Source organism: Patiria miniata, unplaced genomic scaffold (genome assembly GCF_015706575.1).
Source record: "Patiria miniata isolate m_02_andy unplaced genomic scaffold, ASM1570657v1 HiC_scaffold_18, whole genome shotgun sequence".
Taxonomy (NCBI): Eukaryota; Metazoa; Echinodermata; class Asteroidea; order Valvatida; family Asterinidae; genus Patiria; species Patiria miniata.
Window position 1 is genome coordinate 10,873,145 of NW_024037056.1, and position 144,179 is coordinate 11,017,323.

General features: G+C 42.4%; 5 protein-coding genes across 8 annotated transcripts; 4 read left to right on the forward strand and 1 right to left on the reverse strand.

Annotated features, from left to right (window-relative positions):
- Window positions 1–6,316: 6,316 nt before the first annotated feature.
- LOC119724573 (zygotic DNA replication licensing factor mcm3-like) lies at window positions 6,317–18,762 on the reverse strand. The gene is made up of 18 exons (XM_038195677.1): window positions 18,560–18,762; window positions 18,135–18,247; window positions 17,208–17,416; window positions 16,048–16,178; window positions 15,192–15,350; window positions 13,834–13,913; window positions 12,824–13,063; window positions 12,016–12,072; window positions 11,722–11,893; window positions 11,200–11,334; window positions 10,985–11,074; window positions 10,554–10,638; window positions 9,707–9,830; window positions 9,255–9,405; window positions 8,115–8,347; window positions 7,599–7,714; window positions 7,383–7,455; window positions 6,317–6,551 (listed from the first exon to the last, which is right to left on the reverse strand). Exons 1-18 carry the CDS (start codon window positions 18,626–18,628, stop codon window positions 6,353–6,355), a joined length of 2,436 nt encoding a protein of 811 aa, XP_038051605.1. The 5' UTR covers window positions 18,629–18,762; the 3' UTR covers window positions 6,317–6,352.
- Window positions 18,763–19,098: 336 nt separating this feature from the next.
- LOC119724574 (formin-like protein 20) lies at window positions 19,099–45,969 on the forward strand. 4 transcript variants are annotated; one of them, XM_038195678.1, is made up of 6 exons: window positions 19,099–19,468; window positions 22,144–22,731; window positions 23,503–23,538; window positions 25,329–25,400; window positions 26,110–26,797; window positions 45,052–45,969. In XM_038195678.1, exons 1-6 carry the CDS (start codon window positions 19,379–19,381, stop codon window positions 45,879–45,881), a joined length of 2,304 nt encoding a protein of 767 aa, XP_038051606.1. In that variant the 5' UTR covers window positions 19,099–19,378; the 3' UTR covers window positions 45,882–45,969. The 4 variants fall into 4 exon arrangements, with proteins under 4 accessions (XP_038051606.1, XP_038051607.1, XP_038051608.1 ...); XM_038195679.1 differs by having other exon boundaries at window positions 19,100–19,468; window positions 26,113–26,797; XM_038195680.1 differs by lacking the exon at window positions 23,503–23,538 and having other exon boundaries at window positions 19,100–19,468.
- Window positions 45,970–53,507: 7,538 nt separating this feature from the next.
- On the forward strand, window positions 53,508–65,451 carry LOC119724575 (glycine receptor subunit alpha-2-like). Its single transcript, XM_038195683.1, has 9 exons — window positions 53,508–53,828; window positions 56,692–56,768; window positions 59,093–59,160; window positions 59,942–60,177; window positions 61,219–61,301; window positions 61,736–61,906; window positions 62,756–62,985; window positions 63,872–64,042; window positions 65,102–65,451. The coding sequence occupies exons 1-9, from the start codon at window positions 53,674–53,676 to the stop codon at window positions 65,309–65,311; spliced, it is 1,401 nt and encodes a 466-aa protein (XP_038051611.1). The 5' UTR covers window positions 53,508–53,673; the 3' UTR covers window positions 65,312–65,451.
- Window positions 65,452–68,299: 2,848 nt separating this feature from the next.
- LOC119725124 (glycine receptor subunit alphaZ1-like) lies at window positions 68,300–82,489 on the forward strand. The gene is made up of 9 exons (XM_038196485.1): window positions 68,300–68,460; window positions 72,919–72,995; window positions 75,015–75,082; window positions 76,082–76,317; window positions 77,705–77,787; window positions 78,326–78,496; window positions 79,242–79,471; window positions 80,910–81,083; window positions 82,002–82,489. Exons 1-9 carry the CDS (start codon window positions 68,300–68,302, stop codon window positions 82,212–82,214), a joined length of 1,413 nt encoding a protein of 470 aa, XP_038052413.1. The 3' UTR covers window positions 82,215–82,489.
- Window positions 82,490–87,356: 4,867 nt separating this feature from the next.
- On the forward strand, window positions 87,357–99,415 carry LOC119724576 (glycine receptor subunit alphaZ1-like). The gene is made up of 9 exons (XM_038195684.1): window positions 87,357–87,623; window positions 90,517–90,593; window positions 92,622–92,689; window positions 93,688–93,923; window positions 94,705–94,787; window positions 95,246–95,416; window positions 96,057–96,286; window positions 97,645–97,818; window positions 98,812–99,415. Exons 1-9 carry the CDS (start codon window positions 87,388–87,390, stop codon window positions 99,016–99,018), a joined length of 1,482 nt encoding a protein of 493 aa, XP_038051612.1. The 5' UTR covers window positions 87,357–87,387; the 3' UTR covers window positions 99,019–99,415.
- Window positions 99,416–144,179: the final 44,764 nt, after the last annotated feature.

A 144,179-nucleotide genomic window follows, 5' to 3' on the forward strand; every position in this document is an offset into this window, starting at 1 on the left:
ATTAGTTACATGTACCTGTACTTTTTGTTGCTTTTCTGGAATTACATGTAAATTACAAGGTCAGTCTGGCTATAGCTGGGGTGGGACGTGATCAAATATTTCAACTCCCAACAAAACACAAGGTCAGGCCTAACATGAATCACTAATTTACATTTGATAACAAAAATATACTGGCTTCAATTTCAAAATTAAATGACTCATAATTTAATCAGAGTAAAATACCTGTCCGACGCCTTTGATGAAATCGGTAGTAAAATTGTCTGTTGTTCCTCCATGTCGACACAACATTTTGTGCCCAATTCTATTTCTATTAAAATCAAAAGCAAAACAAAACACATTTTTTAAAAAAATATTCAATTCTTCCAAAATACGCGCAAGAATTCAACAGGATAAAATATCAAATTTTGGCACAAATATTACAAGGTGATCGTAAATTTCCGGTACATAATGCTCAAATTGGTCTTATAGAAGGATATTTAATAAATAAAATCGATACAAACACCGAGAAAAATGGCCGACCAACCACCGGCTCAGTCCCAAAATCCCCGCCGTTAAATTCGACCCACGCCCGGCCTACGCAACTCACCTCGCCTGTTGGTGGGACGAACCCGTACGGCAACCTTCACTTTCGACATCTTGGACGAGTATTGTTTTTTTCCACCGAGTATTTCCTTTGGAACGCAGTTCACATCGGTAATTCCTTATCACTCCATCGATAGTATATAGGTTCGACTTGCTGTCCCTAAAAGATGAAAGAGATCGGACGATATTTTAGGACTATTCCGTGAGATTTTGTGTTCATAATTTCAAGGATGGCGTATCGTTTCGCGCTCTATGTTGTATGCACATTGTACGTTGGCCCATTCATAACAAGCACATGCCCCCAACACAACATAACGTACACAAACGCAACTCACGTGAAAAGAATGCCTGGTACCTGGCAAAACAGCAACGTGTACAATGCGTGCAGCAATGTTGAGGGCGCACTTCTACAATTTGTCCGCACCCCTAGCTTACATCAGGTGCATTAAACAATACAAAATTCCTGCTTCTAAAGCCAATGGAATTTTTCAGGGTTTTATGTGCGATTGTTGTTAGAAGAAGTTTGATTCTTTTAAACGATGCGAGAACTACAGAGGGTTTAAGGTTTCATGAAAAAAAACAGAAATTCTCCAAACAATGAACCGAGTTTCCCACCCCACCCCCATAAAACCCTATAGTTTTGCACCGAACAATGCTTATAAATAAGTCGTCCAAAACAGCAAATTTGGGACATCAAATGACACAACAGACTTTTATTAGTTATTCATAAATACCTCAGACAGTTTAGCCATTCCTATTGGTCGAGAGCCCGTCACGTGGCCGGTATTAAACGGATGATAAAGACATGGCTAGCTGGTCTTAAACACTTTTCCAGTGTCACAATAAAATGTGGACTCCTAAAAATCCAGTGCCTCTTATCGTTTCATTGGTTGAACGTTCACAATCCTCACGTAGGCATGCGCAACACTACCAGGGAGTTAGAATTTTATAGTTCTAAATTCAAAACGCAACGCGCCAGGTGCGTTCTGCGCGACATCGCGTAGAACATGATACGCGCGCGTCAATTTCCATAAAAGGGTTGTTTTCATCTTACTCGCCAGCTGAACACTCCATTATTTTGCAGGAGGGATGTTTCAAAAAGCATAAAGTGAATTTGTTGAACAAAATCGGGATGTTTTGAACGAATTATATGATTTTTTTTTACCGAAAAGGTATTTATGAATGGGAATAAATATGTACTCCGTCGGTATTTATCACTCTGTTTAATACCACTTAGAGTCTGGGTGCTGATAATTACCCTCGCCTCCGGCTCGGGTAATTATCAGCACCCAGACTCTAAGTGGTATTAAACAGAGTGATAAAAACCTCCGGAGCACACATTTATTCCCTTATTTATAATAAATAACAGGTTCTTATATAGCGCTTTTAACTAAATAATAACAGGTTCTTATATAGCACTTTTAACTAAGATCAAATTGCTTTACCGGTACATAATTATTACCCCTGCTCATTGGGCCAATGAAACATTCCACAAACCATCTCAGCTCCATGCTGTCATTTGGTGCAAGGCTAATCAACCACAATAACCATCTCTGCCCTCACAGGTACCCATTTACTTCTGGGTGGGGAGAAGCAATGAGTGACAAAGTGCCTTGCCCAAGGACACACGCAACATAATTATTATTATTATTATTATTATTATTTATTCGGCCAAAACATTCAAAATACAAACATGTACATGTACATACAATGTAAGAAATGTCATACATCAAGGACAGTCAAGATGAAATATAAATTGTGTAACAAATACCAATCGAAAAGAATAGATGTGTATAGGTACAGTAGGTAAGAATGAGATGGGGAAGAAATGGGGGTGGGGATGAGGAATGTATAGAAGGGGAGCGGATTGGGGAAGAGTGGAAGTGGGAGGGAGTTCAACAAGCAGAGTAAAGACAATCCAATCTAAGATGGCCAGGATGAACAAAAGTGAAAACACTGTGACTCAAAAGCCTGTTCATCCAATCCTAGGTTGGTAACATGCAATAACTTTAAAATATAACTATTAAATACAATTCATAAATACCTCAGACAGTTTAGCCATTCCTATTGGTCGAGAGCCCGTCACGTGGCCGGTATTAAACGGATGATAAAGACATGGCTAGCTGGTCTTAAACACTTTTCCAGTGTCACAATAAAATATGGACTCCTAAAAATCCAGTGCCTCTTATCGTTTCATTGGTTGAACGTTCACAATCCTCACGTAGGCATGCGCAACACTACCAGGGAGTTAGAATTTTATAGTTCTAAATTCAAAACGCAACGCGCCAGGTGCGTTCTGCGCGACATCGCGTAGAACATGATACGCGCGCGTCAATCTCCATAAAAGGGTTGTTTTCATCTTACTCGCCAGCTGAACACTCCATTATTTTGCAGGAGGGATGTTTCAAAAAGCATAAAGTGAATTTGTTGAACAAAATCGGGATGTTTTGAACGAATTATATGATTTTTTTTTACCGAAAAGGTATTTATGAATGGGAATAAATATGTACTCCGTCGGTATTTATCACTCTGTTTAATACCACTTAGAGTCTGGGTGCTGATAATTACCCTCGCCTCCGGCTCGGGTAATTATCAGCACCCAGACTCTAAGTGGTATTAAACAGAGTGATAAAAACCTCCGGAGCACACATTTATTCCCTTAGTAATATGAGAAGTTAAAAATAAATCTGGAAATTAAAAATGCTATAATAATGGAGGGTAATATATATGAATAAATAAATGGGTAAATAAATATCTGCTAAACATGTAAATGAATTTAAATGAAAATAAAAAAGTAGCATAAGAAACACAATAAGTGATAAACAAGTAAGCAATGAAACATACAAACGAGTTAAAAAAGCATCAAAACAAAGACAAGAACAATCAGATAAAACCATACAGAAAAAACATAACAGATACCGTACACATGCAAACAGACAAGAAAAATTACAATTATACGAACAGTCTAATACATGTACAAACGTTACACACAAAAAAACATATTAACAAAAAAAAAAAAAAAAAAAAAAAAAAAAAAAACGACAAACAGCCCAACACCCCAACAAACAAACAAACAAACAAACCAAAAGTTAATTAGAGAACTCTATACGAAAAAAAATTAAATGATTCATGAAGGAAAGAAAACTGACTGGTATAATTTGAAATGAATATTAGTTGAGCAAAGAAATCTGACCGAACCAGGACCCGAACCCGAGACCCCTGGACTACCGTTCCAGCGCTGGAACAGCAATACAGAGGTCCCGTTCCCGAATCCCGACTCGGCCAAACCTCCCCGCTCAACCAATATCCAAAATACAATTTAGATCAAAAGCAACAAATAGACAAAACATTACAGGCATTTAACCATCAATAAAATGAGCACATAATTCACGATTCATAAATACCTCAGACAGTTTAGCCATTCCTATTGGTCGAGAGCCCGTCACGTGGCCGGTATTAAACGGATGATAAAGACATGGCTAGCTGGTCTTAAACACTTTTCCAGTGTCACAATAAAATGTGGACTCCTAAAAATCCAGTGCCTCTTATCGTTTCATTGGTTGAACGTTCACAATCCTCACGTAGGCATGCGCAACACTACCATGGAGTTAGAATTTTATAGTTCTAAATTCAAAACGCAACGCGCCAGGTGCGTTCTGCGCGACATCGCATAGAACATGATACGCGCGCGTCAATCTCCATAAAAGGGATGTTTTCATCTTACTCGCCAGCTGAACACTCCATTATTTTGCAGGAGGGATAATTCAAAAACCATAAAGTGAATTTGTTGAACAAAATCGGGATGTTTTGAACGAATTATATGATTTTTTTTTACCGAAAAGGTATTTATGAATGGGAATAAATATGTACTCCGTCGGTATTTATCACTCTGTTTAATACCACTTAGAGTCTGGGTGCTGATAATTACCCTCGCCTCCGGCTCGGGTAATTATCAGCTCCCAGACTCTAAGTGGTATTAAACAGAGTGATAAAAACCTCCGGAGCACACATTTATTCCCTTATTAAAACACTGAAATGAATCAAGTATCAATGAGTCCTTAACGTGGATTGGGAGATTACTCCATATACGAGGAAAAGCATCCACCCCAGGATGGACTCGAACCCACCTTCAGAATTACCCGCTGACCTCGAATTCAATGCCCCAGACTAGGCAACGCAATATTCGCAGGGTGCGCCTATATTTTGAGTCCAAAACATAACACCAAAAAAAAGCCACTCAATCAGTATAAGATTTTGACTTTCATCAATTTTTATTCATGGAGAAGTACGACGCACTCTTCGAATACATAACGCATTCCTCACATCGATATTCCAACTGTTCTCTTGTAAACTCTAAAGCAGTATTAAAAACATTCAAGTTTTTCTTAATAACTATCAAATTATGCTAAATAACTCCATTGTTTATAGACCCGATAACAGAAATATTACATATTTAAAATGCACCTTTCTAACTCATGAGCAATCTGTTTCAGAAATCACCAGTTTCTGATTATCATTTCATGAAAACAGAACAAACTTGGTTTCTACATTTAAATACATTTTACACACAAATGTTTTTTACATTGAAACGTTACAGCAAATGAACTTTATCAATCCAAAGAGAATCTAGAATTAAACTTATTTTCTACAAGAAAACATCCTTCATATAACAGGGATTCAGGTTGGCATAGCGGTACTTTTCTCACCTTTAACGGCTGTGACCCAGGTTCGAATCCCGCCTGGGCAAACATGTGGGGATTGGGTTTTCAGTCCCTGCCTGATTCAGTGGGTTTTCCCAGAATATTCTTCTGGGGTTTTCCTCCCACCTCTATTACTGTAATTTCTTCTCACTGTCTCCTCTCTACAGGTTTCTTCAGGCTTGTGAGCTACAGTGCCTAGGGCGCATTTGAGGAATCCTTGGTTTCATTACCAGAAATAAATAATAATAATAACAATACTACAAAACAGCCAACAAACAGCATTCTTATGCAGAGTACTTAGATGTCCAGCAGCTGATTTCACGAAACTTTATGCAATGACGTAAGTCCAATTGCTCCACAATTTATTGCGCAAGTTGTGCAACACAACATTTCAGTTATGACAATTTCATGAAAGATTCATTACGTGCAAGTCTTTGACTTGTGAAACAATTGATGGTGTAACTTGCGCTGTCATTTTAGGTGGCGTAAGTTGTGGCGTTGCGACTGAAAATGACCTATTTTACTAGCAAATCGTGATAGTCGTGGAGCCTGTCATTGCACAACTTATCAAGGTTGACACAAGACACTCACAGCTTTGTGTTTGAAATAATTGAATTGCTGTTTTACTCGTGACAGAGTTTTAGAGCTGCCGCACGATTCCGAAGAAAATCGGACAAAAGCATTTTCAAAATGGCGGGCTGAGGTGATTGAATGACTTTTTCATGAATGAACAAAATCATACACAAACAGCTGTCGTAAATGATGTTATTATCTTCGTCAAAGATGTCAAACAATGCGCAGCTACGCCAAGTTTCGTGAATCAATCGTAAGTTTATTGCTCAGCTGCACAATAAATTTGTTGCGCAAGTCGTATGTATGGTGTAAGTTACGAACTGTTTTTTTTTCGTGAAATTGGCTGCTGCAGTTTCTACTACTCAATTTATATAAAATTCAAATGTGTAAATGGGGCTTAGATGATATCTCTGTGAGGGATGTCTTTATCAGGGAGGGGTTTTGGGGGGGTTTTTTTGGTTGTTTTTTTTTTTCAAATTAATTAGTGTTTTATTGACTCAAATCAGATAGACCATCCCGGAGGAGAACATGATTTGGTTGGCGTCTTGCATGGCGTTGATCGCCGCGTCAATCTCGCCCGGTGTGAACTTGTCGTCTTGGTTGTCCTTGGCCAAAGCCTTCTTGACTTCGGCCAGGGGTACCGACTCCGCCTGCGACGTGAAGATCTTGGCGATGGTGGCGCGGAATTTCTTCAACCTGTTTACGAGTAAAAACAAGAGGAATTTTACTTGTTAAGACAGTAAAAATGATTCAACCTTTTGGTGCTGCTGCGGAGAGGGGGGGGGGGCAGGAGGGCGCGGGCTTCATTTGACACTGCGGTACTCTCCACTGAAACCATGGAGTGAAATGGGATAAGTTTACTTACAGCACCATTTTCAAAACAGTCGTCTTCATTCATTCTATGGTTTAGTAACTGCTTAATTGTTACAACAACAAAAAGGAAAAAAAAAACAATTGCGAGTGCACAATAAGCTCTGGCGAAAAATGCGACGCTGATGGCACATATGGAACACCATACTCTTGGTAAATTTTTGGGATATTTCCTCCTTCTGGACATCGTCCAACCACTTCACAAAATGGCGTCCACCTTGTTCAAGGAAGATGTTGCACAGCGCAAGTGCGAGTGCACAATAATCTCTGGCCGTGTTGAAAGAAGTCTTGCATGAAAGTCTTGCATGGAATCGATCAAAATTATAGTTGTAAGGAACCCCTAAGCTGGGAGAAAATAGGTAGTGGCAATTGGTACTCCCTCAGAGGATAGAAAAAAATACGAGAGCACAATAATCTCTGGTCGTGTTGCAAGAAGTCTTGCATGACAGTCTTGCATGAAATCGATCAAAATGATCCCTGCCAGAGCTGAAAAATGCGACGCTGAAAAATGCAACGCCGATGGCAAATATGGAACACCATACTTTAAGTCAATTTTCCAGGGACAGACAAACAGACCAACCGACTGACCGACCACCAAGTGACATTTAAAGGCTCCTCCCGGAGCTTAAAAATGAACCGACAAATTTAAGAACTTACTTGTCTTCAGAAATGTCCACTTCCATTGGCATAGCTGTGGAGGACTGCGTTCCACTTGGAGACCTCATTGTCACTGAAAAGCCAAGCAAAATGCTAAGTTAAAGCTGTTGTCCACTCTCTGTTAGTATATTATATTTTATCCACGGTTTATGAAAACATAAAGATTTGAAACAAATGGCCGGTCTGGTAAATAATATGGTTCGTTGCCATAGTTACCTTCAGGGTCGTCCTCATCCTCCTCGTAACTGTCGAAGTCATAAGGGTCAAAGCCTTCCTCTCCCTCCTTGGGACGATCCTTCTTCTGCTTCTTACTGGGGGACCTCTTCTTCTTCCTACAAGGAAAACCCAAATTAAAAAGACTCCACAATCTCTACAAGTAGCGCAAGGATTTGGCAGGATTAAGAAAGGCAGGGCCTAGTCAGTATTTTTTATGAGTGGGCTTGTGAAACCCTGTTGAAGGACTCGAGTCGAGTCAAGTCATTTGCTCGCAGCGACTCAAGTGAAGTTGAGTCATTTATCCTTAGGGACTCGAGTCGAGTCGAGTCACCAAAAATTGTGACTCGAGTCGAACCCGAGTCGAGACACTGACTCGTGTCAATACAACTCTGCCATGCAGTAAACAAAGGGGATTTACTGAAAGCAAATATCGAAGTGGTTTGAAGGGTGGTGTAGAGGAAGGGTAAAACAACACTTTATAAAATCTTAAATTTTCAAACGACAGCGCCAACTCACGTTTTTCGTCTCTGTTCCTGTTCTTCGTCCTCCTCTTCCATCTCCTCGTCGCTGTCATCATTCCGTCGACGTTTCTTCTCTTTCTCCAGGACCTTCTTGAAGATGGCAAACTGGATCAACTCGATGGCGGACTCAGCGTCCTGGAGGTCCACGGTCTTGCTGAGGCGGGCCTTGGCGTGAGCCGTGGCCAAACGGATCAGAGTCTCCAGCGAACGCGCCGTTACGGGCTGGGTCTGTTAACAGAAAAATACCATTAGCATTGTAATCAAAGTCTTGAATGAGCAAATCTTAAGTCATTTAGTGTCGAGTCAACAGACTGATGAATTAACCCCCGCCGCACGATGTTAATCACAGTTGAAATTTAAATTCCCTAACCCACCTCAATCCTCCAAAATCCGTATGGCGGTTTAGAAGGATTTTGAAGGATTGAGGATGAATGGTGTTTCAGAACCATGAGGATTTTGGAAGATTGAGGATGAATGGTGTTTGAGAAACATAAGGATTTCGGAGGATTGAGAATGAATGGTGTTGAAGCACATGAAGATTTTGGAGGATTGAGGATAAATGCATTATTTTGAGGCAGGACTGTCTGATGATTTTGAAGGACTGCGGCGATGGGTATCCTTCGTTTGAACCTCAGTGTAAAACTTTGGAGGACTTTGAGGATTGAGGATGAATGGTGTTTGAAGCACATGAGGATTCTGGAGGATTGAGGATGAATGGTATTTGAAAAGGATGATGATTTTGGCGGATTGAGGGTGAATGCATTTTTTTTTAGGCAGGACTGTCTTATGATTTTGAAGAAATGAGGCGCTGGGTAGCCTTTATTTGAACTTAAGTGCAAAACTTTGGAGGATTTTGGAGGATTGAGGATGAATGGTGTTTGATGATTCTGGAGGATTGAGGATGAATGGTATTTGAAAAGGAGGATTTGGGAGGATTGAGGATGAATGCATTTTTTGAGGCAGGACTGTCTGACGATTTTGAAGGACTGTAGCGCTGGGTATCCTTCATTTGACCATAAGTGCAAAATTTTGGAGGATTGAGGATGGTTCGTAGCAAAAACGTGCCTAGGGGGTATAGGGCTGTCCTACATGCGTACACAAAATCCGACACGTGTACGCGCGTCTGAGAACTTACTCTAGCCACGTTGTTGGCGCTCTGTTCCTGACTGCGTAACTTGGAGTATTCGTCGGCAATGCAGTCGGCTGCTTCTCTGGTGAGGACTGGTTTGATCATCTTAGCAATGTGGATGTACTTGCGCATGAACTCCATACTGACAAACTTCTCCCTGAGATGACAAATTTAATGATTTGGAAAGACTAAGAGACACGAAATCCAAAAGGAGGAAAAGCTGACGTTTTAGCTGCCAATCCTGGGGTGCGTTCCACTTAAGTGAACAACGCATAAAATGACACATACAGTTTCCCACAGGCTATACAAAAAAAAAAAGATCACAAATGTTGGAACATTTGCTTCAAGATACAGTCCATCATTTGCAGCTATCCAAAAAGTAACTGACGTAATTATTGTTGAAAAGCTTACTTGGTTTAAAGATAGTAATGGGACTGAACTCCCCATGCTATATTTACCTCTTTCGGTTGCCATGGAGAAGGTTGTCGTGTTTATCGTAGACTTGCGTTTCTTCGTCAGCCTTGTCGTCCATGAGTGGGTCCTGAGTAGCGAGATAGTCCACGGAGCTGCCAAGAGGCAAGGCTGCAAAAAAGGTGTTTTTCTTAATTATTAAATAAACAAAGAATCTTTTTACCAGTAGATTGGAAGCGTGCAATGAAAGTACTACGTGTAAAAAAAAACGTGTCCCACATTTGATCCTAAATAACTCTGTTGTTTACCAATGGAAGAATTAAACCACAATTTCAGATCATGTAAACAAGGCATAACAATTTTATGGAGCGAGTTTCAACAGCTTTCTGCAAGAGCGTGAGATTTAAATGCCATACAAAATAATACTCGCTTTCAGAATGTCGATACAGCGTTAGAGACGGTGGCGGAAGACGCGTGCTTAAGGCCAAAAGCTTCTGAAAGACTGCAAGATCACCCCTGATGTCATTGCACATCTCCTCGATCGTGTGTTGCGCCAAACGATCGAGGTGTGCAATGACATCAGGGGTGATCCTGCATTCCTTCAGAAGCTTTCGGCCGCAGCATGCGCCTTCCGCCACCGTCTCTAACGTTGTATCGAAATTGGAGGCGCCAAGTCGAAAGTGGCAGATTCTGAAAGTGAGTATGGCGTTTAAATCTCACCGTTTTGTTTTGGACACGTAGTATATACTGCATTGCTTGTGGGACGGTTTGCGCTACAAATTGCGATCACGAGTTGTGGGTAAAGTGTCCCAAAATATGGCGCCAACTTAATATTCTCCGTTCAAAAACTCCACTCAGGCTTCTTCAAGAAACGTAAATTTTATATAATCTTACCGTCGCCATCTTGTTCTCCGGGGGTTCGATAGCGGTGCATTCGCAGCACATGGTCGGAAATCTTGCGATCATGGTCCGGATCCATCTAAAACAAATTTAATTTAGCTGGAGGGTTAAGATTATTAAAACCAAGGTTCTTAAAAACAAGTTACCCCCAGCACTTTTCTGATCAAACCTTTTGAATCCACAAAAATCCTAAACTGTGGAATATAAAACTGCACATTTTCTAAACAAATTTAAAAGTAACAGTTGCTGGGATACAAAGTCCTAAATCTTTCAAAAACCAATAAATCCCTTCAAAATGAATTTGGTGATGTTTGGGACACAGGAAAACACTCCACAATCTAAGTCCTTTTGAGATTAAAAGCTTTACCCACAAAAGCGCACAATAATCGTGCCGCATAATGTGCTGTTAAGTTATCCGTTCTTACCGTATCCAAGACGATAAAGATGAGGTCAAAACGTGACAGCAGTGAGTCCTGTAGTCCGATGTTCTCCATGGGAGTCTTGTACTCGTCATACTGAAGGAAAAAAAGGAATTTTCAAAAATCAATATTTTCGCAAATCAGCCATAAAAACATACATTTTATCGACAATATTAGACAAACTTTCATTAGAAAGTTGTTTCTTGTTAATTCTGACTTACCCTTCCATAGACTGGGTTGGCGGCCGCCAACACGCTGCAGCGTGCGTTCAGCTTGGCATGGATACCGGCTTTTGCGATGGTAACCCGCCCCTGCTCCATCACCTCGTGAATAGCTGTACGATCCTGGTCGCTCATCTGAAAAAGAAAAACAAATCCAATTTAAAAATGATTGTGATTGTTGCATTCACATTATGTCATAATTCTTATGTCCGTAAAATTTAAAGTTCTTTTTCAACTGTATCAAACTCCAGAACACTTTTATATCCACTTAATCACTTGTGAACACGAGTTACCAGACATGCAAACTTTCATTTTTTCCCAATTTTAGTTATTTTTCATTTTCTTGCAATAATTTCCCTTTTTCAGACATTATTGCTTAAAACCTCCATAAAAACCCAACTTATGCGCTCAAAGTGCATAAAACCCATGTACTACAGGGTGATATCATTATATCTAAGCACTACAACAAGGACAATCTTTCAAGTTATAACGCTCTGTACTGCATCTCATCTAGAATCGTACCTTGTCGAATTCGTCGATGCAAACCACGCCCCTATCAGCCAACACCATGGCGCCGGCCTCCAGGCGACGTTCACCGGTTTCCTGATCAGTGGTAACCGCGGCAGTCAGACCTACACCGGAGGAACCACGCCCCGTTGTCGTGATGGCGCGCGGGGCCGTGTGCAGTACATACCTGGTTTTATAAAAGTACAAAATTGTCAAAACTGATAGCAAAACAAAAGAAGAAATATAAAAATAAACAGCCTCAGTTTTCGAAAACTAGATGGTTTTTGACAATTTGACACATTTTCTTACCTAAGCATCTGCGATTTTGCCGTGGAGGGGTCGCCAATGAGCAGAACGTTGATATCTCTGAAATGCAAATTTTAAAATAGGATTTAATTTTAAGATACTTTTAAAGATGTACTTTCCATACCATTTTTTTTAGTGTAACCTCCATTTTCTTTTTATAATTGCTATTTTTCTAGCAATACGAAAGTTATTCAAATGTTACGTGCCGATAAATGTGACATTTAATGCATGCAAAAAAAATTCAGTAAAGGTATAAATAGTTTACAAATTTCAAATTATTTACAACACAACAACTGGTTCCCACCTCCTACCAGTATCTATAACATAGAAACTGGGCACCAGTGAGCCTCAAGAGTAGATTTTTGTTGTAGAGCACGACCATTACGTTTGTTGTAGAGCACGACCATTACAATAAAGTTGTTTAAGGTTTAGTAGAAAGTTTTGCTTAAAAAATTTAAAGGGGAAAACATTTTGCAACCTGACACCACTTTTTTCTTCATATATCATCTCAATGAAGGTCAGTCATTGGAAAAAATGATGATAAGACATGAATCTGGGACTGAGAAACATTTCCAATTTTGTTAGGAAAATACTTAAAAATGTTCATGACTCTCCGTAGACTTTGTACACAACTGCTGAAGTGGCGTCAGGTTGCAACAATTTTTCCTTTAAAAGCTTACAAAAAGTGAGACACATTCACTTGCAGTAGCTTGGTTTTTGCATGACAGGAATTTTTTTCTTATTGACAAATGCTGTACTCAGCAGCTCCACATTTCAACAACAACAACAACAACAACAGCAAATGGCACACCCTCTTAGTCTGGTTCCGTTCTCCAAGACCTTTTCCACACCGCCCAGCAGCATGCACAGCGTGGCCTTCTTAATGTACTCGTGTCCGTGGATAGAGGGCGCCAGAGAGTGCGACAGGACCTCAAACGCATCCTGCTTCTTGTTCCGGCCGAACTTCCGGATCTTGACGACGTCTTCCGCCGAGAACATGGGCGCAATTTCTTTGCTGAGGAGCGAGATGTTGTTGGCCAGCATGATGGTCCTGTAGTACAGAAAAACGTATCGATGTTGTAAATAGCGCCCTCGTATGACAATGTGGTGTCAAGCATCGCCCAACTGAGCGGTCTAATTTGGTTCTTTTATCAAACAAGCATTTTTTTCAAGTGCGGAGTGAAAAACGACCAACTGACGTCACAGCCGAATATCACAGTGCTGCTCAAGCAGAATATAGCTTTAAGCAGAATATATCACTTAGCAAGTTGATGGGCTAAGCAGGAATCAACTGAGAACCAGCCATAAACCATATGGGTTGCATGGAAGTTTGGCTGGTAGCCTGTTTTTTTCTAAGCACATAATTTCTGTGCTTCGCAGATTTCTTTGCCTACCAGCTCTGTGAACTCGAACCCAGATTTGATAGTCGGGCTTTATTTAATTGCCACAGTAAAACCCACTAGTGACATCATGAGAATGCGGGTTCCTATTGAAACCAGGAGGCAACTGTGATTGTGTCCTTGAGCAGGATATGTTACAACAATAACTTCTCTCTATCCATATATACAACAGGCAATGGCATTCCACAGAATTTGATATTTCATTGTAAGCTTTGCCTTTTGATCAGTCATCCTTCCCTACAGTCTGATTGGCCAAACTCATAATAATGCAGTACCTATGCGCTCATGAATATTCAAATTAACTTGACCCTGAGTCAAAGTTCATCAAAGCAGACTTAGCTTCACAGCTTTGACCAGTTTCTGACTCAATATCAAAAATACAGACAGTGTTTGAAATACACAAGCTCAGGAATTTATTTACCTAAAGGTTCCACTGGTGTAACTTCCTTTTTTGTTAGGCAGACAGCGAAGTGTTCCGACAATCTGTACTCTGTCCCCCGGCTACATTTTAAAAGGAAAAGAAAAAAAAGTTGTTTAAAACAGAAAAAGCAAAAGCTTTCGTTGTCAAAGACTGTCCAACGGAGTCAATGCAGTGATTTATTTTGAAAATTCGGGCTCCATCGTAATCAACGCGCTACGGAGCACCATGGTCCAAAGGTTAGTGTTCGACTCATGTGCCACTGTGGGGTGGAACCCGACAGGTAACATTGCTTGTGTTCTTGGGCAAGACACTTTACTACAATTGCCTTATTCCACCCAGGAGTATATATGGGTACCTGTGAAGGTGGAGACCAGATTGTGCTGATCTTGAGCTGCTGCAGAAAAACAAAATGCTCTCATGACAAGACGGAGGCAGCGGAACAGTTTTCAAACTGGGGTGGGGGGGGGGGGAACCAAAAAGGGGTACTTGCTCAGAAAAAGGGGCACCTTCCGTCGGTGTGAAAGGGGAGGAAAAGAATATGGTCCCTTTCATGTCGTTATAAACCTATACGACGAAGAACAAAATTATGAATACGTGGTCCATCTTGCTCTTTGTGTTTTCTTTTACCTAGTTATGTAGAGAGACCATTCTTTTCATTGCGAGAGGGGCACTGTTGCTTTTGATGGCCAGTTCAGTGACCATTTTATTCGTGTGAAGAGCACTATTATTTTTTAGGGACCAGTTTTCCATCTTAATTGAAAGGGGGCATAATTTAAATGTTGCGAGCGGTGTCACTAATAGTGCTTTTGAGGGGCACTTTTCAATCTCGAGAAGTTATCGCGAGAGGAGCACTATTGTTTTAGATGGCCAAAGGGTTGGAGGTGACCACAAATTCGTAGCCTTGTGGAGACTCACACACAATACGGAACAAAACATTGTAAAGGTCTCCACAGGGCAATTTCTATAGATGAATAGGTCTCCACAAGGTTTTCACGAAATAGATATATGGGTTTTACTCAAAAACTAGGAATTTCCAAGGTGGGTTGATCTGTCGCAAATGGAAGAGTTTTAGAAAAGGGATAATAATTCCAAATTTCAGCCAAGGAAACTAATTCTGGTTAAAATAAGAGCATTTTGAAAATTCACTTTCAAAATTGAACACTTTACTACACAAAGAGAACAAAGAGAACAAAGAAATGTCTCCACAAGGATACACATTTTGGGGTGTGTGTGGGGGAGTGGCTGGGGATGGGTGGTGGGGAGTGGCTGGCTGGGGATGGGTGGTTGGGAGTGGCTGGGGATGGGTGGTGGGGGGAGGTGGGGTTGGGGGATTAGGAAGTGCAGGAATTGTGGTCTACCTTGCAGTTGTCCACGAGGTCATTGTCGGTGATGATGTCCACTGACCGGGGCAGCTGACCGGCTGGGGCCTTCTCCGGCATCTCCTGAATGGTCAGCGTCTGGTGGTCTTTGTACGTGGACAGGCCGTATTCCGTCTCTAACGGATTGTCCTGGTCATCCTGTGAACGTACATCAAATGTTGACCTCAAGTGACCACAGTCCATTATTCAAATACTTAAAGCTATAGTCCATCATTTGCAGCCATCCGAAACGTAACTGGCTTAATTATTGTTGAAAAACAAACTTGGTTGAAAGATAGTAAGGGAACTAAACTCCCAGTGAAATTATTCTTTCTGGCAAGCTGTCATTTTGAAGTAATCAACGAAAGAAGGCATTTCCAACGGTGATTCTTAAGAAGTACCGTAGGAAAATTTAAATTAGTAGTTCGTTTTGTTATTCAGCGTAGCGCGCACAAGTATTGGAACGACGCACACGCGCGGTTGTTATAATTTGTCGGAACAGTGCGCGACGTCGCGTATAGTTGCAATTCAAAACAATTCAAAACATGATTCAGTAACTTTTGATTTGAAATTGAGATCTAAGAATGTTGTTTTTCTCGGAATGTACAGCTGAAGCTTAGCTGAAACTTCATCAGGTTAGTTGCTCAGTATCCTTCATTAGATTTTGAACTCTTTTGTTGCTTCAAACGAACAAAATGCACAAATTACAAATGATGGACTGTAGCTTTAAATATCAAGAGTTTTTGATCTCTGACCTTTGTTTGGTAGCCTGAGCTGCTTGGGAATTCATCAAGCAAAAGACTATTCAATATTTGAATTATAAATATTTATATATTAAAATGTCTTGACCTCTGACCTTTGTTGGGTAGACGGAGCTGCTAGGGAACGCGTCCAGTGAGGTCAAGTCGGTGTACTTTCGCTCCATCGTCTTCTTGGTGGCAGGGCAGTAGTGGACACTGCGGACGACCTTGGGTCTGACCAGTGAACCTGCAACATACAGTTTGACAATTCAAGAAATATATTTACAAATATTAAAGGCATATAGGATCATTTGCTATTCGTGCGTTTTTTTTATTACCATTAATACCATCACTCGAAATCAAAAGAATGTTGTTCAAAAACTAAAGTTTCAGCTCACTGCACATTACACTTTTTGAAGAAAAAAAAAACAGTGAAAAAAACCATGGCCAACCTTTTGATCACAAAACATGGATTTCGTCAATAGTCAAAAATGGATTTCGTCAAACCCTTTTTTCCCCCAAAAATCAGTCAATTGACTGATCGTTGGAAATCACCTACATTTCTTGATTTTTCTAAATGACAGCAAGCCAGACGGAATAACTTCACCGAGTGTTTAGTTCCCGTAAGATATTTAATCCAAGTAAAATTTTTGATAATAATATGTTAGATTGGTTTGACAAATGCAAATGATCCTATATGCCTTTAAAAGTTTATCAAGAGGAGACAAGTTACCACTGGCAAAAGTTGGGACCATTGCCATAGTTGGAACCACTGCCATAGTTTGGAACACTGCCATAGTTGGGACCACTGCAATAGTTGGGACCACTGCAATAGTTGGGACCACTGCAATAGTTGGGCCCTTTGCAATAGTTGGGACCATTGCCATAGTCGGGACCTTTGAAATTGTTGGGACCTTTGCCATAGTTCGGACCATTGCCATAGTTAGGACCTTTGCTACAGTTGGGACCACTCCCATATTCGGGACCTTTGCCATAGTTGGGACCCTTGCCATAGTTTGGACCTTTGCCATAGTTGGTACCATTGCCATTGTAGGGGCCACTGCCATAGTTAGGACCACTGCCATAGTTGGGACCTTTGCCATAGTTGGGACCAGTGCCATAGTTGGGACCAGAGCCAAAGTTTGGACCTTTGCCATTGTTGGGACCACTGTCATAGTTAGGACCTTTACCATAGTTGGGACCACTGCCATAGTTGGGGCGTAACATGATACACACATGTACACCCTGCATCAGTAACGGCCGTATTTAAACTCACATTTGGTCACAATGCCTTCCACGCACACGAGGTTCCCGATGTGACGGGCCGACAGGGACCGCGGAGTGACGTGCTTGGAGCCAAAACTGCCCTCGAAGCCCACGAAGAATTCCTCGTGTTCCTTGCCGTATGCCGTATCGGCCTGGGTCACGAATTCCTTCAGAGCTTGCTGGCAGGCGATCAGTTCCTCGTGAGCATTGGTCAGAAGCCTGCAAAACAAAGTTCACCAAAGTTGGAATATTACAAACAATTAAGACCAAATTAATAAAGGAATTGCACTTTTACTACTTTCAGATTCAATTTAGGTTTTTGCACTGCAAAGCAGTTGTCATATTTTAGCTAGTAGGCCTGGGACGGTGTGAGTTGCAATGCGATGGCTGTTTTTTGTACAATCTCTTAACCGTTTGTCAACCGATGTTAGCGAGCAACCATACAGTCTGGGTGAATCCACTGTAACAAGAAATATCTGTAGCATTGCAACTCACACGCCTGAGCGACAAGATCGGTTTGCATAAACACAACGTCACAGCTCTGGGGTAAACGTTTTCTACGTTCAAAATGGCTGCCATCCACAGCGTTTTACGAGCGTGTATGGACTCCAGAAAGATGCCTAAATTTCTCGAAAAAGTGGATATAAGGACACCTAAACAACCTGGAGGAAAGAAGCCAAGACATATTAGAAATAGAATAGGCCTACACAACCGTTTGTAAAGAATTGCAATTTTTTTCGGACGAACTCCTCAGTAGTTTAAGGAATCTGGAGTGTGGCCAGAGGTACAGCGCAGCAATACCACAGCCACACTAGCGGGACGCTATAGTACGTGGGGTTAATACGTGGGTTAACTACGACGTTCATGACGTTTAATTTAGGCCCTATGCAAATTACAATAAGCAATATGATCATATCAATCACACATTATTTCGTACCGATGAGCCCTCTTTGGTGCTTTCCTGCGGAGATCATTGATGTTGACGACTAGGCGCTGACGATTTTTGGTGATCATGTCTTTCACTTTTTCATTGTAGATTCCTTGATCAGCCTGCAATTGCAACACAACAATGACAATGAATCGAACATCAACATGTCGAATGAGTGTACAAATGAACAATTATCATTAAAGGCATAAAGTAAATTGCACGGCATATTTTTCAGAAACTGAATTAAGATAAATGTTCCATTTAATTGGTGAAGATAAAGGAACATGCTGTGGTAGTACTAATATAAAGGAATAAAACAATAAACATCAGAATCATCATCGGCAATCGACTTGTCGAACGACGTCTGAATGTCGCCATATTTAAATGTCCGATGTTGTTGTTAAAACCTTTAAAAGAACGTAATTTTCACTCACATTGTCATCTAAAAAGTCCAGATACTCTCTCTGGTAATCCCTCAGTTGCTGATCAACATCGGTATCCATCTCGAATACTTTTTCACGGTGAAATTCTCACAAAAAAAGCAAGAAAATCAAGCCAAATGTTATCAAGCTGACTTTCGCGGCGAACACTGTCCAGTCTGTTTTCGAGATCAAATTCGCGCGAAATCGAGCACGTGAATGTGGCTCGTAGTCTCTTCTACAGTCTACAATACCTCCACACGCATCTCTGTTGCGTGAGCCGCATGCGATTGGCCGGTTAAATGAACTGGAACATAAGGCTAACTTTCCCGGGGCATTTAATTCTTGGAGTGGTTCTACAATCCCATTGGTGGATTGTAGCTCCGCCTATTTTGCTTGGTGTCCACCGTGTGAAAACAAGAGTGCATAAGCTGATCACCAGCGACCTTAATTGATTCATATGCTAATCGTAAACTCTGAACCAATCAAAGGTCGCTTTCATCTGTTGTCATACAAACACCGCGCGTTTGCATATTAAAGCATGTCAAGTCTAGTGGGTGGTTGGAATTATTTTTTTACTCACTTACTTCCGGGTACGTTTTCCTGATCCTGTCTGTAATTCATGACAGTTACGACATCATGCATCGCGTGAGGTGGGCTTGGACGAGTGCCGTAGAAATATGACATTGCTTCCTGGTTTTGGCATTGAAACACATTCTAAATGATGAACGGAGAATGAAGTTGTAGTTTAGAAGGCGTCAACAAAGTTACAAAACATGGTTGGCTAGACAAAGTTGTCAAATTACGGGCCTAATTAAACAGCACTTCGACAAAATGGCGTTTTCGTTTAGTGCAATGGCTTTCAAGTTCTTTTGTATTGTGTACCTGTCAGCGGCATTGGCATTGCAGACCACATCGGCAGAGGTATGTTTGATTATTTATAGGAAATGAGGATTGTTAGTCTGTTTTTATTGAAAATGTAAATGGTTAGGGTCGACTATTATTTTCTTTACTTCTTTATGTAGTTTTGTTTTTAAATACAGCCTGTGCACGTGCACTTGTCGGCTTTAGGTATTCACCGTGTGCTTTTCAACCCAATTCATAATTGACTTAGAGAATTAACAGATTGAAATTAAAATTAGTGTGATATATTCCAGAAATAATATATCATGTATATATATATATATATATTTTTTTTAAATCTTATTTTTTTTTCAGTAGGCCTACATGTTTAGTCATTTCACATCCACAAATTCTGTATTATTTTCAAGGTATTTTAGTAGTAAAGCCAAGTAGCTCCAAGATTGGAGCTTTTTTTACTCGCACTTAAATTTTTCTTCCGCGCAAACTTCCCCCTGCTTCACATGCACCTTAAACTTCACCTCAGCGTTAACATCCAGACATGCCAGAAGTGGACTTTGCTGAGTACCCGCGTAGATGTAGATGAATTCTTTTCATTTAATATAAAATAAATTCTATTTTCCACTTTGTTGTAATTTGTATATTAAATATTTACTAATCCGCCACTACCTTCATATTATGTTGTAAATTTCAAGTGAAGTTCATGTACATTATTGCCTCCTTGGCCTTTCCAAAATAAAGCTAAATAAATTCATAAGGTCCTGTAAGAAAGATAAAAAAAAACCAGTTTCTCTTCCACAGCCTGCTTCTTTTTTTTACAGGCCGCCTCCTTTTTTTTTATAATGCATATATTTGCAATATTTTTTGCACATATGTAGGCTATTGTCAGTAAGGCCAAAAAAAAAAATAAGTCGGTCTCTGGTCAGCGCGCGCGTCGATTTTAATCATGCGCGTCGATCTTTTTTTTTCCAAAATGTTCCGCGGAAGCTCTAACAGCGCCCTCTATTTCCGCACCTCCTCAATTTTTTTTACCAAAGAGCACCAAGGAATGGGAAATTGCACCAAGGCAAATGATCGAAAGCACCAAGGCAAATTATGGAGGACACCAATGTACATGAGGACACCAAAAAAAGCAAAATAGTACCCCACCTTGTCTGTACAATCCAAGCTTGAAGGAAAAAAAAAAAGCCAAAAAAAAAAAAATAAGCCGCGTGGCCGCTTTAATTCCGGAACTTTGGTCTGACCAGAGACCGAATATTTTTTTGGGGGGCCTAAAATGTCTTTTTATTTGTTTCCAACGAAATGGTACATATACAGGGTGTATAAATCAAAGGAAACCCAGATGTAAATTATGTAAATTATAAAAAAATGTCTATTTCAAATAAGTTATAGATCATGTAAATCACCAATGTGTGTCCTCTTTCCAATGATACCATTGTGTGTCAGTGGCCATGGATGACTGAGCATTCATTGTTATTCTGTCAAGGGTCAAAACCTGTACTGGGCCAAGTTTTACCTGGTTAAGATTGCTGGCTGATTTGTTAATGCAAAGGTTGAAATGGACTAGACTTCGTGCAGAGCTTTGTGTGGAAAGAGGTGGTGGCCACATTGAAGGCATTGGGCCATGAGGGGTTAACTTCAACAATGAGAGTGGTTAAATCACTGAGTCAAAATTGAGTAAATTGTTTTAAAGGGAAAATACAACATTTGCAAACATCAAAAAATAAAACTACCAAATCATTTTGAAATACCTTGCTGGACTGTTAGTGAATGACAGTGTAAAGCATCCTGTAAAATCATGGCACCTGGTATACTGTCATTTTCAAGAAAAGTGGTATTTTTGTATCAATTTCCAACGCTGATCGGCCGATCAGCGTTGGAAAAAACTGGCTTTTTTTCAAATACTGGCCCCAGTTGACCATCGCACTTGTTTGCAATCGATTACACACCTATGAACGGGTACAAGCCAGCTAGACTGTTCCCTGACCTTACAATTCCCCAATATATGTAAACTGCTTTGTTTCTTCTTAAATGGAGTCAGGGAACCAGACTACAGGAAAATGATTTTTTTTCTTGGTTTTTATAGCATTTTCGAACCCAAAACCTCAAAAAAGTCAGTGTAACTATATTTGCTATATATTTCCAACCCCTCAATTCCATCCATTTCTGAAAATTACAGCAAAAGCAAATGATGTATATTCCCTTTAAAGAAAAGGATGTCTTCTTTCTTTAAATTAAGCTACTCCACATGCCCAGAATACCAGTTACCCTTTTGCACAAACTTGGCCCAGTACAGGTTTTGACCCTCGACAGAATAACCATGAAAGCTCAGTCATCTGCGGCCACAGACACACAATCAAGGTGTCATTGGAAAAAGGACTCATTAATGACTCCCATGATCTTTAATTTATTTGACAAAAAACTTATTAGATTTTTACATAATTTACATTTACATCTAGGTTTTCTTTTTTTTAATACACCCAGTATATTGTAATTTAGAGTGTCTTTTTATTTGTTTCCAACAAAATTGGAGCTTTGTAGAAAAAGTTATGGCTTCTTCAGACACAATTTTGGAGCAGCAAAATAATTGATAACATTGAGGAATCCATCTGCCATCTTGGTAAAAAAAAGTGGCTGCCTCCTTAATTTTTTTCAAAAAGGCAGAGAAACTACTTTTACTTGGCCTACTCATAGTTTTCTAATCAAATTTTTCTAAAACATTCTTCTTTTGAATACAGGAAAACTGTTATGATTTTGACATATGTCAAACCACAACGCCCACAGCTCCGACATCAGCACCCACCACTTTGAGCATGACAGCAAATGAAACAATGCCACCAACCACCGACAGAACCACGGTAGCACTTTTAACGACAAACAATGGCACTGATGTAAATGCCACCACCGTGAACATTATGCCGCGGTCATCTACCCCATCAGCCCCCATGGGACATTGCTGCAAGTGTCACAGCAAGTTTTGCAAGAAATGTTTCGGGCCCGGGGAAAAGGAGTGTACGCAGTGCGGGGTCGAATACATAATGGACGAATCTGAGGGAAAGCAGAAATGTTTGCCCTGCAACACGGCCTGCTACAACGCCTGCATACACATGGCCGACATATGTGGCTGCATGCATAGTCAACGTAATTGTCAGTTCTGTCCCGCGAAGAATAATACACAGAAACACGGCAGTTGCAGAGAAAAGACCCTTTTGGAAATTCTCACAATCGGAGGAGTGGTTGGCATAGGTTGTGGGGTGGTTTTGATCGTCGTTGTCATCGTCGTCCTCTGTTGTCATTTCTGTCGGAAGAGACCGCCGAAACCTGTGGTAAGTGTCCCAGCACAAACGGCCACAATTTAAAGCCCCTGTTACACCCCAACTGCGGCTATGGCCCCAACTGAGGTTGAGGTGTCCCAACTAAAGTTTGGACAGTCCCAGCTATATAGTTGGGACGATCCTAACTGTAGTTGGGACATTGTGGCAATTGGGTTGTAACACCCCTTCTGGCTTAACTGCAAAGTCGCAATTTGTCCTTGTGAATATTTTGTAGGTGTATCAGTGGCGCAGCAAGGGGGCCTGGGGGCATATATGCCCCCCCCCCCACAAATTCCCAGTACCCTCCCTCCGGCCCAGGCACCCCCTTCCCCCAACGAAAATTCAAAATTTGCCGCTAGCCAAGTAACTGAGTTTTTAAGTAGGTTTTTGAGTAATTAAACGGAAGAGGAATATATTAGATGTCCATTTTTGATGTCCCTAGTACGGCTGTATGAAATGTGAATAAATTGATAGAAAAAAGAGTGCCCTCTAGCGTCAAAAGGGGTCCAGCTGAAATTTCTCTGTAACTTCCCGTCGGCAGAGTCCAAGATGGCGTCCAGATTATTTTCACCGATAAAAATTGAGGTCTCAGTTCACATTCCTGAAATCAAGTTTCCATTTAACCTTTTCCAACAGAAAGTTAACCCATGCGATCTAATTTCAAAGTGTGAGGTAAAATTTGAGTTGTTCGGGAAAAATGGAAGAAAATTCATCATTTTTAAAAAAAATGATGTTGAAAGTTTGGACATTTTCTTGTTTTTCTGTCCCTCCCCTGATTTGTAGAAGAAAGATTATAGAAGTCCTGATACGTTTGTGCAGGTAAAGCAATCAATTACCGTTGCATGTTAAGCATCATTACTTTGTTTTTTGTTCAAATGTTATAACTGATTGCATGTAATCTGTTTTAAAGGCACGTAAGAACAATTGCAGTTCCCGGAAACCTACCCACTGATTTATAGAGTACCCGCACATGATTTGTCATTTGTGCATTTTTTTTCTTCGTTTGAAGCAACAAAAGTGTTCGAAAGAATTGGAAGAGCTTAACAACTTACCTGATGAAGTTTCAGATAGCTCAGTGAATGCTGTATATTCTGAGAAAACAATAATTCTAGGATCTCGATTTCAAAATCAAAAGGTGCTGAGAAAATGTTTTGAAATGCACCAGAATTTAACGTCTGGGACACGTCCTCATTCAGCCTATTGCAGCTACACGATGTCGCGCACTGAACCAGCGAATTATAGCAACCGCGCGCGTGTGCATCGTGTCAATGCTTGCACGCGCTTTCGCCTATTAATTAAAAATGAACTACTAATGGAAATTTCAAAAAATGCATCTTTAGACGCATCGTTGGAAATGATCTTTTTGATTGTTTTCTTCAAAATGACAGCTTGCCAGAAAGAATACATGTAGTTTCACAGGGAGTTTAGTCCCATTACTATCTTTAAACCAAGTATGCTTTTCAATAAATAAATTTGTCAGTTACTTTTTGGATAGCTGCAAGTGATGGACTGTACCTTTAACAATGAATTCCTTGCTCAGAGTGAAGATAGGACTGATATTAAATAACCTGTGAAATTATTCTTCCTGGAATGGTATCTCTCAGAAGAAAACAACCATTCAAGATAGTTTCCGAAAGTGTGTCTGTGGGCACATTTTTGTTGAGTGTGCCAGCAGTGGAATCCAGTTACGAGACCCCAACAATTGTGCATACATTTTTTGTCTGTTTGTTGAGTATCCACTGAGCTGAACCTTCAACAAGTTGAACCCTTCTTAAGATTTTGAGCATTTTTTTGTGCTTTAAAGGGAAAAAAGGATGTAGCCTACAAAAAGCAAATGATCTTATGTGCCTTAAAAAGTTTTATGCGTTGTACATGTACTTGTGCAGATACCGTGTTTCGTTGTTCATATTCTGTTGTTCTGTTGATGTTTGTTTGTGCTGCTGCTGCTGTTGTTTGTTGCTGTTTGTTGTTGTTCTTCCCAAACTTGCTGTCTTTGTTTTTGTTATGTCTTTTGTTCCCATCATTCTTCTGTTTTGGGTCTAACGCATGATGACATCCACGCATTCATATTTATGTTGTTTATACAAGGGCGGATCCAGAGAGGTACAATACTGCCGGGGGGGGGGGGGGGGGGGAACTAGTCTAGGTTTCCCCCAACTCTCCTTTTCAGGCTGTTTAAGGGGTACTTGTGCACGGAGCCCACAGGATCAAACGCTAAGCTCTCTATTTTTGTTGATTTGTCAAGTTCAGACCCCTCCAGTCAGTAAGCAGTTTGCAACATTTCCTCCATTTTCATTTTTTCATGAAATTGAATACAGTTTCCTTTTTGCTAATATTCCCAATAAAAAAAATTATGCTTTGTCAAAGTGGTGGGAGAAATCTGAGATTTCAAAATCCGGTTATCCTAAAATTCAAACCGAATTTAAAAAAACAACTGGATTTTATAATCCCACTACTAATTTGCCAACAGTCTTTGCAGTTGAGTCCTCATCGGAATCGGACAAAGTTTTACTGAAATTTGAGACAGTATTCTTTGGAAACTGAAACAAACTTGGTTTCAACGCTGTTTGCTAACCAAACTCAATGACTAATTCATATGCTTTCTGTAGCTGGAGCCGCGCCGACCGTTCGCGGACCTCAAGGCATCCGATGAAGAACATAACGTGGCTTTTGAAAATCAGGTAAAGAAAAACAAGTGTTTATTAAAAGCTCGGCATACTTACCCCTCCCCCCTTTTTCCACTAATAACTCCGCCCATTTTTTTGTACATTGATGATATCTGTTTTACATAGCAAAAAAAATGATTTATGCTGCTTTTTTTTTAGGTGGGGGGAAATATTGCATTCAGTTGTTTATTTCTTTAGATTTTTTTTGCACATAATTTTTTTTTGCACAAAGAGAATGCTAAAAAAAAAGCCTGATTAGTAAAACTTACTTTGAAAACGAATTCTATTAACTGTTCAAACAGCAACTGAATCAATAGTTGTTCAAATTTTAATTTGACTCAGTATGTCAAGGTGTGCCCGAAATGTCTAAATTTGAGATAAATGTCCGCAGTTTCCGTAAATTAATGGTCACACTTTCCTCAATCTACAGTGGCAAGCAATTTATAAAAACTCTTTGTTCATTCAAATTTCCTTTAAAAAAATGTACATATGAATACTAACTGATGCCTTTTACTAAAAAAACATTTACATGAAGTGATTGGCAAAATTTTAAAAACACAGGTTTTTTTTTTTTTTTAATTAATAAGGACTCAATGGTAAATTGTTTCATAAAGAACCTCAATCCTTTTAATTTTGTTGGGGATCACAAATTTCCTTTTAATTACCTAAGTCCGAGTGTACATGTATATCAGTGAATTGTATATATTTGCGCTTCTTTCACGTTCAGAATGTTGATGATGATGTATACGGGAACGTGGACAACCACGGTAATATAATGATGTACGACAGGCCCGAGCACGAGGAACGGTCGCCTAGTAGGATTGCACCAGCGCCACCTGTACCCGTTGATGTCCATTCGGAACCAGACTTTGGTGATGTGTACGAGAATACAGTCGTTGGGGAGCCCGCAGCCAGACCACCCATGCCGCCACCGAAACCATCCCCTGAGGTGCCGAGCGACTTTGGCGGGATGTACGGAAACACCGAGATTCCGTCGGTAGGTGCCGCCAAGTTTCAGCTGAAAAAGATTACGGACGAAGAACCGAAATTGCCGCCTTTGCCGCAGAAACTTGTGCAAGAGCCTCCTCAGCCCCCGTCCGTACCCACGAGGCCTTGGGATTTTGCACCAAATCGCGACGACTTGCCCACACGGCCGATAAGTCCGCCTCAGCGCTCCGACTCCGAGCAGGAGGACTTGCCAATGCGCGCTCCACCCCCACCGCCGACCAAATTTAGCTCCCTCAGGACCGACGTTATGCCACCTAGAATGGCCCTTCCCACACCGAGCACGAAGTCCGCCAGTCTTCCACCCCATCCAGTTCTAGGCCCCACCTTCCAAGGGGCTCCGGTCCCCCTGCCCAAGACACCGATCAAGAAGCAGAAGAAGAAGCCACTTACTCCTAAAAAGATAGGTTAGTCCATTTTTATGCATATTTTCTTCGGTGGCCAAGTTTAAAAAAAATTTTTTTTTTCTTTCCTTACCCTCCAAAGGGGAATTTATTATTATTTTTTGTTTACATACACACAAAAACAAAATATAAATGAAATTGTACCATAAATTAAAGGGAATATACATCATTTGCTTTTGCTGTAATTTTCAGAAATGGATGGAATTGGGGGGTTGGAAATATAAAGCAAATATAGTTACACTGACTTTTTTGAGGTTTTGGGTTCGAAAATGCTATAAAAACCAAGAAAAACGATCATTTTCCTGTAGTCTGGTTCCCTGACTCCATATAAGAAAAAAAAGAGCAGTTTACATACATTGGGGAATTGTAAGGTCAGGAAACCAGTCTAGCTGGCTCGTACCCATTCATAGGTTTGTAATCGATTGCAAACAAGTGCGATGGTCAATTGGGGCCAGTATTTGAAAAAAAAGCCAGTTGTTTCCAACGCTGATCGGCCGATCAGCGTTGGAAATTGATAAAAAAATACCACTTTTCTTGAAAATGACAGTATACCAGGTGCTATGATTTTACAGGATGCTTTACACTGTCATTCACTAACAGTCCAGCAAGGTATTTCAAAATGATTTGGTAGTTTTATTTTTTGATGTTTGCAAATGTTGTATTTTCCCTTTAATCAATCTGCACAATGCTTTCAAGAATTTGCCATTGAGATAAAAACGTATGCACAGTATTATTTCCAAAGGCTATCTTTTTTTCCACATTGTAATTAAATCTGACTAAATCCTGATCAAGTGTAGGCACTTGATGTTTAAATCTACAGTTAAAAATCATTTCCTTCAATAAAATAATACAGAGGTTCAAAAGCAGATTAGGATGATCAGTATTGTACCCAAATACAATGAATCCAAACCTTTTAAAACACGTTCACAATCATAGGCCTACAGAACAAAAGGAGCAAGAATCATCATCCACAATTTTCATTTTGAAAAGTCTAACATTTGTCCTTAACAAATCTGTATTAATTTTGTACTGAAAGATTGTGATTTTAAATTCCTTACAAGCTCTAAAAGGCGAAGAATAAATCTTACTCCAGTCCTCTTTGTGAATGTCAAATTCACGATTAAATTTAGTTTTTTTTGTAAGTTGCCCTGCACATACTCTTCAATGTATTCAATAATTTTCTCTCCTAATGAGTTCTCAATTTGTCTTTAAACAGTAAAATCTACTTTTTTCCCCCTATTTTAAACTATTTCCCTATTTTATTTGGGGTTGCATTTGCCCCCATAACGCACAAAAGATACCTGAATTATTATCGGGCCAAAAATAATTCAAAATGTGTACAGTTAATTTTCCATAACTAAACGTGGGCAGAATTGTTTTGTTCGAAGTCTCACTCAAACATAACTAACTATTTCTGTATTGCTAAAAAAAAACCCAGCAATTTTTATAACCAAATTGGGGTTGAACTTGAAAACAGCATGCGGAGAGTACGGAAACTTTCAATGTTGGCATTATGTTTAACACTAATAATAACTAGAGTTTGAGGACAAACACACGGTGTTGGGCTAGAGGTTTGCCTTTTTCACATTGTTGATTGTTGTTGATTGTTGTCGTTGATTGTTAATGTAGATTGTTGATGTTGATTGTTGGTTATGTTTATGTTGATTGTTGATTGATAATATTGATGTTGATTGTCGATTGAATTTGACGGTGGTTGTTCATGTCGATTGTTGATAATTGATTGGTGTTGTTGATTAACGATTATTGATGTTGATTGTTGATGATTGTTGATGTTGGTTGTCGATGTTGATTTTGATTTTTTGTTGATGTTGATTGTTGATGTTGATGTTGATGTTGATTGTTGATTGTTGATGTTAATAATGATTGTTGATTGTGGCTGTTGATTGTTGATGTTGTTGTTAATGTTGATTGTTGATGTTGGTTGTTGATGTTGATTGTTGATGTTGATGTTGATTGTTGATGTTGTTTGTTGATGTTGTTTGTTGATGTTAATGTTGATTGTTGATTGTTGATGTTGATTGTTGATGTTGCTGTTGATTGTTGATGTTGATGTTGATTGTTGATGTTGATTGTTTATGTTAATGTTTATGTTGATTGTTGATTGTTGATGTTGATGTTGAGGATTGAGGGTTTTGAAAAATAGCGCGTGGAGTAATTATACAGAGGATAGTTAAAAAGAGTCAGGTGAGGATCTGCACGCGCGTATGCTGCTGTACTGTAAACTTATCTAGTACAACTGTTACAAAAACCCATTAAATAGCTCATATCTTGTTGATTGTTGATGTTGATGTTGAGGATTGAGGGTTTTGAAAAATAGCGCGTGGAGTAATTATACAGAGGATAGTTAAAAAGAGTCAGGTGAGGATCTGCACGCGCGTATGCTGCTGTACTGTAAACTTATATAGTACAACTGTTACAAAAACCCATTAAATAGCTCATATCTCTAAAAGTAAAAATCGCACACCATTGGCGCAATTCAAGATATTGCTCGCCATACCCTCTTAACCCCAATGCGCATATTTTTAGAAAAAGCGCCCAATTTGAAAAAGCGCCCAATTGGGCGCTTTTACCAGACCAATGTTTGAGTATCATATGGGGGGAAGTTCCCTTTTACGCAATCGCGGCACACTGTTTTTCGGGATTTTCCCTTTGTACGCAATTATCCCCATTTGCTGTACACACAATGGACGTGGCATTAAATGAGTGTTTCAATGCGTAGGCGTGTTCAACTTCAAACTTCAAGGGGGCTGCAGGGCATCTTCTAGTAAATTTATTGTAACGAAACCTTGGGAAGTTTTAGACCTATTATTAAAGTGCCATTTAAAGCACAAAACTGGATTATATCTCTGACGGTTGATTTTTTAACAATTTTCAAAGGAAAAGAGGTATTTTCATTGTAACTTCCCGTCTGATGACGTAATCATTTTTTTTTCGTGCACAGGTCTTTTCTGCATTAAGGTCATTATGTATATTAATTTAGAAGCAATTACCGCAAATTTCGCCACAGACATCAACTGAAAATGCGTTTTGGAAATGTTTTAACCTGCCGCTAGAGGGCGCTCGAACACTTGATGGCGTCACCGAACATTTTTTTGGAAAGATCAACCCATCCACAGGCTAACATCGTTGAAAGCAAGTTCATATCTTTTTCCACTTTTGAATTATTAGGCACTTCCGGTTTCGACCGAAGGAAGGGTCATGTGATTTTACGCACACAAGATTAATTGAAGAGCATGTATTATCATGTCGATTCCCGCAAAATTCAAGTTTCGGTCTCTCACGGTTGATTTTTTATTGAATTTCAAAGATTAAATTTATTATTTTTGGAAGTGACGTCACGTGACCCATGATGACGTCATAATGACGTAATTGCAAAAAAGCACATCTTCAGTGGGTTGTGCATTCATGTATTGACAATTAAAGTTCATATTACTTTTCATGTTGACAAACAGTTCCGGAGAAGAAATGTGTCTTGAAGAATAATAATAAAAAAAAAAAAAATAATAATAGTAAATTCTAACAAAAACAATAGGTGTTGGGCTCAGGCCCAACACCTAATAATACTAATAACGGAGTCTTATAACGCACGTATAGATCTACCAACAATTAGGTACTCAAGGCGCTGGAAATTATGTCTATTATTAAAGAAGAGAAAATAAAGTATATGAGAAATATGAGACCCATTATATGTAGCACCTTATAAGGGTTGACAAGTTGCTGCGGCGCATATTGCAGCCACTGCCAGAAACACCGGGGCAAACCCAAACAGGGCCACGGAGTAAGTGTTCCATAGGCCCTAGGCACCAGTGTTCCCTATCAGTAGCAGCACCAATTGCATGTTGACGCTATACTAAGCAAGCCGGCCACACTCTGGTAATTTCGTAGGCCCTAAATTTTTTCGGAAACCCCCTTTTTTTGTGTACATGTAGGCCCAATGCTATATGCTTTCTGTGCCTGTTCAATAATCCAGGCCTGCACGTACCGGTACGTGCAACCTGACAAAGGAATCCCCAGAAGTGGTGGGCGAATACAAGAATGAAAGGAAATTCCATTGAAAATATTGTCAGGGTCACTCAATGCATCTCCACGATCATTTTACATCATTAAAACACATTCCGTGCTAACTTTACAATTAAGTGCATGCAATTTCAGGGATAAAATTTCAAAGGAAAACAATTCCAAAGAGGTGTGATCAATCCTTACAGATATCACAATGTTCAAAACCAGTCACTTGGAGCAAGTTTTTAAAAACTGGTATTTAGGGCTCATTGGAAAGGACATTGCATACAAGCTTTCCAATGATGTATAGAATATGGGAATCGGTCAAAATCTGACAGAGTTATACAGGGTGAGTAAAAAAAAAGCGGAACCCAAACCCCGAAAACTATATTTCATATTTAAACAATTACCGGCATAAGCACCATAAATAATAATGACTGGAAAGCCAATTTCAGAAACTACTTGTACGCATACCGGTATGTAGATGAAATGAAAATATGACTGAAATTGCTCAATCCGTTCAAAAAATATCACCATTTAAACGCAATGACTTGAAAACCTGTTTGTCCGAAAAAAGGAATTTATTGTGTGTTCTGACCGTTTGGAACAACAAAGAAAATGACACAGGATACTTGTTTTAACAACTGTAGTACACAATATCTTTATTAACCTTATAGGCAATTGATATGATTTATAAAATCCACTTTTTTTCAAAAGACAGGCCTTCAAAAGGACTTTGTTGAATATTTTTTTACTTTAAAGGGAATATACAACATTTGCAAACATCGAAAAATAAAACTACCAAGTTTTTGCGAAATACCTTAATAGGATGTTGGTAAATGACAGTCTAAAGCATCCTGTAAAATTATAGCGCCTGGTATACTGTCATTTTCAAGAAAAGTGGTATTTTTGTATCAATTTCCAACGCTGATCGGCCGATCAGCGTTGGAAACAACTGGCTTTTTTTCAAATACTGGCCCCAATTGACCATTGCACTTGTTTGCAATCGATTACAAACCTATGAACGGGTACGAGCCAGCTAGACTGGTTCCCTGACCTTACAATTCCCCAATGTATGTAAACTGCTCTGTTTCTTCTTATATGGAGTCAGGGAACCCGACTACAGGAAAATGATCGTTTTTCTTGGTTTTTATAGCATTTTCGAACCCAAAACCTCCAAAAAGTCAGTGTAACTATATTTGCTTTATATTTCCAACCCCCCAATTCCATCCATTTCTGAAAATTACAGCAAAAGCAAATGATGTATATTCCCTTTAACACTGAGATTTTATCGCTGGTGATGTTTGAAGACAATTGTGACGCCGATTCTTGAAATTGCATTTTTGAATAAAAGAGGTTTATATGGTCATTGTGTTTAAATGATGATGTACTTTGAACGGATTAAGCAATTTAAGTAATATTTTTTTAGAAAAGAAGTTTATGAAATTGGCTTTCCGGTCATTATTATCTTTGGCGAGTACATATTTGTTTAATTATGAAATGTATTTTTTGAGGTTTGGGTTCCGCTTTTTTTGACTCACCCTGTACAAATGTAGGTATTTTCACTTCCCAATTTTAGGGCCTTGGAAAGTTTTTTAAAAAGTGAGAAATTTGTTGTTAAATTTTCCCAAATGACCTACTTAGGAAATTTACAAATTAACTTCATTTACAGTGAAATATATTCATTATTCTAGCTTCTAATGTCCAGATGCAAATTTCGATAATTGTTGCCCGTTTACATTGTATGCTGTATCTCAAAATAAGGCTGTGAGACACCATCTGGTTTGGTGCTTGAGGGGTACTTTTTATTGGACGTTGAAAAAACATTGCTTTGTTTCCTTTTGTCTGGAGTGTCATGGCCTCGTGGTCTGGAGCATTGAATTCGTGGTCTGCGGGTAATTCTGCAGGTTGTGGGTTCGAGTCCAGCCTGGGGTTATGGTGCGTGTGACCTTGGGCAAGGCACTTTGTCACTCATTGCTTCTCTCCACCCAGGAGTAAATGGGTACATGTGAGGGCAGAGATGGTTATTGTGGTTGACTTTAGCTGCTTTGCGCCAAAATGGCAGCATGGAGCTGTATACTCCCCAGGAAGCTGAGATGGTATTTGGAATGTTTCATTGGCCCAATGAGCAGGGTAATAATGATGTAGCGCCTTGAGCACCAATTACTACTGGTGGTGGTGGATACCTGCGCTTAATTATTATTACTACGGTTTAATATTTTTATAAACACCGCACAAAAAAAGAAAGTCCACACTCATTGGAGGGGTCATACATTTGAATCTGATCGTTTTATGAAAGCGTCATTTTAGACCTTTTGGGAATATTATAAGCTGCATTTTGATAACCCGTTTGCTACCAAAGACTGTAAAACCTCCAACATTGACAACGGTTTATAAAATATGCTGCAGTTTGAAAAATTGCAAATTTAAAGAGTATGCGAGTGGAAATTGCTGCATGACAACGGTGACACTGCCTGAAATGAACGGCAGGGAATATCGATCGCACAGTGCTCGAATGTAAATAGAATTACTCGCGCTTTGTTCAGGCACTGTGCAGTCTATAGGGGCCAATTATGCGTGTATGCGCTTGGCAATTTCTCCTCACATAATCTTTAAATTTGCAATTTTTGAAACTGCAGCATTTTCATAAACTAGCTGTTGCCAAACTCAGACGATTTACAGTCTTTGGTAGCAAACGGGGTATCAAAATGTAGCTGACATAATTCCCCGAATGTCTACTAAACGACGTTATCATAAGACAATCAGATTCAGAATCATGACCCCTCTAATGAGTGTGAACTTCCTTTTAATTGCGGTGTTATCCTTTTAGGATTGAGAACGGATATCTGTGGAATTTCCCCTTAAAATCCGTCAGATATTAGTCAGTTGAGGAAACAGGAAATAAAAAAAAAGGTTGACCGTACATTGTACAAAGTGCAACCGTTGCAGAACAATACAATTAATGGATTCTTCAGACATGTACGTGTCTGAGATGATCACGTGCATGTACATGTACATGTACATGTACATGTACATACAGTACATGTCGTACATGACTAGCATACATTTTTGGATTATTGAAGTCAAGTACTTGCTACGTAAACAGGGGCGGATCCAGGTTTTGGATCGAGTGGGAGTTCAGCCCCCATGATGAGCAGGCATTTGCACTGTAAAAAACGTTGGGCAAAATGGGTTGATATGTAGACCGACGTTGGTCAACATATCAACAGACTAAACTCTTTTGCAAATTCTTCCAAATAGTTGGACAATTTTTACCCAAATGAGGTTATTTCAAACCAATGTTGGGTAAAATGATATTGCCCAATCAGTGTTTTTACCCCTTATTTACGGTGCTTGTGGTTTTTCTGCATTATTATAAACTGTACCTTTTTTTCAAGCCTGAACCAAAAAGTTGTCTAGTTGTGCTTCATTATTGTCTACAGCCTGTCTAAAAAAAAATGGTACAAAAAAATCAGAAAAAAATTGGTTAAATACGAAATTTCAAAATAAGTCATTCTGACTGGGCTTTCCAATAGTGTTTGTTTGATCTTATTTGCTTTTGTCAATTCAGAGATATAATCAATTTAGTGTGATACACCAAAATCGATTTTGTGCCACTTTTATGCGTGGGCAGAGTTGTTTCGAGTACTGTGGCACAAACTCGATTTTTGTGTTACACAGTAAACTGGAGTTATCTCTGGATTGATAAAAGCAAATGAGATGAAACAAGAAGTATTGGAAAGCCTGGTCTCTTTTCTTTAATGTGATGCTCAAAACGACTTACTTATGTTGAGATTAAATATTGAAAAAAAAATCGTTTTCGATTGTACCATTTTTTTTTAGACAGGCTGTAGTTGCGCTTTATTATTGGAATTTACTGCAAGCAGTTATTCAGGGGAAACTGTAAACAAGATTATTTCAGCTACCCTTTCAACATTTTGACCATCAAAAAAAAAACATTTCTTCTAATCTTTCAGAATTCCTTTCCCAGCCATTCATAATTCCTTTGATATAAACAGAACCTATGGGCACTTATAAATATTAATAAATGTTACCACACCTGTTGACTGTAAAAAGGAAAATAATAAAAACTTCTAAGTACATGTAACACACAGTATTGAAAATGTTGGCACTATATTGCAATAACATATTGAGATTATTATTTATATCAGGCTTCCAGTGGTAAAAATATATCAGTGTGGTATGTTTTTGTAACAAGTATACCCAGACGACTGCAATACTAAATTTTACTATCATTTTTACAAATTTCACTGGTTTCCGCACAATCAAAAGCACAGAATCTCACAGTTGCCTACCAGTCAACAGAGCATAGCGCACAGTACCGTCACACGCGGACGCAGCACGCATCATGGTTTAAGCGCACTGTTGTCATTACAACCAGAATGGCAGCTAATCGAACAGCGCAAAATTTGGTTCAGTAAAGCGAAGAATATTTGACGAGATTTGAGAAATATAGACAGTGTCCGGAAAGTCATTTCTTGCCAGAGTTGTAATGACTCGAGTCAATGACTCGACTCGAGTCCGACTCGAGTCACATTTTTTGGCGACTCGACTCGACTCGAGTCCCGACGGGTAAATGACTCGACTCGACTCGAGTCACTGCGAGCAAATGACTCGACTCGACTCGAGTCCCTCATCAGAATGACTCGACTCGACTCGAGGAAGGCTAATAAGACTCGAGTCCCAAAATAAAAGCAAAATTACTTGCGAAAAATATTTGTAATGACTTACGCTGCGCCGTTCGCGTTGCCAGTTTTTGTTCACGTCACGTTAATGTTCGCGAATAATGTACGTTTATATACAGCGGCAGTCTGTTTCCTTCCTCCATAATGAAACAACAAACATACACCGTGTCGCGGACTCCCACCTTGTGGTTCTATAGCATGTAATGCTAAACCCGGAACCAGACTTAAAACGCATTTCTCAATCCGTGGTTTCATCATTGGTTTCGGGCGATTTTGAAGTTCTTGGTGGAACGCTGGCTAAGTTCATGTCCCGATTTCACACACAAAAAATGGATACGGACGGGCCCACCTTTAAATAATCAGAAACAGTTTTGTATAATGCAATTAGGTTTTAACGTTGTCAGCGATCAGCGAACAACAAAATCTAGACCCGAAGCCGAATCAGTTATAAGACCGAAGTTTCACATCTTCTTATCTGTGACGTGAGCTAGCAATGGAAACTGTTGGTTGGGTACCATACAGCATACTTTATGTCTTTGGATTTCCGTAATAGACTGGTGCCTTGTATTCTTTCTCTCTTGTGTTTGTCGCTTTTTATTGTAATTTAGTGTTCAAATATTTGTGACTCGAATTGACTCGAGCTAAATACTTGACTCGACTCGACTCGACTCGACCACACTCTGTGACTCGACTCGACTCGACTCGACCTTGTTGACCTAATGACTCGACTCGACTCGAGTCACTTCTTTAAAATGACTCGACTCGACTCGAGTCACAAAAATCAGTGACTCGTTACAACTCTGTTTCTTGCAGATCAAGTCAGCCTGTATAACAATTGGATGGCTTGTTTTTCGGGGGTTGAATTACAGTACAGTGGAACGTCGCTATTGTTTCCACTACATGTATACTGAAAACTTGTACTCCATAATTTTCACTGCGATGAAGTGTGTTTATTTTGGTGGCTTTTGTAATATGGGGCCTCTTCTCTTCAGTGGTTGGTTTGGTTTGTCTATTTGGATAATTAGGCCAATATAGACATATAAACCATTGTTACATGTAGTTTCAGTTTCATAGAATGTCAAATGTCATATAATTTGTTGGTGGAACAAATTCCTGTTTTATCATCATGGGTTGGAAATAGGGTCAAAAGAGGTCGCTCTATTCACGTTTGCTTTGAAGTTTTAATATCTGGTGGAATTTCCGTCTAAATTTTATATTTCCTGCTGGAGCATGTGATCTGTTACCACTTGGCGGCGGGATTATTTTTGGCCGAAAGAAACCCTCTTTTTTTTTTAAAAGACAAAATATACCGACCTAAGTTTAAAATTAATAAAAGTCAACACCACAAGTACTTACTCTTGGGAGTCATTTGTACAATGTTTGTACATGTAGGATACTTCTCACTTTAAATTCATATTTTTTTTTGCAACACTCCGAGTCCCGGCCACGGAGCGATATTTTGCTACGATGGCAGGCCGTGTACAGTGGCCGTGTACAGACGGGCCTTCAAAAGGACTTTAGTTGAATATTTTTAACTTTAAAACTGCGGTTTTATTGCTGGTGATGTTTGAAGACAATTGTGACGACGATTCTTGAAATCGCATTTTTGGACGAAAGAGGTTTTAGGGTCATTGTGTTTAAATGGTGATATTCTTTGAACAGATTGAGCAATTTCAGTAAATTATTTTCATCTAAAAGTAGCTTATGAAATTGACTTTCCAGTCATTATTATTTTTGGTGCTACATATTTTTTTAAATATGAAATATAATTTTTGGGGTTTGGGTTCCGCTTTTTTTGACTCACCCTGTAGATGGTTGGTGTATCGGCCCCTGGCATACTGACAGCTAGGAATAATCTAGAACTTCCTCATAATTTTGCTGCGAAATTGTCAACCACACACGAAAAGCAAATACCACGGAGATGAACAGTGCCAGCAATGCTTAAAGGGCCCATAATGTATTTTTTTTAAGGCAATACTTCAAAATGCAGCTTTGTATCCCATTTAACCTTATTTTCAATTTTCGGTTGGCCAACAAAGGTATTTCGGTGCCTTTTTATTGTTTTTTGTGCTTATGCGAATTTACACATTCATGAGCAAGGTGTGATGTCATTTCAGGCAGAAACCTCAATGTTACAGCTATTTCAGCACCAAAAGTACCAGAACTTTGGAGAAGACTTCACTGTCGTAAACTTTCTTTTCTTTGGTGATTCGTTGCTGTGGGAGTAGGCTACTGCATGGCAGTAAACCAATGAGCAACATTTTCTCACAAATGTTTCCAATAACCAAATGTTTGGGTTCACTATTTGAACAGAAAACACCTATAAGTGAACAGTGTCTTCCTGAAATGACATCACAGCAAAAGCGCCCTCAGTTGTCTGAAAAAGCATGGAATTTCAGAATGCCGAATCTGAGGTTTTACTTAGAAAGTTTAGGCATTCTCCTGAAGACGGTCAGAGCATACTGACTGGAACGTCGAGTTTATACCTCTGGTTCTTTTCCGAACCATTCTCTTAGTTGAGAAATTATTCGCACATGGTGTTTCCACAAACCTTTCATTATTTAAAAAGTTTCCATTTGCCATTTGACACTTTGAAACTGCTGGAATTTCTCTCCATTAACGTTCTAAAAATATATATCTCACGCAACAACAATTGTGTTCATAAGTATGGTGTCAACAAAGGATGTTGGATTCTGATATTGTTATTCTTTTTTATGCGTTTCCACCATTTGGAACCAGGAATGTAGGAAAGTCCCACAGTAAAAATGTTCCCAAAAATAAATCCACAACAGAAATACTTTTTTATCTTCCACGTGCCCATATTTGGCAGTGCAATATTTCCCTCCAAATCTCCATGGTTACGAGGACTTCTGTTATTTGTTCGACCGGGGGTGTGTGTTAGTCATTGACACGAACCGCTGAGTTTAAAGAAAACTTTAGGGGGAAAAAACTGAATCTTTTGTAAGCAAGCGTGTGGGTTGTGTAGATTTGTAAAGGGAAGTTTTCTTTTCGTAGTGAAATGTGTATAGATGGCATTTAGGTGCGTATTTTTGTGTGTAGCGTTGAACACCCTGAATGAAGGTTCACAATCGTGCTATTCGTTACGGCCGACTGGTCGTCATTGACAAATTCACTTTCGGTTTGATTTATTTTGGTTAACTGAATCAAAGGCTCGTGAGAAAATGAAATGTAAATTGTAACATGGTTAGTGACTCATGATCAGTGGAAGTTAAGCTATCAAGTTTGATGCGCTGTATTCCTAGTGTGGACATATATAGGCCTATATATATGAAGGCCTCACACTCACAGAGAAACCAGTAAACCTATGAAACCCATAAAATATATAATTCAATTTAGGAGCCTTTTTTTTGCATAAAATATAACCTACCGGTACATGTGTAAGCTATAGATAGTTCCCTGTGTTTTTATACTGGCATTCATTTCAAAAATGTGAGTAAGAAAATTTTAGGAGTCAATTTGACCCACAGTTTGTAGTTTGTAGTAATGGCCAAGACGTTAGTGCAAGAAGGCAGGCTGGTCTAAGTGTTGTGCCATTAGAGGGTGCACACTATACACGATCGATCAGTAGCGTCTTGGGCCATAATGAGTTTCCTGCTCAAGCCAGCACAGTCCCAACTTGCCAAGTTGTTGGGTACCTGAACATATAAAATGACTGCCATGCTCAATCCAACAGAATCCAACTGTGCCTTATTTTTCTGTTTGCTGCTGGATCCGACAGATTTCAACATGAATAGATGCAAGGTTTTTACTCCTCAATCCAACAGGACCCAGGGGGTATGCAAAATAGTTGGATCCTGTTGGATTGGGCAGGGGACCCTTGTCTTGTGGTAGTGTGGTGTGATCCCCATCCGGAAAAATAAGCCTGTTTTTTTTTCTCAAGATGATTTGGTTAAATAATGAAAGGTTTGCGGAAACACCATGTGCGAATAATTTCTCAACTAAGAGAATGGTTCTGAAAAGAACCAGAGGTATAAACTCGACGTTCCGGTCAGTATGCTCTGACCGTCTTCAGGAGAGTGCCTAAACTCTAAGAAAGTGAAAAACTACCGGTAAGTAGCAAAAGGCGAAGTCACTTCATTGACTTCGCCTTTTGCTACTTAAGTATTCACTTTCTTAAAGTTTAGGCACTCTCCTGAAGACGGTCAGAGCATACTGACCGGAACATCGAGTTTATACCTCTGGTTCTTTTCAGAACCATTCTCTTAGTTGAGAAATTATTCGCACATGGTGTTTCTGCAAACCTTTCATTATTTAGTATCTCCACCATGCAATAGCCTCAAATCTTACTTATGATTTGGTTAGATCACAAGGAAATGATGGTAGTTCCTCTTTTCTGGAAAAACGACAGCACACAAGGCGCAATGATTTCACAGGATGCTTGATGATCCTATTTATTTACTTACAATCAAGTAGGATATTTCCATAATGTTTTGACAGTTTCATTTTGAACGATCTGATACACCGTGCCCTCTGGAGACATGCACACAGTAGGGAACAAAAGATTGTATACGTCTCCACTTGGCAATTTCTATAGATGAATACGTCTCCACAAGGTTTTCACAAAATAGATATATGGATTTTACTCAAAAACTAGGAATTTCCAAGGTATGTTGATCTGTCGCAAATGGTAGAGTTTTATAAAAGGGATATAAATCCGAATTTCAGCCGAGGAAATTAATTCTGGTTAATATAAGAGCATTTTGAAACTATAGGCTACTAATTCAAACTCCAAAACTTTAGTACACGAGAACAAAGAAATGTCTCCACAAGGATACAAATTTCAGTTTGTGTGTTTTCATATGGTGGCCATTATCTTTAAGTGAAGTGACAACAGGGGTCATGGCCCCCCAAAAATGAACCCCTTATTTTTGTGACGTGGCAGTAAAAGCAGGCACTGCATACACCACCATCTTTTCCTTAAAAAAAAATGATCAAAGTGGTCATAAATTGCCTGAGATCATACTACAGAGCATCTAGAATCCAAAAACTTAATTTTTTAGACAACTTTTTGGGGACCAAATTTGTTTTTTTTGGGGGGGGGCCAAAAAATTGTGTTCTGGATCCGCCGTTGTGTGTTGTACCGTACATCGCCCACAACTTAAGTTGCTAATAAAAAAATGGCGTGCAAATACATTGTATAGGCCTCTATGCTTCTAGCCACAGGCTAAGTATGTGTGTTGGATCACGCAAGCCTGCGGTGGGTGTTGCGAATCCTGTGCCAGTCAGTGCACACTAATCCCCTTAGCAAAACAACAAACAATGCAAACCAAGAAGGAAATACTGAATACATAGAACAAGTCGGCCCGAAAAGATTTGGGGAATTCCCTTTTCGGGTCATATAGTAATACCCAGTATGTGCCCAGCCAGCGTTATCCTGACTATCTGTGTCTGCCAAGGCCACCAGACAAAAAAAGTCCCGTTATTGTGCAACTGGATAAAAGTAACAATAGGGTATGTCACGGGTTAGGTATTGGTTTGTGTAAGCTTCAATGCACTTTGTACGGTATGTGTGGGAGCTAGTGGGAGAAGACTTAAAGGTGCAGTCCATCATTTATAATTTGTGCATTTTGTTTGTTTGAAGCAACAAACGTGCTCAAAATCTAAAGAAGGGTGCTGATGAACGACTAACCTGATGAAGTTTCAGCTCAGCTTCAGCTGTATATTTTGAGAAAAACAACATTCTAGGATCTTGATTTCAAAGCAAAATTTGCTGAATCAGGTTTTGAATTGGGGCTGAATTCAGCGTCCGAGACACGTTCTCAATGAACCGATTGCAGCTACGCGATGTCGCGCACTGATACGACGAATTAAAGCAACCGCGCACGCGTGTGCGTTGTGTCAACGCCTGCACGTGCTTGGTGGCCGAATAAAAAAAACAACTTGACTAACGGAAATTTCCAATGGTGCGTCTTAAGACGTTGGAAAGGCCTTATTACGTTGATTTCTTCAAAATGACAGCTTGCCAGAAAGAATAATTTCACAGGGAATTTAGTACCCTTACTATCTTTCAACCAAGTATGTTTTTCAACAATAATTACGTCAGTTACTTTTTGGATAGCTGCAAATGATGGACTATAGCTTTAAAGGATTTTATTTTTTAGGGTTTGTGATGGGAAAAAACACTAGCCCTTTTCCTTTCATACATAATCACATACCGTAGGGTTACAGGCCATGCAGTAAATTAATTGCATACCACAGCTAAATCGTGAATTTGCATACGTCCTCAAATTCTCTGGTGTATAACATTTTGAGGGCCGTGAACTTGAGGGTTTGTAAAAAAAAAAGAAAAAAAAGAATGGTGGAAGCCGTGCAGAGGGCTGTTGTATTTCTTTGAAATTTTGATGAAATTATAGGCCCTTAAACAATGGCTCTATTTTGCAATGGAGCGTAGGCCTCCTTTTTCAAAATGGCGATGGGCTTCAGGACTACTTTTAGGGGGGTCAACTTGAGATGGAATTTTCTCCCAAAAGACGTTGGTTAACCCCCAAAAATAATTCAACAGAAAATGAAGGCGGTGACCTAAGTTTTAATTTGATGTGTGTCTCAAGCACCTTCTAGAGTTGTGAGCAGTTTTAATAATTATGAAATGCGCAAATTATCGCTGAGATCTATGGCAGTTTATTTACTGGTCATTTAAAGATGTCATTTTGTTTCATTGCATTGATTCGGTTTTTGTCTTTCACGTAAAAGTAAAAATGTATCCGTTTACTGTGTATTTGATTGTATTTCTGGATCTAGGGACCCAAGTGGAATGGGGTAAAAAGTAGATTGAGAAATAGTCAGGCTTAAAGTAAACTTAACCCTGCTGAATCCAACAGGATGCAACTATGTCTTACACTCTAAAAAAAGCATAAATCAGATTTGACTAGAAACCAATTAAATTTGACTATAGCCATTCAGGGTCAGCTGGGTGCAACTGAAAATCAGTCAATCTGACTAGATTTTTTCCAGTCAGTATGATTGACTGTATGTAGGAAAAACAGTTTATGCAAATAGCTGAATTTTGAGTCCAACCCAACTACTTTTTCTAGTCATAGTATGAAACTTTGTCTGTTTAACTAAATTCCTAATCAATTTTCAATAACTAGGAAAACAAGTCAATATTTTGGCTTAGTTGTTTTTAGAGTGTATATACCCAATGGAGCCTGTTGGATTGAGCAGTAAACCCCTTGTGTACATTCCTGATGCAAAATGTTGGATTTAGCAGGCAACTGAACCGCGCATTATAACGCTAAGTTGGACTCAGTTGGATTCAGCAGACAATAAGGCACAGTGGATTGAACAGGAAACTCCGGTTGGACTCTGTTAGATTCAGCAGGGTAGTCCTAACGAACTAGTAAGGGGTTAGGGTTAAATTAATGTAATTTCATTGAAGAAAACAACATTTAACAGTTTAAATTATTGTTTTGTGAATGCTGCACTTTTTTGGCAAACTCTGTACATGCTTTTGCACAAAGCAACTGCCTGGGACAGATTATCTGAAAAGTGTAGCTAGCACAATGCTTTTGCCATTGACTGGAGCCTTCGTGATAGAAATGATGCTAGCATGCCCTACCTTTCGGAGAGATAGTAGTCATGTACATATTACACCCATATGGGCAACACATATATTTATTTTAAGTGGCATGTAAACAACACATGGTACAAATACAAATAGCACCATGAACCGGATTTCATTATAGACGCGTTCTTATCTGCTGTTACCGATCATCAGTTTAATGTCCACTGAAGTGTCATCAGATATAAAAGAGAAGAAGAAAATAATTTAAAGGGAAATACAACATTTGCTTTTGCTGCAATTTTCAGAAATAAATGGATTTGGAGGATTAGTATGTTATAAAATATTGTTAAACTGACTAATATTTTGGGCTTGTAGATGCTGGAAAAACCAAGAAAACCTATCATGTTCTTGTAGTCTGATTCCCTGACCCCCCTTAAGATGAAACGAAGCAATTAATACACTTTGGGGAATTGTAAGGTCAGAGAATCAGTCTAGCAGGCTTGTACCCCTTCACAGGTGTGTGATCAATTACAAAGAAAAGTCAGAATAACTAAATATGAAAAATTAAGAACAGTTTTTGATAAAAAGGCAGTTTTCTCCAACGCTGGTCGGCCGACCAGCGTTGGAAATGTTGGAATTTTCTTGAAAATGTCAGCCCACCAGGAGCCACGATTTTACAGGATGCTTTAACTGTCAGTCCATAACAATTCAGTAAGGTATTTCGTGGTAATTTGATCATTTCGTTTTTTGATGTTTGCAAATGTTGTATTTTCCCTTTAACACAACATATTTTGCAGTCGTGTAGCTTAATAAATTTAGAAATGATTAGCCATTATGTTTACATAGTTCATATGTCTCATTGTTAAGCAATTTTTGGAAGCGATAAGTGGTGCAGGATGACATGTACCTTAACATCTACCGGCATCTGCTAAAAACGCCTAGATATCTTTCTTCATTTTGGACTGCGTTTTATATAAAAACAAATTTAAAGTTCAAATTTTAGCAGTGAAAAAAGTGAATTCAATATTGGGTTTTGCCCTTCACCGACCTATTTTATAAACACTGTATACCTAGTGTTGCCCCCCGAGTGAAAATCACTCGGGTGGGAATCAACCCACAACCATTTTACAGCATAGTCAGTAATTCTAACTGTGTTACTGGTCAGTGCTATTAAGCCCCCCCAAAAAATAAGTCGGTCTCTGGTCAGCGCGCGCGTCGATTTTAATTAATGCCCGTCAATCTTTTTTTTTTCCAAACTGTTCCGCGGTAGCTCCAACAGCGCCCTCTATTGCCGCACCTCCTCAATTTTTTTTTTACCAAAGAGCACCAAGGAATGGGAAATTGCACCAAGGCAAATGATCGAGAGCACCAAGGCAAATTATGGAGGACACCAATGTACATGAGGACACCAAAAAAGCAAAATAGTACCCCACCTTGTCTGTACAATCCAAGCTTGAAGAAAAAAAAAAAAAGCCACGTCCCCGCGTTAATTTCGGAACTTTGGTCTGACCAGAGACCAAATTTTTTTTTTTTTGGCTTTAAATTCGGGGGGTGTCGGACTAAATTTGCCGAGAAGTTTGCGTACAAAACCTCCGACAAGCAACAAAAAAAAAAAAGGGTCCTAGAATTTACAAATTTGCCATTAGAAACATTTATGGGAGTTCTCAAAAGTAAAATTTGCCGACAAACTTGCAACAAAATATTTGACAAGTAAGAATTTTTTTTTTTTTAAAAAGGTCCTCAGATTTCGAAATTTGCAGACAACAGTCAAATAATATAAAAAAGGCACTCAATTTTACAAATTTGCTGACAACAATTATGGATTCGCTGACAGATATTTTGAATCGGGGGTGTCACCCCCCCCCCCCTCGCCCCTCCTCCAGCGACGACCCTGATTAAATTTACCCCTAGAATGATTCTGACGACACCCATCCTTGTCATTTTTTATGAGATATTGATAATACTTAAATATGGCCAAATGTAACTTTTTTTTTCTTTTACTGTTTCAGTTCGTCAGATTGATGATGACAGCATTAGAGAGGATGTTGAAATTGGGCCAGCGCCGGCCCGGCCCGATGAGGACTACGGTGGTGACTACGAAGTGACAATTCCCCAGCCGCAGCAAGATTTCGGTATGACGTACGAAGTCGTGCAACCCAGCGCTGCGGCTTCAATCCCTCAACAGGACTACGGTATGTCGTACGAACTTGTGGAACCGCCCCCCGCCCCGCCCCCAAAGGATTATGGCGATACGTACGAGCCCGTTGAGGCCCCAGAGGCGGAGCAAGACTACGACGGGGAAGACTACGGCGGGAACTACGAATTCGTGTCCGCCCCGCCACCGCAAAAACCCAGAGTAGATATAAGCCAACGCAAGCCAATGGCACTCCCTAGTCCTACCAAACCGCATGCCCCGCCCACAAAGAGGAAGCCTTCCCGGGGCGAAGTCTACGTTGATCCCGATAGGCCAAACCAGAAAGGTTGGGGTCAAGCTGCTCAGAACAACAATTCCGAGACGTCCGCCGAGCCAGACTTCGGAGGTGAGTACAGAAACCTTGAAAGCCCTGCAGATGCCGGCCGGACGCACAAGCCGACCACTCGCCCCCCACCGGCGCTCCCCAAGAAACAACCAATCGCGGCGAAGCCAGAAAGTGTCTATCAGCAGGCACTCCAGTTGAGTGATGATGACGCGCCAGCCAGACTGTTTCAAGAGGAGGAAGATAGCATTTATCAGAACAAGGATTGCGTCGGGCCGGCGAGCAGGTACCGAAACGTCGCTCAGAAGCCAACTGACAGTTCTGTAATATCAGGCAGCTATATAAAAATGCAAAGAAAGTAGTTTGACCAAAACAAAATTGCAGTGTTGTAGGCAATTTACTTGTGATGGATCGATCACAGGTCATGTCAAGTCCATCACAATTCCATCACAAGTCATCACAAGTCGTCACAAGTCATCACAAATCCATATCACAAGTCCACCCCAAGTCCATCCCAAGTCCATCCCAATTAAGTCATCACAAGTCCATCACAATTCCATCACAATTCCATCGCAAGTCATCATAAGTCATCACCATCACAAATCACAGATCTGTCACAAGTCCATCACAAGTCCATCACAAGTCCCTCACAAGTCCCTCACAAGTCCGTCACAAGTCCATCACAAGTCCCTCACAAGCCATCACAAGTCCATCACAAGTCCATCACAAGTCCATCACAAGTCCATCACAAGTCCCTCACAAGTCCATCACAAGTTCATCACAAGTTCATCACAAGTCCATCACAAGTCCATCATAAGTTTTACAGTACCAAGTTAATCCACAAGCTACCGTATTCGCATAAATGCACTGTGACATAGGCATTTCTTTTATATTCTTCCTTGGTTGAAATGTACTTCAAAGTGGACTTTTGACAACACAAGTGCTTTGGCTATACAACACTGAAAAGACCGAATTTGTGGTGAATGGATATTATATACCGGTACCGTTAGCCTTTTCACAAGCGCCTTAGAGTCCACAAGCCGATTTCACGAAACTTGTCTCATCTTGCGACTCATCTTTAGGACTTAAGATGAGTCCCCGCTCTAAGATCCATCTAATAGCTAAGACGCATTCTAAGATCGATTTCCCTAAAATCCATCAAAGGCAGATCCAGGGGGCCGGGGGCCAACAGGGGCCGTGGCCCCCCAAAAAACGATGTTGACGTTGCAATAGAGGCATTGCAAAAAGTGACGTTGCAATAGAGGCAGGCACTGCGTACACCACCATCTTTCCCTCAAAAAAATTGGTTAAAGGGGTCAGAAATTGCCTCAGATCGCGCCACAGAGCATCTAGAATCCAACAAGATTTCAGGGCCCTTAAGCAGGCCCCAAACCCCCTGCTGTAAGTTTTTGGACCCACATTTTGGGGGACAAAAAAAAATGTTTGGCCCCCCCCCCAAAAAAAACATTGTGTTCTGGATCCGCCCTTGAAACCCATCTTTAACAAGCAAAATTGCATCAAAACTACCAATTTGAGAGCTGTTTCATTGTTATTTTTCCGCTTGACGAAACAGTCATTGAAAAGAAATGCGCAAGGCTGTGATTCACTAAAAGTCCAGTAAGGTATTTCATAATAACTCGATAGTTTTGTTTTTTGATGTTTGCAAAATATTCAAAAAACAAAACCTTGAAACCCTTGAAGCCCATCTTTAGCAAAATTACATCAAAACTTCCAATTCGATAGCTGTTTCATTTTGTTTTTCCGCTTGACGAAACAGTCATTGAAAAGAAATGCGCAAGGCTGTGATTCACTAACAGTCCAGTAAGGTATTTCATAATAATTCAATTGTTTTGATTTTTGATGTTTGCAAATGTTGTATATTACTTAAAAATAGGCCTACCGGTATGTGTGTGCATACAGAACACACCTCAATGCTCATGTACAACTTTAGCAACACTTTTTACTTGTAAATACTGACGTCCTGCATAAGAGAAATTCTCAAAAAGGGTTTGATTAGAAATTGTCACATAACCCACAAAGGGGAAATTGACACAGTTTCCTGTTGTAGATCAAAATTCATAGAATTTTAAACTAGGGAAATGTTTTTAGCTGCGGGATAACAGCTCAAAAAATCATCATGTCTCTTTGTCAGTCCGTTCATTAGTATTAACAAACGTTGACATTGTCTATTGTGCCTACATTTTTTGACCCATTTCAACCAACCTTTGTCAAAAGTATCAGTAGCCCTGCCCCAACATGACACATGACCAAACTGGGGTCAAAGGTCATCATGTGGGTCAAACATCTGATTTTTTTAAACTCAAAACACTCTAAAATTACATGGAAGAGTCACATATGACTGGTACATGAACATGAATTTGTTGGTCCGCAGCTTTTGATATAATATTTCCGATTGAGTGTATTTTTAAATGTGCCAAATTTTCTGAAATTGAATATACAATTGCATGTACAAATCTTAAATGTGTGATTATGCAGTTTTAAAATTTTAACATTTAATGTTTATCGTAATTTCATATTGGAAATTGCAAATGTATAACATGTATACTAAAAAAAAAATTACATGTATATAATATGAAGGAAATAATGTGTGTTTTTCATTTTGTTGTTGTGAAATATGTACAAGAATTGTGAGAAGTACATTTAATAATATTGAACAAATTTGTGTGAATTTTGAGAAAATATTAGATGACGGTGAATTTAAAAGTGCATCAAATGCTATTACATGTAATATTTAGAAAGTGTATTTTCAAACAGAAGTTTTCTACTCAGTTATAGAATAATCTTGAAACCTTTTCTGGACAAAAGCAGCTTATGTACATAATGTTTTTTGTAGAATATCATGTATGTATATCAATTATCAACACGGAAAAGCAAAGCTTTTTTTCGGATAACTTGGTAGTGAATTAAACTGTGCATTACTCAGTACTAATATTTTTATATGCAGAAATTTTGGCATTTGCCAAAAGTGTATATACGTGTATCAAGTAAAAAAAAAAATTTACAGTCAGAACCCAGAAGGCTTGGGGTTATATACCCAAGCAAATTTGAATCATTTTTTGAAGATCAGATTTTCAGAAAGTTTTCACAAAAATGGGAATTGCTTAGGGAAGTGATCTGAAATTTTTGACAAATATTTTCCTAACACTGTTAAATTCATAAAATGTTTGTTTAAAAAAAAAATTGTTGGGCATAAGGGTTAAATATTCCACTGTAGAATTGTGTTAGTTTGAAGAAAAACCGCTCATATAAAAAAGAAAACCACGAAGCAGCCTATCAAAATCATGTTACATTATTGTTTCATAGATAACCTGTTTGTTTGTATAGTAAAATATTGATTTTTGTAATTTATCCAGGATAGAACAATTGCAAAACGGGGTCATTTTATAAATTTGGGTTCCATTTTTTTGTCCTGTCCCTGTTACATCTGACATCTGTGATTTTTTTTTTCATTCTAGATACTCTCCTTAATGCAGTCGTCCTCCACGACTGTTTATGAATAGCAAACTACCTACCCAACAAATACACCGCTCAACCAAAAAAGAAAGTCCCCCCCTCCATACTTTTGTGTCTAACTAAAAAACTACTAGGCACATCTTGCTCAAACTACGACTGATCAGTACAGAAATTCCTTAGCAATCCAGCTATACTCTTTGTTTGGCCCAAAACAGTGATAGTGTGTAAAACATTATGCATTTTATGACAAATGGTACCGAGAAAAAGTTGCACTTTTGTATACGTGCAAGGCCAAGGTGAGTGTGAACCACAACTTGCACGTATACAAAAGTGCAACTGTTTTCGGTTTCATGTGTCATAAATTGCATAAATTCGTACGCATTATCAGTGTGTTGGGCCAAATAGAGAGTATGGCTGGATTGCTACGGAATTTCTGTACTGATTAGTCGTTATTTGAGCGAGAGGTGCTCAGTGGTTTTTGAGTTGGACAAAAAAGTATTGGAAGGGGGGACTTTCTTTTTTAGTTGGCTGAGAGTACAAAAACCATTGAATTTTCATTCAATGATATAGCTTGAGTAACTCCAGATCCAATGCTCATCAGGAATTCGACATGTAGAGCTGGAGCTAAATTTATGTTGTAGATCACAGATTCTAAGCGGCCATACAAAAAAACGGGACTCTCTGTATCTGTATCACAAAAAATTGTCCCTTTTACCTGTAGTGTACCAACCCAGATTCCATTAAAACATACCTCATTACATTTAATGGGATCTGGGCTGGGAATTATAGAAGGAAAAGAGACATTTTCGTGACATTTTCATTTTACAGAGAGTCCCGTTTTTTAGGGCCTCTTAGAATGTAGTATCTACAACGTAGTTGTAGCTCCAGCTCTATATGTCGAATTCCTGATGAGTATTGGAGCTGGAGTTACTCAAGCTGCTGCTACAATGACACCAGAATTGCAACTTGCAAAGTATAACAGGGACAGGAAAATGCCTCACAGCCCATACCTTGGACCCGAAATTTATAGAATGACCCAATTAAGAATTAAGACAGATTAATTAAGAAAATTAAGACAAATGTATATTTACAGAAAACATTGGTAGCTCTACTTTGGCTCGGTAAATTAAAAGTTATTAGGATGATTTTTTTTGGGGGGGTACAAAAAGTTGAGAAAATTAATGCTCTGTTTATGTTGTTGGTAAATGATACCTTTGAACAAAAATATACATAAGAGAAGTAATTAGCCATTTGCGAGTTAAATTTGAATAAAATCTAGAACGCTGACTTAATCCAATGCTTTGCACATTTTAACTTTGCATTCTTCCGACCACTGTTACTATATCACGTGATTCGGGGCAAGCCTTATGCTAGCAAGCTCCAGCATGGTCTGGTTCTGTGTCTTTGTGCCATTCTCACCCATTGTGAACAATGTATTGGTGCTGAGCGTCTCTAATAATGTAACTATGTAAGACTTGCCCCGAATCATGTGATTAGCAACAGTGTTTTGGTCTGGCGAATTCAAAGTTAAAATGTGCCAAGCATTCTGAGCAAGTCAATGTGCCAGATTTTTTTCAAATATAAATCCCAAAGGGTATAGGTCACTCGCAAATGCTCATTGAATATTGATAGGCCCTACAGGAAAAAAGCAGCTTCCTTTATACATGTATTAATTTGTGATGGATTGCTTTGCCAACAAGTTTCTATTGCAACACGCGCAACTGAAATTTCTACAATTTTGTACTTATTTCCTTGTTTGTTCTACAATGTATCACGCGCAGCTGAAGTGAGATTGAAAGTCAGTTGTGAAGCTTGATATTTCCGTTTGAAAACAGTCTTAAATTACTTGAAGTTGAAGCAAAACATAGATATGCAATGTGATTCTCCTTGCAATATGACAGGCTTTCGCTTTCAGTAACTTGAAGTTACAAAAAAATGTGTGTTCGTTCTTAATGTGAGGTTTGGAACACCTTTAGTTTCGTTGTTTTTTAAGTTTTCAGTAAATGTGATGTATATGAGTTCTTCTAAAGGGCCGTGTTGTAAAAATCTACTATTGAAATTTTGAAACCAAACCTTTTGTCTCCTTGTAGCAATATAGCTTCACTTTCAATCTGGATTTTTGCCAAGGGTGTTTGAGTGTCGTATTAACTTTTGATGCTGATACAAATTTGAATATTCATGAGCGTAAAACAGTGGTACCACTGTACCTTAGGCGGAAACTGTAATGTTACAAATATTTCAATTCAACAAAATTAGATGTGTGTGTGGGTTTGTTCATGTATGGCTTTACGATGGTGGACAGACACTCAAAGGGAGAACAAAAATCCTTTCAGTCCTCGTTATGTGCTTAGTCTATATGAGAGTGTTATATTACAGGGACAGAATGAAACACAAAGCATTGTCCTCGGGCGTATAGAAATTCACGACTGTGTGTTTGCAGTTAACGTTGTCAGGTACTATTAACACTTTTAACGGATACGAGTGTAATCTTAAACAAAATTAATTTACACGGGGCTTTCTGCGATTTCTGATTTACATTATAACTTTAATATGCAATAGACTATTCTGAACTTTATGAATGTCAGGACTTTATTATAGCGCTGCATATGCATATTGTATCATGCATATTTGTACCTTATTTGCATAATAATTAGTATTGGCCGCATGGGAATGTATATTAATCTTTATGCACGAGTCGGCCATATTAAATTGAAAGCGAGGTAAAATCTTCATTTTTTGGAACTTGCGAATAGAAATGAAAGCAACTACATGTACATTAACTTATTTACCGTAACAGTCTGCATGGATGAATAATTAAAAATTGTGATTAAACACCCTAATGTTGAAGCCACATTTAAAAAAAAAGTAAGGCTTGGAACGCATAAATAGTCTGGCACCATCTTATTCAACACTTATTTTATATTGTTAATAAATACATTCAGGGAACACGATCAAAATGGCTTCCTTCTGAATAAGGTGATTTGGTTGTGTGAAATATATATTTGGAATTGACAATGTAATTCCGTAAAATACTACCCGATTAATTAATTATACATGTACTTGATGAATATGCCGTAATTGATTGAAATAATAACTCTAAATTATAATTATGCACTAATTTGTTCTCCAGTTGCGCCAAATATTTTTTCTAACTCTTGTTATTTTGTTACACAGTGAATACGTTTGTAATAAAAGACCGATCTTTTGAAGAAAAGTTGGAATGAATAAACATTCGGACCGCCATTTTGTTGTACATTTCCTGAATTATTTAACAACAATAATAGTGTGTTTGGAATACAGAATTGTTTGGAAACTTTCATCAACACCTTAGATATATAATACTCAATCACTCGATCTCTAAATCAAATTGTTTATCATGAAGGGTTTAATTTAATTGAGTAGAATGATTGCAACAGAAGAAAAGTCTACCAAAAAAACGAAAGTACGAACAGAGGGCGCCCGCGCAAATTTCGAAAGTGATGCATAGCACGTGACTGGTTTTCAGCTTGTGTGTGAATGAGGGCGCTATCATAGACTGGTTCCTGCTGGCGGTGTTTTGTCTGCAGCACAATTAATCGTCAATGGTCATGATTATTCAGCTGTTCGATGTTTATTCATAAGAAAATAAGACGTCACACCATTGCTATCACTCATTCATAAATGTACTATTAAATCATTTCAGAGGCTTTCGTCGAGCTCACGAGGTGCCACATGCAGTGGCCTAGTGGATAGTGTAATCATGGAGGTGTTCTTATTCCTCCATGGTGTGAACTATGGATCGCGAGATCTGTGGTTCGAACCCATGGGCTTCCTGCTCTCCCGATTTAATTCAGAATCCTGGATGGAGGGACTGGGAACCAGTCTATACCCACCACAGACATGGTACAAACAGAGGTGAATTCCTGATGACTGACTTTAGTTTGTACGTCACTATAATTCAAAAATTATTTCTTTAACAAACTTTAATTTTGAGATTGAAGTGAAGTCGCAACATTGCTCCGATTTAACGGGGTATTTTTCTTTTTTGGCAACCAGAAAATGTCCATAACAGCGCCCTCATGCGAAAACAAAATATGGCCTGTCCTTAAAGAGGGACGAACCTGTGTTCACAGGAACGGAGTTCCCATCTCTCTTTTTTAGCGATTGGGCCAGTCTCATATGCTGCTGTGGGGGAATCGCCACACCTCCTGCACAGCGAGTCAATACCTTCCCAGCATTGAATAATGCCGGTACCCATTTAACACCTGGGTTGAGAGGAGTAATTGAGGTAAAGCGCCTTACTCAAGGACACAACACGCATGGCCACGGCGGGGCTCGAACCCACAACCTCACGACCATGAATCCTGTGCCCTTACCAAGTTAGACCACACGTGCCCTATGTGCTGTCCTTATGAGCAGTATATCTGCGCACCTGTTTTGTGACGTCAGTTATGCAAAATATGCCTTAATTGCTCAATCGACCATTCGCGCAATTTTATAGTAGCCAATTCCCCGGCACGCATATAGCGTCCACATCAACGAAGCTTTTCCTTGCGTGTTTCGCATGAAATGTTTGAGTGGACCCGAAGTGCAGCAAGCGGACATTTTTACGCGAGTGAGAGCAAAAACAGAACAGTTGTCTTTTGAGCAAGTATCACCTCCAAAAAACATCCTCAAGAACATCTGAAATTCTCGCCGAGAATGGACCGACTGTGTTTTTCCAGGACAGGTATGCCGTTAGGCCCAGCTTTACAACTGTCAATTTTGACAGTGACTTTCCTATATTTTGTCGGTGTTGGTGGACAGATTTCATCAACATCTCCTTCAAATCTCACCCTTGCTGCATCAAATAACAGGTAAATTTGGATTTTAAATTTTATTATTTTTCAATTTCATTCACCGTCTATTTTGTTAATACCGTGTTAATAGCACACAAATTACATACCAATGTTCACCATTTCACCATCCGAGTGTGCCAAAAAGTGCAACATTCAGAAAAGAAATAATTAAAGCTATTCATTTTTTTTCTTCAATGAAATTATATATTACATTAAAGCCTGACTATTTTTCAATCCACTCCTTTTTACCCCATTCCATTTGGGTCCCTAGATCCAGAAATACAATCAATTAAGTGAAAGGGTGTCAGTTTTACTTGGGCCACTCTCACCTGTGATGTCACGAACTTCAATGTCTATACAATGCTTAACCCAGATTCATCATGACCAGTTGAGAGTGGCCCAAGTAAAATGTACACCCTTTCACTTAAATAGAAAACGTGTGTGACATATTCACTTGTTATAATGTGAACATAATAAGGGTCTTGGAAATACACGTCACCATAAAAGCCACAAATTCATCTTTATAATTTATGAACAGATTCATTGTTTGGAAAAACCGTTACGCCTTGATGAATGTGTCCCACTTTAGCTTCCACCCTGTCAGGCAATAACAACAGCGGTCACTATAACCCACATGTACATGTACATGTACAAGGTGGTGAAAAAAGAAGGAAACCAACTTTTGACAGCAATTTTCACCCACTTGTTGAGCATATTTCAAACATTCAATTTAATGGTATTAAAATATTGATTTTAAGCATAAGTGACGAAAAAAATGATTGCAAATACATTTTTTGTCTCTGAGATATGGTAATTTAAATATTAATTTTCATGTGCCTAACCCGTTTGTCCGCGGACGGCTTTATTCCATCCGCGCTTGACTGAGCTCCGGAGCTTGATTTAAAGACAAAAACACTACACTAGACTTACACGTGGACAACAGTGTTTTTGGTGACTTGTATTCAAATTAGCATAATTATGAAGCCCGGGAAGGGACAGGGTGGAATTTTTTTTTGGCATTTGCTAATTCGTGGGAACGAATTAGTAATTCGTTCGCACGAATTACTAATTCGTGGGAACGAATTAACAAACTCCAGTAATTCGTTCGCACGAATTACTAATTCGTTCCCACGAATTACGAATTAGTAATTCGTGCGAACGAATAAGGAAATTCCAAAAAAAATTCCACCCTGTCCCTTCCCGGGCTTCATACAAAATAAATGGCGTACGTCCTGATATTTCTAGCCCAATTATATCGTACTGTGCTGGTAGAGGCAGGTTGATATTGACACAGAAAAGAAAACACCGTTTAGCAAGCACCAAAGTGGCCTGCAAAATTAACTTTGCACTGTGTTGCTGAGCACTATTACCATTTCTATGAACACTGTGATGAAATATGTGAGCCCACCCGACAAAGTGAGTCGGAGAAAGCCAGAGCTACCTTTGACTAAATATATTCCCCCCCCCCCCCAAATAATGCAATGCAAATCGATATTATAACAATCACACATTTTCAATACCTCTGGTTCTTTTCAGAACCATTCTCTTAGTTGAGAAATTATTCGCACATGGTGTTTCCGCAAACCTTTCATTATTTAGTATCTCCACCATGCAAAGCCTCAAATCTTACAGACATTTTCACCCAGGGAAATATCAATCTGGGTGATATATGAACGCGAGGAGCACAGTATGCTCGTTCTATCCCACTTAAAAAAAAATGATAAGTGACATAATGTCCTCAAGTGATAAAATGTCCTTAAATGACAAAATGTCCTTAAGTGGCAAAATTGCCATTACGTTAAAAAATATCAGGTTACAAAGTGTCCATAAGTGACAAACTGTTTCTAAGTGGCACAATTCTCTTAAATGACAAAATTGTGTACGATCCGGTCGTAAAGTTATCTGCATCCTATCTCACAAAATGTAACATGATGAGCTCGTAAATTCTGCATCCTGCTGCATTAGTGTTCCTGTGGTAACCACATTCATTATGGTCCGTCGAGTTCAATTAAGCTCGTCAGTTTTATATTATGCCATGCACTGCTTGTTTTCAAGCATGGGCGTCGCCAGGATTTTTTGTAGAGGGGGGCAAAAAAAAATTTTGCCAAAAAAAGCTTGTATTTCTCAACACATTCTCGATTTATCAGTTTTAGAGGGGGGCAGGGACATTTTGCCCCCCCCCCCACTCATTAAATTTACACCACTTTGTCTTCGCGCCTCTTTTTCTTTTCTTTTTTTTCTTTTCTTTTCTTCCTAATTTTTTTTTTTTGCTTTTCCGGGGGGGGGGGGCAAGTGCCCCCCCTCGCTACGCCCATGTTTCCAAGCCATTTCTCCTCTCACACAAATTTCGAGTGATTCGTTAAATGATTTGTGACTGGCATTCGAGTGACAAAGTGACGATATGTCGGTAAGTGACAAAATGTCCTGAGGACCCATTTTGTTAGATTCGGTCACAAAATAGTCTGCCTCCTATCTCACACAATATTTAACATAATGAGCTGGCAGAAAGCACCTTTCTGTTTTCGAGTTTCCACGGTAACCACAATGGCTCATCGAGTTCAATGAAGCTCGTCAGCAATAGAGCCTTTCTACTTTCACAGTATAATCAATATCTCGAGTGTTCCTCTACTGTTTTGATTTCTACGGAGACCCGGGGGGGGGAGGGACATCGGGGATAATTAGGAAGAATAATGTTCGTATTATACGTATGCATCGGGGATAATTATGAAGATTTATATTTTGTATTACACGTATACGTATATGCAAAACGAGGCACAAATCTTCATGCCTCGTTCTCCCCTCTGGGTCTTCCTAGAATTCTTTGATTGTCAGTCTAAATTACAAAATCTAATTGGTTTTCTCCCCCCCCCTCCCGTTTCAGTGTGCAGAGTGCTTTCAGCATCGAAGACGTTCTAGCCCAGTATTCAGGCCAGTCGACGCGCCCGAGTGAGAAAACTGGTATACGATCTTCATTTTCGTCTGCACTGTGTTTTTGTGGTCACGTTTGATTTGTTTCCTCTTTTTTGTGGAGTATGTTTTTTTGGCTGGATTCCTCGGGCCAGCCAAATGTCTTCTAACCGACTGATTTACTGTCTGACCGTCTGGCCGATTATAAAACATATTCTAAACTGAGATTCTAGGGCCCAGCTCAGGGACGGATCTAGCTTTCAGGAAAAAAAAGGGGGTTGAGTGAAGACAGTGAAGACACGCCTTGATAGGGAGTCCGGGGCGCGGCTTGCCCCGGAAATCATTCAAATACAATTTGATAACATTAGCATTACATTTATTATTTTTTGGCCCAATTTTGGCGATCGTGTAGGCCTATCTACGGGCCCGGTTCCTATTAGGGAACAAAATCCACTTTTAAATTATTTGACCTACTAAACTAGTTGGCGACATTAACAACCTGCAGGTATCATCGATAAAGGGCAGGGTGTGAATTTTTGAGGGAAGTTTTGGGGTGAAATGACGATGGCAACGACAAAATGCAACGCCAAAAATAAAGATGGCGACCACCGCGTGATGTACCGTGAACGCGCAAGGCGCGCTGAATCGCACGGCACCAACCACAAACCGCGTAGGAAAATCGTCATTTCTACCCCAAGAAACTGTTCAAGAATTTAAGAGGAAATCTCACAGTTATTGCACATCTCAAGTAACACAATAACTATGTCAGCCAGGAAAAACAATACCACTGCATGCGCCAACTTAAGTCTCGTACACAAAATAATTTGCAAACTTAAGATTAGAACTTGCAATGGTGACCATGCACACATGTTGACTTACGAGTGGTGTACGCAGAAACTGAAATGTTAAAAGTAGGGTTTACAATTCCATTTTCAAACCATCCATTTATAATGCAAACAGGGGCCATGAAAATGTTCTGGCTCACAGAGACACGTTTTGATTGTTCTGTTGATTATTCCGCAGAGAAAACCTTCTAGTAGCCGTTTAAATGTTTTACTCTTGTCATATCTTAAGACGAAATATCACACACGAATCTGTTCTGTTTGAATAATGCTCTTTTGATATTGATGCACTAATGCTTTGTTAATGAGTTAATCACCTTTCTTTATTTTGCAATTTTCTTATTTGTCTCGGCACTTAGATCATTTATCAGATCGATATCTTGTTACGTAATCCACTTTCTGACGACAGTGAATTTTAATGAATTCGGAAGTACGACCGATCGCAGCAATAAAGAAATTACAACAAAAGGTTTACAAGAGGGATAATTTCCAGTGAATAATTTACATTAGGAAAAACGTTGGTCAAAATATGGAGACATTTTAGATATGGGAATTATTTTGTATGTGCATAAGTCTGTGATAATATCTGCCTTAGTATACCACTTTCGGTAATTACAATACATGTTCATGATACATTCGGGGACATTTTGTATTTATTACTCACACTGGATATTAGGGAGATGTTTCCCCTCCATTATGTCCAATTAAAGCATAAACAAATAATTTTGTAAACATGTTTCGCTGTTTGAAGTGTAGAGAATAGCAGCTCCTATGTACAACTGATTGAACTATTCAAAAATAGATGGATTTAAATCATGTTCAGTTCTCGGATTTTGAATTGTTTATTCAAATTGTTATCGGAGAAAAGAAAACGGGTAACAAAATAGCAAATATATAATAAATGCATGGTTGTTCATGCGGAACCCGTAACGATGGCGGGTGAATATATAAATTAATTTTTAGGGCAATTACTAGTTGCCTAGAAACGCCGGGTAGATAATGCAATGCGATGCATAAAGACGGACACTGGTTCTCTGACGTGCGAAGCATTAATGTTTTTCTCTCCCAATTGCGCAAAAGGTGGCGTGTTGGCAAACCTTGTACGTTTTGTATAGCGATTCTGAAAAGAGTTAAGAACCTATATTTCATGCCCAATTTTGGCACTTAGTTACTTGTTTAAATACGGGAATAAAATGATTTAATGATTTTTATTTTCAAAAAAGTATAAATTGACATTATAATCTTTAATAATTGCACTTCCGGTAACACCGGAAGTGAGGGTCACATGGCCTTAACATCTCTGCGGGCACACCTTCAGTACACTATGATGGAATATGCATAGAAGTGGCATCATACCTTCCCATATTGCGGAGATATTATGATGGGCACAAGATTATCGAAATAAATATTTGTGACGTCATAACATTAGACCAATAGGCTGCAAGGTAATGAATGCAACGTTAAGGTATCAACCCCATCAGATTGATAATTAGTCTAAAAAAAATTACTGGTTTAATTTTTCTCTCTTTTAAGGACATCCCGATGACGTTTACTGTGGCGTGAAAGACATTCACCTTGATGCTGTAGACGAAGCCAAAATGGTATGGAAATGAATCCTTTAAATGTAGTTTTAACAATACTTCATGTTTTCATCCCGGCAATATAAATACAAGGTTTTATTTTACATAATGTGTGGTGTGGCGAGCGGAGGGGGGGGGGGGGCAAAATTTCAAATGGCAGCCCAAAACACACCCCACGTATACGTTTCCCATTATGCCATCCGTACTTACCTCACAAGATTCTGTGAAGCGGCATCAGCCCTTCCCAGCGCCCTGTTTGCAGGGCGGGGGCTCCCAGCGAAAGGGTATGCTACATTTCAATGCTTTTTCATCTAGACCCTTTTATGGATAGCTGCCAGATCGCAGTGAAGGTATATGTTAAGCTGCATTGTGGGACAGTTTTGCGCTATAGCGCTACACAGAATCGCCATTCGTAGCGCCAATATCCCAGGATGCAACGCGCAGCATACCTTCGCATACACTTCTTATATCCGTAAAAAAAGTCTTTGAATCTCGAAGCACACACCCATTTCAAACCTCACCTTAAAAGATCGCTGGTCAGATTTGAAATTGACCCGGAATTTGGGTTAAATTTAAAGTTAGCCTGACACTTTCCAGGGTCAATATTAACACTTTTCGGGGTCAAAATTGCCATTCTCTGACTCCATGTTCCCGTTCATGTTGACCCAGACACCTCGAGAAGTGTCAATTATGACTCTGTAAAGAGTCAGGCATGTCAGGCCAATTAGAATCCGGATAGCGGGTCAAATCCGACAAAAAGGACTTCTAACCATGTACCACAATTCACGACGGTTTTCTCCAGGAGTTCACGATCACTGCTACCGTGGGACTGACCTGGGCAGACCCCCGTCTCCAGAGCCTTCTCCCCGCCGACTCCGACACCATCTACGCCATCCGCGGCGCCGACATCGACCGGATCTGGTTGCCCGACCTGTACTTCCCGCTACTGAAGAATGGAGACTTCCACAAGATCACCTCGACCAACAGGGTGGTGAGGGTCAGCAAGCACTTACTGCATGGGGTGATCTACCACATGAGGTAAGACGCCGTCGACCCGGTTCGATTGTGAGTCCCCAATGTGAGTCAGATGTGCCTGGGGCTGAGTGTTATGATCACATCTTAAGAGTGTGCGATACTCTCCGAGGGGTACGTAACACGTGTAACAGGTGTTTTCCCTTTTGTTTGGCCGAAGGGATGTGAACTCCCTTTAAGGAGATTGTGCCCTTCGAAAGGCGAGTTCCCTCGGGGTGTGCGATTCGTCTCGCTATAGAGTTTGATCATCTTTATGGTTAGAGAGCCTTCTTTTAGAGGTGTGATGGTACCTGTGTGAGGAGGTGGGTCCCTTCTCAGTTAGCCCCAAAGGGGGCTGACATGTGTGCCTCTCTTAATTAGGACTTGGAGGGCTGTGAATCCCCTCTAATGGGTTAGAGCACACGAAGGGCATACTTTACCCCTTCTCTGTGAGTAGTTGGACCGCACTATAACAGGTGTGGTGCGAGCCCCTTTGGCGCGGAGAGTCCCTCCAAGGGGTGCCTTATCCTCTGAAGAGCCTCTTCAGATGGAAAGTGAGCCCCTCTTAGGGTCTGAGAGGTTTGACTTCCAAAGTTGTGTAAAGCCCTTTTTGAAGGGTGTGAGCCCCATTGGGAGGTGTTTTCCCTCTGAGTGGGTTAACCTACGAAGTGGGTTTCAGCTACCAGAGGTGTGGTGTGATCTCCTCTATAACTCCTTCAAGGGATGTGCTCCCTTCTTAGAGGTTATAAAGGATATGTAAGCTACCTCTGAGTCATACCTCTGAGCTGTGTGAGCAACCCTCCCGACCGAGGGCTGTTATATAATGGCCTCTGGAGTAGTTCAGTTTCATCAACAGGGATGTTGAGTCTCTTCAATTATAGTGTGAGCTCCCTGCAAAGGTGGTAACCACATAACTCCCAGTGTACTAGCTCCATATCTGAGAGTCACATCAACTAAACGAAATCACTGTTCACAGGAGATCACTGTTCACAGGAGATCGCAGGGAAACCTTTTCAAATTGAGCTGTCAAACTCTGACCTTCACCTTCTGCTGTTATTTTCATGGCAGGTTGACTCTGACCCAGTCGTGCCACATGGATCTCTCCAATTTTCCCTTCGACACGCAGAAGTGTGACACCCTCATTTCATTGTGTAGGTTGATTTTTCCTTCATCTTCATTATTTTGGTTTAGTATTTCATGATATGCATCCTGAGTCTGTAAATGCAAAAGTGAAATATTTGTAAAAAAGTTGAAATAGCAAATTTGCCCTATTGTACTTTCATGCCGTTGGCTTACGTGATACCTTTTGTTTCGTATACCTTCGTACCAATGTTGCCCTAATGTTCAATTCATTATTATATAGGGTTTTGCCTTTCACACGACGTGATTTTCCGACAATGACGGTATACTCATTGTTATTCCACAAACTTACTAGGGTGGGATTCGAACCCACGACCTGCTTTTGCAGACGTCTTATACCACTCAACCACCGAGCTTGCCTGATCGGCAATCCAGTTCGAATCTGATATTGTAACGGGTTCCACAAATTTCCAACTTGACACTAATGCTGCAATGTTTTCGTCAGTTTCCTATGTCGACAGCGAGCTGAAGTTGCGCTGGAGGTATTCACAGCTCATTGAGACCGGGTCTAGTATCCAGCTCAACCTGCCCCAGTTCAGCCAACCCACAGTCAAGGCCACCGACTTTGCTGTTACGGGAATCTACCAAGCGCAGGAATCAGTGCAATTCAACTTCAGTACGTAATGTACTTTTCAACTTCGATTCCAATCGTTCGACAATAATATTTGGCAAATTGCATTCTGCATCTAAATAAACAAGAGAAATGGAAGTCGTTACAAGGTTGGTTATAAAAGACTTTTTATATGCCCCAGTATAATTACAGTCTGTCTTTTATACCGAGACGAAGTTCGTGTGAGTTTTTCTGACCACGTATTTTTAATCGCAGAGATAGTCAGTGAAAGACCTGTTATTATCAAACCTCTCTACAAATTTGACAACAAGGCTTGCAAATGCCGACCGACCGGCTCAAATCTTAGCCTAAGTCACGCCCTTCCTCCATTGTCCTGATCCACCCAAGATACCTGACCCAGTCTCTGCTAATTCTCGGGCAGTGTTTCGGTCGAGGTAAGGATCACAAGTACATCACAAAATGAGGTCACAATGAAATCACAAGTCACGAGTAATGGGGGGGGGGGGGGGGAGGGGGGTTGTGACCAATCACAAGGGATAGTCTTCTTTCAACAATGGACCGATCCAGTAAGCCCCTCCCACTGCGCACGTGGGCAAATTAACGCGTGCTCCTCTCCCATGCCACACTGCATTTTCCTGCCGCGCGCATATCATACGCGCGTGCACGCATGTCGGACTTTTGTGCACGCGTGTCGGACATAAATCACGGCTGTGATTGGTCAGAATACCACGGGGCGGTGCTTACTGGATCGGTCCATTGAAAACCTGATTTGACTTGGGACTGAATGACTTGTGCACGACTGACTTGCGGAAGACTTGTGATGACTAATGATTCTCACAAGTAGGCCTATATACCTAAACTACAACACTGTCTGTACGGATCCTTCTTGCGCAGCCAACACGGTTCTCAACTTCTCCATCTGCTTACATCGGTTTGGAGGCTTCTTCATCCTGACCGAGATGTCGACCTCCTTCATACTGTGCGTCCTCTCTTGGCTCAACTACTGGCTGGATCCGGACCAGGCGCCCGCTAGGATCTCGCTTGGGATTACCACTGTGCTTGCGGCCATCACGCATGCAAACAGTGCCACGAAGAGGGGGTTGCCGGCGCTGTCCTATGTAACGGTGAGATTTCAAAAAAAAAAGTGCCATATTTTCAATGGGGAGCGCCGATAAAATCCTACAATCACAGGCACACTATATTAACTAAAAGTGTACAAATGCACCCTTCTCATTGGGGGGGGGGGGGGGGGAGACCGTTCCCGTGTACGTCAAATTCTTACATTTTGCTAGTGCATTTTTTTTATGGAAATTTTTTGGGGGGGCTAGACACATTTTTTTATATTTTTTTTTTTTTTTAGCCCCCCCCCCGTAGAACCGCCACTGTGTCTTCAATTCCCCAATTCCATGGCTCTCAGATCTCCCTAATAATTATAGACTAATTTGAGTGTAGAACTTTTATCCATAAGCTCGGCGAACGGATTTTTGGCCTATTTACTGATGGGGTGTACTCCTGATGTGATGGATTATCTGAACACTTGAGACCTTTTTCGTGCTGCCATCATTTCAGTCATGTTCCCTGTATCCAATAACAGTACTGAATGATAATGTTTTTTTTAGCAAAAAGGAACCAGATACGGAATTATAAACACTGGCTATAAAACAATATTCATACACATCCCTATGTGATTTGTTTTCGTTTTGCTGAAAGAACACTAACCTTTTTGCGATCCGTGGACAGAAATTTGAAACGGTGGTTGTGTTTACAATTCCGTAACTTACAAATTACACAAGTAACTTGAATGCTCCTTGTACTAAAAGAAAGCTTATAAATAGGGCTTTCATATAGAGATTTTTAAAAGTGCTACATGCAGAACTTCACTAAAACAACGGTCCCAACGTTTGGGTTTCGTTTTGTTTTTACTCACCCTTTATTAAATATTAGTCCCCTTCCACGAACAAAAAAACTACCAACCAACCAGCAATAATCCGTTACCTTTTGAGATTTCAGGCTTTGGATATCTGGTTTAACTTAAACGTGAACATAACAATCATCGGCCTAGCCGAGTACGGCTTGGTTCACGTTCTGACCGTCCGTGCCAGAAAACTGGAGGAGAGGCTGGAACGTACTTTGACCGGGGACAAGCAAACCCTGGCAGGCCAACCTCCACAACATGACGAGGTGGGTCTTCTCGACTTCTCGACCCGTAATGTCTTCGAGGACAAGCTTGAAAATTGTCCTGCTGATATGCTTCTCCCCTGCTTGAATTCAACTGAATTGGTTAGGGTTCGTACTCATGATCAGAGGGTCAGGGCTTTGAATCCAGCTGCTGGTCATACGTTGTGCTTGGGCAAGCAACTTAACCCCTCTTGCCTCTCTCCGTACAGGAGTAAAAATAGGCACCAGCATTAGCTGGGGAGTAACCAGTGATGGACCGGCATCCCATCCAGGAGGAATAGAAATATTCTCAACCGGACATAAATGTAGGCCCCATGGGCCGTATTGGCTTGTAACAGACTCTACTTTTTTTTGTTACACCTCTGTCTTGAATACTGTATTTTCATTGGCCTAAACGATCACTTGTTAAGTTTATAATTAACAATTGTTGACTGCTTTGATGTGGGATATGACGTTTTGAACACCCGAGGGGCGCATGTCACCCGAGGCGAGTGTTGCTAGTAGCCCCGAGGGTGTTCAAAACGTCATATCCCACATCACAGCAGTCAACAATTGTTTTGTTATACCTCTGTTTTGATTTCTTTGGATTGTGATGTAAAAATCACGAAAACAAACGGCAGTAAACACAACAATCATGACAATCTAACGGCAACTCACATGCATGTCGTGTGCTCGAAACAGCTGATCGTCTGCTAGTTCGCTGCCCCCACTCATGCGTGAAAACATGGTGAAAATAGCGTGGGTACCAACGATACAAGCGTTTCACACCGTACGTACTGTATGTGCTAAGTCATAGCACACTGGGGTATCACGTACGTGATATCCCTCAGCTCAGGGAGTGTACCATGCCTTTTTATAAACTTAACACGAGATCGTTCTAGGCCAATGTAAATCAAGACAGAGGTATGAAATCACAGTTCTTTTCAGAACCACACTTCTTCACAGAAGGAATTATTCCATTGTGTATGCCTAGTCCTACCCACCAAAACCTATAAGAAAGAACTTCCCATTTAGGCCTAATTTAGCTGATTATTTCTTACTTCCATTTTGTTTTCACCTCAGACGTCTTTCGTGTTGTGCCGCGGGAGGCGTACGGAACCCAAAGATGTTGACGAGCGTCAACGACTCAGCCAGGCCGCGGTGCGGTACCGACAGTGGGCCAAACGCATCGACCACTGCATGCGGGTCGCCGTGCCGTTGCTTCTCGTGGTGTTCGTGACCGTGTTTTGCACAAAGTACACCATCCGGAATGAGGACGAATGTGCGCAATAGTTTGTGGGGAAATAAACTAAGCCGTGATTAATGTCCTACATATGGCTTCTCAAAGATATCGAATAAAAGATGTGGTCTTTTAATTCCATAATGGGCCTTATGCATGAGTTGGCCATTTTTGACGAGTTCCCTGAATGTATTTCATAATTTGCTAACTGTTTAATGGGATGGCGCCAGACTATTTATGCAGCCTTAATTTTCCTGTCATTTTTTTTTAATCTGGCTTAAATATTAAGGAATGTTTATTTACAAATTTTTAACTAATTTATTGAAGCGGAGTTGAATTAATTAGTAATTTACTTGGAATGCTTTCATTTCTCTTCGCAAGTTCCAAAAATGAAGATTTTCCTCACTTTCAATTCAATATGGCCCACTCGTAAAGGCCCATAATTATGTGTGGGGCTTCTGTATAATGAGTGGCGCAGGCGTCTATCTCATGCAGAGTGGCGCAGAGACTGGTTCCCGCTCCCTCTATTGTCCTTTGGACTTCGAATGCAGGGATCTGTATTTTGTGGGCAATATATTAAAAATACATGTACATCAGAAGTATTTCCTCCTAATGTGTGCAAATTATAATGTAGGACTAGGAAGATCTACCCATAATGCAACTAGGATCTGAAACCTTGGCCCCTGAATACGACATCACAACGACAATTAATGCAAGTGCGGAACCAGCCTATTTCAAAATGGCAACATGGCTACCACATTGATCTCCGTATGCACAGTTTGAGGGGGGATGTTTCGATTCTCGCCGAGTTCGAAAGTGTCTCTGGCAACTATCAATAATGAGAGGGGCACCACATTTCAGTATTTGAAACCTATGCAGTTGAAATGCTCGAAAAATGCCTTCGTGGAGACACTATGGCGATTTTTGTCCACTGGTTATGGTAAGAGTAAGTTTTTCTTTAGCCATGTGTTCAACTGTCATCCATGCGCAAATAGCTGAAAACATAATTTTCAAAAATGCTGGGGGGGGGGGTTATTGTAAGCAAATTTACACGAGGTCTAACATTGCTGATTTACATTAGACATTTGAATATGCAGTAGATTATCCTGAATGTCAGGACATGTTTATAGTGCTGCATATGCAGATTGCATTATGCATATTTGTACCTTATTTACATGTTTAATAATTAGTTTCGGCCATATCGGAATTTACAATGTGTTTGTATGTGAAATTATATTGGAATGGACAATGACACTCCATTAGTCTAGACTACCCGATTCAAAACGTTTACATATATTTGTATGTACTTTCATTGAAACATTTCAATGAAACAATAACTCTTAATTCGGGCGATTCACAATGCAGTGCGCCACCAAGAGTTTGCCACGGAGAGTTCATTTTTCCCCAGTGCATTGTGGGAGATGGTCGACAAATTCGCAGCGCGGGACATTTGAAATTGTTAGTTTTTCCGGCCAGAAGGTTCGTAAGCGTATGATTCGAGTATCTGTTTGCCCTTTTCTTTTCGTTTTATCAATATGGAGTTTTTCTGTAAGGCGGCAGAACGCTTTGCCCCAATCTATAACAAATTAGCTCAAGTTTTCTACCGACACTCGTTCAAATGGGCCATGTTTTGTCGACCGTGACCTTGAAAAACGAACTCTCCGTGGCAAACTCTTGGTGGCGCAAGTTGTTCATTATTGCTCCCATTGCACCAAGTTTGTTTTCTAACTATTTGTAATTTGGTTACTCATCAGTGGTATACGTTTGTACACTGCAAAAACTGTAGTGTTAATTTAACACCATTCGGTATCTATATAGGACAACACCAGTAAAATTTAACACCAGATGGTCCTATATAGATACCAACGGTGTAAATTTAACACTGCAGTTTTTGCAGTGTATGGAAGACAAAACATTTAAAGAAATGTCAAAAGCAATAAACTATGAAAGCCAGTTTGTTGTATTTTGCCTGATTCGTATTATATCAAACAAGTAGCGCAGATTATATATTCAAAACACAGCACACAAAATTTGATTTAAGAATACAGCATCGTTTGAAATATTGAGCTTTTTTCACCAACTTAGCCTAAACTTCACTCCATTTGTCATATCATCCGGCAGAGGGTTAATTAAAGTTCAACGGCGTATAGGGTTAAACTTTTTGGGGAAGGGGGCAACTGGGGGCTATTTCAGTGATACATGTATATTAACAATTATAAATGGGGGGGGGGGGGCTGACCTGAGCCCCCATCTTCCTTTAATGCCACTGATTTCATTGCGTACTTCGAATGACAATTTTGCTTGCAACAGAAAAATACAAAACACTACACACACACAAGATACAAAGAGAGGGCGCCCTCCACAATTTTAAAGGTGATGTACAGCACGTGACTGGGGCCTCAGGCTTCGTCTCGAACTCAATCTGTGGCTTCAGCCATGCAGTTTGGCAACGGGGCTGGAGCCGGGGCTGAAGCCGGATATGGATCCAAACCGGGGTTTAAAAAACGGCACTCAGCTTGCGCGCGAACGATCTCCTTTGGGGGTATACACTGGCTATCAGTCCCTCCATCGAAGATGCTCATTTCGTATGGGAGCGGTAACCATGCAGTTAGGTCTACACCGGTACCGCTCCCGAAATCAGAAACGATGACAGAGGGACTAGGACCAAGTCTATACAAAAACTACTAACATGCTACACAACCAGAAGTGATAACCGACTTTAGTTTCTATGTTGTTATGCATTTTTTTCAAAAATTGTTGGCACCTTGAAAATGTCGCGTAACTAATTTAACAGCGCCCTCATACGTTCAAAGATATGGCCATTCCTAATGAGCAATATTTTTGCGCACCTTTCTTGTGACGTCGCATATGCAAAATAAGTCCTGTTCATTCGACCATCTGTACGATGAGCCCGCGCAATTGCATAGTAACAAGGTTAGCGTCCACATCAACGAAGCTTGTCCACGCACTTTTTGCATGAGATGTGTTGAGATGTATCGCCTCCAAAAATTGCACCTACATTTTTGAAATTTTCGCCAAGAATGGACCGGATCGACAAGCGGTTTTCGGGGAAAGGTATGCCGCTAGGCCCACTTGTATACCTTTCGATTTTGACAGTGACTTGCCTGCATTTCGTCGCTGTTGGAGGACAGATTTCATCAACATCCCCTTTAATGCAATCCGTGGATGCGTCGAATTACAGGTAATATTGATATTGCTCTTTAAATTTAGAAAGTTGTTAATTTCATTCACTGTCTATTTTGTTTTACCTTGTATACGGCACCTTAAACAAATAATTAAAATTCTTCATTTTAAGTGAATACAGGATGAGTAATAAAATAAAAATACGAAACCCAAATGACAGGACCAATATTTGAATGACATTTCGCCTGTAGCACTTTCAAAATCTAGGATATGAAAGCCCAATCAGTGAGCTTTTATTAGTACAAGAATCATTCAAATCACTCATGTACTATTGAATTTACGGAATTTTGAGCACAACCACCGTTTTTAAAGTTCTGTCCACGGATCACCAAAAAGGTAAGTGTTCTTTCAGCAAAACGAAAACAATTAACATTCTCACCCTGTATAGGATCTTTAGTATTTAACCCAAAGTAAACCTAGTCCGAATATCGCTGAATTGTCATCAAAAAGCTTACTTAGGTCAAACATCTTACTGGTACTTATCACCACGTGATATTATTCCATCTGGCTTGCTGTCATTTTCGAAGGAATCAAGAAAATGCAGACCTACACGATATCCAATGTTTAGTCAATTGACTGATTTGTGAAAGTGCTATCGTCCAAATCGTTTTTCGTGATCAAAAGGTTGTGCATTGTTTTTCACTGTTTTCTCAAAAAGTGCAATATCAACTGAGCTGAAACTTCAACAGGTTAGGTTTTGAACGTTCTTCTTTGGATTTTGAGTAGTGTTATTATTGGAAACGAACAACTTTCATGCACTAAAAGAAAATGCTTTTAACGCCATAAAGTGAATGGCACAATTTTTGGGACCGATAGGGAAAATATTCGGGGGAATTGTGCCCTTGATGATTTGAAAAAAAATATATAAGTAGAATAACATGCAATTTCAAAATGGCTGCCATTGCTTGTTATTCTAATAATAATAATAACTGTATTTATATAGCGCCTTTTCCAAAGGATACAAAGCGCTGGGGGAGAATGCAACCAAAGACAGGTAAATGAAGTATATGAACAAATGAGACCCATTATGCAGCACCTTTTTTGCTACGTGCTGCGGCGCACATCTACCTATATAAAGGACAAATCTGCAGCAGACAAATGTCTATCTCATGACACTCTCTGACTGTGTGCCAAATGCCATGCTTGTATCATCAAAGGCACAATTCCATCACCTATCTGCCGTACTGAATGTTGAATTATACATGTCAGTACCAGCATTTTACCATCAAATATTCACAACGATTTTGTTATGAGGTCAGCGATTAACATAATGTTTTTAATATTGTAATGTCCAGCAAGGTTTGTGTTAAAGCTGCTAATTAAAGGTGTAAAAATGTGTATAATTCTGAGAAGGGTAGGGGCGGGGCTAGGAGGGAGGGGCTTGCATCAATGAGTATTGCCTTCTGAGCAAAAACAATATATACAAACAACACTCTAATGGGTAAATTTAGACAAACAAAACAGACACAACTTTAAAGTTAACAACGATTATTATCTTTCAAATAATTTTTATAGACCATACGTGAATTTTAAAAAGGTTTTGTCTCAAAACGATTACAGAAACGCATAGCCTACAATTATAAAAAAAGACGAGGATTGTTTTTTTTTTTTTTTTTTTTTAATCTCTGGACAGTACCACGGGGTTTTGGTAAATGTGACCAAAAAAAAAATCAAATTGTGTCCGCGTTCGATATATAAATTTTATTACTTTGTATTACCATCTAAATTTTGAATATCATCGTTAAAATTGATAAGGCAACGTCTGTGACATGAATATTTGTTCTAATGTGAAAATAATGAGGGTCGTGGGAAATATATGTCATCGTAAAATCCCCCCAACCCCCCTCCCCCCTTCATACTCCTAATAAATATGACGAACTATCATGTGCCCCAGTTTGTCTTTCCCTGTTTGGTAATAGCTGCAACGGTGCAATGTTATTGTGTCCGCTGGCCGGAAAAAAACCTATTTCGGCGCCAATTTTATTCTTCACCTGTCCCCTTAGGGCTCCGTGTAGCAATTTAGAACTCAATTATCGACGTTTACGACGGTGTTAAGTGCTTGACTTCCATACGAGCAGTCGACAGTTGGAATTAAAAAGCAACGTACGTTTCAGTGCAGTCATTAAGTCGTCTCTGATAACATGCTGGTCGAGGCATGTCGATATTGAAGAAAGGAGAACAATTTTGAGCATGAAGGTAAAACTACCCTTGCACCGTTTTGTAGAAAACACACATACTCGAATCATCCTTGTGAAGTCATTTCTTTGTTGCCGTGTACTAAAAAAATTGAGTTGAAAATCTAGTTTCAAAATGCTCCTATTGTGACCAGAATTAATTTCCTTGGCTGAAATTCGGATTTAATATATGCCTTACATAAAATCCTTCAATTTGCGACATATACCTTGGAAATTTCTAGTTTTTTTTAGTAAAATCCATATATCTTTTTCGTGGTAATCTTGTGGAGACGTATTCATCTATAGAAATTGCCCTGTGGAGACGTATACAATCTTTTGTTCCCCATTATAATCATGTCTCCACAGGGTACCGTGTACCATGACATTACCATGTGAACACTACAGAACTACGATGGAATAATTATGCGACCCAACCCGACGGAATGGCAGAAAGCCAGATATATTTTTGTCTAATTGCCCCCATTCAATACATTATAAAAATCAATAGCAACATATTATATTTACAGCCATGTAAAATGTATGTATCTGTTTTGATATCGAACTGATATATTAAAATGAAAAGCACACTGATGGTTCCCCTCCAAACCGCGTTAAGAAAAAACCCGAGAAGTGACAAATGTCCTCAAGCTACAAATTACCTTGGGACTCATTTCGTATGATTTGGTCACAAAATTACTCTCGTCCTACATTATAATTTAACATAATGAGCTCGTTAATAAAATGCAACCTTGTGGGGTGAGTTTCCATGCCATGGTAACCACGGTGACTGGAAGTCAGGGTGACCGTAAGGTCATAACCAAATTCTGCTAAATGCACTTTAAAAATCTGTCAGATTTATCCAAAATCTGCCAAATTCCCCAGAATTACTCGAAATACACTATAAACACTTAAAATTTTATGCAGATGTTGTAATGTTGCCTTAATTAAGGTTCCAATTACATTATAAACAATCTATAGCCACATAAAAATAATATGAAATTGCGTAAATTTCTGGCAAAACGCGGTTGCGTCACGACGAAATCTGGTTCCCAGTGAAACTCGGCATCTAGACCAGGCAGCCTTTCCAATATTGCAAGGGTTTGTTTGAAAGATTGAAGCTTTTTTTTTAACGAACGTACCATTTTCCCCCCAAATTTGCTATGTTTTTCTGTCAAATAACCATTTGTGCAGAATTCTGCCAGAAATCTGCCCACAAAATCCATTCTGTCAAATTTTCTGTCAAACTCGTTTTTTTAACATAAAAATCTGTCAAAGTTAGCCGAAAATCGGCTAAAACGGTCACCTTGCTGGAAATTCAGCGAAGCTTGTCGGCTGCTCGGCATCCAATTCATCTCTGCTTTCACGCTATAATATTTTCCCTCGAGTGTTTATTTATACAGGGTGAATAAAAAAAAAGTGACCAAATGAGAAAACGATATTTTGAAATATGTGGCTAGCTCCATTTAATAAAAAATAACATAAGAATAAAGCTAGAAACTAGCTTGTCAGTGATTAGACCGGTTCTCAAGGGTGTCGCCCCCCCCCCCAAAAAAAATATAGGATTGATGAGTCCAAGCACTTTTCTTTCTTGTGTGAAGTTTTTGTTGGATTCCGTTCAGTGGTTTTGAAACAAAGGCCATTAATGTAACCCTTGTCCATTTCGCTTTATTCCAAGTTTGACAATTTTCCATCGGATTCGGTTATAACCGTTTTTCCAAATGAAGGCTATATAACGTATACAACGGACTATTTTACACCATTTCAAGTTTGACGTTTGGCTTCAATTGGCTTTTTGATTAAAACTAAATAGGAGGAATAATTGTTGACATTTCTCATTGTTGACTGCGGCTAGTTGCTATGTACATAATAGTATCTTCTTTAATTATAACAAAGGAGTGTCTCAAACACCTGTTATAACAGTTCAAAGACATGCAGGCAGGGGCGAGCCTGAGAAAGCAAACACATCGTGTATACGCTCTGAATTTACTTGTCAGTGATTAAACCGTGACATTGATTAGACCGCGATTGTGAAATATGGAATGTAGCAAAATGGACTTACATTAATGGCTTGCTTCAAAACCATATTGCATGAGTTCTCATAGCACGGATAAATTTCAGTTATCCTTTTTTTACCAAATGAGCGCATGGACATGCTCGTTTAACATATGCTACGCTGGTGTGTCAAATCTAATTGCTTTTGAAGGAACATATATTTTTAACTCTTACTCTACTGATTTGAATTCCCTGAAGCCAATCTAAATTAATTGGTTTTTCCGTTTCAGCGTGCAGAAAGCTTTCAGCATCGAAGACGTTCTAGCCCAGTATTCAGGCAAGTCGACGCGCCCGAATGAGAAAACTGGTATTTACGATCTAATTCACGTTCGTGTGCATTGTGTGTTTGGAGTTCTCTGTTTTTGTTCATATTAATTCTGACTCGTCAGTTGCATGATCCATGGTGATCCTCTTTCCTGCCTTGTCAGGGCTGTCTTTCCTCTGCCTTTGTGGTTCCGTGTTCAGCATCACCCTAGATTTTCCTTGCACCCTTACTCCTACACTCAACCAAAAAAGAAAATCCCCGCCTTCCAATACTTTTCTGTCTAACTCAAAAACTACAGAGCACCTCTCGCTCAAATAACAACTAATCAGTACAGAAATTCCTTAGCAATCCAGCCATACTCTTTATTTGGCCCAAAACAGTGATAATGTGTACGAATTTGTGACAGATGCTACCGAAAACAGTTGCAGTTTTGTACACGTGCAAGTTGTGGTTCACACTCACCTTGCTCGTATCGTCACCGACACCACGAAGTAACACTCCACCGTGTTAAACCATATTTTTTTCGATTTTCAGTTTTTTTGATTTTTTAAACATTTTTCATCAAGGCCTACCATTGCACGAAGTTTCAAAGCTTCAAGAGCTTTACTTTAATAATTACGCTAAGTATCCATGGCAACTTTTGCGCAAAAGTGACAATTTTCGTTTTCACGAAGTAACACTCAAGTTCCATTTACCATTGCAATGCATGGCGCGCACTCTGCTCATAAGTGAGCAAAAACGTTTTCACGAAGTAACACTCATCTTGTAATAATTTGTACGAGCGCGCGCGCCCTGACCTGAAGTTGCACTTTCCTCGTGTTGAATACATTGAAGAGTGTTACTTCGTGAAAACGAAAATTTACAGTTTCGCAGCCTTTCCGGTTTCACGAACTAACACTCATCTTTTTTCTCTTATTTCTTGTTTATTTAGTACACAAACGGGTGAAAAACAGCAGATTTAATCAATTCAATTCATCAAAAGTCCTCAACGAGAAACCCAACTGAAAATACTCTGTCGTTTTGACGCAAAGTGTTGTTTTAGAAGGCGTTCAAATTTTGTAGCCGTTTTCTCCGATTGCTAGTTTTTACTGGTATGTAGACGGGTGTTACTTCGTGGTGTCGGTGACGGTATATACAAAGTTTTTTTTGATACCATTTGTCATAAATTGCATAATTTTGCATAAATCAGGAAAATTGCACTTTGGGTTGCCGAGAAAAAATTGTCATTTTCCATCCTGTAAGAGATTTTCACTGTATACCTATTTTTGCATGTCCTAATCCTCACAAACAACACAGCACATAATGTGACAAGAGTACAGCTCCATTTGATAGAAATACCTTTTATTTTCCACCTGACCAGGTATCTCATCCTTTTTGGTCCTATTTTAAACCTTTTCAGCATCATAAATATGTCAAAATATTAAAGAAATTGAACAAATGAAGGGTAACTGCACAGTAGGCTTACAGTAAAATGTTTCACTTTTTGAAGTGCTTGTGTACAGAATGAAAAATGACTACTGTTACATAATTGAAATTACTTAGCAACCCAAAGTGCTATTTTCATGAGTTTTCTTCAGTATTTGGAGAAAAAAAATCTCTCAGCTTTTATCTGATATCCAAAAAAAACCCCTACCGATCCCGTTTTTTTTAAAAGGCAAATGTTGGGGTTATCCTGTACAGTTCTTATATCATTTTTCCCTTGGGAAAGATCGTGCTCGTATCTAATTCGTATCCAACATTTTCTTAATAATGTCCCAAACTTTGTTTTGTTTCCTGCATTCGATTTCTTGATGAAATGAGCCACATATCATTCTGTTTATAAAGCTAAAGGTTTCTTGTGGTCAAACATCGTCCAGTTTGTACAGCTAATCGAAGGAGTTCAGAGCGTGTAGTTCGTGCCCAATGATGAGGCACTTGTTTTCCGCACCTGTTTAAATAATTAATTGACCTGTCGAAGGTGGATCCACAGTCACTAAATGACGGGTACTAATGGCCACTGACAGCGCTTGTATCCTTCACCAACTATAATGACTGGTTTAATTTCTTTCTCTTATAATAAAGGCCGTCCCGACGACGTTTACTGCGCCTTGACAGAGATTAATCTTGACGCTGTAGACGAAACAAAAATGGTATGGAAAATTCATCCATTAATTTATTTATGGCACTTATACACGTAGTTGGTGAGTAATGTGACGCATGCTCTTATGTTTTGATCAAGGCAATTTCAAACCTCTTCTATCGCCATGGTCTAAGCAGACTCGCCGATTAATTATGCAGGACAACCGCATCTTGACCTCTAGATTTGGACCAATCTCCGGGCGCTTTCTATATCAGGTCTTCGGTCATTCACCCATTGCGGGGATAAAAAACCCTGTGTCACGCGCTCTGTATCATGTTACGCGATATGTGCCCAGCTGATTTTGTATTACATAACACTGCATTCGAATTGAACAATCAAACCATTAGCCCTGATTTAAATTTGGGAATGAAATGAAGTCACGATTGGCTGGCGCGCGGCTTGCATATCTGCATGTTTAGACATATCAGACGTTATACAGGAGACTTGCCTCCGTGGATAACAGGTGATACTCAAGACTATATCAAACCATTATGTGTGGCGGGGCGGGGGGGGGGGGGAGGGAAACTAAATTACACCCCCAACAGCACAATATTTGTATAGTATATTCGAAATACGCAGTGGATAGACATGGAACAAGTCTAGGTCACCCCAACTCTCCTTTTCTGGCCGTTGATGGGGTACTTGTGTACGGACCCCATGACTCTGTAAAGTGTCAGTCATGTCATGTCACAGCATAAAAAGGTCCCGCGTAAGATTTGACCCGTTATCCGGGTCCTATGGGGCCTGACACATTTCCGGGTCAAAATGACAAGTCCGGGTCATAACACTTTGCCAGGTTCAAATGACAGTTTTCCTGATCAAAATGACACTTTGGCCGGATCAACATGACATTGTTCCGGCTCAAATGACCCGGACAATTAGTCAAAGTTGTTTAATTTTGAACCGGATCCGTGTCAAATCTGACCCGAGTTGAGAACCCCGGATTTTGGATCAGATCTGAGCAGGGACCTTTAAGAGTGTGTACCACAACTCACGACGATTTCTCTAGGAGTTCAGGATCACCGCTACCCTGGGCCTGGCCTGGGCGGACCCCCGTATCCAGAGCCTTCTCCCCGCCAACTCCGACACCATCTACTCCATCCGCGGCGCCGACATCGACCGGATCTGGCTGCCGGACCTGTACTTTCCGCTGCTGAAGGATGGAGACTTCCACAAGATCACCTCGACCAACAGGGTGGTGAGGGTCAGCAAGCACTTATATCCTGGGGTGTTCTATAACATAAGGTAGGTGGCATTCGTCAACCCAGTTTGCTTGTATGTCCTTGTAAGTCAGATGTGTCCGGGGGCCGAGGGGTGTGAGCACATGTGTGCCACTCCCCAAGGGGTACGTAACAGGTGAAACATTGGTGTTTCCTTTTTTCCGGAGGGGGTGTGAGTCCCCGTTGTGGAGATTGTGCCCCTCGATAGCTGAGTTCCCTCGCCGGGGTGAGCGCCTCCTCACCAAAGTTTAATCCTCTTCATGGTCGGGGAGCCTGAATTCTTTTAGGGGTATGATTTTATATTTGTGTTTATATATTTCATTTCATTCTGGTAATGCAACCATTGAGGCCTCAAAAGTGCGCTAGATGTAGCTCGAAAGCATGAAGAAACGTGTACAGGAGAGACAATGGGGAGAAGAAATTACAGTTTTAGAGACGGAAGGAAAAGCCCAGGAGAATATTCTGGGGAAAACTCACGGAATCAGGTAGAGACTGAAAACCCAATCCACATGTGGCTAGGGCAGGAATCGAACCCGCTCCATAGCGGCGGAAGGCGAGGTAAGTAACAACTGCACCAACCTGACTCCCCGTGATGGTTTCTCTTTGAGGATGTGAGGTCCTCCTCAGTGATGCCCTTAGGGGTATGAGTAAAAAAAAAGAAGGGTGTGTGCCCCTCTGAAGACTTAGACGAGTGTGACTCTCCCCTGATGATTTAGAGCCTATGAAGGGCATAATGTACCCTCAAACTAATTAGGCCCCATGCACTTTGTTGGGTTGAGAGTCCCTTCTAGGGGTGCCATGCTTAGGGCTTCAAAGGTTGTGAGTCCCTTATCGAGCCCCCTCCCCATAAGTCTGAGAGGCTTGACTTAGAACGTTGCGTTGAGCCCTTCCTGGTGATGGGTGTGTGCCCTCACTGTTAGGTACTGTGTTTTCCCTCTGAGTGGGTTAACCTACCGAGGATTCAGCTAAGAGTCAGAGGCGTGGTGTGAGGTCCTCTTTAACTCCTTCAAGGCATGTGTTCCCTTCGGAGGGGCAATGAAGGATATGAGCTACACCTGATGAGAGTGAGTCCCCCATGTTGGCGTCATAAGGGGTTAAACCCAAATGTGCGATTGCCTTCTGAGGGATGTGAGTAATCTCCGAGGGGTGTGCGCTCCCCTTCAGAGCTCCCCTTCAGAATGGTAGTCCCATCTGAAGATTATTAGCCACACCAATGGTGTGGTCCCCTTCAGAGTTGTGAACCTCAAATACCAGGACACTAAAGCTCTACTTGTCTGAGAGTCACCTTCACCAAAAGAAATCACTGTCCGCTGAATCTACCCTTTCTCTGAGAAGAACCTGTCAACTTGACCAGTCGGTTCTAGTGAGCGGTCGATCCCTTACCTTCACCTTCTGCTTTTTTTTCATGGCAGGTTGACTCTGACTCAGTCATGCCACATGAAGCTCTCCAACTTTCCCTTCGACTCGCAGAAGTGTGACACCCTCATTTCAACGTGTAGGTTGATTTTTTTCTCCTTCCTCTTCATTTTGTTTTAATTTTTCATATGTATCTTTAGTCTGCAAAGTGAACGATTGCAACTTTCACCTAATACTCAATTCATTATTGGGTTTTGCCCCTCACTAATGTAATTCCTAAACGCTGTATACTCAAGTGTTTCCCAAGGGCTAGTTAATTTTACAAGCCTCCCCGGGTGGGACTCGAACCCACGACCTCCTTCTTGCTGGTGCAGACGTCTCAGCACTCGACCACTGAGCTTGGTGAGGTCGGCGAGCCGTTTCCAATCTGATCAGGGATGTATAGTCGAGTACATCACAAGTCCAGTCACAAGTCCAGTCACAAGTCTATTCACAAGTCTAGTCTCAACTAACAGTGTATGAACAATAAAAAGGATGCATTTTGCCAAAGCTCATTTAAATAGCTTGTGAGTTGAATTGGGACTGGAGGACTTGTGATGGACTTGCAGGGACTTGTGATCGACTGGACAACATACCACAACCCATCGCCAAACACTACGTTGCAATGTTTTCGTCAGTTTCCTATGACGATGGCGAGCTGAAGCTTCACTGGATGTATTCACAGCTCATTGAGACCGGGTCTGGTATCCAACTCAACCTGCCACAGTTCAGCCAACCCACAGTCAAGGCCACCGACTTCACTGTTGAGGAAATCTACCAAGCACAGGAGTCAGTGCAATTCAACGTCAGTACGTATCATTCTCAGTCTCACTTTCGACATTGAATTCCTTTACATTCTGTATTTTAAAGGATGGAAGAGATGAGATTCCCATCACGTTAAACTCTTGGTCATAGTCTTAGTTCGAGGACTCTTATACTGGTATCAAGGGCGGATCCAAGGGAGGGGGGGGGCAACAATGGCCATGACCCCCCAAAAACGAACCATTTTTTTTTTTTTTTAATGACGTCGCAATAAAGGCAGGCACTGCGTACACCACCATCTTTTCCTCCAAAAGACTTGGTTAAAGTGGTCAGAAATTGCCTCAGATCGCACCACATCAGAGCATCTAGAATCCAAAAAACCCACGCCATAATTTTTGGGACCCACTTTTTGGGAGACTGAATTTTTTTGGGCCCCCTCCAAAAAAAATTGTGTTCTGGGACCGCCCTTGACCGGTATTCCCCTCAGTAACATTCCGTCTTGAAACAAGACAGGTTTCGTAATGGATTCTGACCGCAGAGATAAGTGGTTAAACACCTACCACGTCTTAATACGTGGAACACCACACGTCTCCAAAAAAGAATAACAAGTTAGTTCAATCCAGTCACAAATAGAAGGGGAAGAACAACAATAAAGGAATACTTTGTCAATAGCTTCTAACTTTACTTGGGAGTGGGGGACTTGTGTTAGACTTCTGTTGGACTTGCGGTGACTGGTTAAGCATCAGAAGTTTATTAACGACAGTGCTGTTTCGGGTCCTTATTCTTACGTAGCCTACACCATTCTCAATTTCTCCATCTGCCTCCATCGGTTGGGAGGCTTCTTCGTCCTGACCGACATGTTGACCTCCATCATCCTGAGCTTTCTCTCGTGGCTCAACTACTGGCTGGATCCGGACCAGGCGCCCGCCAGGATCTCGCTGGGGATTACCACTGTGCTTGCGGCCATCACGCAGGCAAGCAACGCATCGAAAAGGGGACTGCCGGAGCTGTCCTATATCACGGTAGGTTTCCAAAATTGAGCTAGTTCGGTTTACATGTATTTTGATATCTAGCAGCAGCTACTGACTAGTTTCCAGATCTTGCTTGTTGTAAAGTTCTGAAGTATATTGAGTAGAATGATTCTTAACAGATTGACGACCGACAACCAACCAAACGACCGACAAGTAACCGACCTATACAGACCAGATAACCGACCGACCAAGCCAACCTATCAGATACATATAAACAGATACATAGAAACCGACCAACAAACAACCGATCAATCCTCCCACTGACAGACCGATCAACTGACCAATCGTCTAACGGCAACCGGCAAAATGACCGACCAACTGTTCAACCAACTAACCCAACCAAGAACAAGAGCCATTAACCATTAAACCGAGAGAGCAACTGAACGACTGACCAGCCAAACGACCGGCAGATACAAAGAAACCGACAAACCGACCAACTATCGGCCAACCAAACGACCGACCAGTTGTTCAACCGACCAACCAACCGAAAAGCTTTTAAACCGCCAGCCATCTAAGTTAACAACAACAAAAACAACCGAGCCAGCAAACAACTGAACAATCAACAGAATGACCAACAGTGAGGCAGACTGCTGACCAACCGACCGACCACCCAACCGACTGACAGTAGGACAACCAGCGGGACACCGACCAACCGGCTATATTTATACAATCTATTGGCCCAGACCAACTGACCGGACTTGCCAACCGACCGGACATGCGTATATGACCTGCCAAACTTTGGTTAACCAGATGATCACCAAAATGATGGGATATCTTGCAAGAGAGATGTGAGGCAGCCAGATTAATTTTAATGAAGACAATTTACATAGGCGAATCATTTATTCCAAAAACCATTATCCATCATGCACCAGCAATGTCATGCAGTTCCACAACTGGCAACATGCTTCAGCTAAATCAACCCTATACATGGGAGGACAGATGCACGCAGACGTTCGTTCCTATCCAGAACATGTATGGACTATAAAACAAGTTACCAGACTCTTTGTTACATCGTCAAGTATCAAGGTCTTCAAAGACAGAGTCATAGAATTCATCAGACAAAGAGACCTCAGAGTACAACATAATGCTATACATATACATCTAATGACCACTCCGATCTCCCTCGTGGCTTTATGGATTATACAGGATCTGTTGCCACGTGTTGAATCAAGATCAAGATTCAACCCTCCAGATTGACGATCGACCATCAACTATTAGAACCTTGCACGCAGTCACTGTACGTTCACGAATGACCCCTTCTACCGTTCAAAGCAACTGCTCCGTGACGAATTATCTGAACAAAAAGGTGGCACAGTACAATGTTTTTGCCATTGAAGGGGCATCCAGTGCTAGCGTGCTTGGGTTTAATAGTGAGTCCCTTTCACTATCAACTTGACAACTAGTCCTGTACCTTTATTTGAGATTTCAGGCTTTGGATGTCTGGCTAACCGCGAACGTGAACGTGACCATCATCGGCCTAGCCGAGTACGGCTTAGTTCACGTTCTGGCCGTCCGTGCCAGAAGACTAGAGGAGAGGCTGGAACGTTTGACAAAGGACAAGTACAAGCAACGCATGGCAGGCCAACCTCCACAAGATGAGGAGGTGAGTCTTCACACTTGTCGTCCCGTAATGTCTCTTCAGGGAAATAGTTGAATTTTTCCCACCGAATGCTTAATTCCCTTGTTAATTTGACTTAAATGATAAAAGGTAGGTTTTAGGGCAGTGTGGCCTAGTGGTTAGGGTTCGTGACTCGTGATCAGAGGGTCGAGGGTTCAAATCCAGCTTCTGCATGACCATTATGCTGTGTCCCTAGGCAAACCTCTTCACGTGCCTCTCTCTCTACCCAGAAGTTTGGGCACCGGCTTTAGCTGGGGAGTAACCTGCGATGGACTGGCATCCGAACCAGGGGCGAATTTAATGATATTCTCGGTCCAGTTTCTTCTCAAGGAAACCGGGTTAAACGCCGGCTTGATGGGCCGTATTCGCTCGCGATAGACTTTAAGGGTACACCTTGGATCTTATCTCCTCTTTATTCTGTAAAGAAGTGTGGTTCTGAAGTGTGGTTCTGAAAAGAAGCGAATGCTTGGGTGCTAAAGCCGAGAGAGTCAGAACCACACTTCTTCGCAGACTGAGATACCTGTATTTATTGGTGTGCCCGCAAAAAGGGGTCTCAAAGCCGAGCGGTTATAGCGTGGAGCTACGGAGTGGAAGGTTGGCGGTTCGAATCCCATTCGGACCAAAAACTGGTAAACTCTCTCTGACGACCCAAGAGTGAAACAAATTGGTACCTGATTCGTTCAGGGAAGGTGAGACGGCGAGAGGAGAGGACTGGGCACCGCCACTCATATGCCGCGCCCAAGACACAGTGGACCTCTAACATCCCACATACGGCCAGTAATGGATATGGGACCTTTTCCTTTACCTTACCCGTAAATTTGAAAAAATATACCTTTAAGCCATGAAAGCAACAAACCACATATCGAATAACTCATTTTCTCTCTCCGTATTTTGTCACCTCAGACGTCTTTCGTGTTGTGCCGCAGAGGACGTACAGCACCCAAAGATACCGACGAGGGGCAACTCATCAGCCAGGCCGCGGTGCGGTACCGACAGTGGGCCAAACGCATCGACCAAGGCATGCGGGTCGCCGTGCCGTCGTTTCTCGTGGTGTTCGTGGCCGCGTATGTCTCAACGTACACTATCTATTGGAATGGGGACGAATGTGCGCAATAGTTTCGGGCAATTAATGAGCTTCGCTAAAAAAAATTATCAATCAATTTTTTCTTAACTTTCGAGAGAGTGATAACTATAAACCTATAGACTATCGCGGTAGAATCGCGTCAACGCAACCAATGCATTGTCCAACCACATGATACAAATGGATGCGCGTGCGAAACAAACGCAAAATCTGAGACAAACACGTACAAAATTCCATGGGGTTGTCGTAAGGGGTGTGGCTTATTTGCAAACGGCGATAGGTCAATTGTATTAGTGTAATAAAACAGTGATATTAATTGATGAAACATTTAGAATTCAGCTGAACACTTTAACTTAGGCACTGCAGTACTTCTATGACGTATGATATAAAAAACTAATGAATAGATAATAAATGAATAAATTTGGAACAAAAAGTTATGTTCCTTGTTTTGAACATTAAAAAACACAAGAGACTTTGACAAAATGTTGGTTAACGTGACCTTGATCGTGTAAAGAATGTAGTATCCAGACGCAACTTCAAAGTCTATGGATAATCGAATGCATTTTCGAAGTATTTTCCAACAAAACTGGAAATGTTTCTCAGTCCCAGCTTCATCATATCTAAACATGTTTGCAATAATACTGACCTGAGATAAGGATGAAAAAAAGTTGCGTCAGGATGCAACATTCTTTACGACCTTTATAATTATGTAATCACGTGGATAATCACATGACGTAAATATTTTTAAACATTATTATATTTGATGTATCCAGAGGGCCAGTACCTGCACTCCATACAACCCGAGGACAGACAAAGGGAGAACAACAGATTCTTTGTTGCTCTCAAGCGTTCATCTTTTGTTGAAAACGGTCCTCGATCGTGCGTTTGTGTGCTTAGTCTATGGGAGAGTTTAATAGTACAGGGACAAGGGGAAACACAATGCCTTGTCCTCGAGAGTTATGTAAAGTACGACTTTGTGCGTATGTCCTGTATCTTTGTATCTATCTGACTGACTGACTGACGGACGGACTGACTGTCAGACGGTCACTCGTGATAACAACCTGCCAGTGGTTTTGTTGCCAGGTGAAGAGCCGAGCAGTTCTTTCGTATAGGAGTACCCCGTAACGCCAATGAATGAGCTAGACCCCGCCCATTGTGCCAGATTCGTGAAATGACTTCCAGTGGATAGCCATCCTGAACAAATGAATATAAGTTTGTGCACTCTGCATTTGGCCCCTGCTGAAGCACTTTTGGCTTGCAGTTTTCTTGTGGGTGCACTCCTGTAAATAGGCCTCAACCCATCCGCCGAGCTCATGAATAAAAGTTATGCCCTCAAAATAGTATATATATTAGAGAGTTCTGAGAGCCATAACATCAGGGAATTGAAGAGATATGGTAATGAACCTCTGACCCGGACTCGGGGCTTCCAATTCTGAGCATTTTGGAAACAATTGGGCTCGAAAGTGGCGTTTTGCCATGTTGTGGAGAGATCGTTTTTCAAGATGGCTACCGTTCCGCTTTGGGGAAAATTGGGGTCGTTTTCTTTGGGCGAGAATTTCTCGAAAAGTTAATGGTCAACCCACCAAAATATGAAAAGAAATTGAAAGATGACATGTTGATCATCATTTTTCTGTGCTGTTTAAATACCTGTGAGAGTTGCGAGTATTTTAAAAAGAATTTTGAAGTATGGGCATTTAGCACTAGTGTCTATGGGAATTTTTTGCACTGTTGCACCCTTGTTTTGCCGTTATTTGCTCCTAGTATTTCATGTACAGCGCCCTCTTGAGGTTACCGTCTTCGAGAATGTTAATGGTCAACAGAGGGCGCTGCGTCATGGAGGTAGGTCGATGTTATTTCTTAAGGGTGCAGACCAGTAAATCGGTCCGAAATTGCCTGTGCCGGCCAAATCGCGATTTGCATGGCCTCAAAATCTTCGGTATTTGAGCATGCTGTGGGCCATGAACTTGAGGGTTTGTAAAAGATATGGGTGGAAGCCGTGCACAGGAGTGGGAGCTTGCAGTTCTGTGTAATTTGGATGTAATTTGGACCCTAAAAGCGCTCTATTTTGCAATGGAGTGTAGGCATCGTTTTTCAAAATGGCGATGGGCTTCAGGACTATTTTCAGGGGTGGTCGTCTTCAGATGGAAATTTCTCCTAAAAGTCATCAGTTGACCCCCCGTAAATTGAACAGAAAATGAAAGATGATGAAATAAGCTTTAATTTGATGTGTGTCTCGAACACCTTGGAGAGTTGTGAGTATTTTTCCCGAATTTTTTAAGTGGGAGCATTTACCATTGGGGTCTATGGAAGTTTATTTACTGGTCTGCTACCTATAATTTCAAAATGGCGCCTTCCATCGTTTGTTGTCAACATGTTTGCGCAGACGCTTTACATTCCACGACAGTGTTTTTTTTTTAAGGGGGGCGGAACCTGGGGGGGGGGGGGCAGCGTTTCAAAAGGGGTCAGCAATGGCGGTTCCGCAACAAATGCGCCCAAAATCCGAATGGGGCCGATGGACCGTCGTCCGATCACAGCAATTTCGAGCGAACAAGGGGGGGGGGGGGTATTTGGGGTCGGAAGGAGCAAAAACTCAATTAACTCCCGTTGGGGGCGCCCTACAGGAAGGTAGCCGCAATCAGAGGGCTTGTTTTCAGGCCAGAAATCGCAGTCAGAGATTTTTTTTCTCTTGCCGTACAAGTGGTTTGGGGAATTTTTTCAAAACCTCGCTTCTTTATAATGCCACAGGTCGAACAGAACGATCCGAACAAAGATAGATTCTATATCGCTTGAGGGCGCTGTTCTTTTCGCACGTACTATTAAACTTGCAAAAGTGCTTTGAGAAGTGCAATCCACACGTAGATATTTCCACGCTTGGTCGGCAGACAGCACATTTTGCCAACCACGGGTTGCAAAACTTTGGAAGGTCCAACGCTGCAAAAATGAAGAAGAGTTATAACAGATGACCAAATTATTATTTGATATATTATAGTCTTTCTTTAGCCATGTGTTCAACTGTCTTCCATGCGCAAATAGCTGCAAACATCATTTTCAAAAATGCGGGGGGGGGGGGGGTGTTATTGTAAGAAAATTTACACGAGGTCTAACATTGCTGATTTACATTAGACATTTGAATATGCAGTAGATTATCCTGAATGTCAGGACATGTTTTTAGTGCTGCATATGCAGATTGCATTATGCATATGTTTAATAATTAGTTTCGGCCATATCGGAATTTACAATGTGTTTGTGAGTGAAATTATATTGGAATGGACAATGACACTCCATTCGTCTAGACTACCCGATTCAAAAGGTTTATATATATTTAAATGTATTTTCATTGAAACTTTTCAATGAAACAATAACTCTTAATACGGGCGATTCCCAATAATGCGCCTCCAAGAGTTTGCAGCGCGTTGGCCAATCACAATGCGCGAAATCAGTCGACCTTTTCCAAACGGGCGTTGGGTCAACAGATTTTGCGCATTGTGATTGGCCAACGCGTTGCAAACTCTTGGAGGCGCACTATTGGGAATCGCCCGTATTGGGGCGATTCACAATGTAGTGCGCCACCAAGAGTTTGCCACGGAGAGTTCATTTTTTCCCCAGAGCATTGTGGGAGATGGTCGACAAATTCGCAGCGCGGGACATTTGAAATTGTTTGTTTTTCCGGCCAGAAAGTTCGTAAGCGTATGGTTCGTAAGCGTTTGCCCTTTTCTTTTCGTTTTATCAATATGGAGATTTTTTTTGTAAGGCGGCAGAACGCTTTGCCCCAATCTATAACATATTAGCTCAAGTTTTCTACCGACACTCGTTCAAATGGGCCATGTTTTGTCGACCGTGACCTTGAAGAACGAACTCTCCGTGGCAAACTATTGGTGGTGCACTACATTGTGAATAGCCCGAATTATATAAACAAATTGTTCATTATTGCTCCCATTGCCGCTAGTTTGTTTTCTAACTACTTGTAATTTGGTTACTCATCAGTGGTATACGTTTGTACACTGCAAAAACTGTAGTGTTAATTTAACACCATTCGGTATCTATATAGGATAACACCAGTAAAATTTAACACCAGATGGTCCTACATAGATACCAATGGTGTAAATTTAACACTGCAGTTTTTGCAGTGTATGAAAGACAAAACGTTTAAAGAAATGTTAAAAGCAATAAACTGTGAAAGCCAGTTTGTTGTATTTTGCCTGATTCGTATATATATCAAACAAGTAGCGCGGATTATATATTCAAAACACATCACACACAATTTGGTTAAGAATACAGCGTCGTTTGAAATATTGCGTTTTTTCCACCAACTTAGCCTAAACTTCACTCCATTTGTCATATCATCAGAGGGTTAATTTAAGTTAAACGGCGTATAGGGTTAAACTTTTTGGGGAAGGGGGCAACTGGGGGCTATTTCAGTGATACATGTATATTAACAATTATAAAGGGGGGGGGGGGGGCTGAGCCCCCATCCCCCTTTAATGCCACTTATTTCATTGCGTACTTCGAATGACAATTTTGCTGGCACTCAGAAAAATACAAAACACTATACACACACACACACAAGATACAAAGAGAGGGCGCCCACCCCCGACAATTTTAAAGGTGATGTACAGCACGTGACTGGGGCCGTTTTTCAAACTCAGGCTTCGTCTCAATCTGTGGCCTTCATCCATGCAGTTTGGCAATGGGGCTGGAGCCGAGGCTGAAGCCGGATATGGATCCGAAACCGGGGTTTGAAAAACGGCACTCAGCTTGTGCGCGAACGATCTCCTTCGTGGGGTATACACTGGCTATCAGTCCCTCCATCGAAGATGCTCATTTCGTATGGGAGCGGTAACCATGCAGTAATTAGGTCTACAACGGTACCGCTCCCGAAATCAGAAACGATAACGGAGGGACTAGGACCAAGTCTATACAAAAACTACTAACATGCTACAACCAGAAGTGATAACCGACTTTAGTCTTTATGTTGTTATGCGTTGGCACCTTGAAAATGTCGCGTAACTAATTCAACAGCGCCCTCATACGTTCAAAGATATGGCCATTCCTAATGAGCAATATTTTTGCGCGCCTTTCTTGTGACGTCACATATGCAAAATAAGTCCTGTTCATTCGACCATCTGTACGATTAGCCCGCGCAATTTCCTAGTAACAAGGTTTTTTTTCAGCACGTATAGCGTCCACATCAACGAAGCTTGTCCACGCATGTTTTGCACGAGATGTTTTGAGGATGTATCACCTCGAAAAATTGCACCTACATTTTTGAAATTCTCGCCAAGAATGGACCGGATCGACAAGTGGTTTTCCGGGAAAGGTATGCCGCTAGGCCCACTTGTATACCTTTCGATTTTGACAGTGAGTTGCCTGCACTTCGTCGCTGTTGGAGGACAGATTTCATCAACATCCCCTTTAATGCAGTCCGTGGATGCGTCGAATTACAGGTAATATTGATATTGCTCATTAAATTTTAGAAAGTTGTAAATTTCATTCACTGTCTATTTTGTTTTACCTTGTATACGGCACCTTAAAAAAATAATTAAAATTGAAAACTCTTCATTTTAAGTGAATACAGGATGAGTAATAAAATAAAAATACGAAACCCAAATGACAGGACCAATTTTTGAATGATGTTTTGCCTGTAGCATCTAAGATATGTAAGCCCAATCAGTGAGCTTTTTTGTACAAGAATCATTAAAAGCACTCATGTACTTTTCAAGTTACGGAATTTTGAGCACAACCACCGTTTTAAAGTTCTGTCCACGGATCACCAAAAAAGTAAGTGTTCTTTCAGCAAAACGAAAAGCATTTCACATACTCGCCCTTAATATGTTTGTTTGTTTGTTTGTTTTAATTTCCATTCATATAAAATCAAGAAAGAATACACAAAATGATACAATAACAAAATTAATTATACTAATACTATATCTGGAGCAAAATAGTTATATGAATGGAGGTGCCATCCGAGAGAAGAACAAAGCCTTCTGTAAAGGAGCACCCTAGACTGCTGTCAATTTACAAAAATATATGCGTGTAATTATACAATCTATTTCGGTTGCATAAATTAAATTGAATGTTCATTTCCGGGATTGATAAATACAAAGTATAGGATCTTTAGCAATAAACCCTAATTCATAAAAACCTAAGACAGGTTACGCATTCCTATTGGAATGCGTAAACATTTGAATATCATCGTTAAAATAGATGAGGCAACGTCTGTGACCTGAATATTTGTTCTAATGTGAAAATAATGAGGGTCGTGGGAAATATATGTCATCGTAAAAGCCCCCACCCCCCCTTCATACTCCTAATAAATATGACGAACTAATTTTATTCTTCACCTATCCCCTTAGGGGCTCCGTATAGCAATTTAGAACTCAATTATCGACGTTTACGACGGTGTTAAGTGCTTGATTTCCATACGAGCAGTCGAAAGTTGGAATAAAAAAGCAACGTACGTTTCAGTGCAGTCATTAAATCGTCTCTGATAACATGCTGGTCGAGGCATGTCAATATTGAAGAAAGGAGAACAATTTTGAGCATGAAGGAAAAACTACCCTTGCACCGTTTTGTAGAAAACTCCTTGTGGAGTCATTTCTTTGTTGCCGTGTACTAAAAAAATTGAGTTGAAAATCTAGTTTCAAAATGCTCCTATTGTGACCAGAATTAATTTCCTTGGCTAAAAATCGGATTTAATATATGCCTTACATAAAATACTTCAATTTGCGACATATACCTTGGAAATTTCTAGTTTTTTTAGTACAATCCATATATCTTTTTCGTGATAATCTTGTGGAGACGTATTCATCTAAAGAAATTGCCCTGTGGAGACGTATACAATCTTTTGTTCCCCATTATAATCATGTCTCCACAGGGTACCATGTACCCATGATGACATTACCATGTTAACACTACAGAACTACGATGGAATAATTATGCGACCCAACCCGACGGAATGGCAGAAAGCCAGATACATTTTTGTCTAATTGCCCCTATTCAATACATTATGAAAATCAATAGCAACATATTTTAAAGCCATGTAAAATGTATACATCTGTTTAGATATCGAACTGATATATTAACATGAAAAGCACACAGATGGTTCCCCTCCAAACCGCAAGCTACAAATTACCTTGGGACTCATTTCGTAAGATCTGGTCACAAAATCACTTGCATCCTACATTATAATTTAACATAGGCCTAATGAGCTCGTTAAATGCAACCTTGTGGGTTGAGGTTCCATGCCATGGTAACCATGATTCCCGGAAGTTCACCGAAACTTGTCGGCTGCGATGCTGCATCCCATTCATCTCCGCTGTCATGCTATAATGTTCCCTCACGAGTGTTTATCTATACAGGGTGGATAAAAAAAGAAAGTGACCAAATGACAAAACGATATTTTAAAATATGTGGCTAGCTCCATTTAATAAAAAATAACATAAGAATAAAGCTAGAAATTAGCTTGTCAGTGATTAGACCGGTTCTCAAGGGTGTCTCCCCCCCCCCCCCAAAAAAATATAGGATTGATGAGTCCATGCACTTTTCTTTCTGGTGTGAAGTTTTTATTGGATTCCGTTCAGTGGTTTTGAAACAAAGGCCATTAATTAACACTGGTCTATTTTGCTCCATTCCAAGTTTGACAATTTTTCATCGGATTCGGTGAACCGTTTTTCCAAATGAAGGCTAGGGGGGGGGGGGGGCTATATTGTATACAACGGACTATTTAACACCATTTCAAGTTTGACGTTTAGCTTCAATTGGCGTTTTGATTAAATAACTAAATTAAACCGGAGGAATACTATTGTTGACATTTCTCATTGTTGACTGCGGCTAGTTGTTATGTACATAATTATTGGTAGTCCGTCGTGTCTGACGATGACGTTTGTCTATGTGCCTCTCATTTGGTAGTGGTATGGACTCTCATAATGACTGTGGAGTCCCATACATAATAGTATCTTCTTTAATTATAACGAAGGATTGTCTCAAACACCTGTTGTAACAGTTCAAAATGATCCAGGCAGGGGCGAGCCTGAGAAAACAGACACATTGTGTACGATATGAATTTGATAAGACCGAAATTGTGAAATTTGAAATGTAGCAAAATGGACTTACATTAATGGCTTTGCTTCAAAACCATATTGCATGAGTTCTCATAGCATGGATAAATTTCAGTTATCTTTTTTTTTTCCAAATGAGCGCATGAACATGCTCGTTTAACATATGCTTTTCTGGTGTGTCAAATTAAATTGCTTTTGAAGGAACAAATATTTTTAACTCGCCCTGTGCTGATTTGAATTCCCTGAAGTCAATCTAAATTAATTGGTTTTGTCGTTTCAGCGTGCAGAGTGCTTTCAGCATCGAAGACGTTCTAGCCCAGTATTCAGGCCAGTCGACGCGCCCGAATGAGAAAACTGGTATTTACGATCTAATTCAGATTCGTCTGCATTATGTGTTTGAAGTTCTGATTTTTTTCTTTCATGTTTATTCTGACTCGTCAATTGCATGATCCATGGTGATCCTCTTTCCTGACATGTCAGGGCTGTCTTTCCTCTGTCTTTGTGGTTCCGTGTTCAGCATCACCCTAGATATTTCCCTGCATCCTTACTCCTACACTCAACCAAAAAAGAAAAGTCCCCCGCCTTCCAATACTTTTCTGTCTAACTCAAAAACTACTAAGCACCTCTCACTCAAATAACAACTAATTCCTTAGCAATCCAACCATACTCTTTATTTGGCCCAAAACAGCGATAATGTGTAGGAATGTATGCAATTTATGACAGATGATACCGAAAACAGTTGCACTTTTGTATACGTGCAAGTTGTGGTTCACACTCACCTTGCTTTTTTTTGATACCATTTGTCATAAATTGCATAATTTTGTACACATTATCACTGTTTGGGCCAAACAAAGAGTGTGGCTGGATTGCTAAGGAATTTCTGTACTGATCAGTCGTAATTTGAGCAAGATGTGCCCAGTAGTTTTTGAGTTAGACAAAAAGTATTAAAGGGGTACTTTCTTTTTTGTTTGAGTGTACTTTGTATACAGGGTGACACCCCCCCCCCCCCAAAAAAATGCAATCCTAAAACATTTGCCTTTAAAAAAAAAAGGAAGTGGTGGATTTTATGTTTAAGGTATCAGACTAAAAGCTGAGAGCTTTTTCTTTCAAATACTGAAGAAAAAAATCATGAAAATTGCACTTTGGGTTGCCGAGAAAAAGTTGTTATTTTCCATCCTGTAAGAGATTTTCACTGTATACCTATTTTTGCATGTCCTAATCCTTACAAACAACACAGCACATAATGTGACAAGAGTACAACTCCATTTGATAGAAATACCTTTTATTTTCCTCCTGACCAGGTATCTCATCCTTTTTAGTCCTATTTTCAACCTTTTCAGCATCATAAATATGTCAAAATATTAAAGAAATTGCACAAATGAAGGGTAACTGCACAGTAGGCTTACAGTAAAAATGTTTCAGTTTGAAGTGCTTATGTACAGGATGAAAAATGACTACTTTTACATAATTGAAATTTACTTAGCAACCCAAAGTGCTATTTTCATGATTTTTTCAGTACTTGGAAGAAAAATCTCTCAGCTTTTATCTGATATCCAAAACGTAAAAATCCACCGATCCCTGTTTTTTTTTCAAAGGCAAATGTTGGGGTTATCCTGTACAGTTCCAACATAATTTTTCCCTTGGGAAAGATTGTGCTCGTATCTAATTCGTATCCAACATTTTCTTAATAATGTCCCAAACTTTGTTTTTTTCCTTCATTCGATTTCTTGATGAAATAAAGAAAACATTAATTTTGTGTTCTGTTTATATAGCTATAGGTTTCTTGTGGTCAAACATCGTCCAGTTTGTACAGCTAATCAAAGGAGTTGTTCAGAACGTGTAGTTCATGCCCAATGTGGCACTTGTTTTCCCCACCTATTAAAATAATTAATTGACCTGTCAAAGGTGGATCCACAGTCACTAAATAACGGGTACTAAGGCCAAAAAAAAAAAAAAGTCTCCGGTTTCTGGTATGCGCGCGCGTCGCCGTAGCCATGCGCGTCGGCAAAATGAAAACGTTTTTTTTTCAATGAAAGATGATGTCTCAAAACCGCCAAACTCACTGGTTTGACTGGAATCCTGCTGCTGCAACAATTTTAACGTTTTTTTTTTTAATGGGGTTATGATCGAGAATAAGCTTTATGTGGCCTCTCTGGTCTCCCATAATATTTGCACTAAGTTTAGTCGGGCACCATTTGCAGTCATCAGCCGACATTTGAAGCAAAAAAAAACAGGTAAAAAAAAAAAGCCGCGTCGCCGCACCACTTTGTGGGCAAGCTCCATACCAGAAACCGGAGACTTTTTTTTGGCCTAATGGGCACTGACGGCGCTTGTATCCTTCACCAATTATAATGACTGGTTTAATTTCTTTCTCTTATAATAAAGGCCGTCCCGACGATGTTTACTGCGCCTTGAAAGTGATTAACCTTGACGCTGTAGACGAAACAAAAATGGTATGGAAAATTCATCCATTAATTTATTTATGGCACGTATATACGTAGTTGGTGATGTGACGCATGCTCTTATGTTTTGATCAAGGCAATTTCAAACCTCTTCTATCGCCATGGTCTATCACATTTAAGCAGACTCGCCGATAAATTATGCAGGACAACCGCATCTTGACCTCTAGATTTGGACCAATCTTCGGGCGCTTTCTATATCAGGTCTTCGGTCATTCACCCATTGCGGGGATAAAAAAAACCCTGTGTCACGCGCTCTGTCTCATGTTACGCGATATGCGCCCTGCTGTTTTTGTATTACAAAACACTGCATTCGAATTGACCAATCAAACCATTAGCCCTGATTTAAACTTGGGAATAAAATGAAGTCACGATTGGCTGGCGCGCGGCTTGCATATCTGCATGTTTAGACATATCAGACGTTATACAGGAGACTTGGCTCCGTGGATAACGGGTGATGCTCAATACTATATCAAACCATTAGTGTGGCGGAACGGGGGGACCTCAATTACACCCACCCACCCAAACAACACAATATTTGTATAGTATATTCGAAATACGCAGTGGATAGATCTGGAACGAGTCTAGGTCACCCCAACTCTCCTTTTCTGGCCGTTGATGGGGTACTTGTGCACGGACCCCATGACTCTGTAAAGTGTCAGTCATGTCATGTCACACCATGAAAAGGTCCCGGGTAAGATTTGACCCGTTATCCGGGTCCTATGGGGCCTGACACATTTCCGGGTCAAAATTACAAGTCCGGGTCATAACACTTTGCCGGGTTCAAATGACAGTTTTCCTGATTAAAATGACACTTTGGCCGGATCAACATGACATTGTTCCGGCTCAAAAATGACCCGGACAATTAGTCAAAGATGTTTAATTTTGAACTGGATCCATGTCAAATCTGAGTTGAGAACCCTAGATTTCGGGTCAAATCTGAGCAGGGACCTTTTAAGAGTGTGTACCACAACTCACGACGGTTCCTCTAGGAGTTCAGGATCACCGCTACCCTGGGCCTGGCGTGGGCGGACCCCCGTATCCAGAGCCTTCTCCCCGCCAACTCCGACACCATCTACTCCATCCGCGGCGCCGACATCGACCGGATCTGGCTGCCGGACCTGTACTTCCCGCTGATGAAGGATGGAGACTTCCACAAGATCACTTCGACTAATAGGTTGGCGAGGGTCAACAAGCAGGTATATCCTGGGGTGTTCTACAACATAAGGTAGGTGGCATTCGTCAACCCCGTTTGCTTGTGTTTCGTTGTAAGTCAGATGTGTCCGGGGCCCGAGGGGTATGAGCAGATGTAAATATTGTGTGCCACTCTCCGCTGGGGGCACACGCCCCCCCCCCAAATAAAAAGTCTGCGCCCCCAGTCGCCCCCCCCCCCCGAAAATTGGGCATCCGAGAAAAGCACAGCCATAGGAGTTACCATGATTAGCTGGAAGAACATAAAGTCCATTTTTTCCCCGCGATTGTGTGCGTATTTCAAAACTTGTTTTTCGTGAGTGGCTGTTTATTGTAACGCTCCTTGGAAAGCAAATAACCGTAGTTATTGTGTAACCATGGTCTAATGCAGCCATGGTCTATGTATCAACGTTTTGAATAGCGCCCCCATGGGAAGATGGTGTCCAGTCCCCCCCCCCCACTATTTAATTTTACGGAGGTCGGGTGTCCGGTAAAAAAGCCTGTCTACCTTTCAGCATTTTTTTGGGCGCCCCTCCATTGTAACCTCAAGCCCCCCACACGCCCCCTTAGGATGAGAACCCTGGCTACGCCACTGGTGCGCTTCCCTTCAGAACGGTAGTCCCATCTGAAGATCATCAGCCCCTGTTAACCTCGCATAACCACAAGATACTAACTCCACTTATCTGAGAACAACTTTACCAAAAGAAACCACTGTCCACGGAATCTACCCCTTCTCTGGGAGGACCCGGTCAACTTGATCAGTCAGTAAGCGGTCGATCCCTCCCCTTCACCTTCTGTTGCTTTTTTTGTCATGGCAGGTTGACTCTGACCCAGTCGTGCCACATGGAGCTCTCCAACTTTCCCTTCGACTCGCAGAAGTGTGACACCCACATTTCAACTTGTAGGTTGTAGGTTCCTCTTCATTTTATTTAAATATTTCGTTACATGCATCTTGAGTCTGCAAAGTGAATGAAATAGTTGAATTAGCAACTTTTCACCTAATGCCCAATTCATTGTTAGGTTTTGCCCCGTCATCTCCAATGTAATTTCCTAAAATACTGTGTACTCAGTGTCCCACAAGGGCTTAATTTCACAAGCCTACCCTTGTGGGACTCGAACCCACGACCTCCTGTCCATCACAAGTCCATCACAAGTCCATTCGCAAGTCCAGTCTCAAGTAATAGTGGATGAACAATAACAAAGGAATGACTTTGTCAAAGCTCGTTTAGATAGCTTGTGAGTTGAATTTGGACTGGAGGACTTGTGATGGACTAACTTGCAGGGACTTGTGATCGACACGACAACATGCCTATATACCACAACCCATCGCCAAACACTATGTTGCAATGTTTTCGTCAGTTGCCTATGACTATGGCGAGCTGAAGCTTCACTGGATGTATTCACAGCTCATTGAGACTGGGTCTGGTATCCAACTCAACCTGCCTCAGTTCAGCCAACCCACGGTCAAGGCTACCAACTTCACTGTGAAGGAAATCTACCAAGTGCAGGAGTCAGTGAAGGTCAACTTCAGTACGTATTGTTCTCAGTCTCACTTTCGACATTGAATTCCTTTACATTCTGTATTTTAAAGGATGGAAGAGATGAGATTCCCATCAGGTTAAACTCTTGGTCATAGTAATTTTTTTTTTAAAGTGACGTCGCAATAAAGGTAGGCACTGCGTACACCACCATCTTTTCCACCAAAATATTTGTTAAAGTGGTCAGAAATTGCCTCAGATCGCACAGCATCTAGAATCCAAAAACCCCACGCCATAATTTTTGGGATCCATTTTTGGGGGACCAAATTTTTTTGGCCCCCCCCTTAAAAAAAATGTTGTTCTGGATCCGCCCTTGACCGGTATTCCCCTCAGTAACATTCCGTCTTGAAACAAGACAGGTTTTCGTAATGAATTCTGACCGCAGAGATAAGTGGTTAAACACCTACCACATCTTAATACGTGAAACACCACACGTCTCTAAAAAAAAAAGGGAATAACAAGTCAGTTCAATCCAATCACAAATAGAAGGGGAAGAACAACCCTAAAGGAATGCTTTGTCAATAGCTCAACTTTACTTGGGACTGTGGGACTTGTGTTCGACTTCTGTTGGACTTGCGGTGACTGCAAATTTATTAACTACAGTGCTGTTTGGGATCCTCATTCTCACGTAGCCTACACCATTCTGAATTTCTCCATCTGCCTCCATCGGTTGGGAGGCTTCTTCGTCCTGACTGAAATGTTGACCTCCATCATCCTGAGCTTTCTCTCGTGGCTCAACTACTGGCTGGATCCGGACCAGGCGCCCGCCAGGATCTCGCTGGGGGTTACCACTGTGCTTGCGGCCATCACGCAGGCAAGCTACGCATCGAAAAGGGGACTGCCGGAGCTGTCCTATATCACGGTAGGTTTCCAAAATTGAGCTAGTTCGGTTTACATGTATTTTGATTTCTAGCAGCAGCTACTTACTAGTTTCCAGATGTTGTCCGTAGTTAAGTTCTGAAGAAGGCCTATTGAGTAGAATAAAAAAGATAACCAATTGACGACCTACGACCAACCAAACGACCGACAAATAACAGACCTATCAGACTAGATAACCCACCGACCAAGCCAGCCGATCAGATACATGGAAACAGATACATTGAAACCGACCGACCCAGCCAACCAGCCAGCAAGAAAGCAAGAGCAAGAGCCATTAACCATTAAACCAACAGAGCAACTGAACGACTGACGTGCCAAACGACCGGCAGATACCAAAAAAACCCCGACAAACCGACCAACTACCGGCCAACCAAACGACCGACCAGTTGTTCAACCGACCAACCAACCGAAAAGCTTTTAAACAGACCAGCCATCTAAGTTAACAACAACAAACAACTGAACAATCAACAGACTGACCAACAGTGAGGCAGACTGCTGACCAACCGACCGACCACCCAACCGACTGACAGTAGGACAACCAGCGGGACACCAACCTACCAGCTATATTTATACCATCTTTTGACACAGACTAACTGACCAGACCTGCCAACCGACCGGACCTGCCACTGACCTGCCAAAACTAGGTTAACCAGATGTGATCACCAACTTAGGATGGGGCATCTTGCATCATAGACGTGAGGCAGCCAGATTAATTTCAATGAAGACAATTTACATGGGGGAATCAGCTGTTCCAAAAAGCATTATCCAATCATGCACCAACAATGTCACGCAGGTCCACAACTGGCAACATGCTTCAGCTAAATCAACCCTATACATGGGAGGACAGATGCACGCAGACATTCGTTTCTATCCAGAACATGTATGGACTATAAAACAAGTTACCAGACTCTGTTGTTACATCGTCAAGTATCAAGGTCTTCAAAGACAGAGTCATAGAATTCATCAGACAAAGAGACCTCAGAGTACAACATAATACTATACATATACATCTTATGACCACTCCGATCTCCCTCGTGGCTTTATGGATTATACAGGATCTGTTGCCACGTGCTGAATCAAGATCAAGATTCAACCCTCCGGATTGACGATCGACCATCAACTATTAGAATCCGTGCACGCAGTCACTGTACGTTCACAAATGACCCCTTCTACCGTTCAAAGCAACTGCCCCGTGACGAATTATCTGAACAAAAAAAGGTGGCACAGTACAATGTTTTTGCCATTGAAGGGGCATCCAGTGCTAGCGTGCTCGGTTTTAATAGTGAGTCCCTTTCACTATCATCTTGACAACTAGTCCTGTACCTCTATTTGAGATTTCAGGCTTTGGATGTCTGGCTAACCGCGAACATGAACGTGACCATCATCGGCCTAGCCGAGTACGGCTTAGTTCACGTTCTGGCCGTCCGTGCCAGAAGACTAGAGGAGAGGCTGGAACGTTTGACAAAGGACAAGTACAAGCAACGCATGGCAGGCCAACCTCCACAAGATGAGGAGGTGAGTCTTCACACTTGTCGTACCGTAATGTCTCTTCAGGGAAATAGTTGAATTTTTCCCACCGAATGCTTAATTCCCTTGTTAATTTGACTTAAATGATAAAAGGTAGGTTTTAGGGCAGTGTGGCCTAGTGGTTAGGGTTCGTGACTCGTGATCAGAGGGTCGAGGGTTCAAATCCAGCTGCTGCATGACCATTATGCTGTGTCCCTAGGCAAACCTCTTGTCCTCTTCACTTGCCTCTCTCTCTACCCAGAAGTTTGGGCACCGGCATTAGCTGGGGAGTAACCTGCGATGGACCGGCATCCCATTAAGGGGCGAATACAAATATTCTCGGTCCAGTTTCTTCTCAAGGAAACTGGGAAACGCCGGCTGGATGGGCCGTACCCGTATTTGCTCGTGACATTGCGGGTACACCTTGGATCTTATCTCTTCTGTCTTCTGTGAAGAAGTGTGGTTCTGAAAAGAGGCGGATGTGTTCGCCACGTTTCTGACAGCGCACTCTTTCTGTTTATATCAGGAGAGTGCCAGACATCACTTGATGCTTGGGTGCTAAAGCTGAGAAAAAAAATCCCACCTCTCGTTTTTTTTTCAGAACCACACTTATTCGCAGACTGAGATATCTGCATTAACTGCAAAAAAGGGGCCTCGTAGCCGAGCAGTTAGAGCGTGGAGCTAAGGTGTGGAAGGTTGGCGGTGCGAATCCCATTCGGACTAAAAACTGGAAGTGTTTCTCTGCAACCCAACAGTTAAAAACAATGGGTACCTAATTTGTTCAGGGAAGGTAAGACGGCGAGAGGAGAGGACTGGGCACCGCCACTCATATGCCACGCCCAAGACACAGTGGACCTCTAACATCCCACATACGGCCAGTAATGGCTATGGGACCTTTACCTTTACCTTACCTGCAAAAAGTATACCTTTATGCCACGAAAGCAACGAACCACATCAACGGAATAACTCATTTTCTCTCTCTGTATTATTTTTTCACCTCAGACGTCTTTCGTGTTGTGCCGCAGAGGACGTACAGCACCCAAAGATACCGACGAGGGGCAACTCAGCCAGGCCGCGGTGCGGTACCGACAGTGGGCCAAACGCATCGACCAAGGCATGCGGGTCGCCGTGCCGTCGTTTCTCGTGGTGTTCGTGGCCGCGTATGTCTCAACGTACATCTATTGGAATGGGGACGAATGTGCGCAATAGTTTAGGGCAATTAATGAGCTTCGCTAAAAAAAATTATCAATCAATTTTTTCTTAACTTTCGAGAGAGTGATAACTATAAACCTATAGACTATCGCGGTAGAATCGCGTCAACGCAACCAATGCATTGTCCAACCACATGATACAAATGGATGCGCGTGCGGAACAAACGCAAAATCTGAGACAAACACGTACAAAATTCCATGGGGTTGTCTAAGGGGCGTGGCTTACTTGCAAACGGCGATAGGTCAATTGTATTAGTGTAATAAAACAGTGATATTAATTGATAAAACATTTAGAATTCAGCTGAACACTTTAACCTATGTACTGCGGTACTTCTATGGCGTATGATATAAAAAGCTAATGAATAAATAATAAATGAATAACTGAAGTAAATGAATACATTTAGGAAAAAAAAGTTATCTGTTGAGAAATCTCACCACATGTTCCTTGTTTTGAAGATTAAAAGCACGAGAGACTTTGACAACATGTTGGTAACAGTGACCTCGATCATGGAAAGAATGGTAGTATCCAGACGCACCTTCAGAGGCTATGGATAATTGATTGCATTTTCGAAGTATTTTCCAACAAAATTGGAAATGTTTCTCAGTCCCAGCTTCATCATGTATTTTAAACATGTTTGCAATTAAATACTGACCTGAGATAAGGATGAAAAAAGTGGCGTCATGATGCAATATTCTTTACGACCGTTGTTATTATGTAATAAAGTGGATAATCACATGACGTTAATATTTTTAAACATTATTCGATGAATCCAGAGGGCCAGTACGTACACTCCATACAACCATATTCTCTGTTGCCCTCAAGCGTTCATCATTTGTTGAAAACGGTCCTCGATCGTGCGTTTGTGTGCTTAGTCTATGGGAGAGTTTAATAGTACAGGGACAAATGGAAACACAATGCCTTGTCCTCGAGAGTTATGTAAAGTACGACTTTGTGCGTATGTCCTCCATCTTTGTAATGTACAAAAACCATCTCAAACGCCACAGGCCGATCGATTTTGCATAAACATGCATTAACAACACGTACAAAAAACATCTCAAACTTGAACGCCACAGGTCGATGAGCCTGAACATGCATATAAACCATGTACAACCACTATCTCAAGGCGCCACAGGTCGATGCACTCATGCAGATTTATTCCGCGGCCAGTGCCAAACACAGGTCGACTTATTCGTTTTAACTCCACAGAAATACATGAAAAAGATTCAAGAACAATAAACCACTGAAGAAGGACCGGGTCCGAACGCTTGAGAATTATTTTGGTAAGCACTACTTTGCCGGAAATTTTCTATACCTCCATATACTTGCATGAAATATTGATAATAATTTATGCACTTAATTCAGACGTAACTAATAATACAAATTAAAGCACGATAAATTTGGCAAAAAGGACACGTAAAACATTCCAAAATTGAAATCAGCCTGTACATAATAAAGAAAAACACACAACAAACTTTTTTATAACGAAACACTTCCAGGCTAAATTATCAACGCCAAGCCAGTGAATGACTTGATCAAGTCTAAACCAGCCTCGCACGGCGCCCTCGTGTGGTACGAAACCCATTTTCCTTCGGATCTTTCTGCTGATGCAGCGTTCGACCTGTGGCGTTTGAGTTAAATATCGACCGGTACGGTCTTTACAAAAAAAACTCTTGAATGCCGGTAGACTCTTGGGGCACTCTATCCGCGTGAGGCGCCCCAAGTTATTTAGGTTTTCAAAGGCGCTTTTGACAGGACCAGCGTATGGAATTCCATCTCTGCCAAGTTACACGGCGCATGTTTGGGATTTTTGCTTGGATCTCCCAAACATGCGCCGTGTAACTTGGCAGAGATGGAATTCCATGCCAGCGGGCCGCGGTTCATACGTTTTGTTGTGTGTATCCACTTTTACAAAACATTACAATGTGGACCACATTTCCATCTTTGTGCGTGTGGAATGTACAATTATCCAATTCATGTCAATTTGCAATGGCCATATGATTATTTTATGCCAATTGCAAGGAATGGTGGTGCAGCCCTGCTGATGCGACGGTCGGCTCGTTTACATCTTTTCCAGAAGCACGTGGCAGGCGCTCTCAAATTTCTTACCCGCCGCTTCGGTGTAAATACAACACCTTTGGCCGTATCCGCGTAGGAAGGAAATCATGAAGATGTCAGAAATGTTGAGAGACAAGATGGAGACGCAGGCTTCCGATCTTCAGTTTCCTCAAGCTTCACTTCACAACTCCGAAATTTCCAAAATCATGGTCTTCATGCAGTTGGGTAAATATCAACATTTTTTTTTATGGCAATGCTCTCTGACGACCGGGAAAAAAAGTACTAGTACTAAGCCTATAGTTGCAACAACCGTCACTGCGCGCCCTTTCCTATGTGCTCTAGTGGGGCGGACTCTATATGCATTTTTGGGTACGCTCTCTCCCAACACATATAGCCTAGGCGGTACTTCAACAAGTTCAAAACCATTTAATGCCATTTTGTCTGACCCTTTTAGGGGCGGGTCATGACGCTAAAAAGTGGGGGGCTGCGCCGGCAAAAGAACAATTCCGATAATTTTACCTTTTCTTTTCTGCATTTGGCCAGCTCACCCATAGAGCTGCTCACCCAAGTGAAAATAAAATAATTCAAGAATTTCGCCATTGCTGGGAGTTGGCCATATTTTTAAACATTAAGGGACAAATGGCGTAAACAAACAAAAAATCGGCTGCAACAGGCAATAGTTTTTTTTTCAATCCAATAGGCCTATAGCTGGGCAATTTCCAAAGGTTGGCATTATACACTTCAGTCATTGTTCTGCATCCCACTTTTACGGAGATTGTTCATTATGAGGCCGTTGAAAGAAACAGCGTTGATGCGAAATCAAATCCCTTTTGCTATAATGGCCTGGAATTACAACATTCAAAGCATTTTGCGTCTGTTAGGGGATTTCAAATTCCTGCTCTTAATAGTGGCCGTTTCTGTGTTATCCTCTTGGTTGGAAATCCTCTCAAATATTTCCTTGTTCGTATTTTACCCATATAATCCGAGAGCCCATTGAGGTCTCTCACAAAAGGTTTAATGGTGTCATACCTGTGCGTCTGGGAGGGGACGCCGCCTAATTTTTTTTTTATGTCTAAGTTCATTAGAACGATCATTCCAACACCAAACAGTCATGAATGAGTCTGCTTTTGCAGAATTTCAACTTACGAATAAAAAATCCAGTGCAAAATTCACTTAAGAACGGCAAGTTAATTGCCGATTTCTGCACGGCTTAAAAAGTATTACGCAATGCACACCAAAGCATCGCTACCCACGTACTGCATTGCAAAACCACTGCAATGTAACGTAGTGTAATATACGATATTATGCATTAATATTATGCCGGCCCAAATATTCGAAATAGTCATGATTTTGCGAATTAGGCAATAATGCAACCTATTACGCTTAATTATGAAATAAATGTCCGCGGTAATATGGCCCAGTTAGTCAATTCTCATTGTATTTAGATTTTTTGACGATGTATCAAAGCCTACCTGATACATAAATGGACTGTAAGGCCAAAAAAAAAAATAAGTCGGTCTCTGGTCAGCGCGCGCGTCGATTTTAATCATGCGCGTCGATCTTTTTTTTTCCAAAATGTTCCGCGGTAGCTCCAACAGCGCCCTCTATGCCGCACCTCCTCAGTTTTTTTTTACCATAGAGCACCAAGGAATGGGAAATTGCACCAAGGCAAACGATCAAAAGCACCAAGGCAAATTATGGAGGACACCAATGTACATGAGGACACCAAAAAAAGCAAAATAGTACCCACCTTGTCTGTACAATCCCTTGACGAAAAAAAAAAAAAGCAAAAAAAAAAAAAAAAGCCGCGTGGCCGCGTCAATTCCGGAACTTTGGTCTGACCAGAGACCGAATGTTTTTTTTTTTTGGCCTAAAGCAGACTCAATCATGGCGGAGCCTGAATTATTAAAGAGAGATACATTACGAAGAAGGCGTTTGATGCGAGTCCTTTTCGGCATAAAAAAGGATGATACAAAATGGCCGGGATCGATGATTTTCCCCTTTAAAAACTGCTATTGAATTGGACACACCAAAGAAGCGCTGTTCTAAACGGGCATGTTTTTCCACTCATCCGGAAAACATAGATCCCAACTAACGGAAGTCATACGCATGTTTAATTAAAGTAACACATTTTTTTTTACAGCTGTCCATGGAGTGTTAAACTTTTCCAACCAAAGGCGCACAGTTTCTTAAAAAAGAAAGTAAAAAAAACCCCACCGCAATATTTCATATATTATCAGATCAATACATTCATGTGTATAATGGTTCATATAGGGCCTATAGAGTGATTCTTGATTCAAGACATTCTTTGATTTTGATCGAAATAGACCATGGGGCTGTTATGAATGTGTACTTTCAAGTGGAGGAAGGGGAAAACCTATATATGTATAATTATTTGTTTAAAAATTAAATGATTGCTACAAAAAAAGTACTTATGAGGCCTATACATAATTATGCATAAATCGGAACCTCTACAATACCGTGAGATCAGGAAGTGGGAGTGTTTCTGGGGGTTTAGAAGAATTTGAAAAAGAATGAATAATTCACAAATAATGCGTTGTAATTCCAAAACTGTGTAACACTCTGTTATTTTACAGTACATGTGTACGGTGCGTGTTTATTTTTAAAATTACTGTCATGGTATTTCGCGATTCTTGGGGGCTGTTTTGCAAACTGATACGTATGCCTCAATGCTATTACGTCATTTCACAAAAAAAGAGTTAAGCCCGGTTCATACTCTGCGCGAAAGCGAAAGCGAACGCGACTTGTGACGTCGTGGCAAGTATTCGCGCTGCGAATTCGTAAAAGTTGAACATATTTCAACTCGGGCGAATTTCGCAGCGAATGTTTTATGACGTCGAATTCGCTTTGCATTCGCTTTCGCATGAAGTATGAACCGGGCTTTACGGTTTGGCATTATTTCGCGGTAAATAAAGCCGTTCGCAGATTTTGCACGAGTTTTTTATTCTTAACTTGACATTCTGCAAACGCTGACTCGTACACTACCGTTTGGTGTTGGAATAATCGTTGTGCTCAATGTTTAAACACATAAAACAAAAAGCACATTAGAAGGCGGCTAATTATTGAACTTTAACTCGTTCTTAAGCACAAAATGCACGGTAAAAGCTATTCTTAAGTTGTGGATCTTGCATTATAGTCACAAGCAGGTTATAGTGAAGGTTTCGCTTTTGTGCTCAAAAGTTTAATTAACAGTAAATAATTAGTGCTAATTAGGCCATTCTTAAACATGGATGCACACGGGATTTCTCATCCTCAAGTTATTGGTTATTGATAAATTATTCGAAAACTATCTTTTCGCTTTGGAACCGTGCTTGTGCGCGATATTCTAATTAAAAGTCTTTTTTTTTGGGGGGGGGGTCTTTAGGTGGTGCCCCCTCCGAAACGCACGGGGTGTGTCACTTAAGAGTGACGGTTTTGACGGTTGGACACCCCTACCTACTCGCTGCCACCATCAAACCTTTTGTGCGCGATATTCTAATTAAACCTCAATGGGCTCTCGGACTTCTGCCACATCAAGAGTTCCGCAGGGAGCAGTGCTCGAACCAATACTGCTGACTTTACCTGCCGAGCAAGTTGACTTCACAAGTGAGACTATTCGCTGACGATTGCCTAGTATACCAACAAATATCACTTGACAAGGACACCTCAACTCTACATAGTGGAGCTGCTTAGGTCCATTTTTGGCCAAAATCGTGCACTTTGTGGTAAAAGCATGGAATTTGGCATGCGGGGTCGGAATGGGCTAGAAATCATTTTAAGATCGGGACCCATCCTGGATTTTGCCCATTTTGGGGGCGGAGCTTAATTTTTTGAAAAAGGGGGTGCAAACAATAAAAACTGTATTTAACATCCATTTCCCTCGTTTTTTCTATGCGTTAAAGTAAGCTTAAACATAAAATAAGACATTCTAGCTTGTAAACACCTGTTATTTTCCACCCATTTTGTGGGCGTGGCCTAAATGTGTAAAAGAAGCAGTATATATTAGCAGTTTGGTTCAAATATATAAAAATACCATTCAGTTGGGTGGTAAAATCTTGAAAATTGGCACGTTTAGTCGAGATGGGCTGAAAATCATTTTAAGAGGTGGACCCATCTTGGATCTTGCCATTTTGGGGCGGAGCTTGATCGGTTAAAAAGGGGAGTGCAAACAAATAACAATTTAGAAAAACTGTATTTAACATCCATTTTCCTTTGTTCTTCATGCTTTTAAATAAACAGAGACATGATACAAAAAAATCCAACATTGTAACACTTGTTATTTTTTACCCTTTTGTGGGCGTGGCCTAAATATGAAAAGGAGTCCTCACATTAAAGTAGCTTCATTCAAACGAGGAAAAATCATCACTTTTGCTGGTAAAACACAAATTCTGCATTGGTTAACTATGTTTGCCATACACTGTAAAGATAAGTTTAAAAGGTTGCAAGGACTTTGCCCTTTTAGGGGTGGAGCTACATTTTAAAGTAGAGGGCTGAATATTCGCATAGAAAGGTTAAATGGTAATATTTCTACTGGGTATACTTACTCAAAGTTGTTTCATGTCCTTAGATGTTCCTGGTACATACAGCCTAGGCCAAAACATAGTTCTGTTTCCGATAACATGGCATTTGAAAATAGGGTAGGAAGGTAGGGAATTCTTGTGGGGTGCATTCTTTTTGTGTTGATCATATGTAGGTGTCTGCGTGTATTCCATGGTAAAAGGTGGTAATTGATGGTATTTGTTTAATTTTTTTCATTGTTCCCAAAACAATATTAGGGTAGGGGCTGTCAAAAATAGGGTAGGTGGGGTACCGGAAGCAGAATTATTATTTTTGGCCCTATGTGTAAATATTGAAGCAATTGCCAGGAGTCAATGGCTTTTGATTCTCTCCTCATTGATACGACCACACTCTATTGAAAGTTAACAATCACGCCATCAGGACTGGGGTGTTATGGATCTGCTAAAGACCGCATTGTTGTTCCCCCTCACTCCCCCTTTGTAATTCCTATATTTTTTTGCGTGATTTTCCTAAAATTCGGCACGAATGTTGGTTGGTCAGTACTCTATTTGATGTCATTTTGGTAGATACCACATTTAGAGTGCACTTTCGAAATTCACTTCATCTAATTTCATTTTGTTTTACAAACACCCACATGAATTCAAAACGTCTGCGCCCAGAACGGCTTCATGGCTTTTCTGCGCAAAAAAGCGAGGAGTGGGTACAACCCAATCACAATGTTGAAATGGTCACAATTTCTTCTGCCCTTTGTTTCCTTTTTTTTCTTTCTACATGATGCTCCGCTCCTTTTCTTCTAAACAGTACCTTGTATAAACATGAAACTTTGAACAAAGATTAACCCTTATCCAACATCTTCAAAAGTGGCCATCGATTGAACGAAGTCTTGAACAAAATAAAACTCATGTTGATATTTTGTAATCATATAGACCATTAATTGACAAACAATATTTTGTCAAGTACATGAAGTCACTTGACCTTTACTTTAATACGGGGCTTACAAAAAGTGAATGGTGTTGTCATCGCCTGAAAGAGCCCCCCCCCCGACTATTTAAAAACCATTCATCAACATTTTCCAAACTTACCCTGGGAACTTCAAAACAGTTTTTGGGGAAAGCTAAAAACATTCTACATGTTTTCATGGATTTTGATGAAACTTAGATGCAGTGACCCTTGGGTGCATGAAAAGACACAATTCTTCATGGAATTACTGAGGTCAAAGGTCATGTAGGGCTCATTAGAGGTCATTGTTCAAATATGCTTCAAATGTTTCTTTGTCTACAGAATTTGATGGATCAGTTTAATGTTACTTAGAAGTTGGATGGAGTGCTCCTTGGGTTGGGGTTCATCACAACTCTTCAAAAATTGGAGGTCAAAAGTCATGTAGGGGTCATTTGAGGTCGTTGTTTAAAATTGCACACAATGTCAAGAGCATTTTTGTAAGAACACAAAATGTATAGGCGACAGATGCGATCCGCAGATATATGTCTTGTTTTAATTCGTATCAAGTGGCAATGCTTTGGGCACAAATAATGACACAAATAATGTTATCAGCTACATTGTTGCTGTGATGTAAAGATACTGTGCTTTCAATACATACATTTATTCCTTCCTGCATGTACTTTGTATATTTTGGAATTGTTTATCAAAGTGCAAGCATATTTTTTAAGAAGCTACATAATTTCTCAAAAATATTAATCCCACCTTTTCAAACATCAAGATATTACTTTCCATGCAAGTCCAAACATCCATATGATATAAATTCAGCAGAACACACTGCAAGGAATTGATGTATACTCTGCGCATATTTTTTTTAAAATTATTTTCATGTTTACATGCCCACATATACATGAAAATCACTTGCAAGAATAGGTGAAGTCCACCGTTGCCCCCCCCCCCGTGATGCTGGTAGTGTTTACAAACAAGGAAATGCCGCAGCTGCTGTAACCTATGTTACTTGTAGCCAATCACACTAATTTAAATATGAAATATTTAATCTTCTGGAATATTCAACCCCCTACTTTAAATTGTAGCTCCACCCCTAAAAAGGCAAAATCCTTGCAACCTTTTTAAATTTATATTTACTGTGTATGGTAAAACATAGTTAACCAATGCAGAAGTTGTGTTTTTACCGGCAAAAGTGATGATTTTCCCTCGTTTGAATCAAGCTGCTCCAATGTGCGGCCTCCTTTTCATATTTAGGCCACACCCACAAAAGGGTAAAAATAACAAGTGTTTGAAAGTTGGAATTTTTTTTTATCATGCCTCTGTTTATTTAAAAGCATGAAGAACAAAGGAAAATGGATGTTAAATACCGTTTTTCTAAATTTTGCACTCCCCTTTTTAACCGATCAAGCTCCGCCCCCAAAATGGGCAAGATCCAACATGGATCCACCTCTTAAAATGATTTTCAGCCCATTTCGACTAAACATGCCAATTTTCAAGATTTTACCACCCAACTGAATGGTATTTTCCATATTTGAACCAATCTGCTAACATATACCGCCTCTTTTACACATTTAGGCCACGCCCACAAAATGGGTGGAAAATAACAGGCGCTAAAACGCTAGAATGTCTTATTTTATGTTTAAGTTTATTTTCAAAGCATAGAAAAACTAGAAAATGGATGTTAAATACAGTTTTTATGAGTTTTTATTGTTTGCACCCCCTTTTTCAAAAAATCAAGCTCCGCCCCAAAAATGGGCAAGATCCAGGATGGGTCCCGATCTTAAAATGATTTCTAGCCCATATTGACCCCACATGCCAAATTTCATGCTTTTACCACAAAGTGCACGATTTTTCGCTTAGCAGCTCCACTAACAAAACAATTTCAAGTTGCTCGAATCATGGCAGAATGAATGGCTCATGAATTTTAATCCATCGAAGTGCTGTACTATCACATTTGCTTACCGGAATCCTCCAAACAGATCCTACACCTTTTGTGGGGAGCAACTCACATCGAACACAGCTTGCTGCAGCCAAAACCCAGAAATTTCTCGGAGTCATCAGGCGGAATATGTGGAGCTGCCCAGAAGAAGTGAAATCCATGGCATACCCTATCTTTGGAGTATGCAGTGACTGTGTGAGACACACACTGAGTGTAATATACCGTAACACTAGACAGAGTCCAAAAATATTCAACAAGATTCTGCACAAAAAAAGTTACAGTATAGGAAGAGGGAACAGTCACTGGAATCCTGGAGCACATCAAGTGGGGAGACATGGAAGAGCAAAGGAAGATACAAAGGCTATCAGTGCTCTACAAAATCAATCATGAGCTGGATTACATCTCACGAGCAGATCATCTCAACTGAAACACAAGAAATACCAGGGGGCACCAACAAAAATCCTACAAACGACATGCAATAAAGGAAGCCTACTGGAACTCTTTCTTCCCGAGAACAATTACAGGATGGAAGAAGTTGCCAGCAAACGTCGTCAACTCTAGGACACTACTTGCATTCAAGGATAGGGCATCCAAGCACTACATGGACAATTACATGTAAGGCTATTTACTAAGGTCATCTACACATAAGGTCAGAAGTTAGTGTGATATTCCTGAGTGAATTTTACTGACTCAACCAGAACCAGAAACATGCACATTTCATGGTTTTCAGGACGCAGTGCCCCTTTAATTTCGCCTTAGGAACTATTTTATCAACTTCCAAAACTTGTTGGAGCTAATATCGACTGTCCATCCTCAAAATTAAACATGTTAATTGTTATATTTGTATACTGGCGTCTTTCGACTTTCCGATGTTTTTTTTAGACATGATAATGCTCACTTTCTTCCTTGTAAACAACATGCTAATTGTAAAAAGAAATGGCCTGAAGGTGTTAACCTTCTGTATGGCCCTTTATTGGAGAAGTGATATAGGATAGTGGCCTTGAATAAGGAAGCAATGAACATTGTAAAAAATTGTTTAAACAACACCTTTTAAAAAGACCGTTTGATTGTTTTGCCTTTGCTAGCTATAGGGTTTTCACGGGCATCCGTTCATCAATTTTCCTGTAACCCTCGGACGCTATCATGCTTGGCAGGGTGATAAAGCTGATGTGGTTCAACGTCTCAGCTACTCAAGGAATTCTTCAACACTGCTGAGTCTGGTAAGTGTTTGCACTTCTTATGTTACTGAATTATTGTTTTTAATAATGTTACAGGGTGAGTAAAAAAAATGCGGAACCAAACCCTAAAACATTATATTTCATATTTAAACAAATATGCAGCACCCAAAATAATAATGACTGGAAAGCCAATTTCACAAGGTACTGTTTGATAAAACAAAATTACTGAAATTAGTCAATCCGTTTAAAAAATATCCTCATTTACACACAATAACCCTAAAACCTGTCTCGCCCCCCCCCCCCGAAATGCGATTTCAAGAATTGTCGTCGCATCTTTCTTCAAACATCACCAGCGATTAAATCTCAGTATAAACGATAAAACATATTCAACAGAATCCCTTCGAAGGCCCGTCCTTTAAAAAAGTATATTCTATTAATTAAATTGTTTGCCAGGTTTGTTAATAAAGATATGCTACAGTTGGTAGTAGTTGTTGATATATGTATTCTGTGTCATTTTCTTTGTTGTTCCAAACAGTCAAAACACACAATGAATGGCTTTTTTGGACGAGACGGGTTTTAGGGTCATTGTGTTTAAATGGTGATGTTCTTTGAACGGATTGAGCAATATGTATATTTTTTTAAAATAAAAAAGTAGCTTATGAAATTGGCTTTTCAGTCATTATTGTTGTCGGTGCTAAATATTCTTTTAAATATGAAATATATTTTAAGGGATTTGGGTTCCGCTTTTCTGACTCACCCTGTATAACGGCTCTTACCTCAATGTATATTCCAAGCCATACGACAATAAAGGCAATAGGATGATTTGCTTTTGTTGAGATAATTTGACATATCCATATGCGTTTAGTTTGTGACATTCTGTGCACTATTTGACTGCCTGTCAGCGAACCCTGGGCCAGCTATGATATGACTTATGCTAAATCTCGAGTATGAGTCCCTTTTTAGAAAGAAACTCTCGGATTTTTGACATTGATAGGGAGCTGGATATTGTGGCTACAGTTCCCAACAAAGTCCGCAGATCAAATACAATGTTGAAGATAATTTGACATGCGCATCCATGTTTTGGCCAAGGTTATATATGTACAATATATTCCATTTGACTGCCTATCAGTTGGTGCTCTGCCAGCTAAGATGTGACAATATCTCATTTTTGTGCCCTTGCCATCAGTAATTCTGGAATATTTTGACATGGATAGGGACCTTGCTAGTGTGACTACATTATACATCACGTTTGAATTCATTAGATACCTGTAGACAATTTAAGATACGTATCGATGTTTCGGCCGACTATATTTCTGTGCAGTATTCTCCATTTGCCTGCCGATCAGTCTGTTGGCCCTCTGCCAGCTATGACATGAATATGGCAGTGGCGTTGTCATCACAAATCTCGAAATATTTTGACATGGATGTGGAGCTAGGTAATGTGGCTACATTCTCCCACAAGTATGGAGTTGGCTGACCAAATATAACTGGAGAAAATAAGGGATATGCAACTATGTTTTGGCTTAGGTTATTTCTGTGCGGTTTTGCATTTTGACTGCCTATTAGTTGGCGCTCCATCAGCTATGACATGACTTGCTATATCTCGACATTTAGTGCCCTTCTTCAGAAATCTCAGAATAATTTGAAATTTGAATATGGAGCTAGAAAGAGTGGCTACATTCTCCCACAAGTTTGGAGTTGACGCAACTATGTTTTGGCCAAGTTTATTTCTTTGCGGTTTTCCATTTGACTGCCTAACTTTGGCGCACAATCAGCTATGACGTGACTTACTATATTTCGACTTTCAGTGCCCTCTTTATCAAAAACTTCATCATCCAACTATTTTGACACGGATTTGGAGCTAGTTAGCGTGGCTACATTCTCTTATAAGTTTGGAGTCAGCAGTGGTCAGTTTCGTTTTTGTGCAGTAAGTCTCATAGCAAGGGCTGTCAGCGCCAGCCGACATGGCTCTCATGTATAGCGGTCTAAAGGTACCTTAACATGGATGGATTTTGACAAACTATAGCTTGTTGGAAAGCGGATGAATAGGCCAACAAGCTGACAAATCAGCAAGGCTTCAGACTTGAAACTTTTAGAGTGAGCCCGAGACGTAGGTACATGATGCCCACAGTTTCGTTTTTGTGCAGTAAGTCCCATAGCAAGGGCTGTCAGCGCCAGCCGACATGGCTCTCATGTGTCGCGGTCTAAAGGTACCTTAACATAGATGGATTTTGACAAACTATACCTTGGTGGATAGCAGATGAATAGGCCAACAAGCTGACAAATCGGCAAGGCTTCAGACTTGAAACTTTTGGAGTGAGCCCCAGACGTAGGTACATGATGCCCCCCGTTTCGTTTTTGTGCAGTAAGTCCCATAGCAAGGGCTGTCAGCGCCAGCCGACATGGCTCTCATGAGTCGCGGTCTAAAGGTACCTTAGCATGGATGGATTTTGACAAACTATACCTTGGTGGATAGCGGATGAATAGGCCAACAAGCCGACAAATTTGCAAGGGTTCAGACTTGAAACTTTTGGAGTGAGCCCCAGACGTAGGTGCATGATGCCCCCTGTTTCGTTTTTGTGTAGTAAGTCCCATAGCAAGGGCTGTCAGCGCCAGCCGACATGGCTCTCATGAGGCGCTGTCTAAAGGTACCTTAACAAGGATAGATTTTGACAAACTATATCTTGGTGGATAGCGGATGAATAGGCCAACAAGCTGACAAATCTGCAAGGCTCCAGACTTGAAACTTTTGGGGTGAGTTCCAGACGTAGGTGCATGATGCCCCCTGTTTCGTTTTTGTGCAGTAAGTCCCATAACAAGGGCTGTCAGCGCCATCCGACATGGCTCTCATGATTCGCAGTCTAAAGGTACCTTAACATAAATGGATTTTGACAAACTATACTTTGGTGGATAGCAGATGAATAGGCCAACAAGCCGACAAATTTGCAAGGCTTCAGACTTGAAACTTTTGGAGTGAGCTCCAGACGTAGGTGCATGATGCCCCCAGTTTCGTTTTTGTGCAGTAAGTCCCATAGCAAGGGCTGTCAGCGCCAGCCGACATGGCTCTCATGTGTCGCGGTCTAAAGGTACCTTAACATGGATGGATTTTGACTAACTATTACTTGTTGGATAGCAGATGAATAGGCCAACAAGCTGACAAATTGGCAAGGCTTCAGACTTGAAACTTTTGGAGTGAGCCCAGACGTAGGTACATGATGCCCCCAGTTTCGTTTTTGTGCAGTAAGTCCCATAGCAAGGGCTGTCAGCGCCAGCCGACATGGCTCTCATGTGTCGCGGTCTAAAGGTACCTTAACATGGATGGATTTTGACAAACTATACCTTGGTGGATAGCGGATGAATAGGCAAACAAGCTGACAAATCGGCAAGGCTTCAGACTTGAAACTTTTGGAGTGAGCCCCAGACGTAGGTGCATGATGCCCCCAGTTTCGTTTTTGTGCAGTAAGTCCCATAGCAAGGGCTGTCAGCGCCAGCCGACATGGCTCTCATGAGTCGCGGTCTAAAGGTACCTTAACATGGATGGATTTTGACAAACTATACTTGTTGGATAGCGGATGAATAGGCCAACAAGCTGACAAATGCAAGGCTTCAGACTTGAAACTTTTGGAGTGAGCCCCAGACGTAGGTGCATGATGCCCCCAGTTTCGTTTTTGTGCAGTAAGTCCCATAGCAAGGGCTGTCAGCGCCAGCCGACATGGCTCTCATGAGTCGCGGTCTAAAGGTACCTTAAAAAATGGATTTTGACAAACTATACCTTGGTGGATAGCAGATGAATAGGCCAACAAGCCGACAAATTTGCAAGGGTTCAGACTTGAAACTTTTGGAGTGAGCCCCAGACGTAGGTGCATGATGGCCCCCAGTTTCGTTTTTGTGCAGTAAGTCCCATAGCAAGGGCTGTCAGCGCCAGCCGACATGGCTCTCATGAGTCGCGTCTAAAGGTACCTTAACATGGATGGATTTTGACAAACTATACCTTGGTGGATAGCGGATGAATAGGCCAACAAGCTGACAAATCTGCAGGGCTTCAGACTTGAAACTTTTGGAGTGAGCTCCAGACGTAGGTGCATGATGCCCCCAGTTTCGTTTTTGTGCAGTAAGTCCCATAGCAAGGGCTGTCAGCGCCAGCCGACATGGCTCTCATGAGTCGCGGTCTAAAGGTACCTTAACATGGATGGATTTTGACAAACTATACTTTGGTGGATAGCGGATGAATAGGCCAACAAGCCGACAAATTTGCAAGGCTTCAGACTTGAAACTTTTGGAGTGAGCTCCAGACGTAGGTGCATGATGCCCCCAGTTTCGTTTTTGTGCAGTAAGTCCCATAGCAAGGGCTGTCAGCGCCAGCCGACATGGCTCTCATGAGTCGCGGTCTAAAGGTACCTTAACATTGATGGATTTTGACAAACTATACTTGTTGGATAGCGGATGAATAGGCCAACAAGCTGACAAATTTGCTAGGCTTCAGACTTGAAACTTTTGGAGTGAGCCCCAGACGTAGGTGCATGATGCCCCCAGTTTCGTTTTTGTGCAGTAAGTCCCATAGCAAGGGCTGTCAGCGCCAGCCGACATGGCTCTCATGAGTCGCGGTCTAAAGGTACCTTAACATGGATGGATTTTGACAAACTATACCTTGGTGGATAGCAGATGAATAGGCCAACAAGCTGACAAATTTGCAAGGCTTCAGACTTGAAACTTTTGGAGTGAGCCCCAGACGTAGGTGCATGATGCCCCCAGTTTCGTTTTTGTGCAGTAAGTCCCATAGCAAGGGCTGTCAGCGCCAGCCGACATGGCTCTCATGAGTCGCGGTCTAAAGGTACCTTAACATGGATGGATTTTGACAAACTATACCTTGGTGGATAGCAGATGAATAGGCCAACAAGCCGACAAATTTGCAAGGCTTCAGACTTGAAACTTTTGGAGTGAGCCCCAGACGTAGGTGCATGATGCCCCCAGTTTCGTTTTTGTGCAGTAAGTCCCATAGCAAGGGCTGTCAGCGCCAGCCGACATGGCTCTCATGAGTCGCGGTCTAAAGGTACCTTAACATGGATGGATTTTGACAAACTATACTTGTTGGATAGCGGATGAATAGGCCAACAAGCTGACAAATTGCAAGGCTTCAGACTTGAAACTTTTGGAGTGAGCCCCAGACGTAGGTGCATGATGCCCCCAGTTTCGTTTTTGTGCAGTGAGTCCCATAGCAAGGGCTGTCAGCGCCAGCCGACATGGCTCTCATGAGTCGCGGTCTAAAGGTACCTTAACATGGATGGATTTTGACAAACTATACTTGTGGATAGCGGATGAATAGGCCAACAAGCTGACAAATCGGCAAGGCTTCAGACTTGAAACTTTTGGAGTGAGCCCCAGACGTAGGTGCATGATGCCCCCAGTTTCGTTTTTGTGCAGTAAGTCCCATAGCAAGGGCTGTCAGCGCCAGCCGACATGGCTCTCATGAGTCGCGGTCTAAAGGTACCTTAACATGGATGGATTTTGACAAACTATACTTGGTGGATAGCAGATGAATAGGCCAACAAGCTGACAAATTTGCAAGGCTTCAGACTTGAAACTTTTGGAGTGAGCCCCAGACGTAGGTGCATGATGCCCCCAGTTTCGTTTTTGTGCAGTAAGTCCCATAGCAAGGGCTGTCAGCGCCAGCCGACATGGCTCTCATGAGTCGCGGTCTAAAGGTACCTTAACATGGATGGATTTTGACAAACTATACCTTGGTGGATAGCGGATGAATAGGCCAACAAGCCGACAAATTTGCAGGCTTCAGACTTGAAACTTTTGGAGTGAGCCCCAGACGTAGGTGCATGATGCCCCCAGTTTCGTTTTTGTGCAGTAAGTCCCATAGCAAGGGCTGTCAGCGCCAGCCGACATGGCTCTCATGAGTCGCGGTCTAAAGGTACCTTAAAATAAATGGATTTTGACAAACTATACCTTGGTGGATAGCGGATGAATAGGCCAACAAGCCACAAATTTGCAAGGCTTCAGACTTGAAACTTTTGGAGTGAGCTCCAGACGTAGGTGCATGATGCCCCCAGTTTCGTTTTTGTGCAGTAAGTCCCATAGCAAGGGCTGTCAGCGCCAGCCGACATGGCTCTCATGAGTCGCGGTCTAAAGGTACCTTAACATGGATGGATTTTGACAAACTATACCTTGGTGGATAGCAGATGAATAGGCCAACAAGCCGACAAATTTGCAAGGCTTCAGACTTGAAACTTTTGGAGTGAGCCCCAGACGTAAGCATGATGCCCCCAGTTTCGTTTTTGTGCAGTAAGTCCCATAGCAAGGGCTGTCAGCGCCAGCCGACATGGCTCTCATGAGTCGCGGTCTAAAGGTACCTTAACATGGATGGATTTTGACAAACTATACCTTGTGGATAGCAGATGAATAGGCCAACAAGCCGACAATTTGCAGGCTTCAGACTTGAAACTTTTGGAGTGAGCCCCAGACGTAGGTGCATGATGCCCCCAGTTTCGTTTTTGTGCAGTAAGTCCCATAGCAAGGGCTGTCAGCGCCAGCCGACATGGCTCTCATGAGTCGCGGTCTAAAGGTACCTTAACATGGATGGATTTTGACAAACTATACCTTGGTGGATAGCGGATGAATAGGCCAACAAGCCGACAAATTGGAAGGCTTCAGACTTGAAACTTTTGGAGTGAGCCCCAGACGTAGGTGCATGATGCCCCCAGTTTCGTTTTTGTGCAGTAAGTCCCATAGCAAGGGCTGTCAGCGCCAGCCGACATGGCTCTCATGAGTCGCGGTCTAAAGGTACCTTAACATGGATGGATTTTGACAAACTATACCTTGGTGGATAGCGGATGAATAGGCCAACAAGCCTACAAATTTGCAAGGCTTCAGACTTGAAACTTTTGGAGTGAGCCCCAGACGTAGGTGCATGATGCCCCCAGTTTCGTTTTTGTGCAGTAAGTCCCATAGCAAGGGCTGTCAGCGCCAGCCGACATGGCTCTCATGAGTCGCGGTCTAAAGGTACCTTAACATGGATGGATTTTGACAAACTATACCTTGGTGGATAGCGGATGAATAGGCCAACAAGCCCACAAATTTGCAAGGCTTCAGACTTGAAACTTTTGGAGTGAGCCCCAGACGTAGGTGCATGATGCCCCCAGTTTCGTTTTTGTGCAGTAAGTCCCATAGCAAGGGCTGTCAGCGCCAGCCGACATGGCTCTCATGAGTCGCGGTCTAAAGGTACCTTAACATGGATGGATTTTGACAAACTATACCTTGGTGGATAGCGGATGAATAGGCCAACAAGCCCACAAATTTGCAAGGCTTCAGACTTGAAACTTTTGGAGTGAGCCCCAGACGTAGGTGCATGATGCCCCCAGTTTCGTTTTTGTGCAGTAAGTCCCATAGCAAGGGCTGTCAGCGCCAGCCGACATGGCTCTCATGAGTCGCGGTCTAAAGGTACCTTAACATGGATGGATTTTGACAAACTATACCTTGGTGGATAGCGGATGAATAGGCCAACAAGCCACAAATTTGCAAGGCTTCAGACTTGAAACTTTTGGAGTGAGCCCCAGACGTAGGTGCATGATGCCCCCAGTTTCGTTTTTGTGCAGTAAGTCCCATAGCAAGGGCTGTCAGCGCCAGCCGACATGGCTCTCATGAGTCGCGGTCTAAAGGTACCTTAACATGGATGGATTTTGACAAACTATACCTTGGTGGATAGCGGATGAATAGGCCAACAAGCCACAAATTTGCAAGGCTTCAGACTTGAAACTTTTGGAGTGAGCCCCAGACGTAGGTGCATGATGCCCCCAGTTTCGTTTTTGTGCAGTAAGTCCCATAGCAAGGGCTGTCAGCGCCAGCCGACATGGCTCTCATGAGTCGCGGTCTAAAGGTACCTTAACATGGATGGATTTTGACAAACTATACCTTGGTGGATAGCGGATGAATAGGCCAACAAGCCCACAAATTTGCAGGGCTTCAGACTTGAAACTTTTGGAGTGAGCCCCAGACGTAGGTGCATGATGCCCCCAGTTTCGTTTTTGTGCAGTAAGTCCCATAGCAAGGGCTGTCAGCGCCAGCCGACATGGCTCTCATGAGTCGCGGTCTAAAGGTACCTTAACATGGATGGATTTTGACAAACTATACCTTGGTGGATAGCGGATGAATAGGCCAACAAGCCCACAAATTTGCAAGGCTTCAGACTTGAAACTTTTGGAGTGAGCCCCAGACGTAGGTGCATGATGCCCCCAGTTTCGTTTTTGTGCAGTAAGTCCCATAGCAAGGGCTGTCAGCGCCAGCCGACATGGCTCTCATGAGTCGCGGTCTAAAGGTACCTTAACATGGATGGATTTTGACAAACTATACCTTGGTGGATAGCGGATGAATAGGCCAACAAGCCCACAAATTTGCAAGGCTTCAGACTTGAAACTTTTGGAGTGAGCCCCAGACGTAGGTGCATGATGCCCCCAGTTTCGTTTTTGTGCAGTAAGTCCCATAGCAAGGGCTGTCAGCGCCAGCCGACATGGCTCTCATGAGTCGCGGTCTAAAGGTACCTTAACATGGATGGATTTTGACAAACTATACCTTGGTGGATAGCGGATGAATAGGCCAACAAGCCCACAAATTTGCAAGGCTTCAGACTTGAAACTTTTGGAGTGAGCCCCAGACGTAGGTGCATGATGCCCCCAGTTTCGTTTTTGTGCAGTAAGTCCCATAGCAAGGGCTGTCAGCGCCAGCCGACATGGCTCTCATGAGTCGCGGTCTAAAGGTACCTTAACATGGATGGATTTTGACAAACTATACCTTGGTGGATAGCGGATGAATAGGCCAACAAGCCCACAAATTTGCAAGGCTTCAGACTTGAAACTTTTGGAGTGAGCCCCAGACGTAGGTGCATGATGCCCCCAGTTTCGTTTTTGTGCAGTAAGTCCCATAGCAAGGGCTGTCAGCGCCAGCCGACATGGCTCTCATGAGTCGCGGTCTAAAGGTACCTTAACATGGATGGATTTTGACAAACTATACCTTGGTGGATAGCGGATGAATAGGCCAACAAGCCCACAAATTTGCAAGGCTTCAGACTTGAAACTTTTGGAGTGAGCCCAGACGTAGGTGCATGATGCCCCCAGTTTCGTTTTTGTGCAGTAAGTCCCATAGCAAGGGCTGTCAGCGCCAGCCGACATGGCTCTCATGAGTCGCGGTCTAAAGGTACCTTAACATGGATGGATTTTGACAAACTATACCTTGGTGGATAGCGGATGAATAGGCCAACAAGCCCACAAATTTGCAAGGCTTCAGACTTGAAACTTTTGGAGTGAGCCCCAGACGTAGGTGCATGATGCCCCCAGTTTCGTTTTTGTGCAGTAAGTCCCATAGCAAGGGCTGTCAGCGCCAGCCGACATGGCTCTCATGAGTCGCGGTCTAAAGGTACCTTAACATGGATGGATTTTGACAAACTATACCTTGGTGGATAGCGGATGAATAGGCCAACAAGCCCACAAATTTGCAAGGCTTCAGACTTGAAACTTTTGGAGTGAGCCCAGACGTAGGTGCATGATGCCCCCAGTTTCGTTTTTGTGCAGTAAGTCCCATAGCAAGGGCTGTCAGCGCCAGCCGACATGGCTCTCATGAGTCGCGGTCTAAAGGTACCTTAACATGGATGGATTTTGACAAACTATACCTTGGTGGATAGCGGATGAATAGGCCAACAAGCCCACAAATTTGCAAGGCTTCAGACTTGAAACTTTTGGAGTGAGCCCCAGACGTAGGTGCATGATGCCCCCAGTTTCGTTTTTGTGCAGTAAGTCCCATAGCAAGGGCTGTCAGCGCCAGCCGACATGGCTCTCATGAGTCGCGGTCTAAAGGTACCTTAACATGGATGGATTTTGACAAACTATACCTTGGTGGATAGCGGATGAATAGGCCAACAAGCCCACAAATTTGCAAGGCTTCAGACTTGAAACTTTTGGAGTGAGCCTCAGACGTAGGTGCATGATGCCCCCAGTTTCGTTTTTGTGCAGTAAGTCCCATAGCAAGGGCTGTCAGCGCCAGCCGACATGGCTCTCATGAGTCGCGGTCTAAAGGTACCTTAACATGGATGGATTTTGACAAACTATACCTTGGTGGATAGCGGATGAATAGGCCAACAAGCCCACAAATTTGCAAGGCTTCAGACTTGAAACTTTTGGAGTGAGCCCCAGACGTAGGTGCATGATGCCCCCAGTTTCGTTTTTGTGCAGTAAGTCCCATAGCAAGGGCTGTCAGCGCCAGCCGACATGGCTCTCATGAGTCGCGGTCTAAAGGTATCTTAACATGGATGGATTTTGACAAACTATACCTTGGTGGATAGCGGATGAATAGGCCAACAAGCCCACAAATTTGCAAGGCTTCAGACTTGAAACTTTTGGAGTGAGCCCCAGACGTAGGTGCATGATGCCCCCAGTTTCGTTTTTGTGCAGTAAGTCCCATAGCAAGGGCTGTCAGCGCCAGCCGACATGGCTCTCATGAGTCGCGGTCTAAAGGTACCTTAACATGGATGGATTTTGACAAACTATACCTTGGTGGATAGCGGATGAATAGGCCAACAAGCCCACAAATTTGCAAGGCTTCAGACTTGAAACTTTTGGAGTGAGCCCCAGACGTAGGTGCATGATGCCCCCAGTTTCGTTTTTGTGCAGTAAGTCCCATAGCAAGGGCTGTCAGCGCCAGCCGACATGGCTCTCATGAGTCGCGGTCTAAAGGTATCCTAACATGGATGGATTTTGACAAACTATACCTTGGTGGATAGCGGATGAATAGGCCAACAAGCCCACAAATTTGCAAGGCTTCAGACTTGAAACTTTTGGAGTGAGCCCCAGACGTAGGTGCATGATGCCCCCAGTTTCGTTTTTGTGCAGTAAGTCCCATAGCAAGGGCTGTCAGCGCCAGCCGACATGGCTCTCATGAGTCGCGGTCTAAAGGTACCTTAACATGGATGGATTTTGACAAACTATACCTTGGTGGATAGCGGATGAATAGGCCAACAAGCCCACAAATTTGCAAGGCTTCAGACTTGAAACTTTTGGAGTGAGCCCCAGACGTAGGTGCATGATGCCCCCAGTTTCGTTTTTGTGCAGTAAGTCCCATAGCAAGGGCTGTCAGCGCCAGCCGACATGGCTCTCATGAGTCGCGGTCTAAAGGTACCTTAACATGGATGGATTTTGACAAACTATACCTTGGTGGATAGCGGATGAATAGGCCAACAAGCCCACAAATTTGCAGGCTTCAGACTTGAAACTTTTGGAGTGAGCCCCAGACGTAGGTGCATGATGCCCCCAGTTTCGTTTTTGTGCAGTAAGTCCCATAGCAAGGGCTGTCAGCGCCAGCCGACATGGCTCTCATGAGTCGCGGTCTAAAGGTACCTTAACATGGATGGATTTTGACAAACTATACCTTGGTGGATAGCGGATGAATAGGCCAACAAGCCCACAAATTTGCAGGCTTCAGACTTGAAACTTTTGGAGTGAGCCCCAGACGTAGGTGCATGATGCCCCCAGTTTCGTTTTTGTGCAGTAAGTCCCATAGCAAGGGCTGTCAGCGCCAGCCGACATGGCTCTCATGAGTCGCGGTCTAAAGGTACCTTAACATGGATGGATTTTGACAAACTATACCTTGGTGGATAGCGGATGAATAGGCCAACAAGCCCACAAATTTGCAAGGCTTCAGACTTGAAACTTTTGGAGTGAGCCCCAGACGTAGGTGCATGATGCCCCCAGTTTCGTTTTTGTGCAGTAAGTCCCATAGCAAGGGCTGTCAGCGCCAGCCGACATGGCTCTCATGAGTCGCGGTCTAAAGGTACCTTAACATGGATGGATTTTGACAAACTATACCTTGGTGGATAGCGGATGAATAGGCCAACAAGCCCACAAATTTGCAAGGCTTCAGACTTGAAACTTTTGGAGTGAGCCCCAGACGTAGGTGCATGATGCCCCCAGTTTCGTTTTTGTGCAGTAAGTCCCATAGCAAGGGCTGTCAGCGCCAGCCGACATGGCTCTCATGAGTCGCGGTCTAAAGGTACCTTAACATGGATGGATTTTGACAAACTATACCTTGGTGGATAGCGGATGAATAGGCCAACAAGCCCACAAATTTGCAAGGCTTCAGACTTGAAACTTTTGGAGTGAGCCCCAGACGTAGGTGCATGATGCCCCCAGTTTCGTTTTTGTGCAGTAAGTCCCATAGCAAGGGCTGTCAGCGCCAGCCGACATGGCTCTCATGAGTCGCGGTCTAAAGGTACCTTAACATGGATGGATTTTGACAAACTATACCTTGGTGGATAGCGGATGAATAGGCCAACAAGCCCACAAATTTGCAAGGCTTCAGACTTGAAACTTTTGGAGTGAGCCCCAGACGTAGGTGCATGATGCCCCCAGTTTCGTTTTTGTGCAGTAAGTCCCATAGCAAGGGCTGTCAGCGCCAGCCGACATGGCTCTCATGAGTCGCGGTCTAAAGGTACCTTAACATGGATGGATTTTGACAAACTATACCTTGGTGGATAGCGGATGAATAGGCCAACAAGCCCACAAATTTGCAAGGCTTCAGACTTGAAACTTTTGGAGTGAGCCCCAGACGTAGGTGCATGATGCCCCCAGTTTCGTTTTTGTGCAGTAAGTCCCATAGCAAGGGCTGTCAGCGCCAGCCGACATGGCTCTCATGAGTCGCGGTCTAAAGGTACCTTAACATGGATGGATTTTGACAAACTATACCTTGGTGGATAGCGGATGAATAGGCCAACAAGCCCACAAATTTGCAAGGCTTCAGACTTGAAACTTTTGGAGTGAGCCCCAGACGTAGGTGCATGATGCCCCCAGTTTCGTTTTTGTGCAGTAAGTCCCATAGCAAGGGCTGTCAGCGCCAGCCGACATGGCTCTCATGAGTCGCGGTCTAAAGGTACCTTAACATGGATGGATTTTGACAAACTATACCTTGGTGGATAGCGGATGAATAGGCCAACAAGCCCACAAATTTGCAAGGCTTCAGACTTGAAACTTTTGGAGTGAGCCCCAGACGTAGGTGCATGATGCCCCCAGTTTCGTTTTTGTGCAGTAAGTCCCATAGCAAGGGCTGTCAGCGCCAGCCGACATGGCTCTCATGAGTCGCGGTCTAAAGGTACCTTAACATGGATGGATTTTGACAAACTATACCTTGGTGGATAGCGGATGAATAGGCCAACAAGCCCACAAATTTGCAAGGCTTCAGACTTGAAACTTTTGGAGTGAGCCCCAGACGTAGGTGCATGATGCCCCCAGTTTCGTTTTTGTGCAGTAAGTCCCATAGCAAGGGCTGTCAGCGCCAGCCGACATGGCTCTCATGAGTCGCGGTCTAAAGGTACCTTAACATGGATGGATTTTGACAAACTATACCTTGGTGGATAGCGGATGAATAGGCCAACAAGCCCACAAATTTGCAGGGCTTCAGACTTGAAACTTTTGGAGTGAGCCCCAGACGTAGGTGCATGATGCCCCCAGTTTCGTTTTTGTGCAGTAAGTCCCATAGCAAGGGCTGTCAGCGCCAGCCGACATGGCTCTCATGAGTCGCGGTCTAAAGGTACCTTAACATGGATGGATTTTGACAAACTATACCTTGGTGGATAGCGGATGAATAGGCCAACAAGCCCACAAATTTGCAAGGCTTCAGACTTGAAACTTTTGGAGTGAGCCCCAGACGTAGGTGCATGATGCCCCCAGTTTCGTTTTTGTGCAGTAAGTCCCATAGCAAGGGCTGTCAGCGCCAGCCGACATGGCTCTCATGAGTCGCGGTCTAAAGGTACCTTAACATGGATGGATTTTGACAAACTATACCTTGGTGGATAGCGGATGAATAGGCCAACAAGCCCACAAATTTGCAAGGCTTCAGACTTGAAACTTTTGGAGTGAGCCCCAGACGTAGGTGCATGATGCCCCCAGTTTCGTTTTTGTGCAGTAAGTCCCATAGCAAGGGCTGTCAGCGCCAGCCGACATGGCTCTCATGAGTCGCGGTCTAAAGGTACCTTAACATGGATGGATTTTGACAAACTATACCTTGGTGGATAGCGGATGAATAGGCCAACAAGCCCACAAATTTGCAAGGCTTCAGACTTGAAACTTTTGGAGTGAGCCCCAGACGTAGGTGCATGATGCCCCCAGTTTCGTTTTTGTGCAGTAAGTCCCATAGCAAGGGCTGTCAGCGCCAGCCGACATGGCTCTCATGAGTCGCGGTCTAAAGGTACCTTAACATGGATGGATTTTGACAAACTATACCTTGGTGGATAGCGGATGAATAGGCCAACAAGCCCACAAATTTGCAAGGCTTCAGACTTGAAACTTTTGGAGTGAGCCCCAGACGTAGGTGCATGATGCCCCCAGTTTCGTTTTTGTGCAGTAAGTCCCATAGCAAGGGCTGTCAGCGCCAGCCGACATGGCTCTCATGAGTCGCGGTCTAAAGGTACCTTAACATGGATGGATTTTGACAAACTATACCTTGGTGGATAGCGGATGAATAGGCCAACAAGCCCACAAATTTGCAAGGCTTCAGACTTGAAACTTTTGGAGTGAGCCCCAGACGTAGGTGCATGATGCCCCCAGTTTCGTTTTTGTGCAGTAAGTCCCATAGCAAGGGCTGTCAGCGCCAGCCGACATGGCTCTCATGAGTCGCGGTCTAAAGGTACCTTAACATGGATGGATTTTGACAAACTATACCTTGGTGGATAGCGGATGAATAGGCCAACAAGCCCACAAATTTGCAAGGCTTCAGACTTGAAACTTTTGGAGTGAGCCCCAGACGTAGGTGCATGATGCCCCCAGTTTCGTTTTTGTGCAGTAAGTCCCATAGCAAGGGCTGTCAGCGCCAGCCGACATGGCTCTCATGAGTCGCGGTCTAAAGGTACCTTAACATGGATGGATTTTGACAAACTATACCTTGGTGGATAGCGGATGAATAGGCCAACAAGCCCACAAATTTGCAAGGCTTCAGACTTGAAACTTTTGGAGTGAGCCCCAGACGTAGGTGCATGATGCCCCCAGTTTCGTTTTTGTGCAGTAAGTCCCATAGCAAGGGCTGTCAGCGCCAGCCGACATGGCTCTCATGAGTCGCGGTCTAAAGGTACCTTAACATGGATGGATTTTGACAAACTATACCTTGGTGGATAGCGGATGAATAGGCCAACAAGCCCACAAATTTGCAAGGCTTCAGACTTGAAACTTTTGGAGTGAGCCCCAGACGTAGGTGCATGATGCCCCCAGTTTCGTTTTTGTGCAGTAAGTCCCATAGCAAGGGCTGTCAGCGCCAGCCGACATGGCTCTCATGAGTCGCGGTCTAAAGGTACCTTAACATGGATGGATTTTGACAAACTATACCTTGGTGGATAGCGGATGAATAGGCCAACAAGCCCACAAATTTGCAAGGCTTCAGACTTGAAACTTTTGGAGTGAGCCCCAGACGTAGGTGCATGATGCCCCCAGTTTCGTTTTTGTGCAGTAAGTCCCATAGCAAGGGCTGTCAGCGCCAGCCGACATGGCTCTCATGAGTCGCGGTCTAAAGGTACCTTAACATGGATGGATTTTGACAAACTATACCTTGGTGGATAGCGGATGAATAGGCCAACAAGCCCACAAATTTGCAAGGCTTCAGACTTGAAACTTTTGGAGTGAGCCCCAGACGTAGGTGCATGATGCCCCCAGTTTCGTTTTTGTGCAGTAAGTCCCATAGCAAGGGCTGTCAGCGCCAGCCGACATGGCTCTCATGAGTCGCGGTCTAAAGGTACCTTAACATGGATGGATTTTGACAAACTATACCTTGGTGGATAGCGGATGAATAGGCCAACAAGCCCACAAATTTGCAAGGCTTCAGACTTGAAACTTTTGGAGTGAGCCCCAGACGTAGGTGCATGATGCCCCCAGTTTCGTTTTTGTGCAGTAAGTCCCATAGCAAGGGCTGTCAGCGCCAGCCGACATGGCTCTCATGAGTCGCGGTCTAAAGGTACCTTAACATGGATGGATTTTGACAAACTATACCTTGGTGGATAGCGGATGAATAGGCCAACAAGCCCACAAATTTGCAAGGCTTCAGACTTGAAACTTTTGGAGTGAGCCCCAGACGTAGGTGCATGATGCCCCCAGTTTCGTTTTTGTGCAGTAAGTCCCATAGCAAGGGCTGTCAGCGCCAGCCGACATGGCTCTCATGAGTCGCGGTCTAAAGGTACCTTAACATGGATGGATTTTGACAAACTATACCTTGGTGGATAGCGGATGAATAGGCCAACAAGCCCACAAATTTGCAAGGCTTCAGACTTGAAACTTTTGGAGTGAGCCCCAGACGTAGGTGCATGATGCCCCCAGTTTCGTTTTTGTGCAGTAAGTCCCATAGCAAGGGCTGTCAGCGCCAGCCGACATGGCTCTCATGAGTCGCGGTCTAAAGGTACCTTAACATGGATGGATTTTGACAAACTATACCTTGGTGGATAGCGGATGAATAGGCCAACAAGCCCACAAATTTGCAAGGCTTCAGACTTGAAACTTTTGGAGTGAGCCCCAGACGTAGGTGCATGATGCCCCCAGTTTCGTTTTTGTGCAGTAAGTCCCATAGCAAGGGCTGTCAGCGCCAGCCGACATGGCTCTCATGAGTCGCGGTCTAAAGGTACCTTAACATGGATGGATTTTGACAAACTATACCTTGGTGGATAGCGGATGAATAGGCCAACAAGCCCACAAATTTGCAAGGCTTCAGACTTGAAACTTTTGGAGTGAGCCCCAGACGTAGGTGCATGATGCCCCCAGTTTCGTTTTTGTGCAGTAAGTCCCATAGCAAGGGCTGTCAGCGCCAGCCGACATGGCTCTCATGAGTCGCGGTCTAAAGGTACCTTAACATGGATGGATTTTGACAAACTATACCTTGGTGGATAGCGGATGAATAGGCCAACAAGCCCACAAATTTGCAAGGCTTCAGACTTGAAACTTTTGGAGTGAGCCCCAGACGTAGGTGCATGATGCCCCCAGTTTCGTTTTTGTGCAGTAAGTCCCATAGCAAGGGCTGTCAGCGCCAGCCGACATGGCTCTCATGAGTCGCGGTCTAAAGGTACCTTAACATGGATGGATTTTGACAAACTATACCTTGGTGGATAGCGGATGAATAGGCCAACAAGCCCACAAATTTGCAAGGCTTCAGACTTGAAACTTTTGGAGTGAGCCCCAGACGTAGGTGCATGATGCCCCCAGTTTCGTTTTTGTGCAGTAAGTCCCATAGCAAGGGCTGTCAGCGCCAGCCGACATGGCTCTCATGAGTCGCGGTCTAAAGGTACCTTAACATGGATGGATTTTGACAAACTATACCTTGGTGGATAGCGGATGAATAGGCCAACAAGCCCACAAATTTGCAAGGCTTCAGACTTGAAACTTTTGGAGTGAGCCCCAGACGTAGGTGCATGATGCCCCCAGTTTCGTTTTTGTGCAGTAAGTCCCATAGCAAGGGCTGTCAGCGCCAGCCGACATGGCTCTCATGAGTCGCGGTCTAAAGGTACCTTAACATGGATGGATTTTGACAAACTATACCTTGGTGGATAGCGGATGAATAGGCCAACAAGCCCACAAATTTGCAAGGCTTCAGACTTGAAACTTTTGGAGTGAGCCCCAGACGTAGGTGCATGATGCCCCCAGTTTCGTTTTTGTGCAGTAAGTCCCATAGCAAGGGCTGTCAGCGCCAGCCGACATGGCTCTCATGAGTCGCGGTCTAAAGGTACCTTAACATGGATGGATTTTGACAAACTATACCTTGGTGGATAGCGGATGAATAGGCCAACAAGCCCACAAATTTGCAAGGCTTCAGACTTGAAACTTTTGGAGTGAGCCCCAGACGTAGGTGCATGATGCCCCCAGTTTCGTTTTTGTGCAGTAAGTCCCATAGCAAGGGCTGTCAGCGCCAGCCGACATGGCTCTCATGAGTCGCGGTCTAAAGGTACCTTAACATGGATGGATTTTGACAAACTATACCTTGGTGGATAGCGGATGAATAGGCCAACAAGCCCACAAATTTGCAAGGCTTCAGACTTGAAACTTTTGGAGTGAGCCCCAGACGTAGGTGCATGATGCCCCCAGTTTCGTTTTTGTGCAGTAAGTCCCATAGCAAGGGCTGTCAGCGCCAGCCGACATGGCTCTCATGAGTCGCGGTCTAAAGGTACCTTAACATGGATGGATTTTGACAAACTATACCTTGGTGGATAGCGGATGAATAGGCCAACAAGCCCACAAATTTGCAAGGCTTCAGACTTGAAACTTTTGGAGTGAGCCCCAGACGTAGGTGCATGATGCCCCCAGTTTCGTTTTTGTGCAGTAAGTCCCATAGCAAGGGCTGTCAGCGCCAGCCGACATGGCTCTCATGAGTCGCGGTCTAAAGGTACCTTAACATGGATGGATTTTGACAAACTATACCTTGGTGGATAGCGGATGAATAGGCCAACAAGCCCACAAATTTGCAAGGCTTCAGACTTGAAACTTTTGGAGTGAGCCCCAGACGTAGGTGCATGATGCCCCCAGTTTCGTTTTTGTGCAGTAAGTCCCATAGCAAGGGCTGTCAGCGCCAGCCGACATGGCTCTCATGAGTCGCGGTCTAAAGGTACCTTAACATGGATGGATTTTGACAAACTATACCTTGGTGGATAGCGGATGAATAGGCCAACAAGCCCACAAATTTGCAAGGCTTCAGACTTGAAACTTTTGGAGTGAGCCCCAGACGTAGGTGCATGATGCCCCCAGTTTCGTTTTTGTGCAGTAAGTCCCATAGCAAGGGCTGTCAGCGCCAGCCGACATGGCTCTCATGAGTCGCGGTCTAAAGGTACCTTAACATGGATGGATTTTGACAAACTATACCTTGGTGGATAGCGGATGAATAGGCCAACAAGCCCACAAATTTGCAAGGCTTCAGACTTGAAACTTTTGGAGTGAGCCCCAGACGTAGGTGCATGATGCCCCCAGTTTCGTTTTTGTGCAGTAAGTCCCATAGCAAGGGCTGTCAGCGCCAGCCGACATGGCTCTCATGAGTCGCGGTCTAAAGGTACCTTAACATGGATGGATTTTGACAAACTATACCTTGGTGGATAGCGGATGAATAGGCCAACAAGCCCACAAATTTGCAAGGCTTCAGACTTGAAACTTTTGGAGTGAGCCCCAGACGTAGGTGCATGATGCCCCCAGTTTCGTTTTTGTGCAGTAAGTCCCATAGCAAGGGCTGTCAGCGCCAGCCGACATGGCTCTCATGAGTCGCGGTCTAAAGGTACCTTAACATGGATGGATTTTGACAAACTATACCTTGGTGGATAGCGGATGAATAGGCCAACAAGCCCACAAATTTGCAAGGCTTCAGACTTGAAACTTTTGGAGTGAGCCCCAGACGTAGGTGCATGATGCCCCCAGTTTCGTTTTTGTGCAGTAAGTCCCATAGCAAGGGCTGTCAGCGCCAGCCGACATGGCTCTCATGAGTCGCGGTCTAAAGGTACCTTAACATGGATGGATTTTGACAAACTATACCTTGGTGGATAGCGGATGAATAGGCCAACAAGCCCACAAATTTGCAAGGCTTCAGACTTGAAACTTTTGGAGTGAGCCCCAGACGTAGGTGCATGATGCCCCCAGTTTCGTTTTTGTGCAGTAAGTCCCATAGCAAGGGCTGTCAGCGCCAGCCGACATGGCTCTCATGAGTCGCGGTCTAAAGGTACCTTAACATGGATGGATTTTGACAAACTATACCTTGGTGGATAGCGGATGAATAGGCCAACAAGCCCACAAATTTGCAAGGCTTCAGACTTGAAACTTTTGGAGTGAGCCCCAGACGTAGGTGCATGATGCCCCCAGTTTCGTTTTTGTGCAGTAAGTCCCATAGCAAGGGCTGTCAGCGCCAGCCGACATGGCTCTCATGAGTCGCGGTCTAAAGGTACCTTAACATGGATGGATTTTGACAAACTATACCTTGGTGGATAGCGGATGAATAGGCCAACAAGCCCACAAATTTGCAAGGCTTCAGACTTGAAACTTTTGGAGTGAGCCCCAGACGTAGGTGCATGATGCCCCCAGTTTCGTTTTTGTGCAGTAAGTCCCATAGCAAGGGCTGTCAGCGCCAGCCGACATGGCTCTCATGAGTCGCGGTCTAAAGGTACCTTAACATGGATGGATTTTGACAAACTATACCTTGGTGGATAGCGGATGAATAGGCCAACAAGCCACAAATTTGCAAGGCTTCAGACTTGAAACTTTTGGAGTGAGCCCCAGACGTAGGTGCATGATGCCCCCAGTTTCGTTTTTGTGCAGTAAGTCCCATAGCAAGGGCTGTCAGCGCCAGCCGACATGGCTCTCATGAGTCGCGGTCTAAAGGTACCTTAACATGGATGGATTTTGACAAACTATACCTTGGTGGATAGCGGATGAATAGGCCAACAAGCCCACAAATTTGCAAGGCTTCAGACTTGAAACTTTTGGAGTGAGCCCCAGACGTAGGTGCATGATGCCCCCAGTTTCGTTTTTGTGCAGTAAGTCCCATAGCAAGGGCTGTCAGCGCCAGCCGACATGGCTCTCATGAGTCGCGGTCTAAAGGTACCTTAACATGGATGGATTTTGACAAACTATACCTTGGTGGATAGCGGATGAATAGGCCAACAAGCCCACAAATTTGCAAGGCTTCAGACTTGAAACTTTTGGAGTGAGCCCCAGACGTAGGTGCATGATGCCCCCAGTTTCGTTTTTGTGCAGTAAGTCCCATAGCAAGGGCTGTCAGCGCCAGCCGACATGGCTCTCATGAGTCGCGGTCTAAAGGTACCTTAACATGGATGGATTTTGACAAACTATACCTTGGTGGATAGCGGATGAATAGGCCAACAAGCCCACAAATTTGCAAGGCTTCAGACTTGAAACTTTTGGAGTGAGCCCCAGACGTAGGTGCATGATGCCCCCAGTTTCGTTTTTGTGCAGTAAGTCCCATAGCAAGGGCTGTCAGCGCCAGCCGACATGGCTCTCATGAGTCGCGGTCTAAAGGTACCTTAACATGGATGGATTTTGACAAACTATACCTTGGTGGATAGCGGATGAATAGGCCAACAAGCCCACAAATTTGCAAGGCTTCAGACTTGAAACTTTTGGAGTGAGCCCCAGACGTAGGTGCATGATGCCCCCAGTTTCGTTTTTGTGCAGTAAGTCCCATAGCAAGGGCTGTCAGCGCCAGCCGACATGGCTCTCATGAGTCGCGGTCTAAAGGTACCTTAACATGGATGGATTTTGACAAACTATACCTTGGTGGATAGCGGATGAATAGGCCAACAAGCCCACAAATTTGCAAGGCTTCAGACTTGAAACTTTTGGAGTGAGCCCCAGACGTAGGTGCATGATGCCCCCAGTTTCGTTTTTGTGCAGTAAGTCCCATAGCAAGGGCTGTCAGCGCCAGCCGACATGGCTCTCATGAGTCGCGGTCTAAAGGTACCTTAACATGGATGGATTTTGACAAACTATACCTTGGTGGATAGCGGATGAATAGGCCAACAAGCCCACAAATTTGCAAGGCTTCAGACTTGAAACTTTTGGAGTGAGCCCCAGACGTAGGTGCATGATGCCCCCAGTTTCGTTTTTGTGCAGTAAGTCCCATAGCAAGGGCTGTCAGCGCCAGCCGACATGGCTCTCATGAGTCGCGGTCTAAAGGTACCTTAACATGGATGGATTTTGACAAACTATACCTTGGTGGATAGCGGATGAATAGGCCAACAAGCCCACAAATTTGCAAGGCTTCAGACTTGAAACTTTTGGAGTGAGCCCCAGACGTAGGTGCATGATGCCCCCAGTTTCGTTTTTGTGCAGTAAGTCCCATAGCAAGGGCTGTCAGCGCCAGCCGACATGGCTCTCATGAGTCGCGGTCTAAAGGTACCTTAACATGGATGGATTTTGACAAACTATACCTTGGTGGATAGCGGATGAATAGGCCAACAAGCCCACAAATTTGCAAGGCTTCAGACTTGAAACTTTTGGAGTGAGCCCCAGACGTAGGTGCATGATGCCCCCAGTTTCGTTTTTGTGCAGTAAGTCCCATAGCAAGGGCTGTCAGCGCCAGCCGACATGGCTCTCATGAGTCGCGGTCTAAAGGTACCTTAACATGGATGGATTTTGACAAACTATACCTTGGTGGATAGCGGATGAATAGGCCAACAAGCCCACAAATTTGCAAGGCTTCAGACTTGAAACTTTTGGAGTGAGCCCCAGACGTAGGTGCATGATGCCCCCAGTTTCGTTTTTGTGCAGTAAGTCCCATAGCAAGGGCTGTCAGCGCCAGCCGACATGGCTCTCATGAGTCGCGGTCTAAAGGTACCTTAACATGGATGGATTTTGACAAACTATACCTTGGTGGATAGCGGATGAATAGGCCAACAAGCCCACAAATTTGCAAGGCTTCAGACTTGAAACTTTGGAGTGAGCCCCAGACGTAGGTGCATGATGCCCCAGTTTCGTTTTTGTGCAGTAAGTCCCATAGCAAGGGCTGTCAGCGCCAGCCGACATGGCTCTCATGAGTCGCGGTCTAAAGGTACCTTAACATGGATGGATTTTGACAAACTATACCTTGGTGGATAGCGGATGAATAGGCCAACAAGCCCACAAATTTGCAAGGCTTCAGACTTGAAACTTTTGGAGTGAGCCCCAGACGTAGGTGCATGATGCCCCCAGTTTCGTTTTTGTGCAGTAAGTCCCATAGCAAGGGCTGTCAGCGCCAGCCGACATGGCTCTCATGAGTCGCGGTCTAAAGGTACCTTAACATGGATGGATTTTGACAAACTATACCTTGGTGGATAGCGGATGAATAGGCCAACAAGCCCACAAATTTGCAAGGCTTCAGACTTGAAACTTTTGGAGTGAGCCCCAGACGTAGGTGCATGATGCCCCCAGTTTCGTTTTTGTGCAGTAAGTCCCATAGCAAGGGCTGTCAGCGCCAGCCGACATGGCTCTCATGAGTCGCGGTCTAAAGGTACCTTAACATGGATGGATTTTGACAAACTATACCTTGGTGGATAGCGGATGAATAGGCCAACAAGCCCACAAATTTGCAAGGCTTCAGACTTGAAACTTTTGGAGTGAGCCCCAGACGTAGGTGCATGATGCCCCCAGTTTCGTTTTTGTGCAGTAAGTCCCATAGCAAGGGCTGTCAGCGCCAGCCGACATGGCTCTCATGAGTCGCGGTCTAAAGGTACCTTAACATGGATGGATTTTGACAAACTATACCTTGGTGGATAGCGGATGAATAGGCCAACAAGCCCACAAATTTGCAAGGCTTCAGACTTGAAACTTTTGGAGTGAGCCCCAGACGTAGGTGCATGATGCCCCCAGTTTCGTTTTTGTGCAGTAAGTCCCATAGCAAGGGCTGTCAGCGCCAGCCGACATGGCTCTCATGAGTCGCGGTCTAAAGGTACCTTAACATGGATGGATTTTGACAAACTATACCTTGGTGGATAGCGGATGAATAGGCCAACAAGCCACAAATTTGCAAGGCTTCAGACTTGAAACTTTTGGAGTGAGCCCCAGACGTAGGTGCATGATGCCCCCAGTTTCGTTTTTGTGCAGTAAGTCCCATAGCAAGGGCTGTCAGCGCCAGCCGACATGGCTCTCATGAGTCGCGGTCTAAAGGTACCTTAACATGGATGGATTTTGACAAACTATACCTTGGTGGATAGCGGATGAATAGGCCAACAAGCCCACAAATTTGCAAGGCTTCAGACTTGAAACTTTTGGAGTGAGCCCCAGACGTAGGTGCATGATGCCCCCAGTTTCGTTTTTGTGCAGTAAGTCCCATAGCAAGGGCTGTCAGCGCCAGCCGACATGGCTCTCATGAGTCGCGGTCTAAAGGTACCTTAACATGGATGGATTTTGACAAACTATACCTTGGTGGATAGCGGATGAATAGGCCAACAAGCCCACAAATTTGCAAGGCTTCAGACTTGAAACTTTTGGAGTGAGCCCCAGACGTAGGTGCATGATGCCCCCAGTTTCGTTTTTGTGCAGTAAGTCCCATAGCAAGGGCTGTCAGCGCCAGCCGACATGGCTCTCATGAGTCGCGGTCTAAAGGTACCTTAACATGGATGGATTTTGACAAACTATACCTTGGTGGATAGCGGATGAATAGGCCAACAAGCCCACAAATTTGCAAGGCTTCAGACTTGAAACTTTTGGAGTGAGCCCCAGACGTAGGTGCATGATGCCCCCAGTTTCGTTTTTGTGCAGTAAGTCCCATAGCAAGGGCTGTCAGCGCCAGCCGACATGGCTCTCATGAGTCGCGGTCTAAAGGTACCTTAACATGGATGGATTTTGACAAACTATACCTTGGTGGATAGCGGATGAATAGGCCAACAAGCCCACAAATTTGCAAGGCTTCAGACTTGAAACTTTTGGAGTGAGCCCCAGACGTAGGTGCATGATGCCCCCAGTTTCGTTTTTGTGCAGTAAGTCCCATAGCAAGGGCTGTCAGCGCCAGCCGACATGGCTCTCATGAGTCGCGGTCTAAAGGTACCTTAACATGGATGGATTTTGACAAACTATACCTTGGTGGATAGCGGATGAATAGGCCAACAAGCCCACAAATTTGCAAGGCTTCAGACTTGAAACTTTTGGAGTGAGCCCCAGACGTAGGTGCATGATGCCCCCAGTTTCGTTTTTGTGCAGTAAGTCCCATAGCAAGGGCTGTCAGCGCCAGCCGACATGGCTCTCATGAGTCGCGGTCTAAAGGTACCTTAACATGGATGGATTTTGACAAACTATACCTTGGTGGATAGCGGATGAATAGGCCAACAAGCCCACAAATTTGCAAGGCTTCAGACTTGAAACTTTTGGAGTGAGCCCCAGACGTAGGTGCATGATGCCCCAGTTTCGTTTTTGTGCAGTAAGTCCCATAGCAAGGGCTGTCAGCGCCAGCCGACATGGCTCTCATGAGTCGCGGTCTAAAGGTACCTTAACATGGATGGATTTTGACAAACTATACCTTGGTGGATAGCGGATGAATAGGCCAACAAGCCCACAAATTTGCAAGGCTTCAGACTTGAAACTTTTGGAGTGAGCCCCAGACGTAGGTGCATGATGCCCCCAGTTTCGTTTTTGTGCAGTAAGTCCCATAGCAAGGGCTGTCAGCGCCAGCCGACATGGCTCTCATGAGTCGCGGTCTAAAGGTACCTTAACATGGATGGATTTTGACAAACTATACCTTGGTGGATAGCGGATGAATAGGCCAACAAGCCCACAAATTTGCAAGGCTTCAGACTTGAAACTTTTGGAGTGAGCCCAGACGTAGGTGCATGATGCCCCCAGTTTCGTTTTTGTGCAGTAAGTCCCATAGCAAGGGCTGTCAGCGCCAGCCGACATGGCTCTCATGAGTCGCGGTCTAAAGGTACCTTAACATGGATGGATTTTGACAAACTATACCTTGGTGGATAGCGGATGAATAGGCCAACAAGCCCACAAATTTGCAAGGCTTCAGACTTGAAACTTTTGGAGTGAGCCCCAGACGTAGGTGCATGATGCCCCCAGTTTCGTTTTTGTGCAGTAAGTCCCATAGCAAGGGCTGTCAGCGCCAGCCGACATGGCTCTCATGAGTCGCGGTCTAAAGGTACCTTAACATGGATGGATTTTGACAAACTATACCTTGGTGGATAGCGGATGAATAGGCCAACAAGCCCACAAATTTGCAGGGCTTCAGACTTGAAACTTTTGGAGTGAGCCCCAGACGTAGGTGCATGATGCCCCCAGTTTCGTTTTTGTGCAGTAAGTCCCATAGCAAGGGCTGTCAGCGCCAGCCGACATGGCTCTCATGAGTCGCGGTCTAAAGGTACCTTAACATGGATGGATTTTGACAAACTATACCTTGGTGGATAGCGGATGAATAGGCCAACAAGCCCACAAATTTGCAAGGCTTCAGACTTGAAACTTTTGGAGTGAGCCCCAGACGTAGGTGCATGATGCCCCAGTTTCGTTTTTGTGCAGTAAGTCCCATAGCAAGGGCTGTCAGCGCCAGCCGACATGGCTCTCATGAGTCGCGGTCTAAAGGTACCTTAACATGGATGGATTTTGACAAACTATACCTTGGTGGATAGCGGATGAATAGGCCAACAAGCCCACAAATTTGCAAGGCTTCAGACTTGAAACTTTTGGAGTGAGCCCCAGACGTAGGTGCATGATGCCCCCAGTTTCGTTTTTGTGCAGTAAGTCCCATAGCAAGGGCTGTCAGCGCCAGCCGACATGGCTCTCATGAGTCGCGGTCTAAAGGTACCTTAACATGGATGGATTTTGACAAACTATACCTTGGTGGATAGCGGATGAATAGGCCAACAAGCCCACAAATTTGCAAGGCTTCAGACTTGAAACTTTTGGAGTGAGCCCCAGACGTAGGTGCATGATGCCCCCAGTTTCGTTTTTGTGCAGTAAGTCCCATAGCAAGGGCTGTCAGCGCCAGCCGACATGGCTCTCATGAGTCGCGGTCTAAAGGTACCTTAACATGGATGGATTTTGACAAACTATACCTTGGTGGATAGCGGATGAATAGGCCAACAAGCCCACAAATTTGCAAGGCTTCAGACTTGAAACTTTTGGAGTGAGCCCCAGACGTAGGTGCATGATGCCCCCAGTTTCGTTTTTGTGCAGTAAGTCCCATAGCAAGGGCTGTCAGCGCCAGCCGACATGGCTCTCATGAGTCGCGGTCTAAAGGTACCTTAACATGGATGGATTTTGACAAACTATACCTTGGTGGATAGCGGATGAATAGGCCAACAAGCCCACAAATTTGCAAGGCTTCAGACTTGAAACTTTTGGAGTGAGCCCCAGACGTAGGTGCATGATGCCCCCAGTTTCGTTTTTGTGCAGTAAGTCCCATAGCAAGGGCTGTCAGCGCCAGCCGACATGGCTCTCATGAGTCGCGGTCTAAAGGTACCTTAACATGGATGGATTTTGACAAACTATACCTTGGTGGATAGCGGATGAATAGGCCAACAAGCCCACAAATTTGCAAGGCTTCAGACTTGAAACTTTTGGAGTGAGCCCAGACGTAGGTGCATGATGCCCCCAGTTTCGTTTTTGTGCAGTAAGTCCCATAGCAAGGGCTGTCAGCGCCAGCCGACATGGCTCTCATGAGTCGCGGTCTAAAGGTACCTTAACATGGATGGATTTTGACAAACTATACCTTGGTGGATAGCGGATGAATAGGCCAACAAGCCCACAAATTTGCAAGGCTTCAGACTTGAAACTTTTGGAGTGAGCCCCAGACGTAGGTGCATGATGCCCCCAGTTTCGTTTTTGTGCAGTAAGTCCCATAGCAAGGGCTGTCAGCGCCAGCCGACATGGCTCTCATGAGTCGCGGTCTAAAGGTATCTTAACATGGATGGATTTTGACAAACTATACCTTGGTGGATAGCGGATGAATAGGCCAACAAGCCCACAAATTTGCAAGGCTTCAGACTTGAAACTTTTGGAGTGAGCCCAGACGTAGGTGCATGATGCCCCCAGTTCGTTTTTGTGCAGTAAGTCCCATAGCAAGGGCTGTCAGCGCCAGCCGACATGGCTCTCATGAGTCGCGGTCTAAAGGTATCTTAACATGGATGGATTTTGACAAACTATACCTTGGTGGATAGCGGATGAATAGGCCAACAAGCCCACAAATTTGCAGGGCTTCAGACTTGAAACTTTGGAGTGAGCCCCAGACGTAGGTGCATGATGCCCCCAGTTTCGTTTTTGTGCAGTAAGTCCCATAGCAAGGGCTGTCAGCGCCAGCCGACATGGCTCTCATGAGTCGCGGTCTAAAGGTACTTAACATGGATGGATTTTGACAAACTATACCTTGGTGGATAGCGGATGAATAGGCCAACAAGCCACAAATTTGCAAGGCTTCAGACTTGAAACTTTTGGAGTGAGCCCCAGACGTAGGTGCATGATGCCCCCAGTTTCGTTTTTGTGCAGTAAGTCCCATAGCAAGGGCTGTCAGCGCCAGCCGACATGGCTCTCATGAGTCGCGGTCTAAAGGTACTTAACATGGATGGATTTTGACAAACTATACCTTGGTGGATAGCGGATGAATAGGCCAACAAGCCCACAAATTGCAGGGCTTCAGACTTGAAACTTTTGGAGTGAGCCCCAGACGTAGGTGCATGATGCCCCCAGTTTCGTTTTGTGCAGTAAGTCCCATAGCAAGGGCTGTCAGCGCCAGCCGACATGGCTCTCATGAGTCGCGGTCTAAAGGTATTAACATGGATGGATTTTGACAAACTATACCTTGGTGGATAGCGGATGAATAGGCCAACAAGCCACAAATTTGCAAGGCTTCAGACTTGAAACTTTTGGAGTGAGCCCCAGACGTAGGTGCATGATGCCCCCAGTTTCGTTTTTGTGCAGTAAGTCCCATAGCAAGGGCTGTCAGCGCCAGCCGACATGGCTCTCATGAGTCGCGGTCTAAAGGTACCTTAACATGGATGGATTTTGACAAACTATACCTTGGTGGATAGCGGATGAATAGGCCAACAAGCCCACAAATTTGCAGGGCTTCAGACTTGAAACTTTTGGAGTGAGCCCCAGACGTATGTGCATGATGCCCCCAGTTTCGTTTTTGTGCAGTAAGTCCATAGCAAGGGCTGTCAGCGCCAGCCGACATGGCTCTCATGAGTCGCGGTCTAAAGGTACCTTAACATGGATGGATTTTGACAAACTATACCTTGGTGGATAGCGGATGAATAGGCCAACAAGCCACAAATTTGCAAGGCTTCAGACTTGAAACTTTTGGAGTGAGCCCCAGACGTAGGTGCATGATGCCCCCAGTTTCGTTTTTTGTGCAGTAAGTCCCATAGCAAGGGCTGTCAGCGCCAGCCGACATGGCTCTCATGAGTCGCGGTCTAAAGGTATCTTAACATGGATGGATTTGACAAACTATACCTTGGTGGATAGCGGATGAATAGGCCAACAAGCCCACAAATTTGCAAGGCTTCAGACTTGAAACTTTTGGAGTGAGCCCAGACGTAGGTGCATGATGCCCCAGTTTCGTTTTGTGCAGTAAGTCCCATAGCAAGGGCTGTCAGCGCCAGCCGACATGGCTCTCATGAGTCGCGGTCTAAAGGTACCTTAACATGGATGGATTTTGACAAACTATACCTTGGTGGATAGCGGATGAATAGGCCAACAAGCCCACAAATTTGCAAGGCTTCAGACTTGAAACTTTTGGAGTGAGCCCCAGACGTAGGTGCATGATGCCCCCAGTTTCGTTTTGTGCAGTAAGTCCCATAGCAAGGGCTGTCAGCGCCAGCCGACATGGCTCTCATGAGTCGCGGTCTAAAGGTACCTTAACACAAATTTGCAGGGCTCAGACTTGAAAAATTTTGGAGTGAGCCCAGACGTAGGTGCATGATGCCCCCAGTTTCGTTTTTGTGGCAGTAAGTCCCATAGCAAGGGCTGTCAGCGCCAGCCGACATGGCTCTCATGAGTCGCGGTCTAAAGGTACCTTAACATGGATGGATTTTGACAAACTATACCTTGGTGGATAGCGGATGAATAGGCCAACAAGCCCACAAATTTGCAAGGCTTCAGACTTGAAACTTTTGGAGTGAGCCCAGACGTAGGTGCATGATGCCCCCAGTTTCGTTTTTGTGCAGTAAGTCCCATAGCAAGGGCTGTCAGCGCCAGCCGACATGGCTCTCATGAGTCGCGGTCTAAAGGTATCTTAACATGGATGGATTTTGACAAACTATACCTTGGTGGATAGCGGATGAATAGGCCAACAAGCCCACAAATTTGCAGGGCTTCAGACTTGAAACTTTTGGAGTGAGCCCCAGACGTAGGTGCATGATGCCCCCAGTTTCGTTTTGTGCAGTAAGTCCCATAGCAAGGGCTGTCAGCGCCAGCCGACATGGCTCTCATGAGTCGCGGTCTAAAGGTACCTTAACATGGATGGATTTTGACAAACTATACCTTGGTGGATAGCGGATGAATAGGCCAACAAGCCCACAAATTTGCAAGGCTTCAGACTTGAAACTTTTGGAGTGAGCCCAGACGTAGGTGCATGATGCCCCCAGTTTCGTTTTTGTGCAGTAAGTCCCATAGCAAGGGCTGTCAGCGCCAGCCGACATGGCTCTCATGAGTCGCGGTCTAAAGGTACCTTAACATGGATGGATTTTGACAAACTATACCTTGGTGGATAGCGGATGAATAGGCCAACAAGCCCACAAATTTGCAAGGCTTCAGACTTGAAACTTTTGGAGTGAGCCCCAGACGTAGGTGCATGATGCCCCCAGTTTCGTTTTTGTGCAGTAAGTCCCATAGCAAGGGCTGTCAGCGCCAGCCGACATGGCTCTCATGAGTCGCGGTCTAAAGGTACCTTAACATGGATGGATTTTGACAAACTATACCTTGGTGGATAGCGGATGAATAGGCCAACAAGCCCACAAATTGCAAGGCTTCAGACTTGAAACTTTTGGAGTGAGCCCCAGACGTAGGTGCATGATGCCCCAGTTTCGTTTTTGTGCAGTAAGTCCCATAGCAAGGGCTGTCAGCGCCAGCCGACATGGCTCTCATGAGTCGCGGTCTAAAGGTACCTTAACATGGATGGATTTTGACAAACTATACCTTGGTGGATAGCGGATGAATAGGCCAACAAGCCCACAAATTTGCAAGGCTTCAGACTTGAAACTTTTGGAGTGAGCCCCAGACGTAGGTGCATGATGCCCCCAGTTTCGTTTTTGTGCAGTAAGTCCCATAGCAAGGGCTGTCAGCGCCAGCCGACATGGCTCTCATGAGTCGCGGTCTAAAGGTACCTTAACATAGATGGATTTTGACAAACTATACCTTGGTGGATAGCGGATGAATAGGCCAACAAGCCCACAAATTTGCAAGGCTTCAGACTTGAAACTTTTGGAGTGAGCCCCAGACGTAGGTGCATGATGCCCCCAGTTTCGTTTTTGTGCAGTAAGTCCCATAGCAAGGGCTGTCAGCGCCAGCCGACATGGCTCTCATGAGTCGCGGTCTAAAGGTACCTTAACATGGATGGATTTTGACAAACTATACCTTGGTGGATAGCGGATGAATAGGCCACAAGCCCACAAATTTGCAAGGCTTCAGACTTGAAACTTTTGGAGTGAGCCCCAGACGTAGGTGCATGATGCCCCCAGTTTCGTTTTTGTGCAGTAAGTCCCATAGCAAGGGCTGTCAGCGCCAGCCGACATGGCTCTCATGAGTCGCGGTCTAAAGGTACCTTAACATGGATGGATTTTGACAAACTATACCTTGGTGGATAGCGGATGAATAGGCCAACAAGCCCACAAATTTGCAAGGCTTCAGACTTGAAACTTTTGGAGTGAGCCCCAGACGTAGGTGCATGATGCCCCCAGTTCGTTTTTGTGCAGTAAGTCCCATAGCAAGGGCTGTCAGCGCCAGCCGACATGGCTCTCATGAGTCGCGGTCTAAAGGTACTTAACATGGATGGATTTTGACAAACTATACTTGGTGGATAGCGGATGAATAGGCCAACAAGCCCACAAATTTGCAAGGCTTCAGACTTGAAACTTTTGGAGTGAGCCCCAGACGTAGGTGCATGATGCCCCCAGTTTCGTTTTGTGGCAGTAAGTCCCATAGCAAGGGCTGTCAGCGCCAGCCGACATGGCTCTCATGAGTCGCGGTCTAAAGGTACCTTAACATGGATGGATTTTGACAAACTATACCTGGTGGATAGCGGATGAATAGGCCAACAAGCCCACAAATTTGCAAGGCTTCAGACTTGAAACTTTTGGAGTGAGCCCCAGACGTAGGTGCATGATGCCCCCAGTTTCGTTTTTGTGCAGTAAGTCCCATAGCAAGGGCTGTCAGCGCCAGCCGACATGGCTCTCATGAGTCGCGGTCTAAAGGTACCTTAACATGGATGGATTTGACAAACTATACCTTGGTGGATAGCGGATGAATAGGCCAACAAGCCCACAAATTTGCAGGGCTTCAGACTTGAAACTTTTGGAGTGAGCCCCAGACGTAGGTGCATGATGCCCCCAGTTTCGTTTTTGTGCAGTAAGTCCCATAGCAAGGGCTGTCAGCGCCAGCCGACATGGCTCTCATGAGTCGCGGTCTAAAGGTACCTTAACATGGATGGATTTTGACAAACTATACCTTGGTGGATAGCGGATGAATAGGCCAACAAGCCCACAAATTTGCAAGGCTTCAGACTTGAAACTTTTGGAGTGAGCCCCAGACGTAGGTGCATGATGCCCCAGTTTCGTTTTTGTGCAGTAAGTCCCATAGCAAGGGCTGTCAGCGCCAGCCGACATGGCTCATGAGTCGCGGTCTAAAGGTACCTTAACATGGATGGATTTTGACAAACTATACCTTGGTGGATAGCGGATGAATAGGCCAACAAGCCCACAAATTTGCAAGGCTTCAGACTTGAAACTTTGGAGTGAGCCCAGACGTAGGTGCATGATGCCCCAGTTTCGTTTTTGTGCAGTAAGTCCCATAGCAAGGGCTGTCAGCGCCAGCCGACATGGCTCTCATGAGTCGCGGTCTAAAGGTACCTTAACATGGATGGATTTTGACAAACTATACCTTTGTGGATAGCGGATGAATAGGCCAACAAGCCCACAAATTTGCAAGGCTTCAGACTTGAAATTTTGGAGTGAGCCCCAGACGTAGGTGCATGATGCCCCCAGTTTCGTTTTTGTGCAGTAAGTCCCATAGCAAGGGCTGTCAGCGCCAGCCGACATGGCTCATGAGTCGCGGTCTAAAGGTACCTTAACATGGATGGATTTTGACAAACTATACCTTGGTGGATAGCGGATGAATAGGCCAACAAGCCCACAAATTTGCAGGGCTTCAGACTTGAAACTTTTGGAGTGAGCCCCAGATAGGTGCATGATGCCCCCAGTTTCGTTTTTGTGCAGTAAGTCCCATAGCAAGGGCTGTCAGCGCCAGCCGACATGGCTCTCATGAGTCGCGGTCTAAAGGTACCTTAACATGGATGGATTTTGACAAACTATACCTTGGTGGATAGCGGATGAATAGGCCAACAAGCCCACAAATTTGCAGGGCTTCAGACTTGAAACTTTTGGAGTGAGCCCCAGACGTAGGTGCATGATGCCCCCAGTTTCGTTTTTGTGCAGTAAGTCCCATAGCAAGGGCTGTCAGCGCCAGCCGACATGGCTCTCATGAGTCGCGGCTAAAGGTACCTTAACATGGATGGATTTTGACAAACTATACCTTGGTGGATAGCGGATGAATAGGCCAACAAGCCCACAAATTTGCAAGGCTTCAGACTGAAACTTTTGGAGTGAGCCCCAGACGTAGGTGCATGATGCCCCCAGTTTCGTTTTGTGCAGTAAGTCCCATAGCAAGGGCTGTCAGCGCCAGCCGACATGGCTCTCATGAGTCGCGGTCTAAAGGTATCTTAACATGGATGGATTTTGACAAACTATACCTTGGTGGATAGCGGATGAATAGGCCAACAAGCCCACAAATTTGCAAGGCTTCAGACTTGAAACTTTTGGAGTGAGCCCAGACGTAGGTGCATGATGCCCCAGTTTCGTTTTGTGCAGTAAGTCCCATAGCAAGGGCTGTCAGCGCCAGCCGACATGGCTCTCATGAGTCGCGGTCTAAAGGTACCTTAACATGGATGGATTTTGACAAACTATACCTTTTGGATAGCGGATGAATAGGCCAACAAGCCACAAATTTGCAAGGCTTCAGACTTGAAACTTTTGGAGTGAGCCCCAGACGTAGGTGCATGATGCCCCCAGTTTCGTTTTGTGCAGTAAGTCCCATAGCAAGGGCTGTCAGCGCCAGCCGACATGGCTCTCATGAGTCGCGGTCTAAAGGTACCTTAACATGGATGGATTTTGACAAACTATACCTTGGTGGATAGCGGATGAATAGGCCAACAAGCCACAAATTTGCAAGGCTTCAGACTTGAAACTTTGGAGTGAGCCCCAGACGTAGGTGCATGATGCCCCCAGTTTCGTTTTTGTGCAGTAAGTCCCATAGCAAGGGCTGTCAGCGCCAGCCGACATGGCTCTCATGAGTCGCGGTCTAAAGGTACTTAACATAGATGGATTTTGACAAACTATACCTTGGTGGATAGCGGATGAATAGGCCAACAAGCCCACAAATTTGCAGGCTTCAGACTTGAAACTTTTGGAGTGAGCCCCAGACGTATGGTGCATGATGCCCCAGTTTCGTTTTTGTGCAGTAAGTCCCATAGCAAGGGCTGTCAGCGCCAGCCGACATGGCTCTCATGAGTCGCGGTCTAAAGGTACCTAACATGGATGGATTTTGACAAACTATACCTTGGTGGATAGCGGATGAATAGGCCAACAAGCCCACAAATTTGCAAGGCTTCAGACTTGAAACTTTTGGAGTGAGCCCCAGACGTAGGTGCATGATGCCCCAGTTTCGTTTTTGTGCAGTAAGTCCCATAGCAAGGCTGTCAGCGCCAGCCGACATGGCTCTCATGAGTCGCGGTCTAAAGGTACCTTAACATGGATGGATTTTGACAACTATACATTTGGTGGATAGCGG

Bases quoted from the DNA above. Each gene is read 5' to 3' on its own strand.
- LOC119724573 (XM_038195677.1), bottom strand. From the start codon at position 18,628: ATGGATACCGATGTTGATCAGCAACTGAGGGATTACCAGAGAGAGTAT. The intron at 18,248-18,559 runs GTGAGTGAAAAT...TTGCAATTGCAG, and splicing joins TGGACTTTTTAGATGACAAT to GCTGATCAAGGAATCTACAA. The intron at 12,073-12,823 runs GTGTGCCATTTG...TTTGCATTTCAG, and splicing joins AACGGAACCAGACTAAGAGG to AGATATCAACGTTCTGCTCA.
- LOC119725124 (XM_038196485.1), top strand. From the start codon at position 68,300: ATGGACCGGATCGACAAGCGGTTTTCGGGGAAAGGTATGCCGCTAGGC. The intron at 72,996-75,014 runs GTATTTACGATC...CTTATAATAAAG, and splicing joins GCGCCCGAATGAGAAAACTG to GCCGTCCCGACGACGTTTAC. The intron at 78,497-79,241 runs GTACGTATCATT...ATTCTTACGTAG, and splicing joins GTCAGTGCAATTCAACGTCA to CCTACACCATTCTCAATTTC.
- LOC119724576 (XM_038195684.1), top strand. From the start codon at position 87,388: ATGTTTTGCACGAGATGTTTTGAGGATGTATCACCTCGAAAAATTGCA. The intron at 87,624-90,516 runs GTAATATTGATA...TTGTCGTTTCAG, and splicing joins GTGGATGCGTCGAATTACAG to CGTGCAGAGTGCTTTCAGCA. The intron at 94,788-95,245 runs GTAGGTTGTAGG...TGTTTTCGTCAG, and splicing joins TGACACCCACATTTCAACTT to TTGCCTATGACTATGGCGAG.
- LOC119724574 (XM_038195678.1), top strand. From the start codon at position 19,379: ATGGCGTTTTCGTTTAGTGCAATGGCTTTCAAGTTCTTTTGTATTGTG. The intron at 23,539-25,328 runs GTAAAGCAATCA...TGCTTTCTGTAG, and splicing joins GTCCTGATACGTTTGTGCAG to CTGGAGCCGCGCCGACCGTT. The intron at 26,798-45,051 runs GTTAGTCCATTT...TTACTGTTTCAG, and splicing joins ACTTACTCCTAAAAAGATAG to TTCGTCAGATTGATGATGAC.
- LOC119724575 (XM_038195683.1), top strand. From the start codon at position 53,674: ATGGACCGACTGTGTTTTTCCAGGACAGGTATGCCGTTAGGCCCAGCT. The intron at 61,302-61,735 runs GTAGGTTGATTT...TGTTTTCGTCAG, and splicing joins TGACACCCTCATTTCATTGT to TTTCCTATGTCGACAGCGAG. The intron at 62,986-63,871 runs GTGAGATTTCAA...TTGAGATTTCAG, and splicing joins CGGCGCTGTCCTATGTAACG to GCTTTGGATATCTGGTTTAA.